Below are 142,965 nucleotides of genomic sequence, written 5' to 3'. Positions count from 1 at the left end.
TTTGGAAGCTCTCGGCCAAATGAGTATTTTACAGAGAGCCGACAAGGAATTCCATTAATAACTGGCCGTTTTGATCCTTTGGAACAATTCGATGAATTTAGTAGATCGTTTTAGGAGGCCCTAATGACTATAGATCGAACCTATCCAATTTTTACAGTACGATGGTTGGCTGTTCACAGCCTAGCTGTACCTACCGTCTTTTTTTTGGATCAATATCAGCAGTTCATCCAACGATAAACTTAATCTGAATTATAGAGCTACGACACAATCAAACCCGAACGAACAAAATGTTGAATTGAATCGTACCAGTCTCTACTGGGGGTTATTACTCATTTTTGTACTTGCTTTTTTATTTTCCAATAATTTCTTCAATTTAAAAAATGAAAGAGAATAAATAAGATTCTCTTAGCTCATTCGGAAGGATCTCAGAATTTCATTATCCATGACTGTTTATGTCTCTAGCATGACCACTTGATGAAATCTGGAGGGAAGTGGGGTAAATGGCCGATACTACTGGAAGGATTCCTCTTTGGATAATAGGTACTATAACTGGTATTCTTGTAATCGGTTTAATAGGTATTTTCTTTTATGGTTCATATTCCGGATTGGGTTCATCCCTGTAGTAATCGAATGAATTGAGTTGTCAACATGAAAGCGTAAGAACTCAACGGGATTCCCAACATCTCGTAGAAAAAGAGTATGTAATGTAGATTTTTCAGAAGGGTCTAAATAAGACAAAGGAGTTTTCATAATTTCATTTTTTTGATCATAAATAATCGCTAACAAGAATTTGGTTCTTCTTAGAGATACGATCGGGAGGAGCTAATTCAAACCCCTCCGGTAAAATAAGAACAGCCCCCACGTTCAACCCCCTTTTTTACCATTAGTAAGAACTTCTTTCAGTTGCATATCATAAGGAATTCGAACAACTGCCTCAAATACAGTATCCGGAAGTACCGCTTGTAGAACCTCAATCTCCACGGGCTTATTAGCTAAATGGCAATTGGCACATACAATACACCCAGTCGCTTTTCGTGGATTTTCATAACCCTGCTGTGCAAAAGTGGGATATGCACTTGCAATGGATGTCCGAGTGTTGATATATATCATGAGCGATACGGAAATAGATCGAGTAATCTCTTTCTTTAGCCAAGAAAAAGCATTTCTAGTTTGCATGGTCCAATCATTGATCGCGAAAATTTCTATAATTGGGTAGGTTACTAGTATAGTTCCCTAGCCACAATTCTGCTATTTGCTGGAATAATCTAGGATGAATCTCCCTGATGGTTAGAAATAGAAAGAGTAAATACGATTTTCAATACTTTGCTTATGTACAACTACAAAGTACCAAGCATTCTAATTGGATTAGATTAATATTAATGGATCCTTTATCAGTCATTCATTGAATGATAAATAACTACAAGTGATGGAGACAGACAATTTAAATAACGGAAAATCCAATATTTAAAAATTGTATCGAGAATGACTGGAAAGGTGGAAACAAGACCAGATATAATTTGATCATTATGAACAAATCCAAAATCTTTATAGATAGATCCAATCATTAATTCCCAACCGTCTACCTTAATGGAAGAGATATAGGAACGAAGTCCGCGTATATAACATAAAAAAATGGGTGAACCATAAACTGCTGAGCTTGATGCTTTCAGTCTCAATTCAAAGTTGTCCGCTACTACGTCAGACTCTGTATATGACAACCTCTCTGACAGACCCTCTTGTTGTCTCGTACTCTCCTTTCCATAAGTTGCCATGAGGCAAGCATCATAAGGAGTAGTTTCGCTTCCTATGATAGGTAGATAAGTACTTATGCTTTCAGCTCTGTGAAAGATGATGATACTGGTCAGGGAATAGTATACCGAAGGCTAAGCAAAAGAGCAGAATTCTTTTTCTGCTCATCCCCCTCGCCACTTTGGGAAATCCAGAATAAGAGGTTTCGGAGTATTGGCTTAGGAGTGTAAGCAGGAACAAAAACAAGCTAGAATTGGTAGTAGCTGGGGATATAATATAGGCATCGGCACCGAAAGGAACAAGCAAGAGTCACTTCAATAACTACAAGCAAGAGGAAGAGGCAGGAATGGATAGTTCTTTAGAAAAAGTACACAAGCAATCACCACAGGAACCGGTATATATGAGTAATCGTAATGCACACAATCAAAGGAACCGTAAACTGGATCTCCTTCACTTCGTCCCCTCCACCGAAACGGCAGGAACCGTACAAGAATGAGTCAATTGAATAAGCGCAACTGGAAATAGTCAGTCTGACTTGCTCCATTAGTAGGTCTAGTCTATATGGAACTCATCTATTGCTTTTAGTAAACAATAAAAAAAAGAGGTCTATTGGTTGGCTGTATTCCTCACCTGTCAACTCGCAAGCAAGCATTCGTTGTCTTTTGTCACTCAAGTTAGCTATCCATACCGTAACCGTAGTATGGAAGGTTTTCTTTATTGACCACGCACTCACCTCTAGCTGTAATCACTCCCTCAAGCAAGCGTACCAGCACGCCTACCAACTAGAATGAGGACAGCCAGACTAACCCGCCACAACCAATCACTATCACTCGACAGGGCATACTACCCTAGCTACCTACACGCATAACAGGTAAGAACATACGAAGAAGAGAAAAGGACCTACCTTAGCACATTCACCTGAGGAAGGAAGGGAAGCTACCTAGCCCTGTTAGCTCCTACTAAAGTAAAGGAAGGGAAGAATTGGTCTGAACCTCTTTCTTCTCTTCTTATGATTGTTCCGTGATGGGTTTTCTCCTTTTAGGATTAGGTTTCTATCCCCGTGTTGTGCTAAGCTCATTTCTCTTATTAGGTCTTACCTTTTTTACACTGTGGACGTTCAAATTGCATACCATGCAAGTCATTCATTATCCACACATGTCATACATCTTTCATATAGGATGATTTTAGAAAGCACCTAAGTGTTGGACATTTGCATGATACAGGTAAACCATAGCCTAGAAAGAAGCAGGCAAATCGCTCTAGGATAAAATAGAACCTACCTCGGAAAACGACTTTAGAAAACGATTACTACAGATCGACATCGGAGGTGGCCCAAACCTAGGCTGTGACGCTTCTTGTTGAGTACATAATGTTGACTTGAAGTTCGTTTACACAGTACGAAAAAAACGATTCTAAAGAATGGGACTCAGTCTTAAGCAACTTCTTTATTCAAAACAAAACAAAAATACATGAAATGAACCCACCTATCAAAGTGGGCTGGTCTGCTCATTATTTATTTTGTTTTCGTCATTTTTTTCATTATTGCAATACAAAGTAAAACCTCCACTATACTAGTTATGGAGGGGATTGGCGCCGGATGGAACAAGGCGCTTCGAAGCCAGTACTGTAGCTGGATTGAAAAGCAGCCCCTTACCCTTTCAGTCGAGCACAACCTCCCGAGCGCTAGGTTCAAGCAACTTCATACTTCAAAAATCCCGGACTGCGAAGCCGCCGCCCAGAGACGACGTGACAAGAAAAATGAAAAGCAACATTGCTGCCCCGCGTATTCTTGCGCCGTCTATCACTGCAAAACAGATTGAGTTATGGACATCAAGGGACCGAGATTATATGCTGCTGCAGAAGCGGAATGGAAGGAGTTGGTTGAAAGTTAAGGATAGCGTGATTGGCCGATTGGTTGGAAGGTAAGGATAGCATGATTGACTGCTTTCGGGTCCTATGGATCATGGGCCACAACTACTTGGGTAGAGACCGCTGAACATCATTTGGACAGGCCGATGCTATATGGGCTTAGGCCTTTTGATGGCTGTTTCTGGGCTATTTGGATAGATTAAGATCCTTTCATGTAGGAGAGTCTTTGATGGACTTGGATCCTTTGCATTATTTCATGTGAGGAGCCACCTTTGACGGGCTTTGAATTTGGATAGATCCAGCGGGCCTTCTTGCATGGACTTGGGCTTGCTTTGATGATGGGTAGAAAAAATTCCTGATTTTCTTTCCTCGGCGAATGAAGTTTCTGCCCTTGTTGAGTGAGTAAGGCCCGATCGAGCTTATGTGCTTGCCAGGTCTTTCACCATCTGCTTTTCCTCGAGAATGTGAGACTGCTCACCCTTAGTAATCGTATTGTCCGCTCTTTTCATTGATTGTACAGCTTTCTCTAAACAAGGAATTTCTAGGGAGTCCTCCCAGTTGGCTAAAGGCGCAATGACTTTTGGTTTTGAATCCGGCTAAGGTGTGAGCAAGGGTATCTTCTTTGGGGTCTATCACCATAGCCTTTTCCTTTAGCTATTACGCTATCCTTCTAATCGGCTAAGGTTGAATTTGCTTTTGCTTTAGTTGTTGTCACAGAGCGACCTTCTGTTCTTTTAGTTGTGTAAGCCTTCCACCTCTCTCTTAGCTTTGCATCTTTTCCATTCGGTCCAAGAACTAAGAGCGGTCGAAGTCCTGTCTCAGGGAATGGGCTTGAAGGCTAGTGGTCATATTAGTCGTCTAAGGGGAAATGCCTTTTCCGAGCCTATCCCCACTCGCCTATCACTTTCTTGAGTTGATGTTTAACTTGCACCTAGAGGGAAATTTGCTTGTTCTGATAGTTAGTCTAACCCCTTTCCCGCAGCATTCCATTCGAAGTAGTCGAAAAAGTCTAAGACGGAGAAAGTGGTGATGCTCTTTGATTGCATCCACTTGCTTGATCTTTGATCGTTTAGCTGCCCCCTAAGCTAAGCCTCTTTCTTTAGCCTATGTTGTCTCAGTCTTGGATAGAGTCCATTACCTATCTTTCTTTGTTTGAATGAGACTATATGATGTCATTTCATCTCAAACTGAATCGAATGTAATAAGAGTGAAAAATTAGGAAATTTCGTACGAAAAGGAGGCTATGTAGTATGGCCCTTATCCCTTCTTTTTACGCCAGTTGCTCTGCTCCTTATCCCTTTGTGGCTAGACCTCAGCTCAGATCATCCTTGGATGCTAGCGATCCTTTCACCGAAGAACTCTTCAAAGAGGACACTGGCTTTCTATCTTTGAAGGGTTTACCCACAGACCATAGGGTTAAGGCTCTCACCTTCTTTTCAAATCAAAGAAAGAAGAGCCCTTCGATTCGGGCCCTTTCCCACCTCCTTAGTATGAATTTTTTTTCTCCTTTTCTTTGTTGCGTACTTAACCTGAACTCTGTCTATGAGTATAGTAATCCTTTGAATCTTTCCTAATCCGCTTTATCTTTTTCTTATGCCTTGGGAACCCAGTCTTTAGGAGAAGCAGTTGCTCACTCGTGACAATGGATGCCTGCTTATGTCAAACTATCCTCAATCTCTTTCCCCTAAAGCTAGGATTTTTTTCTTTCCTTCTCCTTCGACCCAAGCAAAAGGATTTCTATTCAGTTTATCAACTTTACCGGGCATGGAAGCACTCAAGCTAAAGCAAATGCACCTAAAGAATGGCTACTGGCCAGTGATCCTGCAAGACCCTAGACTCGCTCTGAGTCCCTCCCTCTGATGCCCTGACTCTCAGTCTCAATCAAGTAAGAAAGGGAACCCTTTTAGCTACGGCAATGGGTATAGACCTCTTCCCTTCACTGCTTATCCAATGGACCACTTAGAATAGACCGAATCGAAGTCGGTAAGCATTCTGTAATCATTCCAAGTTTTCCAGGCTGCCAATTCTCTTTGTATGAAATGTAGGAGTAGGAAATGTCGTAGGTAAAGCCGTCCAGTACTACATCCGTAAGCCTTCCATGTATTGCATTTGTTCGTCGGGGAATCCCTATGTTCACTCCCATCAGGGGAATTTGCCTTGATTTCTATTTTATTACGTACAAGTGGGCCAGCCAGTCCGTCTGGTAATTGATTTTGTATTCAAGGTAGGCTATTTTGTCCTAGCTTTCCAATTTATCTGTCCTAACAGCGTTCGAAGCCTAACATCCTTGCAAGTTTTTGATTCTTTCCTATCTCTGACCGGGAAAGAGGTTAGCAAGCAAGTGAAACTGAAGTGAAACTGTACTCTCCTCTTCTCCTTCTTGTCCTCTTGTACTTCCATTCTTCTTATTCTCGTATCCGGAACCGGAACAAGCTCTTCTTTAGCAGCCTCGCTTTGTTAGCTTCTTGTTAGCAGTACTAGTTTGTAGTCTTTATTGACATGGAACACAAGCTTTACCAGCCAAGCCAACCCGATCTGACCTTCGAAACTCTCTTCTCATACTCCTCGTTCGTCGTTCCAGGCGTACTCCAGTTAGCTCTTCTCTTACAGAGCCTTGTTTGTTCGATTGCTTTCCTAGTCTTCTTCTTGCTTCATTAGATAAAGCATCTTCATTAATAGATAGAGTTGGAGTACGTAGTGAGAGTCAAGGTCAAGGTTGATTGATGAGTTCAGTGGACAGAACGATCGATGTGAGGCCTAGGTCAAGGCAGGAAGTTAAAGTGTGACTTCCCCCGTAGTTGGGGGCGGGGGTTAAGCGTCCGATTCGACAATGAACACTAAATGAAAGAGGCAAATCAATTTTCTCACCCGCCTACGATTGATTGGAGACTTATTCAGTAGGTCCTCCTTCCCTACAGAATGGAATTCCAAGGCGTCTTGCTTAGATCGCATTTGCTTTCCCTTACTCCTGAATAGTGAAAGATTGAGCCTTTTTTGTTCAACCCAACTGTTGGAGTTCCAGAGCACACTCTACCTTTGCTTCCTTATTCTTCTGTGCCAAGAATGATCCAATTGAATCTTCTGAAGCTGATATGTAAAATCTCAAGGGCTCAGAAGAGGCTCATTTATGCTAATCAAATTAGTACTCGTGCGGAAGTATTTCCCCTATCATAGAAGGTGTGAAGCAGGCAGGGTCTTTAAAGAAAAAAAGCAAAGCAAGTTCTAGGGATGCGGGTAGAGGGGGGTTTCTCGATAGTCCAAAACTAGTGATCTAGGCTTCTCCAGCAAAGAATCAACGCATGTCGAGTAGACTACAATTTGTGGCACCATATCCTACCTATCCCGAAGGGAAGTCTCCAAAGTGGGATTGTATATTAACTCAGTCTCCGACGAAGAAGGTTCAGGCATGCTTCGACTTAGCCCTATGATCCGCTAATTCATCTCTTTTTCTGGTATTCCGCAAAGGAGGTGGATAGGGTCAGCGAAAGAAGTGGTGAGGGCAGAAGAAAGGGTTTTCAATTCAAGGTTCCCGCTCCTGAAAATGGGTATTAAACAAAGGACATAGTGGGTTAGGTAAAACCTCTTTTGAGAGGAAAGATCTATCAAAGCAGAAAGTCCAAAGCCAAAGGTATTTTTCAATGCGTATGCTTTAAAAGTCAGACTTGGAATATATTATTTATCTGTACTTTATTAACGGGATAGGAATTCGTAGTGGGACTTTCATAGATCCTTTGAGCGAGAAAGGTGATGCGTCGGGGCCTCCTCAAGGTCATTCGGAACCACTTGTTGGCTGTTTATTGACCATAGCAACGCAATGTTCAGTGGTGGGGCAAAGCACTAGCGAGAAGTTTCCCTTGGGATTGTTTTCCCAGGCAATTTTCCTTTTTTGCGCTTATACGCTTTTCTCTATCTTTGATGTCAAGCCCAGTCCCAGTGACCCATTGGATTGGATTTATCCCTTGGGCGGACTCCATATGGGAATAACTTGTTCCAAGTAAAGTCCAGGAATGAATGCTTATTAAGGAATCGGTAAGCTGATGTGCCATTACTGGGTTCCATCCTCTGGCAATTATCGACTCGGGAATGAACGAAGTCGCTTCACTTCAAAGTAGAGGTTTGTGGTAACGGTGGACTGACAGATCAGCTCCAAGGCCTGAGTGCCTAGGTTGCAGTGGTAAGAGTCGCTGCCGATGAGTTCCAGCTGCCAGAGTCTTCGATAAGAAAGAGGCGTCTGAGTAAACAGAAGTGAGATCTTTCTAGTTCTTGAACTAGCCTTCCCCAGTTTGAAGTCAAGTGAGGAACTCTTTCTCTTATATAGGCTATTTTGCCTTGAAATCCCATTCTATCCATCTTATTCTTCTGTGTAAGTAAAGACTAGCAGGGCATTCTCTTGCATCAATTCCTCTCTCACTCACGATGAAAGTTAAGAGCTTGCTCGAAGAGAGCCTTTACTTTCTAGTTGTAATCTTTCATATCCTTTAGGCGGGGATAGGTTCATAGGAGGACTTGGTTACATAGGAAGGAAAGGCTTAAACTAGAAGGGATAAGAAAGGGAATTTGCAACACTCTTAGTAGAAGGCCGAGTTGAAACTCCCTCTATCCTCAGTTATTGCGTACAGGACAAGCAAGTTATTGAGGGCTCTTTATGCCAAATACTTTTACACTAAAGAGGATAAAACAAGAAATATCCTAAGTAATAAAGATCTTCCTATTGATACTAGCACTAGTGGGACAGGCTCCCGGGGAAAAGGAATTACACTAGATCTTGGCAATGGCACCCCAACAAGCTCGGCAGGGAGAGAAAGAAGATAAGGGTATGAAATAGGTTGCTTGTAGCGATTGTGATTGCTTATTTGGTTGGGATTACCAGCCTGACCAAAGAATAAGATAAAAAGAAGAGTTCCCGCCTACGACTACATGCCCATTAAGAGCTATACCTGGAGTCGAGCTAACTGCATAGGCAGAGGGGAACTTTCCTAAAAAGCCTAATAGCAATTAACCGCATTGGAAACGACGAATCACACTCTGAAAGGAGGTTCCCTCCCAATAGATGTCAGGAGGGAGCAAGGCGTGATTGCTCTGTCATCCTCCGACCGCCCCCCTTTCCACCTCTAAGTAGTGGTGTTGGTGTGTCTCGTTCCAATCATTCCGGTCAATCCCTTTCCTAAACCATAGGTAAGGGATGATAGGAGATGGCCCCTATGGCAAAATAAACTAGCCCCTCATTTGAGAGAGTAAATAGAATAGTGTCGGGCTTACGACAGTCTGACTTTTGAACGACTAAGCAACTACTAAGCTCCCGCCCACCCCCAACCAATTAGGGTAAAGTGTTCATTCATACCTTCAACAACACCGAGATATTGGCCCATGACCATGTTTACTTCATCTTCAAGAGCAAGCATCCTGGCTCTCAGGGCCTCAAGCAACCCTGGATCCTTTCCTACTTCCTTAGTGATTCCAAGAAGATGCTTCAACCCTGTTAAGTTTTAGTTGGCTATCACGGTCCAATAAAGATTTCCAATTTCGATTTGGAATTGTTGAGCAGTAGGTTAAAGATAACCTCCTTTGAAGTACCCTGTGTGGAACCGGGGGCTGCTTCTAGGCTTTGCTAGCTTGTATGACGGGCTGTAAGACGCTCAATCAATCGGGCGTTATCCCACCCTTCTTCCTTGATCTACACATTCACGCCCTTTAGAGTTAAGGAATGATGGTTAAGAGTTCTTACTTTTGAGTTCCCACTCTGACTATTTAGAAGGCTATAATAATACCTTAATTAATTTTTTCGGATAAAGCTCAGCATTTCTCTAATTTGAATCGAAAGTTGCTTTTTACTCCTCCGCCTTTGAAGGCTGGTTACATCCAATGTCTCCTACGAGGCTGTCTTAAAGTCCTCTTTGTCTAGGCAGAGGTATAGCCCTTTTTGAATACATTTGACTTGGTGCTCACTTGTAGGAAGATTCCCCGCTCTGAAGTCAAGTCTTTTTTGGAGCTCCTTCCAAAGAGGTTGGGATTAGACTTTCAATTGGATGTGTCCCGGTCAAATCGTTAACGACAGATCCCTGCAGACGTACTACTTTCAATCAAACCTTCTCTCCTTTACCTTCTTGATTGATAGATAGTGAGGCCTAGGACTTGCTTCCTTAGATTTGTTGAATTTACTCTGTCTTCACGAATTGGATTTGAACAAATATCTCTGGGCGACTTTCCTTTTAATCGATCGAGGGTTTCAAGTTGAGCAAGATTAAGACTGGATACTTCAGCGTCAAGTCGAGGGAAGCGGGCATGGACATGAGGCTTGGATCACAGGTCATCCCCAAGTAGCGGCGGAGGCAGGGCTTTTGGTAAAGGGGTTCAAAAAAGGAATACATTAAAAAAATTAATGAGATTGTAGCTAGTGGGAATTGAACCAATGACCCCATAATAATTTTGAACCCCCTTGACCACTAAGCCATATTTTTGGAATGTGTGAATGGGATTCAAAACATAATATATAGAGATAAAAACCAGATTTTGTCTCTTATATACGGTGTAATTTTTCGGCGAAGGGGGTTCGGGTGAACACCCTTGCGCCCCTCTAAATCTGCCACTGTCCCCAAGAGAGGCAATTTCAAATATCTGGGGTCGGTTATCCAGGAGCACGAAGAGATTGACAAGGACGTCACACACCATATAGGGGTGGGTTGGATGAAATGGAGGTTAGCATTTGGAGTCCTGTATGACAAGAAAGTGTCATTGATACTCAAGATAAGTTTTATAGAGCTGTGGTTAGATCGGTCATATTGTATGGGGTAAAGTGTTGGCCAGCTAAGAACTCACATATGCAGAAGATGAAAGTAGCAAAAATGAGGATGTTGAGGTGGATGAAAGTAAGTCCAAACAAGTCATACCAACAGGGATAAAATGTGGATGTTAAAATAAAATAGCTTTCAAGTTAAGAAATGTCTCATTCTTGGAATATACTAAAAAATAAAAAATGTTGCAACAAATAGGATATAAGGTATTTATTGGTCATGAAATTTAAAAAAGATTTTTTTTTTTTAGAAATTTATAGTCTAAAACAAGTGTACTATGCATTTGAGTGACTACAACTTATTAGGAGCAACCTGATACATTTAAAGTTAGATCGTTTTGAAAATATAAATTTATTATTTATTTTAAAACGGAACAAAAAAAATATGACACATAAAATGAGAGACGAAGAAATACCTCGTACATATTGGCTAGGTGTTCCAGCTCAAGACATGTGATAGCTTGGAGACGGAAGCCGAATTCAAGAAAAGTTGGACCATGATACCAAGCCAAGTACCGAACAACCGTAGGGCCCCTCTGTTCAAGGACACGAGTTACCTTTTAAAAAGCGCTTCTAAATATATTTTTCTCAAAAGTATTTTTTCAATAAAGTATTTTTGGGAAGAAAATACTTTTTTTGCTTTCTCAAAATTGCTTCTCCTTCTACTCAAATTATATTTTTTTCTTCTAAAAGCTTTGTCAAATATCTTAGCTTAAAAAAAGTACTTTTAACAGCAACAAAAATATGTTTAGCCAAAAAAAAACTTGGCCAAGCAGACAATTAGTTTAATTACGCTGCGACAAGTCTTAATATGTAAAGCAGGATATAAGATTATGTTACTCTTGTAAGACATCATTATCGTCATCATCTCCATAAGGGTGTACAAATCGAACCGGAAGACCACACCAAACCAAAAAGTCAAATCAAACCGATTAAAAAATCCGACTAGGTTTGATTTGGTTTGGTATTGAGTGAAAAAAATTGTTCTTAACCGACATATAAATATATAATTTTTATATATACTTTTAAGATTTTATATAAAATTTTCTTTAAAAAATATCTAGAAATATTTGGAATTCTCTTGCGGGATATAATATTTAATAAAATATGAAGTGTTCCATATTTATTAACCTTAAATAATGGGTTATATGATCACTTTCTTATCAAGTATTCAAGTGTTACTGAAATGCGATATCTTTGTTCGTCCATATTCATATCATATGTTAAGATCTATTAAATTCTTATATCTTTTTCGAATGTGAAGTTATTATTATTATTATTATTATTTAAATATCATATTGGTTTTTTATGTTTAATTACTAATTCGGTTAATCTTGAAGGTGTATATCAACGAAACATTATTGTCAAACGACTAAAAAAATAACTATTATGTGTTACTAAGAAAATTCTCCCATAAAAATATTTAATAGATAATATGTTTGTCAAATTTTTATATTTTTATTAAACATATATTTACTTATCAAAAATTTAACAAAGTAAGATTGAAATAATAGTTAATTAACAAAAAGCCCGAAAAATAGAACAACCCAACAAAACCGAACCAATTCAAACCGATATAGTTGCTTTGGTTTGATTTTGATAAAAACCAAATCAACCCGACTCATGTACACCCCTAATCAGCACTCACACTCAGCCTCTATCGCACTATAACACTATCAGCCACCTTCAACACTAATCACATTACCACGAATCACTTTTCGTTCCTCAACTCCCACCGCACAAATTCTCATTGTTGACCATTATTCAATCACTATTGTTAGCATTTGAAATGAGTAATTAATGCTAAGAACAAAATAAAAAAAATAAATTATTTTTAAAATATTTGACAATTAAAAGAAAACGAAGGGAGTTCTACAATATCACACCTAAGATTTGAACTAATGGTCTAAAGTAAATTTTGAAACCCTTTTGTCTTATTTGCTCGGTGTAGGGGTGTTCGTCGGTCGGTATAGTACGGTACGTTATTTAAATATTTCGGTTTGGTATTTTCGATATTCGAATTTTTAAAATGCTATACCAATACAATACCTAATTATATTCGATATGGTTCTTCTCCTTTCGGTTTTGGTTTATTCGGTGCGATAACTTCGATTTGTTCGACTTCAATATTAACTAGTGCATAAAGCCATAAATTGAAATATATTTAATTAAAATACTCACAAATATAAAAATAAAAACCTTCTAAGCTTACATGACAATTGACAATATTTTGTTCAAAACCATTAAGTATCAACCTATAGAGAGAAAAAAAGTACATAACGGAATAAATTATATTTGAAAATGTCTTGTTACTTACTTAGAGCTAATTACTGAAGTTAGGGAGCACAACAAGGACTAATCCAACAGATGCAATTCATTACACGAGAAGAACCACGCTAAAACTGTAAAAGTATTAGGTTAAGATGCTTGACATCCGAGAGAATCAGCATCGAAATCTGCAGCCTACCTTGTTCCCTTCATTTTTCTAAAGAAGTACATGGGTTTTACTGCCAACCTCAACATGCATACCAAAGAAAAGTATTATGTAACTTAGTATATTATAATCAATAATATGTATATTTTGTAACTTATTATATATTTAAGTACGGTATCAATATTTCGGTATTATTTTTCTAAACACCAAATATCATAACCTAATACCAATTTTTTTTTAAAAACTTAAATCAAATACCAAAATATCGAATATCAAATGCCAAAATTTTTGGTTTTGATACAGTAATTCGTTAGTTGCCAAATGATGCACAACCCTAGCTTAGTGTAATTTTTCATGAAGGGGATTCAATTGAACCTCCTTGCCTAAATCTAAATATGGCCCTCATACCAGAAGAGGTGTCAGGCATAGGCGGAGCAAGAGTATCTGGTACGAGTTCAGACGAATCCGTAATTTTTGCTTATAACATGTATTGGTTTTAGAGAATTCATAAAAAATATCTAAATATTTAATTGTGAAACCAGTTACTAAGATGATTTATTCTATGAGTTTGATGCAAAGTTCATAACCCATAAATTTTAAAATTCTGACTTCAGATCTAGTGTTGAATAACTCTGCCTATCAAAATTTAGACATAGAGAAGGGGGAAAAAAATATAAAAACATGTAAAATACTTGTAAATAGTTTCTAATCCAAATCCAAAGTCAAACAACACAAATATTTAAAAAACAATTTTACAAAAACTAAACCCATTATAGCACAAGTGCTTTTTGAAAACAAAACCTATAGCCAATTCTTTAACAAACAATTTCAAAACTAAATACAAACCTTGGAGCAAGTCAACTTAGAAAAGATAAAGATGTACTCATACAAAACAACATAAGCATGCCAGTTCCTTCAAACACAAGTTTGTTGTTGTTGAATCAATTGACTATTAATTTTAGATTCATATTCTTCCACTATCACTTCAACAACAACAACAACAACAACCCAGTATAATCCCACTTAGTGGGGTCTGGGGAGGGTAGTGTGTACGCAGACCTTACCCCTACCCTGAGGTAGAGAGGCTGTTTCCAAATAGACCCCCGGCATCCTTCCCTCCAAGAACTTCCCACCTTGCTCTTGGGGAGACTCGAACTCACAACCTCTTGGTTGGAAGTGGAGGTTGCTTACCATCAGAGCAACCCCTCTTGTCCAAACAATTGATTTCAACATTATTACCTTCAAGATTATAACATTTTACAACTAAAAACACAATCAGACACATAAATAGGAAAGAATGGAGTGAAGCCCTTTTCGGCTTTGGTAACCAACTATAACTCCCACAGAATATTTGAATTTTTTATATCAAAAATTAAAAATATAAGGAAAGTGTAAAACAGTTAACTATTTTGTACTCTTGTTGTTTAATTACGAGAAAATGGAGAAAATATTTTATGGAAATTTTTTCCTTCCAAATTAAATCTTGCATTTCTTTTTAGATTTATTTTACTTTCAAACAATCAAATTTAGACCTTTTTTTCTTTACTTTGTTAATTGTGATTTTTCAGCATGCTAACAATAACGATACATATTTTAAAGTGGGTGGCCTTTCATTGTTCGTAGCTGAAAAGATTAGCAAATTGCTACAATTAATTATTTGAATTCACTATCATGAGTTTGAAAGTGACATAAGTTTTTTAAATTCATTATAAGTTATAACGATATACCTCACTAAATTATCCAATAAATCATGATTTCATGTTTTTATTATATACTAATACCCCATAAATTTTTATAAATTGTTCTTTGATTTTTTTTTTTATTCCTATAAGCAGTAGTCTTTCTTTCTTGTGATGATGCATGAACAAGTGTAAGTGATGTGTAATTATGCAAAAGAATATAGAATTGCGAGAAAAGACAAGTATAAGTCTTCAACTTATTCACTGTAAAAAAGAGAGTCTTATTTGTTAAAGGAAAGTGTTCTTAGTGGTTGAGCTTTGGACTCAACAGTTACTTCAATATTCTTTTGAGTTATAGTATCTTAGACGAGACAAATAAGAATATTACCACTAAATGAACTTAAATTTACTTAAAGAGGGTGAGATATTTGCATTTCAGTTCGAACAACTTTTGTTTTTCTTCATTTTTTTAAAATTGTAATTATATTTTCACTAACATAATGTTATTAGCTTGAATGGATCGATAGGAGTACTGAAATTCAAATAGTCGATTCTAACTCAAATGAAATTGAAACGTAACTAGTGTTATTGTTAGTAGTCTTTGTATTCGTGAACTCAATATCAATAGTGATACACATATAAAAGAGGAATTTTTGAGAAACCACTATTGTTTAGTGGCTATTAACTTCCTATAACTATCATATACATAATTACTTCCTATAGCTATTATTCAGTTATTACGATAGTATATTCGCACTACTTTATTAGTGAATACAATGGCAGAATTCGCCTAAAAAATAGGGGAGTCCAGTTGTGCAACTGTATTTGTTGTATTCGCGGTACTGTATTAGTGAATACAGTGGTAGAATTCGCCCTAAAAATAGGGGAGTCCAGTTGTGCGACTGTATTCGCTGTATTCGTGCTACTGTATTCATGAATACAATAGTGGAATTCGCCTAAAAATAAGGGAGTCCGGCTGTTTAATAACGGAACGAGGATCAATTAGCATGTATCGCTCCTAAATTTTCTCAACAAAATTAATTCTACATATATTTTGTTGCTACTGTATTGTATTCTATGTATTCGCATGACTGTATTTATAAATACAGTGAGGTAATCAAGAAATAATGTGTATATCGTTCTATTAAATTCGACTGTACACATTGTATTCAATTCCATATATTCATTATTCACTATTATACATTGTATTCAATTCGACTTTATTCAAACAACAAAAATCGAAATACATAAATCCAGGCGAAAATAATATATTTATACAAAAATATAATGTATTTGATTGTATTTGTGCAGAGGACAATATATTTGTATCATTTTATATGCCTAAAATAGTAAAGAAGAGAAGAAAGTTCGCTGGAACGCTTCGCTGCACACACACACACACATAAAAAAAAAACCGCAAAACTATTAATGATTCAACGCTAAAGCAATCCAGGGACGGTCACAGAAAAACAAGACCAAATTGCCAGATCAAGATGTTGAGCTTTCCACCTGCAGCCACAGGTTCTAGAAGAATCTCTTCAAATAAAAAGTAGGGCAATTCTGAAGAATGGGCGCTAGCACGTGGCGGGCAGTCCTTTTGAATCATTTATCACAAATCTTTTTCTATCTTCTTGTGTATCTTAAACTTCCTCTATTATTAGCCATGGGCAGATCTGTTCGCCTAAGAACGTTTCTGACGATGACTGACGATTCTGCTGATTTGATGGAGAAGAGAGAGGATTAAGAATCTTGGTGATAGAGAGAAAAGAAGAGAGGTGGATAAAGAATATAATTGGCTTTTTGAAGAAGAAAAGGAACTGAAGAAGCAGTTAGAGAAATGAGCTACCATAGAGGAGAGCATTTATAAGCAGAAGTCTAGAAATCAGTGACTGAAACTGGGTGATTCTAATTCTGCATTCTTCTTTGCCAGTATGAAGAATAGAATAAGTCACAACAAGATTAGAAGCTTTAAGACTAACGATGGAGAAATAATTCAATCAAGGGAAGCAATAGAAGAGGAAGTGGTGGGATTTTATAAAGGATTACTAGGGTCTTCAGCTGATACTATTCCAGCCATACATCTAGATATTATGAAGGAGGAAAATGTGCTAGATAGGAGACAACAGTTGAAGCTAACTGAACCTGTTACTGTAGAGGAGATTCATAATGCACTAAAGGGGATTGAGGATTTAAAGGCTCCAGGGTGTGATGGTTTCAACATAAAGTTCTTTAAGAAGTCATGGGGTATCACAGGGCAAGAAATCACCAAGCAGTGCTTCAGTTCTTCAATACAACTGAAATGTTTCTTCCTATTAATGTAACAACTATTATATTGATATCTAAGGTTCAAAATCCTTCAACTATCAAAGAATTCAGGTCTATTTCATGTTGCACAGTATTATATAAGCTTATTTCTAAGGTTCTAACTAACAGATTACAAAGGGTGATGAACCATTTAGTAGATAAAAGCCTTGTTCCGGGGAGATATCACAGATAACATAATTTTAAGTTGTGAATTCATGAAAGGGTATGTGAGGAAGGGTATTTCACCTGGGTGTATGATGAAACTAAACTTGCAGAAGGCTTATGATTCCATTGAGTGGAATTTTCTAGAGCAAGTTCTGAATAGTTTGAATATTCCAGAGAGGTTCATTAGATGGATAATGGTCTGTGTAAGAATAGTGTCTTACTCAATTCTTATTAATGGGAAACCTGTGGAACCATTTCAAGCTAGGAGAGGCCTAAGGCAAGGTGATCCACTGGCGCCATACCTGTTTGTTCTTGGAATGGAATACCTTACAAGGATATTCAAGACCTTGAAGTATAATCCAGACTTCAACTTCCATCACAGATGTGATAAGCTAGATATCATACAGTTGGGGTTTGCATATTGCTTGCTGCTATTCTATAGAGGCGATGCTCTTTCTATTCAAATGGTATACAACAACTTCATGGAAATCTCTAAAACATCTAGGCTAAAAGCAAATGCAACAAAGAGTTCTATATACTTTGGGGGTGTACCATAAGATATACAGCAGGGCATAATACAAACAATTGGTTTTAGCAGGGGATAGTTGCCTTTCAAATACTTTGGAGTCCCACTAAGTACTAAGAGAATCTCTATGATACAATGTCAGTCATTACCGTAGAAAATAATAGGAATGATCACCTCCTGGACTTCAAAATACCTATCCTATGCAGGAAGGTTGTAGCTGATCAAAATAGTATTGTTCTCAATCCAAATATACTGGTCACAGATATTTGTAATTCCTAAAAAGATGAAGAAAAAGATAAAAAGAGTCTGTAGGACCTTTTTATGGACATGAGGGATAGATGCATCAAAAAAACCTCTGCTATCTTGGGAGAAAGTATGCTCTCCAAAGACTGCTGGTAGATATAATTTACATACATGGAATAGAGCTGTAATTTGCAAACTGCAATGGAACATGTGTAAGAAGAAAGATAAGCTGTGGGTCCAGTGGATTCACTTGTATTATGGGAAGAAGAAAGAAGTGTGAGAAAGCAATCCAAGCAATACATCATGGATAGTTCAGAAGATCATTAAAGCAAAAAAGAAATGTAGAAGCAGTAGGGATCAATATGAAGGAAATGACAAATTGGAATTATTTTTCTGTCAAGAAATTTAATAAAGGCATGAGAGGACAATTTCAAAAAGTAACTTGGAAAAAATTTAACGTGCAACAATTTAGGGGCTCCAAAATAGATCTTTGTGCTGAATCTGGCTCTGCAAAACAAACTTTTTACAAGGAGTAGACTCCATGCGTGGGGGATTGCAGATGAAATAACCTGCCCTTTGTGTAATGATACAGATGAGACCATAAATCATTTGATGTTTCAATGTGGAATAGCTGGAAGTATATTGAGTGAGATACTCTATTGGCAAGGCATAACAAGACCTTCGATGGAGTGGAAAATGGAGATACAATGGGCTGAAGATATGGCAACAGGAAACAATGTAACTGCTCAAATTTATAGACTGACTCTGGCATGTGCTGTATACCATATATGGAATGAAAAAAATAGGAGAATATTTCAAGAGCAGCATAAGACACCAGGAATGATAGTTAGACAAATTGTACAAGAGGTTGTAAATAGAGGATCAAGAGGTAGTAGGCTAGAGAAGAAAATAGCAGAAATGAATTTCTATCCTTAGTTTGAATATAGAAGATCTGTAGTTGAAGTTGTATGAGATTGGGGTTGTCCAGTCTCAGTTTTGACATTGTACATATTGATACTGGTACATAAAATTATTTAATTACTAAAAAAAAAGAATATAATTGGCTTATTTCATGCTTTAATGATAGATATAAATAAATACCTATTTTATTATAAAATAGAAAAGGTAGTTATAAGTAATAATATTTTGAAATTATTTTGGTTTATAATAAATAGTGTAGTAGTAGTAGTTAATAGGAGGTAAAATTGGGCGAACGACACAAATAGCCACTAAAAGTTGTGGCTTTTATTTTAAAGCCACTGTTTTCAATGTATTTAGACTTTAGCCACTCCTTTTAAAAAAATTATACCTGACTGGACGAAAATACCCTTCTGGTATAACTTATACCTACGCTATCAACACAAGCAGCAGTTACACAAAGAGAAGAAGCGAGCAACAGCAGCAGCGGCGATCAACTGAGGACGAACCACCATTTCTCTTCCCGATTTCAAAAATTCAGCAATCTAATCCAAAAAAACAACATAGATAAACAGTAAGTTGTAATTTCATGTGTTTCTATCAATTTTTATTTCGCTATAGTTATACTTTTTTAGATCTGTATTGATTTAATTATATATTAGATAAGAATTTGATTTTTTTTGAATTTCTGGATTGATAACTTTATAGACACCGCCTCCTATGATAATTCTGTATTCCGGACATAGTGTCTTTATTTTGGAAATTGAATTCAAAAAAATAAGAACACTATGTCCTTAACTTTGATTCTACTGGCCTCATTTTGTAAATTGAATAAAAAAACTTAAGGACAAAATGTCCTTCACTTTGTTGTTGTTCTTCTGTATACAAAGTCCTGTAGCTTAAGTTTCAAATTGTATGTTTTAATTTCTGGTTCAAATGTTAAGGACTGACAGTCCTTAACTCTTAAATACATGTTTAAATGTTAAGGACTAGCATTCCTTAACTTTTAATTCCATGTTTAAATGTTAAAGGACAGACAGTCCTTAGCTTTTAATTTCTGGTTCAAAAGTTAAGGACTAGTAGTCCTTAACTTTTAATTCCATGTTTAAAACTTAAGGACTGACAGTCCTTAACTTTTAATTTTAATTCCATGTTTAAATGTTAAAGGACAGACAGTCCTTAACTTTTAATTTCTGGTTCAAAAGTTAAAGACTAGCAATCCTTAAGTTTTAATTCCATGTTTAAATGTTAAGGACTGACAGTCCTTAACTTTTAATTCCATGTTTAAATGTTAAAGGACAGACAGTCCTTAGCTTTTAATTTCTGGTTCAAAAGTTAAGGACTAACAATCCTTAAGTTTTAATTCCATGTTTAAATGTTAAGGACTGACAGTCCTTAACTTTTAATTCCATGTTTAAATGTTAAAGGACAGACAGTCCTTAGCTTTTAATTTCTGGTTCAAAAGTTAAGGACTGACAGTCCGTAACTTTTAATTCCATCTTTAAAAGTTAAGGACTGGCAGTCCTTGACTTTTAATTCCATGTTTAAATGTTAAGGACTGACAGTCCTTAGCTTTTAATTTCTTGTTCAAAAGTTAAGGACTAACAGTCCTTAACTTTTAATTCCATGTTTAAAACTTAAGGACTGACAGTCCTTAACTTTTAATTCCATGTTTAAAACTTAAGGACTGGCAGTTCTTAACTTTAATTACATGTTTAAATGTTAAAGGATTGACAGTTCTTAACTTTAATTACATGTTTAAATGTTAAGGACTGGCAGTCATTAACTTTAATTACATGTTTAAATGTTAAGGACAGACAGTTCTTATCTTGGTCTTGCACTTACAGTACACCTGTTCTTAATTCTACAAGGATTGCTTTATAACGTATGTCCTTTGTTTCCCATTCTCTTGACTTGTAGGATGGAAACAATATGCATAATAGTTGCTTTTAATGGTAGATGGACTGAAGACTATAAATATCTTGATCATCAAACAAAGCTTTTCCTAGCACCTGAGTCAATTCAGTTTGAAGATTTCGTTAAACAGATTTTTGAGCTTATTGAATTGGATAGTGAAAAGTTTGAAATAGTGATATGGTTTGATATCAACCTTGGAACAAGCAAAGGAATGCTTGTATCCAAAGATTTAGATCTTCACACATGTATAGAGTTGCTAAAAGCTCATTCACTCTTCAAGAGCTGTCGTTTCATAGTTGATATTTCGGAAAGAGTTTTTGCATCAGCAAGCAATGAACATGCCAACACAAAAACTCAACATGACAATCAAGAGCGATGCCAACAGATAGTTGAAGTAGATATGGTTGAAGCTCAACCATTAAATGAAGAGGTGCATCAAACATTTGATTCTATTTAAGTAGAAGGACAAAACATTATAAAGATTGACAACGAACAAGCTTTGGGTATTCAAGTCTTAGAGAGTGCACCGGTAATCGAAGTAGTTGCTGACACAACCTGCACTCAAATAACTAAACGAAGATCAAATTTGAAACAAAAAGAATCCCCAACTACGATATTAAGAGAAAATGCTTCTTTGGATCAAATAAAAGTCGGATCAGTATTTGACAAGAAGAAGAGCATAATTAATTGTTTTTCTAATGTAGCAATCAAAGGACATTTTGAATTCAAAGTTGTTAGATCAAGCTCAACAAGATATTCGTTGACATGCAATGATGATAGGTGTCGTTGGTGTGTGCGTGCTTTCAGAATTAAAGACTCAACATTATTCAAGATAGTAAAGCTTGAGAAAAAGCATGACTGCTCTGTTAACACTAGGAAAGCAGATCAAAGGCATGCTACTTCAAAGTTGATTAGTGGTTACATTATCGATAATCTTCGGGACCCAAGATTTGAAGTTACACCAGCTTTTGTCATGGCAGAGATGCAAAAATTGCATGGACTAGACATTGGATATCACAAGGCGTGGCGTGCTATTCAACATGCTTCCGCTTTAATAAGAGGAAGTCCCGAAGAAAATTATGAATTATTGTGTTCATACTTGTATATGATGACAAGTAAAAACCCGGGAACTTATACTAACATAAAGATGTGAAATTTTAAAGTACTTATTCATTTTTAATTGGAATATCAGGTTGGAACTCCAGAAATAAAGTCACAAGCATTTAACTTTCCAAAGTGAAATTTTCTAAAATTCAAAATAGTTATATCCAAAGACGGATATTAATACCAAGTGAAAATCTAAAAGAAAAGATTTTATATCAATAATATACTCCCTCAGTTCACTTTTACTTGTCCAGTATTCTAAAAATAGATTTTCACTTTTACTTGTCACTTTTAGCATATCAGGAGTGTTGGAATATATACCACAGCGGAAGTAATAACAGAATCTTATTCACGTGTAATCTAAACAACTAGCACGTATGGAGATTTTAGGATTACCTCTTGAAGCGTAAACACAACAAATCTATGTCGTTCTCCAGTTCCTCAGTTGAAAACACACTAGCAGATATTTTCAGTTTCATCATCTAGATGTGCATCTCTAAATTCTCTTTCATACTGACGCTCTGCATGCACATCCATATAATCACGTTCAACACAACCTGCATCTTGGTTGAATATGACAGTACGCTCAGTAGCACGACAATGATCATCAACTCCATATTTTCTAATTGGAACACTAGATTCTCTATCTGTGTTCATCTGATCAGCTTTTCCAAACATGTTCATCAAAGTATCAAGCTTTGATCCTAGAGTTTTCTTTAAATCCTAAGAAAGCAACTAAGTTACAAAGAGAAGGACATGTTTAAAACTTAAGGACATGATTTAAGGACACAAAATCCTAAAGTTGGACTAACTGAAATTACCTTGATTTCGTTCTCAATCTTTTTTTCTGATACAACAATTTTCTGATTAACTCTGGTAACTTCTGCTTGCAAATCCTTCTTAAAACTCTCTGATAATCTCTGAATCAAAAAACATAATATAAAAAAAGGTGTTCGTAAGCAAGAAATAATCAAATAAAAAACTAATACTATTCAAAGGCAGAAACACATACTCTAACAATTTCCTTAAGTACGCCTTCGTCAAATTGTGTGGAAGAAGACCTTGAGCCTTGATCTTGTGAAACTGGCTCCTCCACACAAAGAGGTTGTGTATCTTCTTCTTCCACGGGAATAAAGGGTGACACCTCAATCAAATTAAACACCTATTATATAAGAAAAACTAAACATAAGTATACATAACTAAAACAAATAAACAAAAAAAGAGATAGTAATTACATTAACTTACTTTTTTGTTATGGAAATATTTTCTACAAAGAGCATCAAATTGTGGAGACTTCATTTCAGAATAACATAACATTCGAGGATAACCAACTTCTTTGAAGTTCACAAATTGTTTCTCTTGGAAAATAGGAAGTACTTCCATAATCCAGACACAAAACGCAAAAGGAAAGCCAACTAAAGTGTAGCTATCAATATCTTTTTCTTTCTCTTTCTCCTTCTGAACATCATTCTCATTTGATTTCAAGCAACTCTTCAATGATTTTAATAGCGTCTCATAAGCAAGAGAGCCCCAGTTGAAGGAAGCGCAAAGTGCATCATCGTCAACAATTTTCATTATTTGCTCCGACACATTCCTATTTTTCCTCTTGCCCATCAAAACCGACTCAACAAAATAGAGTGTTGCCAACTTCAAAGCATCATCATCACTGCCAGCAAATGATGAAGTTGTACCATGTGGGCGAATAGAAATAAAACTATACAAATCAGCCAACTCAATTTTGTCCTTTCCAGGGAAATAGACTCTTAAAAGCCTATTCTCTTTCTCATTTAAACCTTTCATGTCAAGCGACGAATAAGACTTCAAACCAGTAATAATATGGAATGCATCACGAGTAAACTTAGTATCGCGGTCAAATACCTTGAAGGTCATCGGATCAGGTTCATTACTAACAATTTCAGAAAGCAATACACAATGCATAAGTTTACCCGAGAACTTCACACTTTGTAATCTGAAGAAGTTGCCAAAAATATTTTCCCTCAATTTCTTCCATTGGCTATTCGACAGAAAACTTTTAATTGTTTCCTTATATTGAAAATCTCCTTTCCAATATACTAGAAAATTACGCCAATCGTCAAAATCAAAAAAATGACCGCCTTCCATTATAACACTAGAAAAGAAGGAAAAACAAACAAAGATTAGGACTTAACTTAAAATTTCAAGTTTAAAAGTTAAGCAAATACAATCCTTAACTTTAAATTTTAAGTGCAAACGTTAAAGAAATACAGCCCTTAACTTATACTTTCAACTTCCAAAGTTAAGGACACTTAGTCCTTAACTTCAAGTTTCATGTGCAAAAGTTAAGGACAATAAGTCCTTAACTTTAAATTGTAAACGCAAAGGTTAAGGAAATACAGTCCTTAACTTATACTTTCTACATCCAAATGTCCTTAGCTTCAAGTTTCATGTGCAAAAGTTAAGGACAATCAGTCCTTAACTTTAAATTGTAAGTGCATAGGTTAAGGAAATACAGTCCTTAACATATACTTTCAACATCCAAAGTTAAGGACACTTTGTCCTTAACTTCAAGTTTCATGTGCAAAAGTTAAGGACAATCAGTCCTTAACTTTGAATTCCAACTACAAAATTTAATGTCGTTTCTTCTTTACATTTAATGAACACAGTTAACTGAAAATTCATAATCAGTAAGCTTATGAATTTCTACGACTATTTTTATGAAATATACCTACATAATCAAATATATTGAATCAACCACAAACACATTTCAAATTTCACACACTAAAAATTTATCAAAAACAGAATCACACAAAATATACTACACTGAATCAACATATAATGCTAATTTTTGAAATTTCACACATACTTCACACGGCATTGAACCAACTTACAAATAAAGAAAAACAAAGATGACGGAGAAGATGACGGAGAAGATGAAGGACAGAAGATGACGAAGAAGATGAAGATGAAGATGGCGGAAGATGACAGAGAAGATAAATGAGCAGAAGTTTAACTGAGATTGCAGTTTGCATACGAGGAAGATGAAGAAGCGCAGAACTCTGAACGAATGAAATAAGGGTTTTCGTCGATTTTGGGATTATACAAGAAATAGAGAAAGGGTAATTGTGTCTTTTCCCCCTTAGTAGTGGCTATTTTTGATAAGCATTTTAAATAGTGGATAAAAATTAAATACACCCTTATTTAGTGGCTACTACACGCCATTTTCACGGTAAAATTTGCTTAAACCCAATCATTAGAGCTTCCACGAATGCATGTGGGCCGAGACTTTCCGACGAATACGATCCAGTCACTATGAAGACTGAAGTAATCCCATTCCAGTATCTAGCCCAAGCCCATGACTACATTATCCAATCTTCATCTTCTCACCAAATTGCCACCTTCAAAATTTCTCAAACCCACTGCAACTCCAGAACTCCTTCACTTCCCTCCCCCTAGCAATGCTCCAAACTTCCACGCACCACCACTTTCCTCCTCAGCTCCTCCCTCGTCATCCTCTATGCCTCCGTATATCACTTATAATCTCCGCCCACCGCCGCCCTTTACTCCGCCACCAATCTTATACCCATATACGCCTCCGAGTCTCCAGCTGTACAAAGAGTTCTAGCAAAAATACAGTGGCTGAGCTAGTAAAAGCAGTTGATGGTCAAAAAGCTAATGACCAACAGCAACAGCAGGTTAAAAGGCCTTACCCATTTCACGAAATTGAACCAAAATGGCAACACTATTGGGAAGAGAATAAGACATTTCGAACCCCTGATGAGATTGATACTTCAAAGCCCAAATTCTATGTTCTTGATATGTTTCCTTATCCAAGGTTCATACTTTTATCCCACTCTTTCAACTTCAGTTTGCTATGTGCCAAGGATTGACTATAGACTAGCATTTTTTTAATACTCTCTCTATCAGTTTTGCAAAGTCGAACCTACAAAGTTATCTTGAATTTGGACATTGATCATCTTTGTTCGATTCTGTACAATTAGACAGAAATTTAAATAAAAGTTAGTGTCTTTACATATCTCCATGTCCGGAATCCTAGAAGTAATACTTTTAGACCAACTTCAAAATTTGAATCCTAACACACTAAAATTGTAATATGTTTGAGTTATAAAATAGAAATACAAAGTTCTCAAAAAGTTAGTGTTACCTTTCTTGTTTTCATACTTGTAACTTATAGCATTAATATTCCTTACAAGACAAAGACAATAACTTAACAGAGGACATCAAGCAACATTTAATTATAATGGAACGAGTTATTTCAAGTTAGTAAAATGTTAGCGATGTGTTTAGAATTCTGTATCTTGTTATGGTTGTAACTAATCTTATCAACAAATATGATGTCGGGATCAACTTCCGCGCGCCTCGTCCATTACTCTTCAAAATTCCTGCCGCACCCGTGTCCACCGTGTTGGGTTTATGTCATATATATATATATTTTCTATTACGCGAGATATCTTATGAATAAAATATTGGTATTTGTAAAGAATACAATTTTGTTAGTTTTAGTTCAATAAATTTAACTAATCGAAATACACTTTATATGGCGTAATATACATTTATTGGCTGTATCCCAGCACCCGTACCTGCACTCGGATCCATACCCCCTAACCCTAATATACAATTAACGCTAGTGGTTATCAATGGTGGTGGTAGGTGGTGGTTGACAGTGATGGTGGTGGTAGCTGGCGGTGGTCGTGGATAGAATTGAGGTGAAATGTCATTTTCGGAAAAATCTTTAACTGTATAGCCTCTTAATTATTTTAAGACTCTATTCAAGATTTGGATGATTCTGGTCTATTCAGACCCATCAAGTGGTTAAATCTTAAAAACAACATTTGCACTTAATGGTTTGAGGTTCGAACCATTCAGATTCAGACCTCGATCAAGTGCAAACGAGGCTTAATCAACTTTAGGTATATGCATTACCAATTGCTTGACTTGGCTTAGATGAACTGCTAACAACTTCGGTTATACCCTTTCCAAGTTCAAATGAAGTATAAAGTTGCTGCTGCTGCAGTGCAGCTAATCTCTTATTTTTCTTATAGTATGACTCCCCTGCTTAATGTCAACACAGTCGTTTCCACTATGTTGATAATACCAACATTCATAGCATTTAATTTCCTTGAATCTGTTCATAAATTTATTAATACAGAAGCCACAGAATAATCCATGGTCCACGATTGTCCAGATTAGATATAGTATGAGACCTGCCAATGATGATTACACTCATTGAATACAACCATATACTGACTGAATGCTCTAGTTCTCCTAGATCCAAGTGCACTTTCTGCACAAGTGCAAAATTTCCACAGTCAGTTACTGAAAGGAATATGTTGGTGTAGATAGTTGACAAGCAATTGTGAACTTGCCAATTGACCTTCTGTTCTTAGGACTTACAATTTTCAGTCATTGAGGTTGGCACTTGTAACTTTTGGCCATTGAGATAGGACAAACTTTTCCTTTTGCATGAGGATCTGTAGTCGCGGTCTATTAATGTTTAGTTTGATGCTATTTCTTATCCTTGCAGTGGAGCTGGTTTGCATGTTGGACATCCACTTGGATATACTGCAACAGATATCCTTGCTAGATTTAAACGCATGCAAGGTTTCAACGTATTGCATCCAATGGGATGGGATGCATTTGGTTTACCTGCTGAACAATACGCTATTGAGGTAAGTTTTCAAAAGTCACTGTTTTCAGTTTAATATTTGCAGGTATCTAACTTTCTCCTTCCCTTTGACAGACAGGCACACATCCAAAAATCACAACTTTGAGGAATATTAGTCGTTTCCGCTCGCAGGTACCTGCTGCTTTCTTTTGTTTGGAATTCTATGTTCGGTGTTTACTTTAAGGTTGTAAATCATATCTAAGAGCTCCGAATTTCTACCCATGAAATCAAAACACTATTTTTTTTTTTTTTTGCATTCCTAGTTCAAGAATCAAGTTCACTGTCGATGGCCATAACTTTGTGCTATTTTCGTGTACGTATGTGTGATATTCCAGTTTAAATGAGACTGGAAAATCCACAACTTATCTGTATTTAATTTGGAAGAGCACCACTGGGATGATGCTTTTTCATGATAGTGTTTAGGAGGTGCATGCTTTAAAAGAAGACGGTCAGAAACAGTTAAAAGTCCTTTGTCCAATTAGCTATGTGGGTGAACCATGATACATGAATTCAGGTCTTTGCCACTTGGCTGATTGCTACAATTATCTCGTACCCATCCATCCATGAGCCTGCTGTTATGCCCCACCATCTGTTAGTCCCGTTACTTTTCCTCCAATTCCTCATATTAGCTGGTTCGATTCAGCTGATATTTATATGGCCATCTGCCCTAAGTGCCTGTAAGAAAAGGACCGGACGCTTTCCCTGCAAAATTCAGAGCATTTAAATTGTCATAGTTGGAGTTTATTTGCTAATTTATGCGACAAGAATGTTTCATTTTTCAGTTATTTAATGAGATTTTGATCTCTTGCTATCTTTTGTTGTATAGGATGGTGCTTGAGAAATGTCACTTTGCTAATATCTATATTGATTTCTAGCTTAAATCTCTAGGCTTCTCTTATGATTGGGATCGTGAAATTTCTACGACAGAACCTGATTACTACAAATGGACTCAGTGGATATTTCTTCAACTTATGAAGAGAGGACTAGCTTATCAGGTGAAGTTTTCTGAACTTCATTTTTATAACTCTCAGTAGTAAGCTGAAGTAACCTTCGTCAACTTATCAAAGTTCTTTGAATCCAATATTTAGGCTGAAGTGCCTGTCAATTGGTGTCCGGCACTTGGCACTGTCTTGGCAAATGAAGAAGTGGTTGATGGTGTAAGTGAAAGAGGGGGGCATCCAGTCATCAGAAAGGTAGGCGTTCATATACTCTGTTACATTTTGAGCTAGGAATTTCTCTGAAGAACCGCACTTTTGTTAATTCAATGTCTAGTCCTTATTTTCATGGCCTGGATGGTTTCATGATTTTACAGTACATTGTTTATTGCCAAGCAGCCTATGCGGCAGTGGATGTTGAGGATTACTGCTTATGCTGACCGTCTTCTTGAGGATTTGGATGATCTAGACTGGCCTGAAAGTATAAAGGAAATGCAGAGGAATTGGATTGGGAGATCAGAAGGAGCAGAATTGGATTTTGTTGTCATAAATGGTAACGGTCAGGAAGAAGAGAAAAGGATAACAGTTTATACAACAAGGCCGGACACTATTTTTGGTGCAACGTATGCATTTTGCTTTTGACATCTTATCATCAACTCTCTTTTTTTCAGACTACATTTCACATGTCTCTAATCCATCTTTTTGCTGTGCAGATATTTAGTCCTTGCACCTGAGCATCCGATTCTGTCATCAGTTTTATCTGAAGCACAGAGTAAACATGTATGCTCTTCTGACCCTTGATCTTATTAATCTCAAAATGCTGTTTGTTCTAGTTCTTTAAGCGACGGCGGATGTGAGACAGGTAGAGGAATACAGAGAACTTGCCATTAGAAAGAGTGACCTTGAGAGGACTGAGCTTCAAAAGGAAAAAACAGGTGTCTTTACCGGGTGTTATGCAAGAAATCCAGCCAATGGACAAGCTATTCCTATTTGGGTTGCTGATTATGTCTTGGGAAGGTTGTCTGCCTTCTTTTTTTCTCTTCTCCTAAATTTAACTAGCAAGATATGTCCTATGAGTCTATGACTACATTAATGCTCTTGTACTGAATGAGCACCTAATACCACACGTGACATAGTTTTTGGGGTTTTAAAGTAGTTTACCAATTCTGATGCAGCTACGGCACAGGAGCAATAATGGCCGTGCCTGCCCATGACACACGCGACTATGAATTTGCTGTGAAGTACAGTATCCCAATTTCTTGGGTTGTAAAACCAGATGATGGCGATGGTGGCAATTTTGAGAGACCATATTCAGGTGAAGGAACTATGATAAATGCATCAAGTTCAGAGTCAGGGCTTGACATTAATGGTTTGCCTAGCAAGGACGCTGCTTCAAGAGTCATTCAATGGCTTGAGAAAAGTGGAAACGGGAAGCAAAAGGTAACTTCCTCTGATTTATGAAGGATACCTCTTTAGCTTGTATATCTCAGTTTTTTAGAGATGATCTTAAACAGAATTCTGAGGTCAAGTAAGAAGGAAGCAATTCTCATTTCTACTTCTTATAAGATTTACTTATTGCCAGATTTATCTTGCTTCAGGTAAATTACAAGTTAAGGGACTGGCTTTTTGCTCGGCAACGCTATTGGGGGGAGCCTATTCCAGTTATCTTTTTGGATGACACAGGAGAAGGTATTCCAGTTTCAGAAACTGAGCTGCCCCTTACCCTTCCTGAGTTGGATGATTTCACTCCCACAGGGACAGGGGAGCCACCTCTTTCCAAAGCAGATTCTTGGGTATGTCTTGCCTAATGTGTGATGATCAACTGGATAATCATTGTTTCCTTGTCATATGCTACTTTTCTTTTGCTTTTGGTTCTTCCCTATTAGGCTTACCATGCTTCATGTAATAACATTCACTATTTTGGCTGAACAATTTGTCAGGTTATAACCAAAGATCCTTTATCTGGAAAAGCTGCTAGACGAGAAACAAATACCATGCCCCAGTGGGCTGGTTCTTGCTGGTAATTAACTATGTTTTTTCTTCAATACTGGGAGTTCAATTCTTTTGAAGGGGAGCCTTGAAGCAACGGTAAAGTTGCCTCCGTGTGACCTATAGGTCACGGGTTCGAGCCGTGGAATCAACCACTAATGCTTGCACCTGGGTAGGTTGCCTACATCACACCCTCTTGGGGTGCGACCCTTCCCTGACCTTCCGTAAATGCGGGATGCTTGGCTGCCCTTTTTTACAGGGAGTTTAATTCTTTTCACGATTTCTCCACCTAAAGAGACTTTGTACTTTACTGTCTTTTTGTTCTTTTATTTGTGTTTTGTACTTTTGTTGTCATTTGTCAAAAGGGAGTAAACTATAGTTTTTTTTGTGTGGCTGTTTTGGGGCAAGAGCATGATAATATGAACAAGAGCATGGAAGATTATATCAAGGCAAAGCAGATGGGGAGGAACTTCACTCTGAACTTAAACAACTTATCACCCAAAAAAAGATAGGAAGGAACTTTACTCTGAACTTATCACCCAAAGAAGAAAAGAAGATAGGAAGTACTTTACTCTGACTTTCTTGTTCATTATCCATTGGTGGTTGGCTGGGTGCATAATTTGTCACCAGTGGTTATGGAAGTAAAAAAGCATATGCTTATCTACTCCATTTCGAAGAGGAGAGTACCCGGTATTCAGTCTCAAAATCTGCCTTTTTACTACTGGATGGAAAGTAAAAATAAGGGAAGCAAAGAATCAATTAGTTATTTATTATGATGTGTAATTAAACTGATCTTAGATTCTATGCAAATTCCACCCTTCTAGGACCTGTGTTCTAAGGATGAAACCTTCTTTACTTTTAAGTTTCCTATGGACATGTCTGATATATATCTTGCTGCTTCTAGTTGAACCATGTCCTCCATTGATATCCAGGTACTATCTAAGATTTATGGACCCAAAGAACTCCAGTGCATTGGTTGACAAGGCAAAAGAACAGTGAGTGAGCACTTTCTCTACGTACAGTCAGTAGTTCCATTTTTTTCCTGGCATTGATTTTGTTATACATAATATTGTGGAAAGTTAGAATTTGGTGTTTCAAAGTTCTAAGCATCCGTTGGCTTTTTTTTTCCTATAGGTACTGGAGCCCAGTTGATGTGTATGTTGGTGGTGCTGAGCATGCTGTTCTTCATTTACTTTATGCCAGGTTCTGGCACAAGGTTAGAGCTTCAAATACACTTGTTACAAATAAAAGGAATTCTCCCAGTTTCAAGCTTTGGTTACCCTTCTTTAGCTACTGCAGATGGTGTCACTATTCCAGTTAATACATGTGAGCCAAAAATTTCTTTTTCTTCCCTTTGTCACCTATTTATGGGTGGTGAATCCCTTCGCTAACCTAAGTTGGACTTCAATAAATTGTTAGACAAGCCAAGTGAAAAGAATCTTCTTCTAGTCTGAGTATACATGTGGAAAAATAGATGAGGTAGGACAGAGAAACCAAAAAAGGCAAGTTACCTTCTCAAAAAAAAAAAGGCTTAACAAGCAAGAGGAATGCCCTCTTTTTTGGTCCTTCAGAAGAGCAAATCAATTCACAAGAGCATGTTATATTTCTTCTCTAATGTTTCTATTAAAAATCCTGACTAGGTTCATTATTGCAGGTTCTCTATGACATAGGTGTTGTGTCAACAAAGGAACCATTTAAGTGTGTCATAAATCAAGGCATCATCCTTGGTGAAGTAAGTTGATTTGCTTGGTCTTGAAAGTCCATTTTTTGATTGCCTGTCTTTAATTATCAAGGTGGCAGGTTCAATATACAGCATGCAAAGATGACAAAGGAAACTTGATATCAGCAGACTCTGTCGCTGAGCTGGCTGAGTACAACCAAGAGAAAATACCTGAGGAAAAGGTTTATTTATATACTGATTATGCGCAATTACTTAAATCTTTTAGCATCATTTTATGTTAGTTTTAGCTTTCAGAATGTAATTCATCGGTTTGAAACTGTATTTTGATGGTGAACAGGTCATGAAATCTGGCGACTTCTTTGTATTGAAAGATAACCCCAATGTTCGCTTGATTGCCCGAGCTCACAAGATGAGTAAAAGTAGGGGAAATGTCATCAATCCTGATGATGTTGTTTTGGAGTATGGTGCAGATTCTCTGCGCTTATATGAAATGTTTATGGGTCCATTAAGGTAGCGTCTCCTGTCCTTATCTTTTCTTTTGCTTTTCAAAATTTTTGTTTATTGTAATATATGTACACAACCATTTCAAAGTTGTATCCGCACGGTTTTTCTTCTAGTGCATAATTTACGTCTTTATTATGTCCGATAGAGACTCGAAAACATGGAATACAAGTGGTATTGAAGGCGTTCACCGTTTCCTTGCAAGATCTTGGAGATTGATTGTTGGTTCACCCTCGCCCGCTGGTTCATATCCGGATGGAACTTCCACAGTTGATGAGAAACCTTCAATTGAACAACTTCGTTCTTTACACAGATGCATTGATAAGGTAGTACTGCTTATTGGTCATGGCTGGCATGTATTCTTTAGGATTGAATATTGTTGGAATGTTAATGCCCTTCCTATTATTACACGGCAATCATTAATTTGCGAGTTGGTTTCACATAACAGGTAACTGAAGAAATTGAAGGAACTCGGTTCAACACTGGAATTTCTGCAATGATGGAGTTTATTAACGCAGCATATAAGGTTTCTTGTTCTCCTTTTACACTTTCCTCATTTCTCCCTCACTGCTCAAAGAATAGGTAAAAAAGGAAAAAAGAGGGGATATCCACACTTTGATCCTTTTTTTTTCTAAACTTTTGTCAGTCTGTTGGAGCAGTTTTTAAGGAAGTAAAGGGAAAAGTCATATCACTTCAATCTTAATTGTCAAAATTTTCAAAATTGTCAAACTTGGGCAGGTTGAGAGAGCAGCTTAGTCCAAATATCTAATGTCCTTGTAAGAGTTAATTGCATAAGGGAAGAGATTGCAGTCTCCTCTTCTAGGCAAAAAATACAAAATTGATGAACTACTCCCAAGAAACTTCTCTAGCTCATCTCTTTCCCTGTTAAATTACAATTTCCAATTGATTGCTTGTAGACTTCACTGACAAAAAAGAGCAGCCTGGTGCACTGAGCTCCTGCTATTCACGCGCATTTCTGCAAGAGGTTATTTAGTAGATTCAGTGAAATGAGATCAAATTAGACACTTGGTTCTTCTTCCACAGAAAAAATAACGAAAATGATAAAAAAGGAAACAGAGAGTGATGTAGCTAAATGAAACTCCTTGCAAGTTACTAGTTTCTTATAGCATTTTAATGAATCCTTTTGATCGCATGTTTTTAGTGGGACAAACTTCCGAGATCAATTATTGAAGCATTTGTTTTGCTGCTCTCACCGTATGCACCTCACATGGCGGAGGAGCTCTGGTCTCGTCTGGGACACTCAAATTCCTTGGCATATGAGCCCTTCCCTAAGGTGAGCTTTTCCTTGATCCTAGATTTTTACTTACTTTATTCCTTTCTCCCCCATTCTACCTGTTTGACAGACGATGGATCACTTGTCTTTTTCTAGTCTCTTTACTGTTGCTAAAGAAAAGGGAGCTAAGTTACAAACATCCTGCCGGAGAGCTGCTCGTTATGTACATATTTAGTCGTCCAGTTTTCTTGAAAAACTGCAGGAGTCCATTTTCAGCAAATATTCCACATAAGCAGGCTAAAACATATTTATTTTTGAAAGTTATGAATGCCTACTGTTGTCTATAGTGGCTCGAGAGACTAATTAAATTTATGGGAATACTGAAAACTCATGAACATCTTACTTTATCAAAAAGAAAAAAGGCTCATGAACATCTTGAATCATTGAATTGGGTGAAACGTTAAAACTGATTTACGGTTATAATGACAGGCTGATGCTGCCTATTTAAAAGAGAGCACTGTAGTCCTTCCAGTCCAAATAAATGGAAAGACTAGAGGTACCATACAGGTCGAAGAAACATGCACAGAAGAGGAGGCCTTTAGATTAGCTTCACTTGATACAAAACTATCCAAATTTTTGGATGGAAAATCTATTAGGAAGAGAATTTACGTCCAAGGAAAAATTCTGAACATCGTGATAGATGCACAGAAAAAGGTTAAGGTAGCTCAATAGTAGCTGATACAATGCCTGGAATCCCTATACATTGTGTTACGTCATAACAGTTGATGGATTAACAACACCGTGGAATAGCAGCTATGGCTTCTGTACCATACTTCATTTATTGTACAATAGTTAAGAGAACAATAAGCTTGCGAGCAGTGGAAGTGGAATAGGCTTTGTTGTATAGTAGAAAGAGAGGGAAGGGTACACAACATTGGTTAATCTATTAGTTGTGTGTAGCATATGTTCGTTATATGTACCATTGTACTCAAATAAGCTGTTCTTGTATTTATATATGAAGATTTCTTCACAGAAATCTCACAAGTCACAACTTCAATGAACAAATAATATGGGGAATAGATGCATGATTCGCACGGTTAACTTAAAAATTTGGATGTGTCTGTTGGAAATTGGAATAAGGAGGTGTTGTCCTATGTGATAACTTAAATTCTTAAAACTCATCTAATTTTATATCGTTGTGACTTGTGAGGATTTGTGCATGTGCATCCATTCAACTCTTGACAAATTTCAGAATTTCTCCTAATTCCATGAAGGAAAAGTACCTACTCTTATATACTTACTGCTTACTGTTTGGAATATCTTCAATTTGATATTTCTGATTCAGGATTTTATAAAAACTACACTACTATTTATGCATATGGAATATATTATTGTACTGTTATAAATAAAGACTGTAAAGTAAATAAATCAAAGACAAGTATAGGGAGAGAGATTGATATATTATTGAACTTTCAAACTGATGTACATAATAAACTGAAAACTCCTCTATTTATAGAAGAAATGAAGCAGCTGCAAGGATTTTCAGGAAGCAGCTGCGAGGCTTTTCTTCAGCTGCTTGTCAGTTGTCTGCATGAGCTGCTTGCAACCTGCCTGTTTAATAAGAAGCTGCTGCAAATCATTTCATTGAGTTGCTTGCAACCTGCCTGCATCAGCTGCTTGTAGATAAATTTCAACAGAGTACTAAATGGATAATCTTCTTCCGGAAGATTATATATAGCGGTGTAATAAATGGACATCCACAATATAATAATTTCATAACACTCCCCCTTGGATGTTCATTAAAAGATAATGTGCCTCGTTAAAACTTTACTAGGAAAAACCTAGTGGGAAAAATCTCAGTGAAGGAAAAAGAGTACACATATTTAGTAATATGCATTTCTAGCTGCCTCATTAAAAACCTCATTGGAAAAAAAACTTAGTAAAGGAAAAAGAGTGCAACCCGTATTTCACTCCCCCTGATAAAAACTTTGTTTCAAATATTTGAGTCTCTACATTCCAATATTGCATAACATCTTCTCAAAAGTTGAAGTTGGCAAAGATTTAGTGAACAAATCTGCCAGATTGTCACTTGAACAGATTTGTTGCATATCAATGTCACCATTTTTCTGAAGATCATGTGTGTAGAATAATTTTGGTGAAATGTGCTTCGTTCTATCTCATTTTATAAATCCTCCCTTCAATTGGGCTATGCATGTAGCATTGTCTTTGTAGAAAATTGTGGATCTTTTGTCACATTCCAAACCATATTTTTCTCGAATGAAATGAAGCTGCTACTGCAAGCTGTTGTGTAAGCTGCTGTGTAAGCTACTTGTAAGCTGCTACTGTAAGCTGATGTCTAAGATGCTTGTAAGCTACTACTGGAAGCTGCTATGTAAGCTTCTTGTAAGTTGCTTGTAAGCTGCTACCGTACCAGATATAGATAATCTTCTGCCGGAGGTAATATTTATCCATAACGGACTACTGAAATAATAAGCTTCTTCAGGAAGCTTATTTCCAATAGAGTACTAAATAGATATTCCAGAATTCAGGGATCTTAGTCCCAACTTTAGCCGGTATAACTAATTTATTATGAGAACAAGCAGCACAAGAGAATTCTTGAAGAATCTTCTGGTTCTTCAGTATATGCTTATCAGAATTGTCAAATAGCTCATTTAAAAATAGTAAATGAAAGCTTCAAGTTTTTCATGACATGTGCTATCTCTTAGTAAACTTCTAGTTTACTATGGCATAAACTTTTGCATTAGTAAACTTCTGGTTTACTATGATACATGATGTAGTATAAATTAAAGAATAAGGCGGGTAACTTCTCATATACATATTATTTTACCCCCTATGATTGTGGAAACATGAAGATTTTCAATCATTCAGTCATATGTAGTCTCAATATGATAGTCATTTGTATTAGTAAACTTCAAGTTTACTACAACATATGTTTTGACCATAATCATATAATATGAATGACATGTTTGTATATAAGCTCTTCAAGAGCCTTCATTCATTATCCATAATCTAATATTTATCAGATACTAGTGGTGTCGTATGTCTTCTAGACAAACAATTAGCTCTTCAGGAGTTGTTAATATATTTTGTACTATCAAATATTACTCAGACACTTCTGGTATCATGAGAGAAAATCATAATCAAATGAATATTATAAAGAGAATTCTAAATTTATGAATGTAAGAAATTAAGAATTTCAGTATTTCTATCACCAACTTTGTGACAAATATCTCCTTCAGAGAGAAGCGCCATTAACATCTGAATATTTTATATCAAAGCGGTAACCACATAGTCATTACATCCTTCAGGGAAAGATACACGAGTTGTTATTTTCTTCGGGGAACTCGATAACTAACCATAACATATTAATGTGGTTGTAGTAGAAAGCATTCTACAAGAATACTTTTGCCTTGGAATGATATTTAATAAAATTATCCAAGATATTTTACGTACAACGGGTACGTGCGACAATAGTCTTTATGCCACAAAAATAAGATTTATATCCTTTGTTATTCTACCTCTTCAGGAGGTGAGTTGTGTTGTTTTTTCATTCACTCCAGGGAATGGAAATGTGCTTCAGAAATAATTTTGAATAGCTTATTATTTTATTTAAGCACAGTAAGACACAGTTTCATAATATTTTTCTGATTCAGGAGAAAATTTCAATTGTGTTACTTCTTCAGGAGCAAATTTAAAATATGAAAAATTGAGTATATATTCTCTCAATCATATTACCTCTTCTGGAGGTGAGCGGTAATATATTTACATCAATAGCGCGCTTATATTTATGACTTTATTAATATTGTCACATTCACTTCAGGGAATAGACTAATATTTATAAAAAATTCTCATCCTTCAGGAAATCGAACATAATTATCTAAACGCGCATTAATCACATCAAATTGTGATGCTTCAACTTCTTTTGAAATATTTACTACTTCAGGAGCAAATCGAGGCGAACATGTAATATAGAGAATATTTATGAGCTTATCTTTAATTGTAACCATAGAAAGTCTAAATTATTATTTCTGGTGGTCATAAGCAATATATCACTTCAAGTGGTTAACCAATTTAGTTACAATTAGACTATATAAAATATATAATCACTTCTAGTGATCTTAGTTTCTCATGAACTCTACTAGAGTTCAAGCAATGCTCTGCAGGAGCAAATTTGGTGCCTCCCAAAATATTTATCACTCCTAGTGATAATAGGAAGATTGGATGGATTTAAGAAAAATCACCTTTTGGATGTGAAAAATCCCTTTCAATTGTTAGCTATAACCATGCACTGATGCAATATTTCTCGCTTACATGTTATACACGTTTGCTCTTAGAATACTTTTAATAGCTAAGATAAGTAAGTAATTAAACAAATAATACATGATACCTCCAAGCAATAGATGCTTCGGCATCGAACAATCATAATAGTTGAAAATACACAAGCTAAGCCTTTGATTTCTCCAACGATGTAGAGGCTTGCTTTTCTTCCAGATTTTCTATGTTGGACACCATCTATTAGTTTCCTCAGTATTGTGACTTTGAATTACTTCTTATCCTGAAATAGAAAAACTAAATTCAAAGTAAGTGCTCGATATGGCAGAGTCTCGTGCTGATAACGTGTTATAAAATAAAGACTGTAAAGTAAAGACAAGTATAGAGAGAAACTGATATATTTTTCGAATTCAAACTGATGTACATAATGAACTGAAATCTCCTCTATTTATAGAAGAAAGGAAGCTGCTGTGTAAGCTGCTACTGCAAGCTGCTGTGTAAGCTGATACTGCAAGCTATGGATAGGCTTCTACTGAGAGTAATGTTTATCCATAACGAAGTACTGAAAGGATAAGCTCATTATACTCGGTATGGATAATCTTCTACCAGGGTAATGTTTATCCATAATCGAGTATCGAAAGGATAAGCTTATTATATCCAGTATGGATAATCTTCTACCGGGGTAATGTTTATCCATAACCGGGTACCAAAGTGATAAGCTTCTTCAGGAGGCTTATTTCCAATAGAGTATTAAATAGATAAACATATTTACGGTGGAATCCCATTTGGATAAGCTTCTTCCGGAAACTTATTTACAACGGAGTACTAAATGAACATCCATAATATAAGATATTTTTGTAACAATTTTTACCATTTTCTATACGATGATGTTTGTGGATTTAGAAACATTTCAATTATAGTAGTGTTGACAAATGGGAGAATTGGTGGAGGTCTCCAGCGCAGGTTGTTGCGACTCTATTATTGGATCAATGTTGCGTGTAAGGGTGTCAATCCAAATCAAAACCCCAACTCTTATTTTCAGAGAAATATACAGAGAGAAGTTTGCCTCGTCCATGTTTCCTTTGTTTTTAAGTTTCAAATTTGACACTTTTGAAAAGAGTTTATAACTTATAGTATATATAAAAGTAACTTCTACCAATCTCAAAAGTTAGTTACTGTAATGAAAATGAGCCAAAACCATATAAACAAACCAAACACCTCACCCATATAAGTTAAACTCTTGAAAAATAGGATTGTAAAATAGTTAATAAGGTAAACTTTCATGGGTCTTGTTTCGAGCAGTAATTTTCTTTCGTAATATTACTGAAAGTAAATAATCTCCTATAATCATATATACTTAGGTACTCAATACTACCAAGCAAATAATTTGGCTATCAGTAGAGTTGTCAAAAAGGGTTGGTTTTCCTAGCCTAGACCAACATGCGTGAGCTATATATTTCAAACAGTTGGACTCAACCCAACCTATGATTTGAAGGTCTTCAAAATGTTGTCCCAATCTAACCTTTTAAGTTAACCCTTCAATATTTCTTGGTCTAGTTGTAGTACAATAATCTGTAACGTATAAACCTAGTCATACTTTCATACGTGTAATTTGCACATGATAGTTCGCAGAAGTATTCTAAATGAGCATTGTGTCTCCATCGCATTGACTTTCATGTATATTTACTGTCAAGCATGTCAGCTTCCCATTAATACAAATTCCTTTATTTGACTTCAAGTAATTAAAACAAAAAGCAGTTCCTCTATAATTCAACTAACACGCCTTTTTCTATTTTGTATAAGAGATAGAGGAAGAAAAAAGGTAAAATACAAAATAAAGTTTAGGATTCTTTTATTTGTTTTGTCTTTATTTAATTAGAATAATTGATAGCTTCTTATGATTCTTAATTATCTCATGAAATACAATTGTAAAGGGTGTGGAGACTAGTGGTACATTTCTTCTTTACCATTTTTTTTTGGGACAAGTAAATAGTCATTGTCTAGGTTCTATTTGGAACATGTCTGTGAGTTGTAACAAATAGTATTAATATTAATCTCGTATTTTCTTATTCTTAAATTTTTATTACTATTTTTTGTTTCTTTTGCTTCGAATACTTTATTATTTTGATGTTGTCACTGTTTCTTTTTTCATGACTTCTCCACAAATGTATTTCTTTTTCAAAACTATTGTGATTATACTTTCCTTGAGCCAAAGGTTTATCGGAAACAAACTCTCTATTCACAAGGTAGGATAAGACCTGCATGCTTACACACTATCCTTCTCAGACTTCATTTGTGAAATTATACTGGATATATTGTTACGTTGTTGTTGTTGTTGAAATACTTGACGTAATTGCATTGCCTATAAATTACTTCACAATTGGTTCATTCACGGCAGATTTCTTCTAATTTCTCTTCTTTCTATTTTCTCTAAAAGCTCTCTTGAAAGTCCCAAGTTCTAAAGAGAGATTTTCAGAAATTGCTGTCTTCAAGTCTCTGGGCTTTGTTGTATCCCGAGGGTATATTGCCATAAACCAGCAGCAAACTAGTGGGACAATTAATACCTAAAAGATAGCGATTTTATCACGATCAAAGCCTAATTCATTCATACCCACTGTTGTAACAGCAACAACTTCCTCACTATTACAAATCATTGCCTCATTGGTCTCTCAGTTTCTATTTTCATTGGCGTTATATAATTCAACACAAAAGCCTACCAGCCGTACGAAGCCAATGTCAAGATTTGACAAAAATAGCCAAAACAGGGAAGTGGATATGGGAACGAATGAGAGAAATCAGCATTCAGACCTTCCGTAAGAAGCATTTATAACTAAAGCTCAAGCCAACTAGTAATTTCAGTACTTGTAAGACTAGAACATCATATCTACGTAAACTAGTATCTGCAGTGCTTTCGCGAAGAAACAAAAAACTTTTCCCGGAAGGTTTCTTGTATGACCTACATAGTCTATTCGGCAACCTCTATCTTTTTCACCATCTGGAGCTTCTGTTTCGTCTGCAGCAGTTCCTTGTTCAGACTGCATTTGGTTTGGAGGTGGTGGTAACAGCGGCACAGTTTCCACAAACTCTTCCATTGTTTCTGTAGCTTCCCCAAAACGGTTGTCATATTCCTCTATTATCTGCATATGTTAAGAGAAGCAAATATATATCAGAACCTCAAGCAAAATCAATATAACATGTAAATGAAAGGTGACCTTAGTGACATGATTTGGTTCGAAAAGCATGCTAGAGTTTTGTATAAATTGTGAAGTTGTACGTTCATACAATTAACCAGCACGTCTTCAACAAGTGGAGTTATCCAAATGCAACACATCAACACCATGCACTCAATTGTACACCAACACCAACCACGAAAGCTCATGAGGATACATGATCTCATCCTTATCCTTCAAATCTAATCAAGAAAACCAGTTTCCTTTAACGCACCCAAGGATCCCAGCAATAACCTCAATAACAAGGTCACACTCTTGGGGCTTCCCATTGTAAACGACTAAACCATGACAAACACACCATTTTTTAGTTGCCAAAATTAGATGAGTGCACCAAGGAGGTAAACTATATGTTCTTTCCTGCTTCCTCTCCATTGGGGAAAGGTCATTTATCAATATTTTCCCTTGGTTACAAGTATAAAAAACCTGTAGTGTGCAACAATAATACCCCAGCTCACAGATATCTAACAAGTTACAATGCTGCAAGTTTAAATAGTCAACATATCAAGAGCATCATCTTTTCGAACATTACCGGGTAAAGTTCAACGAGCGAAGATGGCCTAATATTGATGATGTTAAGGATCTCAGCTTTCGCGAGCTTGATACAACATTTTCCCAAAAATTCACCAATTGCCTGTCTTGTCTGATTGCAAGCAGCAGTTTGCTCTAATTAATCATACACCTAGAAGATCACAACCATCAGCCATTGCCAGGGCAGCCAGGCCAAATGACATACTCTCAAACAAGAAGTTGGATAATGTAAGTTCCAACCTTGAACTTTGACGGCGCAACAGGAACTATGACCCGTGTAGGATCTCTTCCTGCACCTCTCGAGCGTAGAAAGTCAAGCACTTCAAAGTTTGTGAGAGCACCTGCATTTGCTTCAAGTCTGCAAAAGATATTGTATGAGAATTGACCCAACAACAAAGACAACTTAAAAGCTCATTGAAGCAATGGGCTTTAATCAGAAAATAAAGTGTTCATACATCTTCATCACCAGAATCCAGAACTCTTCACCGTTCAAACTACTACTCTTCAATTCACCAACAAGCAGTCTCTATCAATGGGATGTATCTGTAATTTCAAAAAACCAAGCATAAGCTTTGCTTTTCCTTTTTTTTCCTTGTGAAAAAAGTGCTTTATTAGTTTTGTCTCTTCCTGAGTGCATTATTGTTAGTCAACACTTTAGGCAAGTCTAATTAGTTGTAAGCTAACACAGCTTCAGAGCTTCGGCTCGGGCTTCTAGAGATGAGCTTTGGTTTAGCCAGAGTACTTGAAAAAGTGAACACAAAGTTTTCCATGTTTGTCCTACTCTCCCTCTTTTCTTCTTTTTCAAATTTCCAGCACGTGATCTTAGTTTTTACGGCTAAATAGAAAACCAAAAATATTTTCATATGCTTCGAATTGTCCAAATCTCTTTTGAAGTGAAAAAATAGCCTTGTCCATTATGTATAAAAGTAATCAATTCTAAAGGACTCTTTGAAAGATTTTGAGATTTCATTATCAATATTTGTATCAAATTGTTACTTCCTATATATCACATGTTTCTTATGAAATTCGGGTTTGATATTCATTTGAAGTACAATTTTCTTGGTAGAAAGAAATCAAACCTTTTCACTGTATAAAACTCTTTTTTAATCTTATAAATAGTCTATTGGGTGTAACAAAAAAAGGCCCTCCCACAAATATGGGGCATAAAGCAGTTGCTTTATTTGTTTTATGGAAGGCCGCCCCTGTTCTCTTAGATATCACTGCTTCCTTCCATTATTACATGTTGCCAAAAATTAAATATCACTGCTTCCTCCCATTTCTACATGGTGCCAAAATTTAACCCCAAATAAAACTAATAATTATTGAAACGAAATTAATCACCGGAAGTTAAAATCGAGATGATATCTACAGAAAAAAGCACTTTAATGCGATGAACAAAAAACAAAAGAAACACAGGATAAATGAATCTGGAGAAGACAGAAAACCAATTTGTTTAAATCTCATGGGAATTTGAAGTTACTAATTTAGAAACTTTCTATCTCATGGGAAGTTAAAGTTATTCATTAGGAAGCTTTCCATCAGCTTTAAGTTTGAAGAATGGAAGTGGAATAAATTCAGTAATGAAACAGTAACTAAAACTCCCAAACTATATTAATAGGGACTTAGCTCAAAATTACAATTGCTGATAATCCAATTGCTATTGAAAAGCAGAAAAATTACAATAGAAGTACTGGAAATAGATAACTAGAGAAGGAGATGGGGAACTAGAGGAAAAGAGGGAGAAAACAGAGAACACTCATCAATATTTGATTGACCCTTAATGCCCTTTTGCCTGTTGCTTTCTACTCTTTTAGCCTAACCAACTTTGTCCTTATTCACGTGACCATCACCTTTCCAAACGTAATCTCCAAGTCTTTTGGAGGAATAATTCTTCTAAAACTCCTACGTGTCTTATCCATGTGACCATCCTTTGTGGCAGCTTTGTTGGCTTCCAAGTCAGCTATTTCAGTCACAATATTACTCCCTCCCTGTAAATCAACCTTGTCCTCAAGGTTGAGGTTGGCCTGCTCTTCAGATGCTACAGCATCAGTCAGCTGCAAAGGGGTTACCTGCTGGTCCGGAGTTCCAATGCATCTTCTTCAACATAGAGACATGAAAAACTGAGTGTATCTTAGCAGCTTCAGGCAATTCAGGGCGATATGCAACAACCCCGATACGCTTTAACACCTTGTAAGGTCCAAAATATCTCCTACCCAATTTGTGATCGCGCTGTAAACGCAGAGTGGACTGCCTGTAAGGCTTCAAGTTGACATACACCCAATCTCCTACCTCAAAAGATGTCACTGCGTGATTTATCAGCTAAAGTTTTCATGCGATTTTGGGCTTTAAACAAATTATTCTTGAGTATTAGCAGCACCTCATCTCGTTGCAGTAAGTAACTTTCCACCAGTTCACTCGCAGTGCTACCCAAAATATATCGAGCAATGGTAGGTGGCTCACGACCATACAAAGCTTGAAAGGGGGTCATACCTGCAGAAGTCTGGTAGGAAGTGTTATCCCAGAATTCAGCCCAAGGTAGCATAGTGACCCAGAGAGAAGGTACCTCAGCCACATAGCAACGTAAATATTGTTCCACACATGTGTTAAGGGCTTCCGACTGACCATCTGTTTGGGGATGATAAGCAGTGCTCATGGCCAAAGTTGAATCTTGCAATCGATTTATCTCTTGCCAAAAAGAATGGAGGAACCTCGGATCCCGATCAGTCACAATGGTGCGAGGAGGCCCATGGAGCCTGATTATACCTACCACAAAAGCTTCAGACACTGTATGAGACGAAAGTCGAAGGTAGGGGTATGAAGTGGCCGTACTTGGTGAGACGGTCGACCACAGTCATAACAGTGGTCTTCCCTTTGGAACTAGGCAGGCAAGTGATAAAGTCCATAGCAATATCTTCAAAGACCTGATCCGGGATAGGCAGGGGTTGCAATAGACCTGCAGGGTGTAGATGCGAATCCTTCATCTGTTGGCATATGTGACACGCAGCGACAAACGCGTGTGACAAGCAGCGACAAACGCCAAAAGAAATTAGAAGCCGGACGATGATAGGTGCGCGCGATCCCAGCATGACCACCAATAGATGTAGCATGGAACTCATAGATTGGTTTTTGGCGTAGAGCAAGTCACAACTACTATACAAAAAATTATGACAGCCACCAAATAATAAATAAGACAATAAAACAACAATAAAAGGAACACCAGAATTTATGAAGTTCGGCTAATTTTGCCTACTCCTCGGACACAACCAATATTTTATTTCACTCCAAAAATACAAGTGAAATAATACTAAAGAGAGAAGATACAAATGCCTTAAACAGATGAGAAGGCAAATGAGAGGTGTGTTTAAATCCTAAACATTAAGCATTCTTTTATAGGGGGAAAATCCCCCCAACTCTTCTTTTCCCACCGATGTGGGACAAATATATTTGCCAAACTTAACAAATCTCCACCTTGGCAAAATTCCACATCTTCAATTTTCTCTCAATAACAAATTTTGATTGTGTCTTCATCTTCAATCTTCAGTTTTCAACAATGTTGATCAAATCCAAACAATGTTGAAACTTGACCGCAGTCACCATCTTTGTCAGCATATCAGTAGGATTCTCCGTAGTATGAATTTTCTTCACCGTGACTCCACCTTCTTCTATGATTTCTCGTACGAAATGATACCGAACATCAATGTGCTTCGTCCTTGCATGATAAACTTGGTTCTTCGCTAATTGAATAGCACTTTGACTATCACAAAAAATTGTGATATCTTTTTGTTCAACACCAAGCTCCTTTAGCAATCCTTGAAGCCAAATTGCCTCTTTCACAGCCTCTGTAATAGCCATGTACTCTGCCTCTGTTGTAGACAAAGCAAATGTTGACTGCAAAGTAGACTTCCAACTAACTGGTGCCTTTGCAAAAGTAAACACATAACCAGTAGTTGATCTTCGTTTGTCTAGATCACCCGCAAAATCTGAGTCACAATATCCAACTACAAACTGATTGTCTTCCTGCTCAAAAACTAACCCAACATCTACAGTATTATGAATATACCGTAGAATCCACTTTACAGATTGCCAATGCTCCTTTCCTGGATTGTGCATAAATCTGCTAATAACTCCAACAACTTGTGAAATGTCAGGCCTTGTGCAAACCATTCCATACATCAAGCTACCAACAGCATTTGCGTATGGTACCTTTGACATATACTCCCGTTCAGCTTCATTCATTGGCGACATAGTAGTACTTAGCTTAAAATGGGAAGCTACTGGAGTACTAACTGGCTTAGTCTTGTCATCTATGCCAAAACGTTGAAGTACTCTCTTCAAATATTCCTTTTGAGATAAACAGAGTTTCTTTGAACGTCTATCTCTAATTATCTCCATGCCAAGAATTTTCTTTGCCTCACCCAAATCCTTCATCTCGAACTCCTTCTTCAGTTGAATCTTCAACTTATCAATTTCTTCCGAATTCTTGGAAGCTGTCAACATATCATCAACATATAGGAGAAGATATACAAAGGAACCATCTTTAAGCTTGTGCAAATACACACAATGATCGTATTTGCTTCTCTTGTACCCTTGCCGCAACATAAACTCGTCAAATCGCTTGTACCATTGTCTAGAAGATTGTTTCAACCCGTACAACGATTTTTCAAGTTTGCACACCATATTTTCTTTTCCAGCAACTTTGAATCCTTCTGGCTGAGTCATGTAGATTTCCTCCTCCAAGTTTCCATGTAAAAACGCAGTTTTACATCCATCAGAACTAGTTCCAAATCCAATTGTGCTACCAAAGCCAACATAATTCTAATGGAGGAATGTTTTACAACTGGAGAAAACACTTCATTGTAATCAATTCCCTCCTTTTGAGCATATCCTTTGGCCACCAATCTTGCTTTGTAGCGAACATCTACTTGGTTAGGAAATCCTTCCTTCTTTGCAAGTACCCATTTGCACCCAATTGCTTTCTTTCCCTTCGGGAGATTGGCCAATCTCCATGTATGATTCTGATAAAGGGACTGTATTTCATCATTCATGACAATCATCCACTTATCTTCTTCTGAACTTTGGACTGTATTTTTATAAGTGGTAGGAACATCATCAGCTACAATTGAGGTTGCACAAGCAACCGTCTCTATGAGACGAACAGGTTTCGTTATTGTTCTTTTTGGCCTGCTGGTTGCTATTGATTCAAGTTGTTGTTGAGGTTCCTGAGTTGGAATCTCCTCTACTGGCTCTCCTTCCAGAGGGTAATCTTCATTTGTTTCCTCCTCTGCTTCTTGTGTAGGAAAAATAAATTTTCCCTCAAACTCCACCTGCTTAGAAGCACCTTCATTTTGTTTGGTATCTTCTGTTACCTTATTTACCATAGCAATTCATCAAAGGTAACATCCCTGCTGAATATTACTTTCTTTGTCATAGGACACCATAAGCGACATCCTTTGACTCCAGAAGTAATTCCCATAAAAATAGCCTTCTTTGCCCTTGGATCCAATTTTGACTCTGTCACATGATAATATGTAGTTGAGCCAAACACGTGCAAAGAGTCATAATCTACAGCAGGCTTTCCATACCATTTTTCAAATGGTGTCTTGCCATCAATAGCAGCAGATGGTAGATGATTAATGAGGTGGCATGCATATGTAATTGCCTCAGCCCAAAATTCTTTGCCCAAGCCAGTATTGGACAACATACACAGTACCTTCTCCAGCAAGGTCCGGTTCATACGTTCTACCACTCCATTCTGTTGTGGTGTATATCTAACAGTGAAGTGTCGGACGATGCCATCATTTTCACAGACCTTATTGAAATGATCATTTTTGTATTCACCTCCATTGTCTGTGCGAATACACTTGATCCTCCTGCCTGTTTGATTCTCCATTATCGTCTTCCATTTGAGAAAAATTCCCAGCACTTCATCTTTGCTTTTCATTGTATACACCCACACTCTTCGGGAAAAATCATCAACAGAGGTTACAAAATAGTGTTTCCCATCCAATGAAGGTGTTTTGGAAGGACCCCAAATATCAGAGTGTACATAATCCAAAATGCCTTTAGTATTATGGATCGCTGTACCAAATTTAACCCTTGTCTGTTTCCCTTTGACACAATGCTCACAAAACTCCAAGTTGCAAGCCTTTACTCCTTTTAACAATCCTTGATCTGATAGAGTTTTCAAGGATTTTCCTCCAGCATGTCCCAAGCGCATGTGCCATAGCTTGGTTGCTTCTGCCTCTTTGTCGTCACTGGATGTCACTGTCGCTGTCCCAATAACTGTACTGCCACGATAGCGGTACATATTATTATTCTTCCGATTAGCCTTCATTACCAATAGTGCACCGGAGCATACTCTCATCACTCCATTTTCTGCAATGATTTTGAACCCTTTTGATTCTAGGGCTCCTACAGAGATGAGATTTTTCTTCAAATCCGGTACAAATCGAACATCTGTTAATGTTCTGATCATTCCATTATGGTTCCTTAATCGTATTGAACCAATGTCATATGAGGTAAGAGGGCTGTTATCCGCTGTGTGGATGACTCCATATTCTCCTTCTTGAAATTTCACAAACCAGTCCCTGTTGGGACACATATGATAGCTACAAGCCGAGTCCATCAACCATATGTATGATGATGTTGATGACTCAGTTGTAACTAATGAAAAGTCTGAATCATCACAATCAGCTACATTTGAATCCATAATGGCCTTTCCATTGTTATGTTTGGCCTTATTCTTCAACTTCGGACAGTCTTTCTTCCAGTGCCCCTTTTCTCGACAAAAGGCACATTTATCTTTGCTGGGTCTGGATCTTGACTTGGATCTTCCCTTCTTTGTCCTCGTTTGATTTTGAGGACGACCCCTCACAAATAGTGCTTCTCCTTCTCCGCCCTTCTGTTTTTCTTGCTTTCTTTGTTCATAGCTGTACAAAGCCGAACAAACTTCTCTGAGAGAAACTTCGTCATTTCCATAGAGTAGAGTAGTTTCAAGGTGCTCGTACTCATCAGGAAGTGACGCCAACAACATCAAGGCCAAGTCACCATCATCATAAATTGTATCCATATTTTGCAAATCTGTGACCAACTTATTGAAACTGGTGATATGTTCATTCATCGTGGTACCAAGAACATAGGTGAAGTGAAACAGTCTCTTCTTCATGTACAATTTATTTTGACTATTTTTCTTCAAAAATTTATCCTCCAGTGTTTTCCATAATTTACTTGCAGAAGTTTCCTTTGTGTATGGATATTTCTGCTCTCTAGCAAGGAAGGATCGAATGGTACCGCAAGCAACACGGTTGATAATTTTCCAATCTTCTTCTCCAATAACATCTGGTCTCTTTTCTTCAATGGCAAGATCTAGCCCTTGTTGAAAAAGGACATCTAGAACCTCGCCTTGCCACATCCCAAAATGCCCGGACCCGTCAAAAATTTCTACCGCAAATTTCGCATTTGACACAATTCTTGTCATAAGCGAAGATGCCAATGATGACGTATTGTTGACACTTGATGTAGATTCTTCTTGTTTATTGTCTCCTATATTTGACACAAATATTATTTAATAGCCGACGACACAAATCAAGATTATTTCCTTTCTGATGTAGAAGATCAGACTAAGCTGCAACCACAGAGCATACTCAGACAGAACCTTGACTCAGTTACCAAGATAAATCTTTTCTGATGTGGAAGATCAGACTATGCTGCAACCACAGAGCATACTTAGACAGTATCTTGGCTCTGATACCAATTATTGCGGAAGCCAAATGTATATAGTGTGAATAAGTCACAACTACTATACCAAAAATTATGACAGCCACCAAATAATAAATAAAACAATAAAGCAACAATAAAAGGAACACCAGAATTTACGAGGTTCGACTAATTTTGCCTACTCCCCAGACACAACCAATATTTTATTTCACTCCAAAAATACAAGTGAAATAATACTAAAGAGAGAAGATACAAATGCCTTAAACAGATGAGAAGACAACTGAGAGGTGTGTTTAAATCCTAAACATTAAGCCTTCTTTTATAGGGGGAAAATCCCCCCAACTCTTCTTTTTCCACCGATGTGGGACAAAAATATTTGCCAAACTTAACAGTAGAATGGAACTCATAGATTAATTTTTGGCGTAGAGCAGCATTTGAGAGAAGCACCAGTTGACCCTTGTAGAACAGCAGGCCTTCCTTGAACTGGTAGTCGACATATGCCAAATCTCCTTGGTTTACTGCTTGTTGAATCGCAATTAATTCAGGGTGGGTTTGATTTAATTGCTTCAGATTTTGTTCAAGGCTAAAAGTTTGGACTGAAAGAGCCATTAAAGCAGCCTCTGAATGGCGAGACAAGGCATCAGCTGCAGAGTTCTGTTTGCCAGGCCTGTACAAAATTTGAAAGTCATAGCTGACCAGCTTAGTGAGCCATTTTTGTTGTTCAGGTGTTTGGATTGTTTGAGTGGTCAAGTTCCTTAAAGATTGCTGATCTGTAAGGATGGTAAATTTGCATCCCAGAAGATATTGTCTCCATTTACTCACTGCTTGAGTAATAGCATACATTTCCTGGTGGTAAGCTGAAGTGGCTTGCATTTGGGGGCTTAATTTTTTACTGAAGTACGCAATGGGATGACCCCGTTGGGAAAGAATAGCATCAATTCCTTGCCCCAATGCATCAATTTCGACTTGGAACTCTTGGCTAAAATCTGGTAAAGTTAGAACAGGTGTAGATCCCAACTTATCCTTAAGAGTATCAAAGGCTTGTTGTTCCTTCTCTCCCCATCGGAAGGAATCCTTGTGCAACAAATCTGATAAGGGTCCAGCTAATGCAGCATAATGATGAATGAAACGTCTGTAGTAGCCCGCTGGCCCCAAAAAGCTACGAATTTCCTTAATTGAACGGGGTGGAGGCCATTGTTGAATAGCATGAATCTTGGCGGGATCAACAGACAATCCTTGGGCTGAGATAATGTGCCCCAAATAATCAACATAAGTTTGCCCAAACAAGCACTTAGAGCGCTTGGCCACTAGATGGTACTGGCGCAATAAATGTAATACTACAGCTAGGTATTCCAAGTGAGCAACCCAGGAAGGACTATAAACTAGGATGTCGTCAAAGAATACCAGCACAAAACGGCGCAAGTGGGGTCTAAATACCTCATTCATAGTGGCTTGGAACGTTGACGGGGCATTAGTTAGTCCAAACGCCATTACCAAAAATTCATAATGTCCATCATGGGTCTGAAAAGCTGTCTTAGCCACATCCTCGGGCCTGACTCTGATTTGATGGTATCCGGATAATAAATCCAACTTAGAGAAATAATGAGCTCCATGTAGTTCGTCAAATAATTCGTCAATGGTTGGAATTGGGAAGCGATCACGGACTGTAATGGCATTCAAGGCCCGATAGTCTACACAAAACCTCCATGTTCCATCCTCCTTTCGTACCAGCAGTACTGGAGAAGAGAAAGGGCTCGTGCTAGGTTGTATCAGCCCCTCTTGAAGCATATCCGCAACAAGCTGCTCCCTTACCTGCTTTTAAAAATAGGGATATCTATATGGCTTTACATTCACAGGTTGAGCCCCGAGTGTAAGATGGATTTGACGATCCTAGTCACGCAAGGGAGGAAGGCCTGTGGGTCTCTAGAATACATCTTCAAACTTACTCAAGAGAGCAACCAATTCCACAACTGCTTCCCTTGTATCAGGTACCTCTTCTGTAACCATCTCTAACCTAAAGAACGAAGATATGACATCAGTGGCGGCCATTCTTCATAGGCCATGCAACTGAATCGCTTGGGTATCCGTCGGACAATCTCCCTGCCAAGTTGTTCGCGATCCATTCAATGTAAACCCGAATTCCCTGGTTGCATAATTTGTAATTACCAGCCCCAAGGTGGCCAACCATTCCACTCCCAGCACTATGTCGGATCCATGGAATGGCAAGATATATAAATCTTCCGCTAGTGTATGCCCTTGGATTACCAGATTGGTTTGCCTCGCCACTGCATTACTTGGAACGCGTTGTCCACTACCAACCATAACCGAGAAAATAGGAACCGACTCAATAGGAAGCTGGAGGTGCTTAGCGGCTCGAGGCTGGATGAAGTTATGTGTGCTTCCTCCGTCTACCAAGACCTGAACCGGCGTACCATTGAATTGGCCTGTAAATCTCAGAGTCGATGGCGAAATACCTCCAGTTAAAGCATGATAAGAAATTGACGAATGTTCTTGTAGTTCCAAACATTGCAGCTCCTCCGCAATAAAATCAGCAGAGGCAAAAGGTTCCGACAATTTAGGGTCAATATCAGGTTCATCAGTGAGCAAGAGAAGTTGAGATGGAGTCTTACACTTATGTCCCGGTACAAATTTTTCCTCACAATAGAAACACAACCCACGCTCACGACGACTCTGGACCTCTGCATGAGATAGCCGCTTAATAGGAGGACGAGTTGATGTTTGGGAGGCAGTAGCATTAGTGATGAGGGAGGTGGAGGGATTTTGATTGAGGGGCGCCAAGCTAGGGGTTGGTAATAAGGGAGTTGTTCGAGCAAAGGCGGGTCGTGCAGGTCCCTTTTCAGCTTGGATTCGACGCTCATAGATATGGGCCAAATCAAGGGTCTCTTCGTAAGTTTTGGGCCTATGGACCAATACAGAATTCTTAATATCCTCACGAAGCCCAGAAATAAAAATACGTACCATACGAACATCAGTCATGTCATCTATTTCATTTGCAAGGGTTTCAAACCGCTTCTGGAACTCCGATACAGTGGTGGTTTGACGGAGCTTCGCCAGTCGTCCCTCTGCCGATTCCAATCCTTTTTGTCGAAAACGACTTCGGACCTTCGCTGCAAAGTGGTCCTAGTCCACCAATTGTTTATTTCGAAAGGGCCACCGGTACCATTCCAGCGCCTCTCCATCGAGGTAAAAGGATGTGATGATTAGCTGCTTCAATTCTGGTGTTTTGTAAAATTCAAAGTAGCGCTCCACCTGAAAAGTCCATGCCTCTGGATTCTCACCGCAAAACCGACCAATCTCTGGCCTGTGTCGGTGAACCGTCACTGGAGTGACCTCCATAGTGGATCTGTGTTTTTCAAAGCGGGCGTAGCCGTTCTCCCCATAACCTCCATCAACATCGAACGTATATCAGCAATGTCTTTAGCGAACGAATTCGATGCTACCTGAGCAGATTCTTCAATGAGAGACTTGAGTTTTTGGTCATCCATGGAAGACCTCTAGATGAAAGCACCAATGGAACAAATTCAGTAATGAAACAGTAACCAAAACTCCCAAACTATATTTTGTTGATAAGGTAAATTGTATTAATCAAAAAGGGGAAACTCCCTTTTACAAGAGTTATACAAAGGATTAGAGAATTTACAACAGAACATGATTCTCTACAAAAGACGCCCAATCATCCACACAATTTAGCGATACATGAGTGCACCAAAAAGCAATCAAAGAAAAAAAACTATTCTTAAGATTTGAAAAAGGTGACTCAATCCCTTCAAAAATTCTCCTATTTCGCTCCCCCCAAACTATCCATATGAGAGCTAGTGGTGCGAACTTCCACGCCTTTTGTTTTCTTCGCCTACGTAGGCCGGCCCAGCTATATAGCATTTCCTTTACAGTGCTTGGCATCACCCATTGAACACCAAAAAGATGCAGTATTACTCTCCACAAAGCCGCGGAGACATGGCAGTGTAGCAGAAGATGATCAGCTTCTTCCCCTGAGCCTTTGCACATGTAGCACCAACTAACAAGTGTGATTCCTCGCCTGCATAGATTTTCCGCAGTCAAGATCACACCCCTCGCTGCTAACCATACAAAAAAACACACCTTCGTGGGTGCTTTAGGGATCCATATTGATGAGTGAGGAACAATGACCTCCCATCTCACAAGCATACTCTGGTAGAAGGACTTTACGGTGAACAAACCATCGACATGCAACCTCCATCTCCAAGAATCACTAGAATAGTGGTGTATACCTTGCCCGTATAGTAGTGCCAACAGGTCTTGGAGTTCCTCGATCTCCCAATCTTGCATGTTCCTTCTAAAAGATAGGTCCCATACTACTACCCCTTCATGCTCCTTACGAATCTGTTGAACCATCATTTTCTTTTGGTTTGAAACTCTGAAGACGTGGGGGAAAGATGCCCTAAGAGTATTCTCTCCGCACCACTTCTGATTCCAGAAGCTTATTCTCCTTCCATCGCCCACTCTGTAGGTTATGTTTCCATTGAATGCATCCCAATTCTTCATGATACTCCTCCACATGCCACATCCGAAAGGTGCTGTGGTAGCCTTGGTCCTCCAGCCCCCTGGTGTGTAGTCGTACTTTTCTGCTATGACCTCTCTCCATAGAGCGTGTTCTTCTACCCCGAATCTCCACAACCACTTCCCTAGCAAAGCTCTATTGAATACCCTGAGATCTTTTATTCCAAGTCCCCCCACTTCTTTGGGGTGGTGACTGTCTGCCAATTTACTAGATGAAACTTTCTAGTGCCATCCGCCGCGTCCCAAAGGAAATTCCTTTGAAGTCGCTCCAATTTATCTGTGATGCTTGCTGGGGCTTGCAACAGCGACAAGTAGTAAGTGGGAATACTCGATAAAGTGCTTTTAATAAGCACTTCCTTACCGCCTTTTGACAAGTACCTTTTCTGCCATCCTGCTAATTTTTTCTCGACCCTTTCGATCACTGGATTCCAAACTGCAATTTCTTTATGCGAAGATCCCAAAGGAAGTCCCAGGTAAGTAGTTGGAAGAGAGCCCATCTTGAAACCGAGAACATCGGACAAAGCATCGATGTTAGCAACCTCACCCACCGGGAAAATCTCACACATGTCGAGTTTGATTTTGAATCCTGATACAATCTGGAACCACTGTAATATCTGCTTCAAGTTTGTAAGCTAATCCATATTGGCATCACAGAAAACCAGTGTGTCATCAGCAAAAAGCAAATGAGAGACTCTTCGGTCACTGGTAGCTCCGATTGGAGCTAAGAATCCTCTCAAAAAGCCACCTACCGCCGCACGATCCATCATTTTGCTTAGAGCATCCATCACTAGAATGAATAGCAATCGGGATAGGGGGTCACCTTGCCTGAGCCCCCTGGAGCTGGCAAAGAAACCACACGGGCTACCATTTACCAAGACCGAGAATCTGACTGAGGAAATGCAGAACTTGATCTATCTCCTCCATCTTGCCCCAAACCCCATCCACGTCATAATGAAATCGGTGAACTCCCAATTGACATGGTCAAATGCCTTCTCAAGGTCCAATTTGCAAAGTAATCCAGGTTCTCTATTTTTCCTTCTGGAGTCCACAAGTTCATTCGCCACCAGAGCTGCGTCCAGGATCTGCCTACCTTCCACGAACGCGTTCTGGGATGATGAAACAATCACATCAAGAACATTCTTTAGTTTGTTGGATAACACTTTAGATATTATCTTGTAAATGCTCCCTACAAGACTAATAGGCCTGTAGTCTCTGATGGAAGATGCGCCTTCTTTCTTAGGCACAATGGTAATAAAGGAAGCATTGATACTTCGCTCGAAAACACCATTCTCGTGGAAGTATTCAATGGATTCCAACAACTCCCCCTTAATGGAGTCCCAAAACAGCTGGAAAAAGGCCAAAGAGAAACCATCAAGCTCGGGGGCCTTATCACTAGCACAACTCGATACAGCCTCGTGAACCTCCTCCTAGTCGAAACCCCTCTCTAGCCATTCCCTGTCTCCCTCCCCTATGTGACTGAAATCTAGCCCCCCTAGAGTAGACCTCCAACTTTCTTCTTCTTTGTATAAGTTCTCATAAAACCCCACTATCGCCTCTTTTACCTCCTCATCTCCCTCAATCCTCACCCCATTCACATCTATGGAGTCCATGTAATTTCTCCTTCGATTTGCGGCTACAACCCTATGGAAAAACTTAGTGTTTGAATCCTCCTCCTTTAACTAGAGCGTCCTCGATTTTTACCGCCAACTAGTCTCCTGGGCTATTGCTAAATCAACTATTTCCCTCTTGACTTCCCCCAATCTCACTTTCTCGGAATCATCTAACTCCCCCGCCTCTTCCCTTCTCTCTAATTCCCCCAATTCATGCATGAGCTCCCTCATTCTAACCTCTACCCTCCCAAAAACCTCTTTATTCCACCTAATGATATCTCCCTTGAGCAGCTTAAGTTTCTTTGAAAGATGGACTGAATGTGTTCCTGATACCCTGTAGCTTGTCCACCACTTTTTCACTTTGTCACAAAAACCTGGCACTTTCAACCACATATTCTCGAATCGGAAAGGAGCACGCACCACCCTACCTCTACATCCATCTAGCAAAATCGGCAAATGATCTGAAGTCAGCCTAGGTAAAGGAATCTGTAGCGCATGCTGCACCAGCTCATCCCAGGAGGTCAATATTAGAAATCTATCAAGTCTAGACCTTGAGTTTGATTCCTCCCCCAGGCCAAGTAAACCTTTCCCCTTATAAAGGAATATCAATGAGAAGATAATCATTAATGAAATCAGAAAACTCCTCCATGGCCCTCGAGATCAAATTACACCTTAATCGCTCCTCCGGAAATCTGATAGTGTTAAAGTCTCCCCCTAGGACCCATGGAATGTCCCAATCCCCCATAACGTTCGCCAACTCCTCCCAAAAAGGCGCCTTGGACCCTTCTCCCACCGGTCCGTACACCCCCCCAAATCCCCACTCCACCCCACTAACCCTATCTTTAACAAGGGCTGATAGAGAAAAAAACCCCTTCTTGACCTCTTTTACCTCCAAACTTCTATCATCCCACATAAGAATAATGCCCCCTGCACTTTCCACTACTAGGATCCAGTCATATTTTACCCAACTACCTCACCAGACACTTCTCACAATCGCATCTGACAGAACTTCCATTTTCGTCTCCTAGAAACAAACTAGATTGGCACTCCACTCTCTAACTCCCACTTTGAGGATCTTAACTTCCATATGCAAAGATAGCCCCTTTTCCCCCGGCCCCCCTCACCGAGCTCCCTTCCTTCCTGTCGCTTACCTGGCCCCTTCTCTAGTACACCACTACATCCCCTAAATTTTGTTGCTTGACCCCTTGACTCGACTCCCTCCCTTTACCATGAAACAAAGATTGTTGCTCAATCTCCCTCAACATTTCTAACACCCGATCCTCATTTCCTTCAAAAGAAACACCCAAAAATTTCCCGAAGTTTAAAAATTTATCCTCCATCTAGAACGACAAGCCCCCTCCACTTCGTGACAAAAGTGGATATGCATCTTCGATAAGTACCCCTTCCTTGCTCCCACCTGAGGAATACAAGACCATAGCATTGCCGCTAGAATAGTCCTTAAGTGCCGGAAGAGTTTCATTAGTTCCTTGAGAGCCATCAACCTCTGAAATTAACACCCCTCTGCTACATGAATTTCCCGCAATGGCACTATGATGATGTAATGGAAGGGAGCATGGAATATTTGGTGCCTCATTAACTTTAATTGCAACTTCGACACTATCAACAGATGGGGCATTCACAACAATCTTTCCAGATGATTTAGGAGCTTGCATTGTTGCCGCATCACTGCTTAGTGCATGAGTAGATGTAGGGGTGGTGATGCTGGGTCTAGCAGAGGCGTTCGACCGAGGAGTAGCTCCACTTGCTTTAGCCAGTGCTGTCCCTGATGCATCCACCTTCGTGGAAGGGCGTTTATCACTAGAGCTTGGTGAAGAAATACCAATGTGAGGACCAACATTGGCAACAGAAGAAGGAACAGTTGCTCACATATTCTTAGGAGCCTTATCAGCCGCAACATTAGATGATTTGGGCTCCTGAGGATAGATTCTGATAGAATTGGGAAAAGTTGCAGGTCCCATTAGTGAAGGCCCGTGTATATGCCTGTTGAATAGTTGCCCGGCCCTATGATGGTTAGGAAAAGACCAGCCCATTCTGCCATTCCAGCCGTCGTGTCTGATCCATGGGCGTTCCCGTCTATTACTCTTGTTTAAATTCTGTCTTCTTCTCCCAAATTCAAACCCCCCATTTGTTCGCGATCTCAGTTCTGATTCTGTCGTTGCCCAATGATCTGGTGAGCTTTCCCCTCCCTTCAAAGATTGATTTCCCCTCCCCTCATTTCTATTTGGCCTTCTCTTTTCTTACGCCACTACCACAGGCATAAAGATAGGGCGAAATTCAGGGCTCAACCAAATCCTATAACTCAAGCAGCCATCTTCCACCACAATGGAGACAGGGATTCGCCCCCCATTTCTTACCACAATCCGCACTCGCGATAGATCGTGTAGGCTGCAAGTTACATCAATGAAGCCCCACAAATTTCCTCAACCTTCTTGAATAGATCAAGACACCAAAGATGTACCGGAAGACCCACCATGTTGACCACCAATGTTTTGCTGGCGAAGCGAGGATCAAGACACCCATCGTGCTCCACCCATCTGTCTAACTTTAAGAAGTTCCCATCGAACCATTTGTTTCCTCTGACAAGAATTTCTGTAGCTTGAGACTCGTTGACGAAATGGAAGAGGTATTGTGTGTACCCCAGTTGCAATATTTTCAGCCCATCCTTGACATTCCAAGCCTCTGCTGCCCAGTTCCTAACAGCCTCTAGAGAACCAACCCATTTGGAGAAAGACTCGATTAGACAAGAATCCAAGAAGCCCTTGCACTTGAGAGTGTGGTCCTGAGACAACGATAAGTGTGGCTCCTGCCCCACGTCGAGCTTTCGGTGACATCTGCCCTCTAATTCTAAGGCTAGCCAGGAGGCAGCTTTAATGAATGTCATTTTCCAATTTTCTAGATTCTATAGAGAAATATGAGTTGCTCTCCGTGTAGTCCATTATATCTAGTTGCTTTTACCCCAAGGCCTCACAAGAAGGCTAAATGAAGAAAGATCTCCTTAAACAGAGATTCTTACACAATCCATTTTCAATCACTGCACAAATTTTGTAATCTGAATTGAGATGGATTGGGAAAAAGATAAAAAGGATGATAAAGACATAGAAACCTTTTCTGTTTCAATAAAGAAACTCTTGCTTTATTATTATATACGCTTATCAATTTTTGAACAACATAAGGCACTAAGTAATAAATGTGATGAAAGTGGCTCTAAGTAAAAAAACCGTAAAAGATTAAGTCCTCATCAATATAAATAACAATTGAATATTAGACATGACAATTGACATCATAACCTATTGATTGGGTTCGGATGGTTCATTTTCTCTGAAAATCATGTTAGATGACTTCATGCTCGTGCATAAATATAATTTTGTTGTTTTACTCTTGCAGTCTACAGAGTATGAATTTTACAATCCAAAAGCTCCCTTTTTTGATATCTCCTAGGTTAGTTCTACAACCCAAAAAAAGAAGAAGAGAAAGAGTACAACTTAGTTTTTTCTTTTCTAAGCTACTACCGCCATATTACCTGATGATGCCAATTGTCGTTCATACATCTCCTTACAACTTTCTATCGCTCTCTGAGTCTCTGTAATTTGTATTTTGTCCCAAGGTAACATTGATAAATTTATTAATGGGTCGCAGCCTTCATCAATCTTCGAATACTAATTAAACAGAATGTCCAGCCTAATTTGCTAATGTGTCACTCTTAGGAAGTTAAACAGTTAACAAAGCCACTATAGTCGTGGTTCACCTACATAATCTGGGGATCTGCTACGTTATAGAACTATATGCTATGATAGATTGTACTTTGAGAATTGCTTAAGTTACAGGAAAACCATGAAACTTGGATAATAAAATCTTTTTTGTCCCAAAGGTTTTTCCCTTCAACTTGTTCACAAGTTGAAATAAATAGTACTAATAGCCAAGAAATAACTAATCCTTCACTCAGCTTATCATCAAAGTAACTTTAAAAATAACTTAATGAATATGCTACAACTAGTTAAACTATACAAAATGTTTTTACACGGGCAATATATCTGTCATGGGCGGCTTTTCAACCGTGCCCCATGACCCCTTGGGCGCGCCCCGTGGCGTCCTAGCAAGCCTTCCAATGCCTAGCGCCACGGACGGCCCCGTGGTCTTGGCCGCGCCAAGTGACAAGCGCCCAACCGCAGGCAGATGCCAACAGCGCCGCGCGCGTAGACCCGGATGCCAAAGACTATGCTGCTGTCAACGGAACTGTTTCTGCCTTATAGCAAACTAAGTCTTTTTCATTGTAAATATAGAGTAGTTTTATTCCATGTACTTCCATTATGTTTCTCTAGCTTAATCAAGTCTAGTCTTGTAGCTTTGGATTATTTTTTTAAGCATTATTAGGGGGATCAAGCAATCAAACTTTCTAGCAAGCAAACAATTCTCTGTACTGGTGTCTCTTCCCCTCGACACCGCGTTGCCTTTCTGTAATAGCTTTCATTAATGCAATCAAGCTTTCTTTCATTCTCAATTCTCATTCTTGTTCTCTCAATTGCTCTTGGCATTAGTTTTCCCGTATGACACTGACAATCTAGTCTAGCGTACGGAGGGGACCTCAGTTGGCGGACAACAACTGCACTGACATCAGTTGCTTAGCCTTACGTCGCCCTTCCAAGGAATTTCAGGAAGGCGCCGCGTAACATATCTACTGTGATGCTATAGCGTATTCCTTTATCAGGTCTCAAGTTTGATTAATTTTAGACTTACACCTTTTTATTTGATTTTATTTTCAAAATAAAACATATTTACTTTTTGATTGATTGATCAACTGTGCCGTTTAATTTATAGTGACAAAATTGAGCAGTCAAATCAAGCTGAACCTTAAAAATGAAAGAACGCGAATAATCTTGAATGTTATCTGTTAAATTCTACTAAAATTTGTACAAATTTTATGCCTCACTTGACTTCAACTTAGCTTTAACAAAATAAACTTTAGAAGATGAAGAGAGTACATGGTCTAATCTGTTAAAACTTATAGTTTAGCATGTAAGATATGTTATTTTTTATTGAACTATATATTCGTCAAATCTTCTGCAACCCTATACACAAGCAACAAAGTAAATGAAATCAAACAAACAAAGAAGCCAAAAATTTGCCAAATAAGCTGACATAACAAATTCAACACACCTGTGGAAGAAGTAGCTGAGAAAATGTGGAGTAGATCGAAAAAAAATGCACCAAAGAGAGAAGGAAACCAGAGGATAAGATAGAGAGACGTAGGGCAGAGCAAAATAAAGCGGTAGCAGTAGAGTGCAAAATTACGTAAATAGTCTTTCCCTGAAAAACACAAACCAGCTAGTGTAGGGACACACCAGTAATTTTACCTAAGCAGGGATGTCGACGGAGAGCTGCTTCTGCGCTCTTCTATATAAGTAGACTAGTCTTAGGGTGCACCCTTAAAGAATCATATTAACTATTGAGTTATAAAATAAAAATTAGTAAAATATATAAGTTCATGAAATGATGAGTTATTTTTAGTCGTAATCATCATTTTTCATTTGTGGCATTTAGTGAGTCGCATATTTTAATTTTTCACTCTAAATCGTAGTACTATGTTTATTATAAATTAGATGAGGCTGGTCCGTGCAAGCCCGGGCCCAACACCTTGGACAAATAATAATGTGAAAATGTGTATGACATATTTCTGTTATGCTTGTATAAAGCAGATAATAATGTATAAAGTGAGACCAAGCAAACAACAACAATGATAGGAAGGCAAACAATAAGTATCAATTCGAAGAAAAATAAGCAATAAATTTTCTTTACTCTCTCTTTCTGTTTCTAAATTGAGCAAAAACCATAGCCTTTTACTTCTCATCACTTTTAGCTTTTGCTTTTGCAGATTCATGAAATCCATCAAAGAAGTTGGGGAGGGAGGATGACTGGAATTGTCTAGATAAAGTGAGATCAATAGGCACCTCATACGAACAACTTATGCAGTAGAACAACATGGACGGAGGGAGACCTTTGTAGACAGAGTTAACCAGTATGTAAAAATTGAAGTACAACTTAAGAATGTTTTTCACACAATCGAAGTGCAAGAACAACTCTAGTGAAAAAAAATTCCATGAAATGGATGATTAAGTGTATTACTTTGATACAAATATTCTTTATAATCAAGTAAAAATATCAGATTAAGTGTATTACTTTGATACAAATATTTTTTATAATCAAATAAAAGTATCAGATTAAGTGTTTTTGGCTTAATGGTTTCATGAAAGGTAAGAATGTTGTTGGTTACTTGAATTTGCTTCCAATAAAAGCTTGTTCAACCAAAACCATAAACAGTGAAGGAAAGGAATGCATGATTTTTTAAAAACTGAATTTGCCTAATTTGACCAAGGAATGTGCCTTTGAGAGGCTTCCCCACCAACTGGTCTTTGCAGTAAGGCTGTAGTTTGCAGTTCTTTGAGAGAAACAATACTTCCCTCTTGGAGATTTATTTAGGAAGTTTTCAGAAACTAAGCAGCTCTTATCTAACTATTAAAAAAGAAATGAAAGTGACAGCGAAGTTAGAGTTCTTCTACAATGAGGAAGTATCTTTATAGCTCGATATATCCAAGACGTTTTCAGCTCTTTTGTATAAATGCGTTGGACTAATGTTGCAGGTATCCAGCACATGGGAGGCAAATAACACAGAAAAACATAGATATATTTATAGCTCAATTTGATTAGTTTTAAAGATATATTGGTTGTTGTATAAAGTGATGCATTTAGCATTTGATTTTCTTTTCAAATGAAAAAGGATTACTTTAATTTAATGAGTAATTATTTCGTTTAACTTCAAGTGGCAAAATTGAACAATCAAATCAAGTGAACCTTAAATAAGAAAAGAATATGAATGATCTTGAATATCACCTCTTAAATTCTACTAAAATCTGTAGATGTTTTATGCCTAACTTGAATTAAACTTAGGTTTAACGGAATAAAACTTATAACATGAAGGGAGTATGGTGGTTTGATATGTTAAAACTAACAGTTTAGCATGTACGTGAAAGTTAGCTTCTATTAAACTACAAATGTTCGTCTAATCTTTTGTAAGCCTATACAGAGACAGCAACTGGAATGGCAAACGACGAAACCAAAAAGTTGCCAAATAAATTGACAGAGAAAAGTGGATAACAAAGGCAACACACCTGGTAGAAGAAGCAGAGTGAAGATATGGTGTAGATTGAAAAATGAAGCCAACAGAGAATAGGGAGAATACGACGAAGAGAGAAGGAAACCAGAGAATTAGATACAGACCCAGGCGGCTACTTCTTTGTTGTAACTGGCAACTTGACGCATTCTAGTCGTGAGAAGTCCATCAATGATACATGTGTAGAAGACCCGGTCTGTAGGTAGATCTCTACCCAATGCTCTTCTCAACAGAAGAGTCACAACAACCAGTTTATCATGACTACAGAAGTCAGCCAGGAAACTGGGGAGGTATGAGTGACTATCAGGGAGCACATTATCCGGAAAAAGAAAAGATATTAGTAAGTTGCATATGAGAGTTTCAAGACTATGCCCTGTTTTGTGCATCGTATATACTTTCATTGTTTTTGTCAACTGTTGTAGTTAGTATTTCATGATATCAAAATATATACCACTTTCATATATAAATCTTCTTCACCACATTGCTGTAATAAACTAATTGAGCACCACATTGTGATATGCACAGTAGAGAACTGACATATATATTTTTTAATTTTAAGTTAAATGGAGAAATGGACAATTACATCCAAGGATGATCAGACATAGGAACCATTAGCTCTTCATCATCCGCAAAAATGATCTCCTACTTATTTCGGGTGTGAAACTCTTCCTGAATTTCAAAAATCTCCTTAAGTTATTTTATGAGCTAATTATATCCGGTCAGTACAGTTAAATCCACTGCATGACCCATAGCTACCCCTTGTATTTGAACCTTCTTAAGGGATGAAAAATGTTTTGATTTTTATTGATATCTTTGAAGGCAGCGATAAGCACATAAATAGGTATTTACTTTGTCATTTAATTTTAATACCTTAGTGTGACTTTTGGTAGAACAAATCTGCTTACTGAAAACCTCATTTTATGATGAATGCAACTACCCTCGAATTGTTAATTTCTTTGAAATCCATGAGTTATGCAAGTTCAAATTCATTTTTCACCCGTAGATATTTGCATCCAAGTTCTTCGTGAAATATTTAAAAGAGACATAAACTGTTTTGTATGTTCAAAAGACTTGACGAAAATACAAAGTTATATTTTATGTTCAATCCTCATGCACAATATCAATTGTTTAATGTCTAAGTTAATATGAACTCAATCACTATCTGCCATTTCAAAAATCCAATGTAATTGCTTCAAAATAATGTGCCTTTGTAATTTTGTAACATTTATGATTAGTAATGTATATCAACAATTATACTACTTCAGTGCACGTAAAAATAACAAGCTCAAGCTATCACCAAATATTCAGTTTACCAAAAAAGACGGGGAAAAAACAAACAACACGCTCAAGAAATCCATCATTAGCTTCATTTACTTGATCTAAACACATCTCCCGGCGAAGGAAAATGGTAAAAAACTACTATTCATTCAAAAACAGAATTTCCATACACAAATTGTTCTTTAAGTAATGGATATAATTTACTCATTGCAATATACTTTCACTAACTGATTTTCTTCTATTCATGTACGGACATATTGAGTTAAGGCTCTATACAATATGAGCTTCTTCTACTAAAAGTAACCTATATTCCGTTGATCAACTATCCCCTGCATAATAGAAATTTGTTCCATATTTTTGTACACTGTAAAGAGTGTGAAAAGAGGAAGCTTGGTAGATTTAGAGTGTCTGATGAGGCTTAAAGTTCATTCCTTCAATTATTTTTCTTTACATTTAAATGCTTTTTTGCACGTTAAGGTGTACGATTGTGTTCTACTGCTAAGATTTAAGGTAACATTTACTACAAAACATGTGCGCTATCACATTATGAGATGCTCACTGAATGCTAGTCACCTTGTGTTATTTATTCATGAAGTAAAGCCACTTTAGTTTTTCTTGCACCACAGCTTTTTATCATTAATTTTCTCAATCATTGCTAAAGTTACATTAGTATGTATATCCATTTAATGCTTTAGCTTATATTTCCATTAGGTTACCTAAGATGTTGGTATTAAGCACTTGATTTTCCTCTGCAGATTTCTCCCGAAAGCAACATTACTGTGCCTGATTCACAAGATTCCTAGGCCCAAAAGCAGTAGGTTTTGGGTGGCAATTCAGGTTATAGAAAGCTTCAATATGTTGTCGTCCATTGTGGTATTTACTCATACTCGAAGCTAATTTTGGTCAGCCAAAGTCAACTGGGTGTAAGAGCTCCCTAACAGAGTCCACAAAGTTGGTAGTTTCTTTCGGGCAATTTCTCAAACACGTCTAATGCAAGTTCGGATGTAATATCTAAAATACAAACGCGAATCCGATCTTATTGCACTTTTAAAAGAGTTAAAACATATGAATATTAAGATTAAACCATGGAAAGAGCAAAGCGGAACATGCAAAGCGGAGGTGTAGCAGTATATCACCAATTAGCTTCAAATTTAAGACGAAAGCTTCCTAAATCTTATATGCCAGATTCAAAACAGCATAAGGAGACATTCTTCAAATTAAAAACCAATACAATCTTAAATCTAAATAACACTTATAATAAGAAAAGGTGGGGGAAACAAAGAATTTTTTTTTGGAAAAAGTCAGTTAAAATTGTAGAGGCAACTGACCTGGAGAGGGAAGAGCTAGAGAGACGAAGCAAAACGGTAGTAGAGCGAGTGCTCATCAGTTGCAAGTGTTAGCACGTGGCTTAGGCCAAAATATTTACAGTTTTACCAAAATGCCCTACTAAGCTGCTCAAACTGTCTCAGGAATTTTGCCCTTTTATGTTAAAAGACCAAAGTACCTCAAATTTAAAAGAGAGAAAGTGAGATTGACCAATATTTTCCCTTATCTTTGAGGGTAGGTCTATTTTGGTCCCTCAAATATTACATTGAGCATATTTAGTCTCTTAAGTTTGCTAAAGTGGAGCACCTTTATCTCACTGACACAATATGTTCAAAAACTAACGGAGTTACCCAACTCCGATTTATGAAGCAAATCTTCTGCTCTGAAGGAAAACGTTTCCTCTCCTTTTATTGGATAACACAAATTATCACTTTAATTCCTCATTTTTAGATAATGTCTTTTAAAATTTTGACCTTGAAAATATTCCCTTTTTGTGCCAGTTTTTAATGAGAAAATGACACTGTATAGCCGCTATAAAAATAATAACCGAAAAAATATATAAAAATTATATATAGACAAATTTTATATACTTTTTCCGCTACTAGATATAACTAGTTTCTGGCACGGGCTAAAAGTAATAATACCTCGGTTATTCGTTTGCTTCAATAATATGCCTAGAAGTGATCGTGACAGCTCTATTTTTTTTTCAAATTTTAATTTTTCTTTTTGGAAAAATTTAAATGTATATATATATATATACACAAAAAAAAATATACAAATTTTATATCTTTTTTCGGTTATTACTTTACAGGCACTATACAATGTCATTTTCTCATTGAAAACTGGCACAAAAGGAAATATTTTCATGGTCAAAATTTTAGAAGACATTATATAAAAATGAGGAATTCAAGTGATAATTTGCATTATCCAATAAAAGGAGAGGAAACGTTTTGCTTCAGAGTAGAAGATTTGCTCCATGAATCAGAGTTAGGTAACACCTTTAGTTTTTGAACATATTGCGTCAGTGAGACTAAATGTGCTCCACTTTAGCATACTTAAGGGACTAAATATGCTCAAAATTATATTTAAAGTACCAAAATAGACCTATACAATATTGGTCAAAAACTCGAGAGAAAGTAGTAAGAGAGACTATTTATGTCCTTGCATCTTTTGCAGGGTTTAAGGAGCCAGGTGAGAAGAGATAATCAAGAGGGCAGCTGAAAACAGAGGCTCAATTTGGGGCGGAATGAATAAAGATTTCAACCACGGTTAGCTTACTTCTTCTTCATCTTTTTCTTTAACCCAAAGCTCGAGTTTCTCATCTCTTCAAATTTCTATCATGACTCTAATTTAGATTCCAGTTTTTCTCGATTTTTGATTCTATTTAATCACCTTTATCTTCTTCTTTTTTAAATCTTCGCGTTGCTTTGGTGCCCCCAGTATTTAATTGTTTATCAAAAGAAAAACTTTATTTCATGTTTGTGATTGCAGCTGCGCACGTTGCGGTATTGAAAATTATAATTTAAGATGTTGTAATCGAGGCCTGTAAAACGCTTCCCACTCTCGTCCCCTCTTTTTCTTTCTTTCCTTATTTTTTCTATCGTTTGATTTTTTTTTTCTTGTTGTTGTCTTTTCCCATAATTTTACTATTGAAAACGTGCGATTTGTGAATTCAATCTACCTACATTGCTGGCAGTTAATTTTGTCCTCACTTGATGAATTCAGATAGAGGAAAACCTCGAACTGCATCAGGTCCGCCTCGCACCATTAATGTGCACAAATTTGCTGAGTCTCGAGCTTCTGAACTTGAGTCTCTTCACTCAATTGTAAAAGAACGATTAAGTAATGATTTTAAATCTCAAAGAAGCAAGAGAAGACGAACAACTGGACATGACAATAGACTGGCAAAGAGTAGAGATAGAAAGAAGCAGAAAGCAGGAGAGGATAATGTAACTACCCCAGACCATTTGGAGAACGATAAGAAGAAACTTCCACGCCATGTTCGTAGGAAACTTGAACTTACAAAGAATTCTCTTGATGGCTTCTCAACTTCAGGAGATGGGACAAAGAGACTCAGAACTCACTTATGGCATGCTAAGCGTTTCACAATGACAAAACTTTGGGGATTCTACCTTCCCCTTGGTGTGCAGGGCAGGTAATAAGCTCTTAGCAATATGACCAAAGCGCAGCGACAAAGTTTTAACTTAATCGTAGTGCATTGAAAAGAACCATTTGTTATCTTGTGGTTAAATAATGATTCACTCTCCACAACAGAGAGAGAGAGAGAGGAGCACATTTGTTCAGTTTACATGGTTAAAAAATTTCCTATTGTATGCTTTCTATTGTGGGGGAGAAGGTCGTTGAATCTTAATATTTCATTAATTATGAATATATGATGCAGCGGGAGGGGCTCAAGAGCTCTTTTGAAGAAACTAAAGGGAGGAGTACTAGTCCATGATGCAAGTTATTGCAGTGCTGTGCAGTTGAAGGGTCCAGAGGCAGGCATTTACCTACTCTTTCTTGCCAAGCTTTACTTGATATTTGTTCTAACTTATTTCCGTTTGGTGACTGGCTTACTTTGAGACCCGTGGCATCTGATTAAATGAACATTTGTGTTACTTATCAAAAAAGAAAATAGATATTTGTGTTTATTTCTATCAATTATCTACCCAAACCTTGCAATTATGAGCCCAGAAAAAAGAAACAGTAGCAAGGAAATAGCGGTCTTCTGCTTGCTAGAGATTGTGCTTATAATGTGGCCATTCACATATTCTTCCAGGATTTGTTGCTGTCAATCCTAGAAACTGTGCTTGTGCCTTCTCCATGTTCACATTGTGAAGATGCTCGTTCTGACATACTCTCTGGTGCTATCTACGGTAGTGCTGAGGTGGGTGGTCCATCTTAGTATTTCGTTTAGAGTGGTATCGCCTCCAAAATTTGCTTACTTGATATTTCTGTTTCTTTGGCAGCTCCATCATGCAGGAGCTGTTTTTTCTCAGACAATTGCTCCTGTAACCTATATGTGGCAACCACAACAGTGTAGGAATGCCGATACAAAGGTTGATCATTCCAATATATGTGGTGAACAACAGAAAATTGATGGCTGTTCTTCTTTAAGGCGGCTGTGGGTTTGGATACATGCTGCTGCCTTTAAAGAAGGATATAATGCTTTGCAAAATGCGTGTGAAAGGCAGGTTGAGTAAAGAATCATATGGTGTCCATTTCTAATAGCTCATATGTACTAGTCTCCTTATTAATTTCTCCGGTTTTAGATGTTACAGTGACATGATGATGGCTTTACACATATTCTTTTCTTGATTATAAATGCACATACTGTTCACAGAACATGTAGTTTACTTGCCTTTTCATGTTGCTGTTGTGTAGATCAGAAATATTGCTTCTTGATTTTCAGGTAGATGTAGCTGGCACTAGAGTTAGTTGCATTTCCCTTGAGAACCACCTTGGGAAGCTGGAAGTGATGGGATCAAGGGCATCTCAGCTTCTTCAAAAGATGTTACATCCTTCGACCTGGTGATACTATTGAAGACACAACCTTTCTATTTTAACTGAATTATGAGCATGTTAACTGAATATCGTTGTTGCGATGCAGTTCTTCAGTAAATTCTTCCCTAGTAAAGTATGCATCCTACATTGAGAATGATGATCAAATCCCATCTTCAGCAATCTTCTCTCTCTCTGTCCATGATCCTCGGTTTTTGGATAAAGATATTACTAATGCTTCGGAAGCAAAGGTTCAAGATACACTATCTTATAAGAAAGACGAGCGCGGAGGAAATGGAACTCCAAAAAGAGATATGAAGTTACTCCCGTGTTCGTTCTTAGAACCTGAAGGGAGTCATGGCTTATCTGAGTGTATTGATCTGTGGGATACTAAAAAGGACATAGATCCTCCAATAGAAGAAAACATCCTTTGCATGGAGAAACACCGTCAGCGTATGGAGTTGTTTCGCATTGGTGATATGAGCACATGCAGACAACAACCTTCTAGTGCGAGGCGATTTTCTAGATTCTGCCCTATACTGCTTCTCAGAAGTGATAGCCAGAAAACTTCCATTATAAGGTGAATTTCCCAGCATAACATTTGGAAATGAAAAATAAGTCTGATTTATATTTAGACATAGTTGCTCAATATACTTTCATGACTAAAACACATTGTGTGTGCTGAAACTCGAACTCTCGTGCCACAAACACCTCTTATGTGTCCAAACTTTCTTTTAACTTCACTTCAGTAAAGTTTGCTTTTCTTTCTTAAAAAGCTATTTGTTGGTCGTACTGCAACAATCTTGTCATATCTCCTTTGCTGGTCTAACCTCTTGGGAGAATGGACATTCATAGTTCACTCACCATTGAGTCTCGTAAATCCGTTTATATAAGAAAATGAGGCAATTGCACTTCATGTTTTGATATGGATTCCCTTGATTTGTAACAATCAAGCAATTGTGTTCTTATATGGTGAATACCTCATAACTGTTCTTTTAAATCTCTCTTCAGATGGTCTATTATTCTTCCACTGTCTTGGATCAAGGTCTTTTGGATGGCTATTGTGACCAATGGTGCTCAAGCGATTGGCTTGAGAGAGCAGCACTGGATATCTTGTGAAGTCAGTATGGATGTTCTGCTTTCGCTATGAATTTGAGTCTGACATCGCTTTAAATCCCAATTTATGTTTTTCCTATTTGCAGCTTGGGTTGCCATGCTTTCCAAGGGAATTCCCTGATTGCAGTGCATATGCTTGTTTTATGGCCTTGGAGGAAGCTGCTTATGATAAAAAGTCGGAACTCCGTTCTCCTCATACAAGGACTTGGAAAGTTCCAGTTCCATCTCCATGGGACAGTCTCCGCCTTGCTCTAGAAGGACTCAATGGGGCAGCTCATAGCCGGGTACAACATGAACAACTTTTACCAAATGATATGATCAGAAACATAGCAATGAATAATCCATACCTGAGAAGTTGCAAATCAGAAACAGAGAGTAGTTGTAGTGCTCCATTCGAGGGATTTGTGGCTAGGACATGTAATGTGCTGGCTCAGTTTTTGGATGAGATCAAAGCTAGCCATCTACTTTTATTTCCGAAAGTGCTTCACAGTAAGAAGTGCATCGGCAAATTTATGAAGGACGAAAAGATTCTCAATGAGGATGCAGATGGGGTCATTTACCAGATAAATCAGGACCAAAAATTGTGTTTGGTCAGAGTTCTTTTGCATGCCTACAGAGAAGGTTCTTTCGAAGAAGGAGCAGTTGTTTGTGCACCTCACATTGATGATGTAATGTTGTGGACAACCAGGTGACATTTGTTATCCATGTTGTATTGAGTTATTTGCTTTCCCTGTCCATTTACTTGTACTTATTTGTTGCTGATAGAGCTTGTATCCAGCAGTTTGAGAATTTCATATGATACACAAAGAAAATGCAGGACTAAGCCCACTGCTAAATGGCAATGTTTTGAGAACAAACATTTTGGCAGATTACTCTTGACCTCATATGTGATGACTCCGTGAACTTCACCCTAACACTGTCCACTATACTAGAGCCTACTTTTGAGAGAGAGTATTTAAAATCATTTCAACAATTGTGCCATAGTTATGCAGGAATTAATTATGCAGATAAGTAATGCAGGAATTAGTTATGCAGTGATTAGTTATGCAGGGATTATTTCTTTGGATCAATGGTTTTTTTTTTTTTTTTTGGTTGGGAAATTAATATAGTACATTATATAACCAGCTAAAAATAATAACAAATTAGTGTTAGCAAGCAGAGTTTATATAGCACTGCAATAAGCTGGGCATAGCTAGGAATTGAACTTGTATTTCTTCATGTCCTTTTAAGTCTTTGTACTAGAAATAGAACTGGTTTATGCAACTTCTTTTAATAAATATTAATATTGTACCAAATCTCCAAAGAGTTGGGTACAGATGAATCTATCGAAAAGGAAAGCATGTGTGGAATGATAGAGGGTAATTTAATCATTTCAGTATTTTATCCATGTATTATGAATACATGTATTAGTTATCCATCTTCTACCCCGCATAAAATAATACGTAAATTGACTCATAACTTATACATGTTTTATTTATGTGGAATTGTAAAATGCCAACCAAACATTGTATTTGTTGTGCTAATTTTATACTAAGTAACTAAAGGCTACCAAACATGGTATTAATTATGCTACTTCTAATACATGAATAAATTACTCCCTAGTGTGTATGTGTCTGTGTACGTACTACTAGATAATATATGGTTAAGTAGATTGTATGATCTCTTCCTGTTATTTTGGTCTGCTCTTCTCCCTTCAACTAAAGTCTGGAAAAAATAGCAATCTTGAAAAGTCTTTGAAAAATCTGTTCAAGATTTCTATCAATGTTTTCATCTGTAGCCATTATGTGTTAGTAATTATATGGATAAGATGTAATTGCAGGTTCTTTTGTGACGTTTCTGGTATATGATCTAACTGAACAATCTTATTGATGCTTGCTGAATCTTCTGTTAAATAAAAGTAAAAGAAGTATTACTTGATCCCCAAAAATAAAAAGAAATGTAAAGGGAGCTTAAGTTTCTTATTCTCAGATGCACCTATTTTAAGTTATCAATTCTGCAGATCAGAGATCTCCAAAGGAGAACTTCAAGTACCTGAGTCCTTTGCGAGATCGTGCTTCTCCCAGCAAGCAACTGGTAAATGGGAATTTCAAGTACCTGAAGAACCTGCTGCTAAAGAATCTTGTAGATTACCGATTGGCTTTATTACAACAGGATTTGTTCGAGGAAGGTTAGTAACTTAAATGGTAATGCTGTATTGCATTGTAACTGTAGTATAATCTCAGATAAAGAAAATTTTAAATTGGAGGAAAAGTTAGTTTTTCGAAAGTTATGATCTGTTCTTTCATTTTGGCACTGATGAATTTATCCTGCAGCAAGAAGCCTGTCGCAGTGGCTCTTTGCGAGGCTGTCTGTCTTGCTCGCCTGAGAGAGGAACAGTGGAAGGCTGTAGATGTTAGGAAAAGAAGGAAGGAGATCTATGTCCTGGTTAGAAATTTAAGGTCCACCGCATATAGACTTGCTCTTGCTTCTATCGTCCTAGAACAATGGGAAGATGATTTGGAGTGCATGTGATTAGACGAGGGTTAATTAAGATTAGTAACAGGATTTATGCAGAAAACTCTCTCCCCCCACCCCCCACCCCCACCCAAAAAGAAAAAAAGGGGAGAGAAGTTGCAGTCTCATGTTAGAACTCTGATATGTATTTACCTTAAGATTGCACAATATTTATCCAAATGTTCAATGTCAACAAATTGAAGAGAGGAATTAGTCTAGTAGAAATTCTTGGGGAAATTTTATTACATTCTTTTGCTATTTTCTTCCTGTGCAACCCAAGCATTGATTTCGTCAGCTTATTTTTTTTTATCTTTTGTGTTATTAATAAACGGGAACAGAGCAGGATTTATTGTTGAAATGTTATTTGCTTCTTCATTTGAGATGGAACAGTGCTAATCAAAGAACAACCGAGAATAGCAATTATCTCCTGTTTAAACTCATAAATCCAATCACAATCACTATATCTGGTAGTCTGGTACTTCAAAGGAGAGAGGTTCACTGAGAAGCAATTTTTTTTTGTTCGTGGCCCCTTTTACGTTCAGTTTCATCTGTTGGATATTTGTTGTCATTTTGTTTTTTTCCATCTCTTTTGCTTTCTTTCTTTCACAAAATTTTCAACCAGTAGCAATGTTATCGTCCAATCAAAATATTTAATGTATTCGTAACCATAGTTCATTACTGGAAGATTCTGTCCAATCTGAAATATCAAGTTCTTAACGAGACAGCTGACACCACATTAATGCAGAATAACTCTGCTTGGATGCTAACTTGTTTCATTATCTTCTATTTTCTAAATCATATAACTTACACAAGAAAATCAATATCTTGTAGCTCTACAGGTAGTGTAACATTCCCATCTCTAATAGCCATCAACTCACTTGATTTCCCTTCCAAATAAGCTTCCAAAAATGCAACCAGAACCCCTCCAACAAATCTCCTCATTGGTTCTCTAGATTTCCCTTTCTTGCACAAACAATAAGTAGCCTTGCCTCTAATTCCTTTCGTTTCATCATCTAACATATCATTGTGTCCATAATCCTTTGCCACAAAGTAACAAGCTGGCTTGCAACATTCACGGTAGAAATTGCGATGGTTTACCCCATTGGGAGCACAAGCAGGGAATAGAGGGTTCTTTTTAACTTCTCCCAAACCCGAGCCAATTACCATCACTGCCATATCAAGATTGAAGGAATAAGGAGTATAGGTGAGAACTGATGGTGGAGTTTGTTTTCCTTTGTCCATGCCGTCAACAAGATCAACACCGATCAATGCTGAAAATTTCAGGTTAGTAGAAATATTAGCAATTTTTCCAAGAGCTAGCGCGAATGCAACTTTTCCTCCACGACTATGGCCTGCTAGTCCTAGTTTTTTTCAAGTTTGGCTCAACATCGGATGGAAGGTAATGGTCACACATCCAAAAATCACAACTTTGAGGAATATTAGTCGTTTCCACTCGCAGGTAACTGCTGCTTTCTTTTGTTTGGAATTCTATGTTCAGTGTTTACTTTGAGGCTGTAAATCATATCTAAGAGCTCCGAATTTCTACCTCATGTACCTTGAGTTTGCACTCTTTACATACAGTCAGTAGTTCCATTTTTTCCTGGCTTTGATTTTGTTATCAATAATATTATGGAAAGTTAGAATTTGGTGTTTCAAAGTTTTAGCCATCCATTGGCTTCTTTTTTCTTTTAGGTACTGGAGCCCTGTTGATGTGTATGTTGGTGGTGCTGAGCATGCTGTTCTTCATTTACTTTATGCCAGGTTCTGGCACAAGGTTAGAGCTCCGAATACACTTATTACAAATAAAAGGAATTCTCCCAGTTTCAAGCTTTGGTTGCCCCTCTTTAGCTACTGCAGATGTTGTCACTATTCCAGTTAATTCAAGTGAGCCATACATTTCTTCTTCTTCCCTTTGTCACTTGTTTATGGGTGATGAATCCCTTCGCTAACCTAAATTGGACTTCAATTAATTGTTAGACAAGCCAAAATGAAAAGAATCTTCTTCTAGTCTGAGTATACATGTGGAAAAATAGACGAGGTAGGACAGAGAAACCAAAAAAAGGTAAGTTACCTTCTCAAAAACCAAAAAAGGCTTAACAAGCAAGAGGAATGCCCACTTTTTTTTCTCCTTCAGAAGAGCAATTCAATTCACAAGAGCATGTTATATTTCTTCTCTAACATTTCTATTAAAAATCATGACTAGGTTCATTGTTGCAGGTTCTCTATGACATAGGTGTTGTGTCAACAAAGGAACCATTTAAGAGTGCCATAAATCAGGGCATCATCCTTGGTGAAGTAAGTTGATTTGCTTGGTCTTGAAAGTCCATGATTTCATTGCCTATCTTTAATGATCAAGTTGGCAGGTTCAATATACATCATCCAAAGATGACAAAGGAAACTTGATATCAGCAGACTCTGCCTATGAGCAGCCTGAGTACAACCAAGAGAAAATACCTGAGGAAAAGGTTTATTTATATACTGATTATGTGCAATTACTTAAATCTTTTAGCATCTTTTTATGTTAGTTTTAGCTTTCAGAATGTAATTCATCAGTTTGAAACTGTATTTTTGATGGTGAATAGGTCATGAAATATGGTGATTTCTTTGTATTGAAAGATAACCCCAATATTCGCTTGATTGCCCGAGCTCACAAGATGAGTAAAAGTAGGGGAAATGTCATCAATCCTGATGATGTTGTTTTGGAGTATGGTGCAGATTCTCTACGCTTATATGAAATGTTTATGGGTCCATTAAGGTGTGTCTCCTTATCTTTTGCTTTTCAAATTTTTTGTTTATTGTAATTAATATATGTACACAACCATTTCAAAGTTGTATCCGCACGGCATATCTTCTACTGCATAATGCACATCTTTATTATGTCCGATAGAGACTCGAAAACATGGAATACAAGTGGTATTGAAGGCGTGCACCGTTTCCTAGCAAGATCTTGGAGATTGGTTGTTGGTTCACCCTTGCCCACTGGTTCATATCCGGATGGAACTTCCATAGTTGATGCGAAACCTTCAATTGAACAACTTCGTTCTTTACACAGATGCATTGATAAGGTAGTACTACTTGTCATTGGTTATGGCTGGCATGTATTCTTTAGGATTGAATATTGTTGGAGCGTTAATGCTTTCCTGTTATTACACAGCAATCATTGATTTGCGAGTTGTTTTAACGTAACAGGTAACTGGAGAAATTGAAGGAACTCGGTTCAACACTGGAATTTCTGCAATGATGGAATTTATTAACGCAGCATATAAGGTGAATCTTCTCCTTTTACACTATCCTCATTTCTCCCTCACTGCTCAAAGAATAGGAAAAAAAGGAAAAGAATAGGGATATAAATTATTTTTTGTCTAAACTTTTGTCAGTCTGTTGGAGCATTTCTCAAGGAAAAGGGAAAAGTCATATCACTTCTATCTTATCAAATTTTCAAAATTGTCAAGCTTGGCAGGTTGAAAGAGCAGCTTAATCCAAAACTCTGATGTGCTTGCAAGAGTTAATTGCATAAGGGAAGAGATTTCAGTCTCCTCTTCTAGGCAAAGAAATACAAAATTGATGAACTACTCCCAAGAGGACTTCTCTAGCTCTTCTCATTCCCTGTTAAATTGAAATTTCCAATTGAATGCTTGTAGACTTCACTGACAAAAAAGGCTAGCCCGGTGCATTGGGCTCCCACTATGCACGGGTCCGGGGAAGGGCTGGACCACATTGGGTCTATTTTATGCCATCTTACCCGTATTTCCGCAAGAAGCTATTTAGCATATTCCTTGAAATGAGATCAAATTAGACACTTGAATTTCTTCCACGGAAAAATAAGGAAAATTAAGAAGGGAAACAGAGAGTGATGCTATATTAAACTCCTTGCAAGTTACCTGTTTCTGATAGCATTTGGACTAATCCTTTGGATCTCATGTTTTTAGTGGGACAAACTTCCGAGATCAATTATTGAAGCATTTGTTTTGCTGCTCTCACCATATGCACCTCACATGGCAGAGGAGCTCTGGTCTCGTCTTGGACACTCAAATTCCTTGGCATGTGAGCCCTTCCCTAAGGTGAGCTTTTCCTTGATCCTAGATTTTTACTCTGTATTCCTCTTTCCCCCATCCTGCCGTTCGGACAGACGACGGATCACTCGTCTTTTCTAGTCTTATTCTGTTGCTAAAGAAAAGGGAACTAAGTTACAAACATCCTACTAGAGAGCTTCTGTAAATACTTAGTCGTCCAGTTTTCTTGTAAAACTGCAGGAGTCCATTTTCAGCAAATATTCCACACAAGCAGGCTAAAATACATGTATTTTTGAAAGTTATGAATACTTACTGTTGTCTATAGTGGCCTCGAGAAACTAATTAAATTTATGGGATTACTAAAAGCTCATGAACTTCTTACTTTATCAAAAAGAAATAGAAGAAGCTCATGAACATCTTAAATCATTGGATTAAGTGAAGCGCTTGCTGATTACCGTTATAATGACAGGTTGATGCTGCATATTTAAAAGAGAGCACTGTAGTCCTTCCAGTCCAAATAAATGGAAAGACGAGAGGTACCATACTGGTTGAAGAAACATGCACAGAAGAGGAGGCCTTTAGATTAGCTTCACTTGATACAAAACTATCCAAGTTTTTGGATGGGAAATCTATTAGGAAGAGAATTTACGTCCAAGGAAAAATTCTGAACATTGTCATAGATGTACAGAAAAAGGTTAAGGTAGCTCAAGAAAAGCTGATACAATGCCTGGAATCCCTATAAGTTATGTTGTTTCATAAGTGTTGATGGATTAACAACTGTGGAGTTGCAAGAATCTATTTTATATTAAACATAATTTATTTGTTGTACATTATTGTTAGAGGACAATAAAGCAATTTATCAATAGAATCAATAGGCTCTGTTGTATAGTAGAAGAGAGAAAGAGGGGTCTGCGGAATTGCTTAATCTATTAGTTTGTGTAACTTATGTTCGTTGTTGTACCATTGTATTTGAATACGCTGTTCTTGTATTTATATATGAAGAACTCTTCACAGAAACATCATAAGTCACAGCTTCAGTGAACATTGTTTCATTTTGCAAGGATTGTTAGTTACTTTTCCAAATGTTTTCAAGTGGCTTTGTACCCCTCCGCTCACCCACGGTTCATTTTCATTTATAGCAGGACAATGGCGGATGTAGCAGCCGATAGCAGATGCACTACTGTTGCCTTCTAGATGAACTATACATTTATATAAGAAACATTTATTTATTTTTTCTAGATACTCATATAACTTTTTGCTTTTTGTTTTGGTTTCCCATTTGGTGTTCGATAATCAAGTCCCACTTTGTAGGTAAAAATTAACTCATCACGTCTCCATTACCCAAGACTTGAACTCGAGACCTCTGGCAAAAAGACTTTAGCTACAACTCTACTAGGGAAGAAGCCTCCATGTTCTCATGTCTTAATTTCCCCATTTTAAATAATGGAATCGTCTCGCTTACTTCAGTGGTCGGTTCCAAACTCATCCAATTTTACTTGTGGTGACGATTTGTGCATGTGCTTCCATTGAACTCTTGACAGATTTCAGAATTTCTCCTAATTCCATGAAGGAAAAGTACCTACTCTTATATACTTACTGCTTACTGTTTGGAATATCTTCAATTTGATATTTCTGATTCAGGATTTTATAAAACTACTCTAGTATTTATGCATGTGCGTTTGCATAAGGTAGTAACAATATGGAGTACATTGTTTTTACCATTTTCTATACAATGATGTTTGTTGATTTAGAAACATTTCAATTATAAAGTGTTGACAAATCGAAAAATACCATTGTTATGCACCTTCTTACAAAATTTATGTTCAGTTAGAAAATTGATATTGTCTAATTATAAAATAAAAAAAATTAAAAATTACGATTGCTTGGAAATAACTCCACCTATATATGCTTCTCGAAAGTGAACATAAAAGTAGTCTAATTAGGAATCTTTGAAGTAATTATGTTAAGGAATTTTGTTTGATTGAGATATTAGCTCAATATTATTATTATTTTAAATAATACTTTTTATTCTCCAATTTTTAATCATCGAAATCACAATTGTGTGACAGATGGGAGAATTGTAGGCCAAGGACCATATTGTTGTTGTATTGATGAATAGTTACGACTTTAATTAGGCAGCGAATGAGGATTGAGGAATACGATCATTGCATAGGCTGCGGGGGGAACGACGTCGTGAGTATCACCCCGTTGTTTGTTTGTGAGACAGCTGTGCAACAAAGGAACAAAACAAAAAGGCAAAGCAAGATACTCGTAATTTGGTCGTGAAAAAAGAAAGAAGGAAAGAGCAATTGGTGTCGTCTCTCAACTGCTTCTCTCCCTTCAACCGCCACCTCTTCAATGTACAGTTGTACACGCACATAAATATACTTATTCAGATAGACAAAGTACAATTCTGATGCAAATTTGAATTGTTTCAATTTCAGGAGGAGAAGGAAGAAGAGGAGGAAAGAGTATTCAAACCTATGAAGAAGATTTCGGCGGCGGCGACCGCCGGAATGTCAGTGCGAAACGTCTTGTGGTTGTGGTGGAAACTGGTGGTTATAGTTTCTCTTACTCTTTGCGTCTTAGCTTTTTTGAAGCTCCAAAGCTACTCTCTTTCCGATTCGGAACTTTCTTCTTCTATTTCTACTACTTCTTCAATTTCTCGTAGATCCCGAGCTGTTGAATATAGCGGCAATCCTAAAGTTGCTTTCCTTTTTCTAGTCCGTCGCAATTTGCCTCTCGATTTCCTTTGGGGAAGTTTCTTCGAGGTCAGCTGATTTTTCAATTTTTCATAATTCATTAAGCTCCTTAAGTGAAAATTCATCTGTTTTTTAATTTACTTGTGCGTAATGGTTGTTTCAGAATCTGAATCAACTATTTTTCCATAATCTCTTTGGTGTATGCAGAATGCAGATACCGGTAATTTCTCGATATATATACATTCGGAGCCAGGTTTTGTGTTTGATGAGTCTACTACAAGATCGCCTTTCTTCTATAATCGCCAATTGACTAATAGCACCAAGGTACGCGGTGTTACTTGCTAACTCTGTTGCTACATTTGTAATAGAAAAAGAAATTTTTATCTTCATTGTGTTATCTTTTAGTATTTTCTTGTAATCCAAGTGATTTCATTTCTTAGTGACATGAGCTTTTCATGCCAGTTCATTAATTCCTCTAATTTGTTGGTTTTTTAGATTCAAGACCTTAAGTTCTTTTAGATTATTCTTGCACCAACCTAGAAACTATTTTTGGTTTTTGGTAATCCATCCACTCCGATTTATATGGCACTCTTTCTCTTTTTCAACGTACCAAATTGTTTGACAATATTCCCATATTCTATTTCTATTTTGTACAACTTTCATGACTCTTAAAAATTCTGTATCATTTGACTTATTAAATTTAATCTTTGATGTGATGTTTCCTGTATCAGATAATTCTCATCTGACAGTGTAGTATTATTAATTCACTTCCCTTTGCTCTTTCTATCACTTTCATACCTTTACCAGATTGATATTAAGATTGACCTGTAGGTAGCCTGGGGAGAATCAAGTATGATCCAAGCTGAGAAATTATTACTTGGGGCAGCGCTTGATGATGCAGCCAATCAAAGATTCGTTCTCCTGTCGGACAGGTCCTTTTTTTTTTACTTAACAAAGACTGGATGTATGACATCTCTCAGATAAGTCTGTGTAGGTGGCTTCTTAGTGTTCATGCATGTGCACTGTTGATGCATGACATGATCAGCAATTGCTTCAGATATTGGTTACCATCTGCCCTCCAACTGCGTTTTTATACTTCCCCTTTCTCGTGCACCCCAATTTACTTGATTCTTTCCCTTAAATGGAAAAATCTGCTGTCTTTTTAAACATCCTTCCTATTATTTTGAAGTTTCTTTGTCGACCAATGTCTATACATGCATTCTTTTTGAGTATATATTTAACTAAGAGGAATTCTTATATTGGTCATCTCAAACTCATTTACCTATTCATACCTTCTGTTTTGTTAACTCACTGCTCAAAACCGGGTCATCTGAATTGCATTGGAGGCAATATTAATACTTGTGTTAGATATCAAGACTCCAGTAGAGCTATATGAATTTGGGTTCCAATTGAACAAGAAACAGTTATATAACTTTTCTAGACATGCGTAGCACAGATGCTTATCATCATTACTATGTTGCTTAGACATGGATATCGTTGGATAAGAACAAGACACGTAGGGCAAATCGTCCAGTATGCAGTTGCACTTGAGACTAAGTGTCTATGCAACCTATCTTCTCGGCTTCTCGTCAGTGAATCATGAGAGCGCATATATCAACATGTAGTGTCTTTCAATTTTTTATCCTGCATTTTCCTTCTGTTTATTTCACCCAATTATTGAGTTATGGGTGTGCCCTGTTGTTAAGATTCTTTTTTATTTAATTGTGTAATGGTTGATGTTGCAGCTGTGTTCCACTGTACAACTTTAGCTACATATACAACTACTTGATGGCTTCTCCAAGGAGCTTTGTTGACAGGTAGATTGGATATAGATTTTTCTTGTTCTTTTCTTTCCTTCTGCAGTGAATCACCCCCTTAATTGGGTTCAGGATTTGAGGAACTGGTTTGATTACCAATCAGTTATTTCACATTCTCATATTAGTAGCATTAACTGTAAATGATGAGGTTCTGCTTGTCTTCCAGTTTTCTTGATAAAAAGGAAGCCCGCTACAACCCAAGGATGTCACCCTATATACCAATGAGCAAATGGCGAAAAGGGTCACAGGTAATTGCCCCTCCATCTCAGTTAAATGGGGATTTACATACTGATAGGGCCTTGTCAAATTATTGTACAAGAACATCATTGTTGCGCTAACCTTAACTGTGAAATTCATTAACCTATTTAGCTGCGCTAGTGGCTAGGAATATAATAGAGTATAGGCGTGTAGACAAGCTGGGTGTGGCAACTTGGTTCTCCTCTTGAAGGTAACAAGAGAAACATTCTTAGCCTTCAGCCTAGATCTTTTTCTTTATTAACTTTTTGGTGCAACTTGGCCTTTGTGGAGGACACAGATGCCTTGTTAGATATGATTATGGAATTTCACAACTTGTAACTTTGTTTTGTCGCACTAGCTTAGTGCTGATCCTTTTCTAATAAAATTCCTTATTACTTATTAACAAAAAGAAGGCAAAGACGAGAAGCACTTACCGATTCCTACAAAATGGAAAAGGATGTACAGAAGTGAAAAGAATCAGGAATCAAAGAGGTCTGTGAAAAAACTTGTGCATATACAAACAACAACAACAACAACTATGCCTTAGTCCCAAATCCCGACTTCTCCATTTAAGCTCAACTAAAAGCACCTATAAATTTGAAATATGTCAACCTATATACTTAACTATTACAAGTTTAAAGATCTTTCTCAGAAGGGAATACCCACCAGCTTGACAGTCTTTGTTGAAATCGCGCCTGTGGATAAAAGAATTAGTTAGCCTCTACGTGAACATACACCCCATAAAATTTCTTCTTAACTTATAGCATGACTGTCTATCAATGTGAGGGGCATTGATTATTTTATCCAAAAAAAAAAAGTTAGAGGGATTGATTGGTTTTGCCTGATAAAATGTTTTCATCACCTATTAATTGTAAATGTCGTTCTCAAATTTCAATGAGAAGAAATATTCTTTTTATTGCTGATATTTATGTGCGCCCAAGTTATTGTTACTCTTTAAAAGTCATCTTTAGTTTCTGATTAAAAAAAAGGCACCTTTAGTTTCATTCAGCAGTTCTTTCTCCTTTTAAAGTTCCAAGTAGTTTTTATACCTTTAACCAATCTATTCTTAAATTGTCGAAGCTCGGGTGTTTTCATAAGATTATATTATCTCAAATCAATACAATATGCTGTCTGCTTTGCATGAGTGGTGACATGACAGTGTGATTCATTATTATATGCTTCTATGAGTTTTGACTTAACATTTTAGTCCAGTGGATCACTTTAATCAGGAAGCATGCGGAAGTGGTTGCAGATGATGATGCTGTCCTTCGAGTCTTCAAGATGTTCTGCAAGGTTCATATCATGTGCTCTTCCCTCTTTAAACTTCAAGTATATATTTGGTATAGATGCTGCAAAATTTGCAATCATAGTGATTAGTGCTATAAGGTTTAAGATATGCATGCTTAATAAAGCATTGGTGCTTCAGGGTTATAAAAAGCACTGCTTAGCCTCAACAGCCTAAAAGCCCATTTGTACTAATGTCCCACGATGATTCAACATGCTTTGCGATTAATGCCTTCCTTAGTTGATTATTACTGCCAGTTACATTCTCTAAGTGGAACTGTTAATGTGGATTTACGTTGATACACTATATGTCGATATCCAATATGCTTCATTTATCTGATAACTAATAGCTTCAGGATCTTAATCTTGCAGAGACGTCCACCGCTGGAAGCCAGTAAGGGGAAAAAGAATATGGTAAGTTAGTGTGCCTTCTGCAAAGTAGATGCATTTGGCATTATTAATATTTGAGGCAAGGAGATCCACTGTACACATTTCTAGTGCTCTTTTGTCCACTTCCGTGGTTGCCTTGTCTTGCGCGTGCTCCTTTGCAGCGCCATCCTCTTGTGCCAACACTACCACACACCAGCATGGCTCCATGCTAATGCTTCCTCGGTCACCTCAGCTTAGCCACATCCTTGACCACTTCATGGCCCTCATGACGTGTGAAGTTGCGGATGCCATTAGGCTGTGTTGCTTTTGTCATTACTATATTTTATATGTATATATATATATATTGCGGCAAGTTAAAAAAAAAAGTCCACACTGAAAACATCTTGTGCGGACATACAGGATTATGACTTTGCCTCTACTCATTATATTTTTTAAATTCATGCTAGCTCATTCTTTTGTTTCCTCAAGCATTCATTTTTTAAATTACATTTGTTTCTTCTAACCTTGCAATGAACCTTGCAGAAACTTCAAAAGCAGCACAACTGCATTCCAGATGAACACTATGTGCAGACATTATTGGCGGTAAGTAATAGACTTGTCCATCTAGGCTACTCTCCATCTTTATTCTTCTTGCGTGTTCGCAGGATTCTGCGACGCATCTTTTTTTCCTGGAACTCCATTCTTTTAGATAACACACACAAAGTAGTCATGTTCAATTGATATTCCAAGGAGTTCTCTTCGTGAATTGCTTGTGAGATTAAAGGTTCTAGTTTTTAATTGTTTTACAGATGCATGGTTTTGAAGGAGAACTTGAACGTAGAACGATAACCTATACAGAGTGGAATGAATCTGTGACAAATATGGAGAAGAAGGGTTGGCATCCTATTACATTTAGCTATTCGGATGCTGGGCCTGTACAGATCAAGAGAATAAAGGTAGTATAGGATGTGTATAATATTCTGTTTTCTCTTGCTTGGGCATTTGGCATTTTGGATTAGTTTCAACTTCTCTTTCTTCAACTTTCCTTTTTGGTTTTCCTTGTTGACTTTCACGTTGGTTTTCTTTTATCAGCTTTGCCTTTTGGTTCTTCTTTGACCTTCTCAGTTGGTTCTCTTGCTTCGACTTTGCTTTTCTTTTTTTTCCCTTCCCTGACTTCCTTAGTTGTTTTCTTTCTTAAAATTTTTTGTTAGTCATTTCTTCAACTTCACTAATTGTTTTTGTTTCTTTAACTCTAGTTATTATTGCATCAAGATATCTTGCCTACTAAACTGATTGCTTTCTTCCTTCCAATTTTTACAGGATATCAGCAATGTTTACTATGAAACTGAATACAGAACAGAGTGGTGTCGGGTTAATTCTACTCTGATCCCCTGTTTTTTGTTTGCGAGGAAATTCTCACGAGGGGCTGCAATGCGCCTCTTGAGTGAAGGAGTAGTTTCTCAGTTTGATGCCTCCTCCATAATGAACTCAACACCGTGATTTCATGAGCCTTTTTTTGGTAGTTTTTGACCTTCGCAGTATACTCGGTGAGGGGATTAGTTGCCCTTGATAGAATTACAACCTACGTGTGTTACAACACCTCTAGCTTACTGATCTAGGAAATATACAGGTGGAAGCTGATTGTATTATGGTTCATGTAAGACTTAGTACTGTAGATAAAAACACATTACTTGGTATCTGCCTAATATGCTAGGAATTCTTTTCTTTCTTTTTCATTCGGCTCATACTGCATTATATTTCGAATGGGAAAAGCAAGGGTTCATTTTTGTATGATTGTCTTGAGATAGAAAATACCTCCAGTTTCTTCCCAAAGATGCTTATAAGAAGTTTGTCCATTCTTTGTCAATTTCAACCGAGAGAACTGCTCTCATTGGTTAGATTGTAGTGTGCTCTAAGCTAAAAGGGACATGATCTCATCACTTAGGGCTGTCGATCATTTAAAATTCAGGCGCGATAACTATTGATTTTTTTTAATGATGGGCATCGGATTAGTTTGTCCAAACTTCTACTATTTACTTGGTACCTACTGCTGTCTGCTCTCTGTCAGTACAGGTTGATAAAATGAATGTTTTATCTTAATCGTAAAAGACTTTGTGTACAGTTTCAACCCGTTTTTGCTACAGAATGAATGAACGTATAGAGAAAGATATATTTCCTGAAGTGAATCCAAACCGATAAACCATGAACAGAAGGAGATGTTTCAGTTTCTTGCTTCTCCATAATTACTACTCATATAACAATGACTGGCTTTAACAAAGTGACTTCTATTGTTAGGGAAATTAAGACCAATACATTTGGATGAATATTATCAATAAGAAAGTGGTGAAATGCCACTACACTTGCTTTATATCTAGACACTAATAAGACTTAAACAAGGTCTTGTTTCCATCCTTGATGGCGTGCTCTGAGTTCCCACATAGCAGTAATTTGTCTCTGTGCTTCTAAAGCAATTTCAGCCTTTTCTCTAGCCTCTTCACAAGTTCCCATCCCTGAAGTGCATTTATCTGCCTCCTTTTGATATTGAGACACCATCTTTTTTGCCTCCAGCAGTGCCATGTCTGCTCTTCTCTGATTTTCCGTTGTTTCATTCTCCATTTGCTTTAATTCCTCTGTCAACGACGCCGTGAAGTTTCTTTCCTCATCCTCGCTCACCCCCAGATCATGTTCCATGCAATCTATGAAACAATGGAGAAAAAGAAAAGCTATCATTCAGGAAAAGGTGTTTATAATAATAAGTAGCAAAGGTTGAGAAAACTGACCTGTAAAAGAAGTCACATTCACACCTGAGAAAGAAATAAAGAGTGATCCTTATCAAACATACTATTGAAGCATCTCAACACCAAGGGAGTAACTGCGAGCTATTTATATTTACTTAATGATTCCGTAGCTTATGAATAATAGGTCAATTCCAAGACAAATGTTTTGTCTCATATGTGAATCAAATTTTTGAAGTCAGTGGATTTACATTGCATGCGGTACTTTACCATAAATTAACATACATACATACTATCACAATGAAATTACGACTTTACTAGCCTAATCATTCCACTTTTTGTTCTCAAATATCCTAAGATCAAAAATTTAAATTCGGTGAGTTCGAAAATTTATTATAAACATGCATGTGATTTATTAGAGGATGTTTACAAGATGAGAGGAAATTGGGTAGTTACCTTGTTGAAAAGAGAGAAGGGGCCAAGTAGCACAATCACAAGGACAAGAGGGGCAAGAATAATGGGCAGAGGAAGAAATAGTTTCAGAGAGATGCCAATAGAGTGGTGGACCTGCTACATAACCAGTAATGCACAATCCCATAATTAACACCACAAACATCACCATCTTCCCATTCCACCTGCTTCTTCCATGTTTATGTTGTGGATTCATTTCCCTCTTAATTATCTCTTTTCTTCTCTTTCTTGAACTGTTATGTCTATGTTAAAGAGCTTTTTAAGGATCTATAATGTAACTGTGACTGAGCTACTCTTGAAGTTTTCTTTTTTGATATCTAATCTTTAGGACTTGGTTGTTTTTTGTTATCTATGCGAGACTTGGTGCATGGATTTTGGGAGATGTTAAAACTGGACAACTCTATACGTGGTAAATGTTAGAATTAGGAAAATGAAAAGTGTTGTTTTTTCTAGATTTTAGATGACATTACCATCGTATAATTAGGCGTACAAAAAAACACTTACAATTATGTAAACAATATAATACGTTCTACGTACAAACCTTTTTATATTAACCTGATTTTTTAAAATAAAAATTGCCTGTGTTATGTTGTAGGAGCGAAACATCCCATAGTTTAATAGCTTTTGATTGACAAAATTATGAATCTAATCGGATTAAACATTTGCATCAAAGGTTAAGAAAAGTGAGGAAATGAAGTAAAAAGGAAGAAAAACGTGAAAACAAAAAGATTTTGTAATATATACACCCAAACCCCCACCCCAAAAATGGTCTCGTATAAATGCAAAGGAATATATGCCTATGTTGACCGTTACTCTCGTTTCTAGACGTGGATCAATTTGTTTGCAGGGTAAAAGTGATTTTGTGTGTGTATATAACATGATTTTATGTTTGTCTGCAAATGAAATATCTTTTTTCGAAATTGTTGGGTGTGCGAACAAAGTCCACACTGATAGCCGAAATGATTGAAAATCTACATATAAGGTGTAAAGATCCCTTAATGGTGTGAGACCTTTTGGGGAAAACCGTGCGGGCATGGCCCAAAGCGGACAATATCACACTATGTTAAAAGTGTTTTTGTAGCCCAACAGAAATATTATATAGGTCCCGCGCATCTCTAATAGAAGACAATATCACACTATGTTAAGAGTGTCTTTGTACTTTGTAGCCCAACAGAAATATTATATAGGTCCCGCGCGTCTCTCATGGAAGCAAGCAACTATGGTTTATCTACAATATTACAACGTGATATTAGATCTTGAACATAACCTCAGTACCAAGAATCAAAGGAGTAAAAGCAAAAAAGGAAACATTATCAAATTCACTAATTCAGTTCATTAGACCTTGCAAGTACGTTTTTGCATCCATTGCCGTACATATAGATACTCCCAGTTTCAGTTTATATGAATCTATTTTCTTTTTGGTCAGTTCCAAAAAGAATGACCGCTTTCTAACTTTGGTAATAATTTAGCTTAAACTTACAATTCTACCCTTAATGAGAAACTTTAATAACCACACAAATATTTTGGCCCCCTTTTTGACTTGTTTAGGACTACAAATTCTAAAAGTCTTCATTTTTCCTTAAACTACGTGTCCAATCAAACATGTTCACATAAATTGGAACGGAGGGATATTAGCTGTCATGAAATATATCATATAACAAACTAATATTAGCTGTCATGAAATCAGAATTATTTGCGAAATTATTCATTCTTGTAGTATCTGCACGACTAAAAATAGATAATATTGATGTCATCGAATGAAATTTTCTATGGAAAATAATCAGGGAAGTTCCTCAAATTTATGCAGACCTTGCAATTCATAATATTGAATAAATTCAAGGTGATATGCCAGTTGGTGCTTTGAAGTTTCCCAAGTGGTCCTTCGTACAGAGTAAATAAGAACTTTCCTGTTGTAAAGAAAAAAAATTGTGCCTAATTTAACTTCAAAAACTCGTTCATGAGGTAATGATTGCCCAAGACCTGTCCACTGTCACATGTTTGATCAGTTCTCAACTTCATGGACACATATTGCGGTCTATAGTTGACTGTGAACAACTGAATGATTGATTTGCAGTTGGCAGTTGTAAACACTTTCTGGAATTCTGGCTCGCACTCAAATTAAACTGATATTCCTTGTTCAATTCCTAATAATACAATAGTATTCTGAGCAAACTGACATTTATAGTACAATAGTATCCTGAGCAAATTGACATTTACTCTCAGATATCTCCTCAAAATCTCCTCCTGGGTTTCACCAAGCCTTTGACATCAGTGATCCCAATGGGAAAAATAGCACGGAGAAGATGTCGTACATAAGCGCCTATGGGATATTCTCTATGTTTGACTTGATTACCCTTTCACTAATCTCCTCACTCAGATTCTTGAGAACCGACATTATCTCCTCCTGCTGAGGATGAGAGGTTTGGCCCATGAAAAAGGTTGTTATTATTCCATGTAAGTCGATAAAACTCCAACCAGGAAGTTTTTTGAGCCCAAGATCCCTCATTTGGACCCATGCCTTACCAACGCCCTCCCACTGGGCCATTGAAGCGTAACTATGAGCCAATTGCACATACCTTCCAGCATCACCATGATCTAACATTGAAATTTCTTTGCAAACAATATCCCTAAGTTCTACAAGGGCTTTCGTTTTGCAAGCATCAAGAACTATACCAAGTGCGTCAGCCATTGGTTCCGGAAATTTTGTCTTATAGAAGTTGTATGCATCTTTTACCCTACCAGCTCGACAAAGTAGATCAACTATGCAAGCACAGTGTTCGAGTTCAGGTGCAATCTTAAAATCCCTTTCCATGGAATCAAACAAGCTCATACCCTGGTCGACAAGTCCATTATGACTACAGGCAGAGAGAACAGATAAGAAAATAACACTATTTGGTGTAAGACCACTTTGCACAAGCTCCGAATACAACTCCAGGGCAGTTTCCGCTTTGCCATGATTGCCATATCCGGCAATAATTGTGCTCCATGAAATGAGATCATGTTCTACGATCCTGTCAAAACACTTCCTCGCACTGTCCAAGTCACCACACTTGCAGTACATATCAACCAAACCCGTGCCTATCTTGACGCAAGGTTCAAAATAGCCCCTTACAACAAGATTATGAATCCACTTCCCTTGCTGATATGCTCCTACAGAGGCACAAATTTGAAGAAGAGAAACCACTGTAATTGAGTCAGGTCTTTGATGGGCTATCCTCATTTCATTAAACAGATGCAAGGCCATTGCTAAATGCCCATTCTGAGCATTCCCTGCAACAATTGCATTCCAGGAAACCACATCTCTGCCTTTTATCATATCGAAAACAGCAAGCGCTTGCTTCAAATAGCCACACTTTGAATACATGGTGACAAGTGAATTTTGGGCAGGAGTCTCTATGGCAATTCTTTGCCTCAACATGTAGCCATGTATAGAAGTTCCTACTTTCAATGAACCTAATTGAGCACAAGCTGCAAGGGCACTTGCTATAGTAGTTGTAGACGGTTCAATTCTACTACACAACATGCCTTGAAACACTTGAAGTGCTCTATCTGCACGTTCATTCTGAACAAGTCCTGAGATAATAGTCGTCCACAAAACTACATCTTTCTCCTTTGCTCGCTCAAAAATCTTAAACGTGTAATCCATGTTCCTACACTTTAAATACATAAACATAAGTGATGTCTCAAGATGCACATCTAGTTCAAATCCAGCAGCAACTATCTGTCCATGCACCACTTTTCCCAATTCGGCACAACCCTCTTTTGCAATTGCAGAAACCAAGGACCCATATGTTTGATAATCAGGCCATGTATTTTCCAATCTCATTCTATACGTTAGCCTCAATAATTCTTCTGTATCCCCCACTAAAGAATACCCTGAAGCCAAAGAATTCCAGGAAACAATATCTTTTTCATCCATCCACTCAAATAACTTCCTAGCATACTCAATTCTTCCACATTTGCCATACACATTCAACATAGAATTCAACAAAACAGTGTTACCCATAAATCCATACTTTACTACAGAAGCATGCAAACACTCCACATGAATGCTCTCTGATATCCCAGAAAGCATAGTCAACATGGTAACAGAAGTGGGCTTTACTCCATCATGTACCATAGAATTGTACATAACAAAAGCATGCTCAAAATCACCACTCCGTACATAACACCCTATAACAGCCGTCCAAGGGACAATGTTCCTGTCAGGCATTATATCAAACGCTTTGTGTGCACGCTCTGGAAGCCCAAAAGAGGAGTAAAAACTGATCAAAGAAGACCCAATATAAGGATCAGACGAGAATCCATTAACGACTACGTGTTGGTGTAGCAAAAGGCCGTGAGGGAAGAGGTTGAGGGAAATGCAGGCTTTGAGGAGAGTGGGAAAAGTGAAAGGGTCTGGAGGAACAGAGGATTTGAGCATGGAGTTGTATGTGAGTAAAGCATGATGGTGGGCACCTTCCGAGGAAAGGCGGTGGAGGGTGGCATTGAAGGACTTGGTGGTGGTGGTGGTGGTGGCGGCAGCGGCGGAGGAGCGCCGACATGGCGCCTGTGTTAAAGCGCGGAAGAGGATGTTGAGTTTCAGCTTGTGCATTATTCATGGTCACTTTTTTCCTGGATGAGTACGCTCAATGTCACGGACAGCTCTGCGCAGCTAAAATCCTGTTCATTCACCTTCCAACAAATGTTGCTACTTCCCAACTCTTTTGGAAGGTTTTTCAATTTTCAATTACGATAAAAATCATTGCCACCAAAGTTTGACACATATATCAAAATGGTTCCAATTAGTATTCTCGTACATAGTACTGATATTCCTACAGCTGATAATGCAAGAAATTGTATAACGGCTGTACTAACACTCATTATAATTGCAAGAAAGCATCTTTACCTTTACATCAACGTTTAGTATTATGCAAGTAAATGATGTCTGCTAGCATGAAAATTGATGTCGTAAGACCAAACGATATAGTCTAGCATTTGTCTGCACAAGTTATGACTGTTAGCTGCCATACGTAGTTTAGCTGTTTTTTTCCAACAAGAAGATCCAAGGGCAAGGCCATGAGAATGTATTCTACAAAGATATCATCAATCAGTACTTTTGGACTAGAATATATCAAGTTCCATCACATTATTAAGAACATCTAGATCACAGCACAAGACAATGCCAGCGGCCATAATAAATATTACAAAAATGCTATGGGCCACATAGCCAATGAGGTTCATCGTTGCATGGTGCAGAATACAAGCTGCTCAGATGACGTAGTGTAAACGCTCCAGATTTCGCCATAAAGCAGCAACAGTTTAAGGTACAAGTTTGCCTCGGTTTCTTTCACTAAAATGGATTCATCAACCTAGTTTGTTTGCTTCTTTGGATACTCTCTTGCTCCAAATATTGTAGATCCAACTCGAACATTTGTACTGCCCATCTCGACCTGTAGCAATAAACTAAGCATTATCAGTATGGTGTGCTCAAACATATCTTAACATGAGGTCAGAATGGAGCATATGTATAATTCAACACCAATGCCGGCTAATTAATAACGTTAACAACAATCTAACTACTATTAGCCCCCAAAAAAATAGCAGAGGAAACCAATAAAGAATAGAGAAATATCAAAAGAAAAATTCAGACTAAACTTGAGTTGCAGCAAACGGTGAAGGGGTGAAACTACTATGCTAGTCTGCAAAAGAGCCTTAATCGCATGGGTGTGCCCGGGAGATGGGCGAGTTGATGGCCCAGATATTGGGATTTACAAATCAGACTCAAAAGCCTTCTAATAACAGAGACCATTAACGAAAACTGAGTCAGATGTCTAATTAATCATACTTGGTTTACTTTATAAAGAGAATATTGTATTCATGGTCCAATCAGACTACCACATTGATCCCTAGAAAGAGGAGAATTGTGGTATTCAAGTTCTTTCTAAGCCTACTTATTGTTTTGATATGCTTAGTGACAAGTCAGGTGACTCACAGCTAGTTCAAAGTCGCCCGACATGCCCATTGACAGCTCACATTGATCTTCAGATATTTCAAGAGCCTTGCAAACCTCACTTCTACATCTTGCTAAAGTCTGAAACCAAAGCACGATGAATATCAGGATATTAGAGTTGAGGATATAATAATAGCAACCAGGACAAGAAGAAACAACTATAAAACGCCAACCTTAAAGTTCTCAGGCGTTGACGTATAATCTGGCATCCCAATAGTCATCAGCCCACAAAATTCAAGATTAGGGCAGTTTGAAGTAACATGTTTGACGAGTTCCAAGCACCCATCTGGTTCGACACCAGATTTAGCTGCAACAGAACCAAATCACAGTTACTTTTTCCTTCTTGAATATGAGCAGAACCTTCACAAAATTGGAGGAACCAAATGACTTTAATAAACCAGAGACATACTCCAGTTACCCACTTTCTTCCCCACTCGTATTAACTTGGATAAAAACTTTCAACGGCTTTCTTCCAATGTTCCCAGCCACACGGTTGAGCTGATTTGCAATCTATAGAATGCAGAAAAAAAATATAAACTATGTCAGCCAAAGGAAGTTTGTCCTAGCTCACAATATTGAATGTCCGCCAATGTGTTCATAGGCACAGTTATATTGCTACTGGAGTTGAAACTGGTCCAAATGGAGTGAAATGAATATGGAAGATCATATAGTTAATCCAACTAGTTTGGGTTTGAGGCGTAATTGTTATCGCTGACATTGTGTTATAAAAGAATATAAGTTTATACTAGTTTGAATTGTTGGAAGGAGAATAGTTTTTCATTTTATGAGGTGAAATTTCTACAGAAGGACCAAAAGGGAAAGAAGATCATTTTATGGCCACAAGAAGGGTATTCTACAAAAGTTGTTCTACCTTCTTTTTTCTGAATAAGGTAAAATTAATTTTAAAAAAATTGTTCTATCATGCCTTTGGTCTAACATAATCTGATTTTTTTAATATGGAGCTACTTTTGTAACTAGCACAAATCTCGAGCAGGGGTGTCAATGATTCGGCTCGACCGGTTATTTTATAAAATTTGTACCATACCAATTTTTCGGTTACTTGTATAACCAAAATTAGACGTTTCGAAACCATGCCAATCATATCGGTTTTTCTTCGGTATCGATACGATTCTGTTAATTTTCGGTATTCTTTTTAAAATGTCAAGTAAGAGTCGCTAATAGAAGTTAGAACGCGATATTACGCACTTGCTTAGGACTTCGACAAAATTCTCTGGATATTTTATTATTTAAAAGACATGAATCAAGAGATTATGAAAGATAGCCAGAACAGAAATTCATCCCACTATTCTACTACATTATAAGAGATTAAGCAAAGATAAAAGAAATATAGATCACACGAGTGGGAATATATTAGTCAAGATGGGACTCAATAATAGAGTCTATTAGAAGATTAAGTATCCAGTAAGAAAAATCCAAATCATACAAGAGGAAAGATATTCAATACCTTATGGCTTGATACTCAAAATCGTTGGAATACCTTGCGACTTGCTGCTCAAGATGCTAGCTAGAACTAATTTATTTTTAGTAGGAGTAGCATAATAGGTTTGGAAGTTGAGACTTTGGGTTTTAGTTACTCATTGGCTTGTAAATGTTTTCATAATCACAAGGCCCGAGCAAAAAATCAATATTTTGTTATTTTTAAACTTAATGTATAAATTATTTTTTCTTATATAAAATTATTCGGTATGGTTTGGTATTTTTCCAGTTTATTTTTGTGAAATTAAAAATCTACCCTAATTATCGGTACTGTTATAGATTATATAAAAACCTGCGATTTTATTTAAAAAAGCCTAATAATCGGTTCGATACGGTTAAGTTTAGTCGATTTTTAAAGATCCATTGACATCCCTAGTAGCATCTAATTGGTTAACATACGCAAAGGTTTAAAGGGAGGATACTACATTCTCAAGTCATCAATCGACATTACATCCTTCAGAATTACTCATTAATTCATGAATTGGAAGACTTTCACATCTTACAAAATCAAAATTTTCATATAACAAGTCCTAGTATCCTAATTCAAGAACATCAAAGGAGTCCATCAGTGGCATGTTTAAGAAAGCAATTATGAAGAGACGAATCAAAGGATTAAAAATTCTCCAATATTAATTGGGACAGTCCAGAAGGAAGTATGCCAGCCTTCAGAGCTTTGCAACCATTACAATCTGATATTCAATAGGCATTGAGGTTAAAACGCATTCTTCGTAAAGTTGGTTATATTACATCAAGATAATTTGGTGAACCCTGGACCCAAAACTCCTCCCACCTTTGGCAACAAGCATTGTTCACATGCAGATTACACATATTTGTAGGGCATCTCCTTGTCCATCAAGGAGTGCGGATAAAATGTTTATCGAGATGAAAAATGTAGGAGATAAAACGAAGAAAGAATGAACCTAGTCCTTCACCGATGCGGAAAGAAAGAATAGACGGGAACATAGGCTGGGCTTCTTATCATCGAAATTTTTTTCACTTTTTTTCGGAATTAATGTTTGGCCACGAAAGTTCCAATTTCCCTTGAAGTTAAATTTCGGAAATTTTTCAGAATTTGAAAAAACTCCAAAAAGTTATTTTTCAAAATTTTCACTTCAAAGCACTCACAAAAATTCAAAAATAGCTCCAAATTGTATTCATGTCCAAACACAACTCTAATTTTGAAATGCCATTTTCAACTTGAAAACAAATTTCACTTTCTTTCGGAATTTCACAATTCTTATGCCCAAACGCCCACTTAGTATTTTCAAAGGCAAAATGCGCAAAAAATGACAAGGTTCGTAGGGCTTGCAGCGAAAAGCGAGAAATGAACGTGCAATTGACAAGACATTAAAAATATCAAATATCTAAGAAATTAGTACAATAAAATTAACAATTAAAATAGCTAATTTTTACGTCTAATATACAATAATGTAGATATTAAACCAACTCCACAAAGTTGAGATTCAAAGAAGCAATCAATTCTCCTTAAATTCACTTTTCGTACCACTCTTTGAAGTGAACACTTCTCTAAAGCGCATAGCTTCACTGTGAATTGATAACACCTTGCTTTGGCATTGCTTCATCGCTTTAAAAAGCAAAGCGATGGCTTTTAATAACACTGGTTAATTATATTTTTTCCTCTGCTAGCTCATACTAGATGTGAACAACTTTAGATAGCTTTTCAGGCATGGACAGAAAACTTTGGACTCCATACATATTTAATAACAACTCCACAAGTTCCCGTAATTTAAATTCACTTAAAATCCCAATTTTCATCTTGCTAAAACTGGTTTTATTTCCTTCTTACTAGCACTGGTATAATATGAGTAAGATAGCTTCTAGCTCTTATGTTCAATCAAACTGCATAACATAATTTTTCGAGCTGGGAGTATTAGTTACCCTGTAGACTATTTAGAGGAGATAAACTAGTAGTGGAGTATGTGTGAAAAGTTAATTACCTTTTCATCATCTACAGTCTCCACCATAGCAAGATTTGGTACTCCGGCTGAAAAAAACAAAGATGAGGAGATTGATTATAAGCTCTATACCAGTTGCACAAAAGAATGGCTCAAACTCTTCATTATCGTTATTATGTCACGCATGCTAAATCAGAAAGGAGATAGAAACTTATTGTCCACTTGTCTGACTGACATAAGTGAAGGCAAAATGTTCACTTGTCTAACTGAAGCAAGTGTAGGCAAAATGTTTCACGACCTCTAATGTTTTGAAATATTTGCAGTACTTAACGTAACCAAAATTTGATGAAGCAAGCATGTTACTATTCACCGAGATAAAGTTTACAACTCTTGAAGCAACCCTGCCCTCCAACAGCATGCCAAAAGAAAGGATATCTTACCCTTATTTCTCTTACAAAACTTGTCCAGTAATCACAATTTTGTATGATTTCCTCCTTCATCCTCAACATATTTTCATAGAAATGTACATTTCACCTTACGGGTCCGTAAGGAAAAGGATAGGAGAAGGAATAGTGAAGGAAGAAAAGAGAACATACTTAATAGTGGCTTGACTTTATTGCTCTGCAAATTCCCTATGAAATGCCACTCTATATCATCTGGAAGCTGCAATTTTGCCAAACGAAAGCAGTATAAACACCTCATCTGAAACACAATACATCACATTGTTCCCCACAGAAAATTACAATGGCCCACATTACAAATACAACCAACTTATGAAAAAAATACTCTCTCTCGGATGAATAAAAGATGTTCACATTATATACTTAATACACTATTTAAATAAGGAATTTATATAATATATCAATTCCCTGTACAATTCTAACAATGTTTTGCAGGAAAAAAAATACCATGAATAAAGCAAATAAAGGGGAAAAAACAAGATGGTTGCGACACGTCATGCTCTTCTTCACGACGAATAGTGACCACTTCACGACACATCACAGTTGCGGCGTGTCATGCTCCTCTTCACGACGGCATCAGGCCCCCAAAGTTTTGTGACACATCATGACCCCAAAGTCCTGTGATGCATCATCTTCACGATGCATCGCGACATTTAATGTGGGCATGCACTTCTATAAATAAAGGCCACTCTTTGTGTTGCAGACCATCCTGAGAAAGAACCAAATAGCCACTTTTCTCTCTAGCTTTGGCAATACAGGCAGTATTCTAAAAGTCATTTCTTCGTTAGATTCAAGTACCGCTTTAATGGAGTAATATCTTTTTGTTGGGATAGTTGGCGGATTTATGAGCTAGCAAGCTTTTGAAGGAGTGTATATGACACCTTAGGCGAACCCACACTGGAGCAGCAGGTCACTTACTCAAGGGACAAATCAGTAAGGTCCACTGGACAAAGCGGACAATATGCATGAGCAAGATCGAGCAATTACAAAAATATCAAAGCAAACATATCTCCTCTTGGCGACATTCAGAAAGAAAATCAAAGCTACTGGTCAAAAGCTTCATGATCCTATACACACAGAGTATCCCAACCAACAAACAGACAAAGATTCAAATTTTAGTTTTAAACACTTTCCTAGACTAAAAAGACCTAAAACCATATGAAGGGCAGTTGTTCCAAAAGATCTAAAATGTCTTAAAATTTATCCATACTTAGCTAAAAGGAACACAATGGAAGCGAATTATTCCCATAAGAGATACCAGTTAATTGAGATAAAACTAGTTAACCGAGTAGGATTAGATTTAACCCCTAATTTTCGTAAATTATTAGTATTGGACTGAAATAAACCTTAATAGGGTGATTCCTATAGTCAAACTAGAACAATTAAATCAAGGAAACCAATCAATCATATAAACACATGCTTAAATTATGTAGAGGCAATCACACACGAGCATAGAACCTTTACCTGAGGAGCCTTATCAACGAGCTCTTGGACATAATTTTCACCGAAGGAACGGTGACCGGCGTCATAGACTTGTTTGACAAGAGATACCGGCTTCGTCTTGCTTACAGCCACCAGCCGTACTTGGTCCGATCTACGGCCAGAACGTTCGGCGGCGTGTTGAATCCGATGAAGTACCGACCGTAGTGCCGTCGCAGCGACGCCGTCGGTGGCGGAAGCAGCAGCCATTCCTGAATCTAACGGGCCCGTCGCCTGCACTGCACTTGATAAATCTTCTTCCTCGATTTTCCTCGTTTCCTCTTCCACAGATTTTTTGTTCATCTTGTTCGAAATTTATTAGTGGCTTTTAATACGCAATTCTCCGAAATATACATTTAAACCATATATGTCCTTTTACATATTTTTTAATGGAAAAAATGTCAAATTTGTACTTGCACTATTTGAAATTGCTCAATTTTACTACTCGTATTATATTTTTAAGTCCATTCAATCTTGATGTTAATCATGATTCGTGTCCAATATGCTCGTCACTGATGAATTGACATAGATGGACTCCACATCTCTATTTTTTTTTTAAAAAAAGTTTAAATTTATTCCTCCAATTTTAATTATAATTTAAATTCCCAAATTAAATTGGAGCCCCGTTCTACGGGAAAATATAAAAAAAATTCTAGTATACCAAAAGTTTAATATGACAAAAAATCTCAATTCAAATTGTATATGGGCAACTTTAACACCTTCATCCATTCGATTTGGTATGTTTAAGCTTTAAAATGAAAAAAACAAAAGGAAGAATAATGTTGTTCTTGTCTTACGAGTGTCAATTTTGATCCATGAATTTCTTTATTTATTTTTTACCTTGCATTAAATATGAATTTTTTCGAAAAGAGTTTAGACATTTAAAAGTTTACTTTAGAGAACTATGAATAACAACAACCAGATTATCAAGGGATTTAAATAGTTCAAGTAAATTGTTAGTATGTCACAATCAAATCAGTTGAAAAATAAAGATAAATTTTGGTATCATCCAAATATAGCCGAGCAAATTGACAAGTATTTCAGCACAAGGGCCCGAAGGCAAAGATGAACGTGTTACTCTAAAAGTCTGCATACTATTAGTGCACATGCAACTGATAAATTGGAGAAGAAAAACTCGATTTTTTGTTGGACGAAATAAGGTGCAAATTCTGGATAAGGGAATTTGACTACTCATTTCATATATTCATCTAATATCCCTACAATTCTAAATATCACGATCATTGTCTTAGAATTCCTATTAGTGGTGGTTTCAATTAGGCATATTGTAAAATACTATTGTATTATACTAATCACGACCACAATAGAAATTATACAGGAAAAGGCAATAAACATAAATATATAAATAAATAAAAAAGAAAGAAACCAACTCTTTCTCCTTATGTTTTTCCATTTCATATGGATTGAATGTCTTAATTATGTCAAAGAGAATTTGAGTATCAAACTCAATTTTATTAGAGATATAAATGGTAGGGTACGACTTCAAACCTTTATAAGTTCTTAGAAAGCATTTATACAACTCATGCGGGACAACCATATAACTCAACACCAAGAACGAGATTTCCAAATATTACACTTACTCGTTATCATGTCGAGAAAGTAGATTTTGTATGCGACTCAACTTTAAAAGCTTAATCAATAATGAAGATAGAATCATATTAAGAGAATACAACTCATATTTAACAGATGCGGCCGAATTGGAACATATTGCACCGGGCTCAATGTTACGATATCATTACCGTTGCTTCAACCAAGCAACATCACTTTCCCAATTGTCGTATCAGCATGGAGCTCATTCGTGAACCTTATTTAAAGTTTTAAACTACCATGCATCAACCAGTTTATTTGAAGGTTTGACATTTGGACAGGAATAATTACTATATGTAGCGACCTATTAAGAAAAGGCTCACTGTTAATAGCTTATCAATATACTTGCACAAGTCTATTTAAGCATCCTTGTCCAGAAAAAATAGCGACAGCCAAATTTTATAGTTAAACAGAAAAATTTATCGCTAATCTTATTTAGCGATAGATTATAGCTATCAGTGATTTAACAACAGATTAACGACGAAGTTCGTAACTAATTCCAGTTTTTTTATATGATATATCATAAGATATATAGTCATCCTAGTCATATAGCTGCCGTACCACAATTTTAAGGTTCATCTCCTTATTCCTTTTTCTTGGAAAATATGTCAAGTTTTGCACACAATTTCTTTCCTTCTTTAGCCAAACTTGCCTGACTTAAATTTCCTGTAACGACTATGATAGAGACCACCATTTACAAATTTGTACATAATCCTCTCTATAAATACCACATTATTATATTATTCCTCCATCTTCACATAGAGCTAGCTAGTCACAAAAATCTACAAAAATTAAACCCCTAGGCTCAAAAAATGAAGTCGTTCAGGTTCCTACTTGTTGTCCTACTCTCAATTGCCATGACCATTACTCTCTTTCCTTCACTATCTAGCCAAGAATCAGTTCTTGAAAGATTTGATGCAACATATCAAAGAGGAAAGAGCTCTTCTCCTCGTCATAACATGTACACATGTGACAAATACCCTAGAGTTTGTTCTGCCAAGAGCAGTCCTGGACCAGATTGCTGCAGAAAAAAATGTGTGAATGTTATGACTGATAGATTTAACTGTGGCAGATGTGGTAAGAAGTGTAGATATTCAGAGATTTGCTGCGAAGGATGGTGTGTGAATACATATTTCAGTAAGAGGCACTGTGGAAAGTGTAACAATGCATGCAAGAAAGGAAGCTCCTGTTCTTATGGAATGTGCAACTATGCTTAGAGCTAATTATGTTCCAATTGCTGGCTAGTTAGAAAAATTTGTGTGTGTATGGTAAAAATATATTTTAAGTTGTATTACGTGGTGTAGCCACATATAAATTTAGTTCTCATATAGATGAAGTCATATGCTTCCTTGAAATAAATTGTTACTAGACGAAAGATAATTGTTTGTGCTTTGAGTTCATAATATACAGCAGAGTTAGTATACACTACAGTATATGTTCTTGTCTGAAACTGATAATAATGTTCATTTTTTATTCCCAAAAAAACAAATTAAGTTTTAATGGATCTTTAATATGGAGTAACAACTCAAAAAGAACAGCTTTTTTTATTTATTTATTTATTAATTTATAAAACCTCTTTATGTGCGGAGGATTGGACATATCACTTTTTAAAATATATAAAATCACTATATATACCGTACATGATGGGTTAGACTGTGTGTATATGTGTGTACCCAATCCAACATTTTTCTACTGAAAATATTTATGCATCCTCATCTATGTTACGATTTCAAGTAATTATATTAAGTCTTGAAAGAAGGACATGATATATCCTGTCTAATCTAGAAAAGCCTCCACTGACAATGGGTAGATTATAGTACTAAAATTTATAAAGAACTGAGGGGCCTGTATCTCTCTTTGCGAATTGCTTAAATTTAAATTTCTGTCAATGTTACTTTGTTGTTACAATGTTACACACACACACAAAATAAAAAAATGCAGAACACTGAATAAAACCAAGTAATCACATGATATATGTTTACTACTAATGATCACAGAAGATCGTTTTAACTATTTTGAGATGTACTTCTGGTGAATTATAGTTAACTTTGTAGTTAAAATAGTGACATTTTTATATGGAAAACCAACATATTGTCTATCAATCACTTCTGCGCTACTTTCTACATTTCTACCAGTTTTGCTTTTTTTGGTGAGTCACAATCTTTCCATCCAAAGAATGTTGGTCGTGCTTTTTTCATAATTAATCAAGAACCTTAATACAGCTCCATGCAAAAGTTTATCTATAAATACAATTCATCTTCTTCTTCACAACCCATCCAATCTTCTCATACTTCCCTAATTACTAATTAAGGTATACGTTAAAAAGTTTCAGTTCCCATAATGAAGAACTTAGCTATCTTCGTTTTTCTTGCCATTTTCATGGCATTTGCTGCCACCCTTTCAGCATCAATTCAAGAGCAAACAATGCTAATGAAAGAAGAAGCAGACAATAACGATATGGCTGAAGCAGTGAAAGCTGATCCAATTAGCTTCGGTAAAAAAGATACACATAAAACAACAATTCGAGGAACAGCAGGTAATTCTGTTGCTAAGGAAAACTTTCATTTCTGGAGAATTCATGAGAGAATATTTGGAAGCAAATTTACATGCAGCAAGAACCCTAAAATATGCCTTGCCAAGGGTAGTCCAGGCCCCTTCTGTTGCAAGAATAAGTGCATGAACTTTTTAATGGACAAAGAAAACTGTGGTTTTTGTGGGAAGAAGTGCAACTTCAATGAGATTTGCTGCAGAGGCTTCTGTGTTAAGACTTTGTTTGGAAAAAAATACGCAGGGCATTGTGGGATTTGAAAGCATAATAGTTACTTGGCTATATATGCCATTAGTACAATTATATTTTCATATGTTAAGAGAACAATAATAATTTGTCTGAACAAATAAATGCCTATTATATTAGGCATATAAGGTTATAGTTATGTTTTATTGTGGTTCTCATATCCTACTGGATGTACTGATTTAATGAAAGAATTTTTATTTTGAAGAGAATGCTATAGCTTACTTTTTACCAAAATTGAGACTACTACAAACTTTCCTGCGAAATTCTTACTCAAAAACGACTCACGGTTAAAGACATTTCCAATGAGCGAAATTAATTTCAAATTCAGTATAAGGATTAAAAAATAATACTTCTGAGGAAACGTATAATTGTTATTGATATGCAAATTTATCTTTTGTCTAATTACTAAAGTACTCACAACTCACAAGAAAGCAACTAATGCAAAACGGATATGATTAATGGTAGTTTTTTCTTTTCAAATTTACCGTAAGTAATTTTCGATCTTCAGAATTTTTAACTGAATGACTTTGCGTCAAAACTTGTGAAAGTTGGAGACATAAATAAGGAGTTTTAACTTTTTTAAATATGACAGAGTACAAAAAAAAAAAAGTATACACTATCAAATCATTTACAAGAGAAATATAAGTAATTGTCATGATAAGTAAATTAGTAACGTAAACACACAAGTAACATGCTTGAACAGTTAATTAATTCTTCTAAGCTAGGTAGTGTTAACTTGGGGATCAGGCAAGTTCTCGAGTGGTAGAATTGTGTATTTTTTGCCAGCCCATAAATTTATGGAAACAATGTTAAGTTTTTTTTTTTTTTTGGTTTAATAATATTAAGTCAATCTATGTGTTCCGATGACATTTATAGAAGTTCAAACAACTGGATACATTAATGGGTCAACTCCTAAGTTCCAATATTAGTACAATATTTCAAGTCAAATAGAATACGCTTGGTAGTTTAGTGCTTCTGTACCTGTTATAAGGAGTATAGTTATATAAAAGTCAACACACGTCAAAACCTTGCCTAAATAATACTGCTAAAACGCTTCGGGCATTCACATAGATTTAACAAAACTAAGTCATGATTACTTAATTAAATACGATAGGAAATCGTAATGTTATTTGCATATCTTATACGGTAGATTATTTTCACATTGTCAACTAAATGCGGAGGCTTTTATAAAATATAGCAGCTACTTATATAGAAATATTACTGAAATCTAATACATTGTATTATATGGAAGTGCCTAATTTTGGTTAGCTATTTAATTTGACTTTATGTATTGTACATAGCCGTGAACAAGGACCACTCCACTAACAGGAGTCAAATAGTTCATCCATGCAAATCTTTTCTTCTATATATACTCTTTCCTTCTTCTGCAATTTCCATATCCAAACGTCATTTCACAATATTTGATATTTGCATTCTTTTCATCCCATCATAAGAAGCCATGAGCACGTATTTGAAAATTTTCTTTTTGTTAGCCATGATAATGGCATCAACCAGTATACTTTCAGTAGCATCATCTGTCGATAAAGAAGAAGAAATAGCCTTAAAAGATGACAATGAAGCGGAAATGGCTGAATTATTTGATATCCCCTTAAATGAAACTGATGAAAGTTCATCATCCATTCGAGGGGCTAGTCGTTTTCTATCACAAAAATCACCTTATTACAAGTCAAAAACAATACAAAAAAGAATGACTTGTAACAAGAACCCTAGAATATGTCGTGCCAAAGGCAGCCCGGGGCCATTCTGCTGCAAGAAGAAATGTGTAAATGTGTTCACAGACAAACAAAATTGTGGATTTTGTGGGAAGAAATGCAGGTATAATGAGACTTGTTGTAAAGGGCAGTGTGTTAACACTTTGTTTCACAAGAGGCATTGTGGGGGTTGCAATAACAAGTGTCAGAAAGGCAATGCTTGTGTCTATGGAATGTGCAGCTATGCAAATTAGATTATACTCAGAGTATTAATTAGGACGATCAAATCATTTATTTGGTTCCAGAATTTACTATTTTATCTGTATCTGATTAATTGTAGGTAGTCATTCCTTTTATTGTGTATCAAATAATTAAGACTATGTCACATTAGTTGTTTGTTTCATTCTTGTATTTCTCATTTCTCTTTTCGATTGTAATACTGCATGGAAAGTTTCATATCTTAAAAGTTTATACTGCATTATAAATTAAGGAGTTGATTTCTTTGATTTATTTTTTCTTGTTTCCAGGAAATAACAATTTAGAACAATTAGTTGATAAATAATTATCGATGAGGTTAAATATGAAGAAATAATTAAGCTACTATGTGAAGAATATTAATGCTACAAGCTGCTTTATGGCCTAAAGTACTTATACGTACGATGACAAAGAAGTCTTCCATTAGCCTACTGGTGAAAATATGATCACATATGTTCTCATAAAATAACATCCCTAAGATATAGCATCATAGAAACTGGAGGATCATTAAAGATCATTATAAGAATTTAATCAACGTCTGGTTAAACATAGTTTAAAAATGGACTGACTAGGAAGTTTCAAAACACCGCCTCCAATTACTAGGTCCAAGAAAATATCACAAGTATGTTGGGTTGGTCACTCAAGAACCTTATTTGAAGCGTTGAAGGAGTTAAAATAGGAAGCGACATTGAGCACGTTTGCATTAACTGATTGTAAATAACTGATAAGCTTAAAGTACCGAAAAGCATTTTTAAGTACTGAATCTGATTTTTCAATTAAGCATTTACGTGTTTGGATAAATATGCTGAAACTGATAATAAGCAGTTGATGTATTTGGTAGAAAAGTGATGATAAATTGTTCTTTTATTAAAATGACTAAAATATCCTTAGAAACTTTATAAAAGATTATAAATTAAAGAGTTTCTTTGTAAAGAAAAAGATCAACAACGAATATGGAATGAAAAGAAAATTAGAAAATTTATTTTGGGAAAAATATTTTGTGAATTAGAAAATATTATTAAGGATAAACTAGTAAAACCTTGGTCAAACTAAAAATGCTTATAAGCTAAAAAGCCATAAGTTGGGGGTAACTAACTTATGACTTATGGCTGATTTTAGCTTATAAGCACTTGGCTTATAAGTACTTTGGATATTTACCAAATGCGTAGATAAGCCAAAAGGTGCTTATAAGCTAGTTTGACAAGCTTATAAGCTTAGCCAAACACCCTCATTATCACCCATACCCAATGTTTACATCAACTCAATAAATATATGCCACATATTTTCATAAACATGTTAATCACTAAACCATAGTTAATTAATACACATTATCACTTAAATTTATCACTTAACCGTGATAAATTAGTATAGTTTGGTGTAAACGTCGGATGTGTATAGGTTTATTTTACCTTCTTTTTCTATCATTTTTCCTCTTAGAAAAATTCCTATTTACATGCCAATTAGCTTTGACACGATCTTTCAAAGAGAGTAATTGAGGGAAGCCAAAAGAAAAAAAAAAGGAGAGAGAGCGTTGAACTCCTATGATTATGTTCCTAAAGTCCAATAAACTCCTAGTGTTATCCCCTCGGCTTGATTGATCGAACATGGCATGGGTTTGACGAGGGATTTACATGATGGACCTCGGCACGACCCTATGATGACTGTGGCATCATGTTGACAAGACTGTCCGACATCGGCATGTGTTGATGGGCATTGACTATGATACGATGGCATGTGGCTTAGGTTCCAAGGCATGACAAGACCATGGCAAGGCAAAGACAACGGGTGGCAAAAGCATCGCAAGGGCTGGAAAAACTAAGGCAAGCTATGACAGGGCATGACAAGGCAGATGGACGCGAGCAAGGCAGTGTCATGGGCAAGTTGGGCATGCAGATTGGCAGACAAGCGCGCAAGGCATGCTGCACAATGGCATGGCGCGAAGACATGACAAGAGTTGACCTGATTGGCGCCAAAATTCAAAGGTTGCGCCCATGTGCCACGTGCATGCAAGGCAGTTGGGTAGTTTCCTATTTTTCAGCAAGAGTGGCTATGTGGGGCTTGGGTAGTTGTCTGTTTGAAAGTCAAATTTTGAAATCCTTTGCAGTTGGGAATATCAACTACTAGGTTAGGATAAGGTTGTGAGTCAAAAATATTTGCCTTTAGCATAGGCTAGGCAGACTTGTCAACGCAGAAAGTTGGCTGTCTTTGGCTTTTTTTTGTAAAGCTATTTGTATGTGTTCTTTATAGCACGAGTTTAATACAAAGTTGGAAAGAAATTTCGTAAATTGTGTGCCTTGTCTGATTTCTATATGTTGTCATATTCTAAGTGTTAAACCAAAATGTGAGAGAAAAAGGAAGAGGGCTTAGTCATTGTTGTATGACTGCTGTGCAATGTCAAAACAAAAAAATTAACCCTGTAACAACTTGTATCAGAGCAACATCGGTAAGATCTTGGAATTATCATGGCTGGAAATGCAGAACTTCGTAAAAGACTTAAGAACCTGGATGCGCTGGTGGGAATAATTGATGACGATGTGGATGTGGTGGATATTTTGGTGCAGATCCATGGTGTAAACACAGAACTTCAACATGTTCGTGAGAATATTGATACTCAACTAGTGGAATTGCAGGCTTTCCACGAATCTACTGCAGAGTAGTTGGAAAAGTTACAGATGGACAACGAGGATCTTAAAACGGAAATTCATATCCTTCGGCGGGCTGTTGCAAATGTGCACCAAGGAGGTGAAGAACACACCAAAGTTAAGATTCTAGAGCCAAAGGCATTTGATAGTGTGAGAGGAGCCAAGGAATTGGAAAAATTCTTATGGGACTTGGAGCATTACTTCTCTACTGCTAACGTCCCAGAGAAGGACAAACTGACCATAGTGGTGCATTATTTTAGAGGAGATGCAGTGCTATGGTGGCGTACGAAAAATGCAGACGATGAAAGTACTGGAAGACCCAAAGTTGATACTTAGGAAAAACTGCATGACACAATGAGGGATAAATCTTGCCTAGCAACTCGTCTTGGATTGCAAGGGATCGCTTGAAGCGGTTGAGACGGACTGGTTCTATGCAAGACTATGTGAAGGATTTTTCATCCTTGTTGTTAGACATCCAAAACATGTCGGATGAGGATAAGCTGCATTATTTCATTTCTGGAATGCAAGGCTGGGCATAAAACGAAATTCGTAGGCAGAAAGTTAAAGATCTTTGTAATGCAATTGTGGCTGCAGACGCATTGGTAATTTTTTGCTCAACGGGTCTAACTTCTGATCCTGCCTCTTCTTCTAAGTCAAATAAAAATGAAAAGAGTAAGGACGGGAAGAATGATAATCAGAAGCATGATGGAAATGACAAATGCAAAGGGAAGATGACAACTTCTTCATAAAAAACAAACGGCCAACGGGTAGTGAAAAGGTTCGCTGGACATATCAAAAACCAGGACATCATGTATGAAACTGTCCAAATCATGGAAAGATAAATGCTTTTCTTGCTAGAGAGGAGAAACAAGGAAAGGGACAGGAAGTTTTTGCTTATGTAAATCCATTGCGGCTGTTGAACATTTTGGCTTGTGCAACTATGGCGGATGATAAAGAAAATGCTCCCAAGGAAGAAGTTGCATACGTGAATGCTACATCGGATGATTTGACTGATGCTTATTCCACACTAATGTATGTGAATTTAAAATCAAAAACAAGAGTGTCGTGACTATGGTTGATACCGGAGCCACGCACACCTTTGTTGCCTCCAAAATTGTTCAAGAGTATGGGCTGCAAGTGATAAAATGTCCGATCTCAATGATCAATTTTGGCCCTCCTTTTCCTTAATCAATTTCTCTATGCTTCCAAATTCTTAATAATTTACTAAATATATTTGACTTTGTTTTATCCAAAATATTTATTGATTTTTATAATCGCAAGATTTTTTAAAGTGAAGAAATGTAAATATTAGTCTTATTATAATATTATCATTATTTTAGTTATTTAATCAATCACCATCATTTTATTATGCAAACAAGAATTATTTGTTAATAATGATTTATTATATAAATATATGCATTAATTTTATAACTATAAAAAATAATATGTTATTATAAATTATTAGAATTATGAAAGTATAGTGAAATTTAAAGTGAAAAAGGACTAAGTAAAATTGGCCCATCTTGTTAAAGCAAATGTTATTCAAAAGGGGCAATTCTTAGAATATATTTTCAGATTTCTAGTTCCCCTAGGTCAACCAACTTGGCCCAAAAAATAGTTCAAATCAGAGGCCCATACCCACCAGCCCTCTACTCTATTCTCACTTCCATGTAGACACCATATAAGCATCGTGTCAGTGCCACATAGGCACCAACGATCACATACACACAATTAGCACACGCCCCTACATACCAAAGCACACGCCAAACACATCCCTCACGCACATCTCCACTCTTCCATCCACGTGTCGCCATCCAAAGCCAAGGCTATTTAAATATATGGCTGGGATTAAACCGTTAAGACCTTTCTAGAAATCATATAATTTTAATATTGGTATTCCTTCTCTTTTCCTTTTTGTATAACTTTTTAGAATAATCTGAACCGTCAATCTTTAATCCTAAGGCTAAGATGATTTTAACTGAGAAACCCTAGTCATTTCCTTGTCTCTCTCTTCCTCTCTTTCTCTGCGATGGTAGAGCCAAGATTTGACTCTATCTCTATTTTTAACCAAGTTTTGACATCCACAGCCCAAGACTAGAACCTTGCGTGCCTATTTCGAACAAAGGAGATCTCTTTTCGCTTTTATTTTTGCTTGTTTGTAGATGCATTGCTATTTTTTCACCCCAAAACAAATCGAATCCTCACATAGCAGTCGGTAATATCACTGTTTTGGGCATTTCTATGGCGTATCTCTGCCATATTAAAAGGTATACGCTAATTTGGTTATTTTTTTTTATTTTAGTTCTCTGAATTTCCCTATTATCTCTCTTTCTTTTTCCTTGAAATGGACATACCATGGAAGACCACCCAACGTTCAAAATTCAAACGTCCTTTGACCCGATTTCAAACCTTAAAATTCTGCCCAAACTAACCCTAGAAGAGTCCTAATTCATCTCCTATAAATATCAGTCTTGGTTGAGATTTTCAGCACCTTATTTACTTGCCACTTTTAGACTCTTGTCCTTGCCATTCTTCTCTCATTTTACTCATTAGAACTACATTTTAAGGGCTCATTTTGGTCAGCCTCTACTGGTTTTGTTTAACTAGGTGTTGGGCTCGTTTCAGGGTTTGACGATCGTTCGAGATTGCGGAGTAGAGGCCGGAGATATCAGACCTTGATGCGACCCTAGTTCCTGCACCACAAAATGTTAGTAATTTTGAAATATTTATTTAAAGATCTGGAATGTTTGTCTATTTACTCGAAAATGTAAATTATAGTTAACTGCTATAAAAATCACGATCAAGATTTTTTATATGTATCTGTTTGCATAAAGCTTGAAATAAAATAAGAAGTCAAACTAATTGGTTATATGAATAAATAAGCTTACTGATATTATGTCTTTGCTTTAATGACTATAAATTTGCTCTTTCCTAGTTCGAATATCGTAGAAACAAGATGGTTAGAAAAAGTAATTAAATGTATGTCTAGATTAATTGACCATGTTACTTAATAAGGAACTTTAAAGGGGCATTCTTTCAACATTTAGTTACGATGACTATAAGAATTTACCATGTCAAAGTGTTAATTTTGTTTCACCTCTTAGAATTCATGTCTATTAAAATTTTAAGCCTTGACTCCTTTATATCACGACCCAAATCTCAACATGTTGTGATGACACCTATCACAGTACTAGGCAAGCCGACAATCACAAAATAACCACGCATTTAAAATTAAAAGCATGATTTAATAAGTTTAACAGTAAAAAATCTCATAAATAATCGATAAGAACAACTGCGACTCAACTATAAAATCTCATCAAAATCCGGGTGTCACGAAGTACATGAGCTACTAAGTGTCAACACCGTCTAAATTTTCAATACAACTATCTGAAAAATTGAACAGTACAGAATAACACTAAAAGGAAGGAGAGTCAAGGTCAGCGGGCGTCATAGCGGTTACCTCAATAGTCTCCTGGCAGATACTGCTCCGAGTCTAGCAACCACTGGGTCCAGATGTACCTGGATATGCACACGAGATGCAGAGTATAGTATGAGTACAATCGACCCAATGTATCCAATAAATAATAGGACTAACCTTGGGATAAAAGTAGTGACGAGCTTATAAAGGTACAGTTCAAATCAAGATAATAGTAGTACTGATACAACAGGAAAATGATAGTAATAACTCAGAGAAATGCTATAACCAATTCGTACACAGTACAGAAATGAAGACATGATTTCAAGTTCAAAAATTTAAGCTCAATATTGATAACATATGTCAAGTATAGCTTGTATGAGGAATATTACAGCTCTACGTGTACATGTCAAATGTGTATGTCACATGTAGTGCATCAAAGTAATAAACTCATGTGCTCACACTCTCAGAGTGCTCAATCTCACTGTCTCATACTCCCACTCATCACTCTCAATCACTCAGAATACTCAATGACTCAGCATTGTATGGTATATGCACTCGGTGCTAGTATGTCAGACTCCGGAGGGGCAGATATCGTCCGAGCGCTAATATAAAGCCAATATGGCTTGCTGCGGCGTGTAGCCCGATTCCATAATAATAGATAAATCCTATAAAGCCTGTTGTAACATGCAGCCTGATCCATAATAATAATATATATAAAGCCAATAAGCCTTGCTGCGGCATGCAACTCGATCCACAACATCACTCACAACACGACTCTCAGGCTCCAACTCAGTCATCAATCTCTCCAGTCTCATGAGCTCACATATCTCGTACCACTTAGCCCAAACAATGATAATGGGATGTAACAGTAAATAATAACCGAGACTGAGATATGATATGCAAATAAATGAATATAACTAAATATATAGTTGTAATTTAAGCAAATAACTCAACAACAGAAATGACCTTAGTGGGCCCCAACGGATTAAGTATATAGCCTAAACATGATTTCTAACATGGATCACAACTCAATTACTCTAAAATGTAAAAAATTCATGGATAGAAACAAGATTAGATGACTATACAGTACCACAGAACCAACCGAGTCATAATTATCACGGTACACGCCCACACGCCCGTCACCTAGTATATGTGTAATGACCCGACTGGTCGTTTTAATTTTTAGAACTCTATTCCCCTAAATAAAACTTCTCGCGCTTGCTTTAAGGAATTTATGACCCACGGGGATGGTTGGTTCAGGAATTGGAAGAATTTGGGTTGGAATATGCTTATTTGATTCCTTAAGATTTCTTAAAAGGCTAAGTTTGACTTTGGTCAACATTTTAAGCAAACAAACCAGAATTTGTGTTTTGACGATCCCAGAAGGTCCGTAGGAAAATATGGGACCTAGGCGTATGCCCGGAATCGAATTCCGAGGTCCTTAGGCCGAGTAAAGAATTTTTATTAGAAAATGTTAAACTGAAATTCTAAGGATTTAAAGAAACTAAATAATGATTAATCACATGGGTATCAGACTTGTATGTTGGTTCCGGAGCCCGGTACAAGTCCAATATAACATTTAAGACTTGCCCGCAAATTTTGGTGTCAATTCGAGTAGTTTAAGGGCGTTTCGGCTCATTAGAGGAAAATTCAATTGGTTTTAGGGAGTGATTCTTTGATTTAGCGTTGTTTTGGGCGTTCCAAAGGTTCGAGTAGGTCCGTTTCATGATTTCAGACTTTTCGCTATGTTCGGGCGGGGCCCGGGAGCCTCGAGCGTCAATCGGACGAGGCTCGAGTGAAGTTGGAAATGTTGAGAAGTGTTGAAGCATCTGCTTTTGTCATAACCGCACCTGCGGTTGGTCGACCGCAGGTGCGGACCGCCTATCGCAGATGCGGCCAAGGTAGGCTAGGCCAAAAACTGTAGAAGCGGCTTCAATATTGCAGAAGCGGTCGCAGCCCGCTTGGCCGGTTCCATAGATGCGCCCAATTTCTCGCAGAAGCGGAAACGCAAATGCGGAAATCGTTGAAGCAGTGAGCTTCATTTAATACGGGTTCTAAGTCATTTTTGCTACTTTTCACTCCTTCATTGGCAATTTTGGGAGCTTTTGAGAGAAGACTTCCACCTAGCATCTTGAGGTAAGTTTATCCCACCTATTCTTAGTTTAATACTTGTGTCTTAGATAGATTAAACACTAGGATTTAGGTAAAATCATGAGGTTAGAGCAAAACCTAGGATTTTGATAAAACTTAGATTTTTCCATGAGATCGGGTATGAAGCGAAGTAGAAATTATATATTATTGATCCTTAGGTTACAAAGAACAACTTTCTTCGAAAAATTTCCTAATCCGGGCACGTGGGCTTGGGGTCGGATTTTAGAAAACTTGTGTTTAAAACTGGAAAATTGCTTTAATAGTTAGGATGTGATCTTATGAGCTTTCATTGACTAGTTCTTACCCCATTTAACTAGTTTTGGATAGTTCGGGCTCGTTCTTGGTATTGGAAGTGCACTTTGGAGTGAGGTGCGTCTCCTTTCTAACCTTGTATGAGAGAATTGTCCCCATAGGAATAATAATTGTATGATTTGATACTAAATACGGGGGCTATATATGCACTAGGTGACGAGAGTCCGTGCGTAGCTACTATCATGTTAATTGCCGGGTAGTTTAGGACCCGTGTCATGCTATATTTGCAAATGTTATATATCTTCTTGCTAATGTGATCATTAGGATATGCTAGGGAATTGGAAATGAACATAAGTGACCATATGCTGTGTTGAACACTGGGTGACGAGTGTCCGGGCGTAGCTACTATCATGTTAATTGTTCGGGTAGTTTAGGACCCGTGTCATGCTATATTTGCAAATGTTATATATCTTCTTGTTAATGTGATCATTAGGATATGCTAGGGAATTGGAAATGAACATAAGTGAACATATGTTGTGTTGAACACTAGTATGAGTTTATTTGAATATAAATGCACCTTCTTGTATTTTTCTGTTGAAAATTGATATTTCGGGATCGGGCCGATCGCCTCGGTAGAAATAGATGCATCTATGGTTCGTGCCATTCGACCCTCTGGCAGTGCACAGTTTCTTTTATGTTGGATCAGACCATTGACCTCAGAATAACGTGCACATGATATTTATGTGAATTTATTATTAATGACCTGCCTGATACATGGCTTACATTGTAAAGGATTAGCTGGGGTATTAAAATGACATGACTTAAAAATACTTATTTCAACTGTTATATATTGTGACCATCATGCCTGCATAAATATCATATTATATTATTTGGCCCTAGTAGGTATCAAGTCGACCTCTCGTCTCTACTTCTTCGAGATTAGACGGGATACTTACTGAGTACATATTATTTATGTACTCATGTTACGCTTCTGTACTTAATTGTACAGGTTCTGAGGTAGGTTCATCTGACTATCAGACCGGTGCGCGTCCCTGATCATAGTCCGAGACTTTCACGATGAGTTGCTTCCCTTTGTGTGCCGATCAGCAGCTGGATGGAGTCTTCCTTACTTTTGACTGTCTATTCTATTTCACACAGTAGGATAGATGTATTATTTTATATATTCTACTAGTTGCCCACAGCTTGTGACACCATGTCTTGACACACACATATAGACGTTTCTTTTGGATTGTTTAATTATTATTGAATGTTGCATGTTATCACCTGCTTTTAATTGCAAATTAAGAAAAATGTTGTAACTGTTTGGGTAAGTAAAATAAGAATTCACTAATACTTCCACGTTGGCTTGCCTGACAACGGTGTTGGGCGCCCTCATGACCTATTATGGAAAAATGGGTCGTGACAACATGGTATCAGAGCACTAGGCTCATGTAGGTCTCACAAGCTATGTACCTAATAGAGTCTTGCGGATCGATATGGAGACGTCTGTATTTATCTTCGAGAGGCTATAAGGTGTTAGGAAAACTACTCTTTATTCATTTCCTGTCGTGCAGTGGTTGGTATAAGACGTTGGTATATTGGAGTCGCATGGGGTTGACTTTACTACTTTTCAGATAGAGGGCAGGGCCTATAGATGGTGGTAGTCTTGTGTTCTTGGCAGGACAGCAGGTTCCCCTTCCCTCACTTGGGGTCAGTTCACATAGGTATTCTTGGATAGGTACATTCCACCCTTTGAGAGGGAAGAGCTGCGGTATCAGTTTGAGCATCTAGAGCAGGGTCAGATGTTTGTGATTGATTATGAGGCGAGGTTTTCTGAGTTGTCTCGTCATGCACTAATGATACTTCCCACTGATGCAGAGAGAGTGCAGAGATTTGTTGTGGGGTTGCACCCCGGTATTCGAGCTAGCATGGCCCGAGAGGTGGAGATGAGTATTAAGTATCAGCTAGTGGTGGAGATTACTCGCAGGATTGATGGATATCGCCAGAGGGGTAGAGAGCAGATTCAGCAAGACAAGAGGGCCCGATTTTTGGGAGAGTTCAGAGGTGTGCCAGCTAGGGGTAGAGGTCACTTTGGGAGGGATCAGCCCAACAGAACCCCGTATTTAGCACCACCACCACCTCCCCGAGCTACTCTAGTAAGACCATATTTTAGTGCGATGCCGGAGAGTTCTTACCGCCCACCAGCTATTCAGGGTTCCTCCGGCGGGTATTCAGGTCCACATGGTTCTTCTGATTCTTATTTTAGTGCTATGCCAGAGAGTTTATACCATCCATCGGCTATTCAGGCTTCTTCCAGTGGGTCTACAGGCCATCAGGGTCAGCCATCAAGGCAGCAGGTCACCGCACCATGGGGTTGTTTCGAGTGCGGAGACCTTGGTCATATGAGGAGATACTGCCCCAGGCTTCGGGGCAAGGCAGTGTTGCAGGGTCAGTAGCCTATGATTTCTGCACCAGCTGCCCCGCCACCTATAGGTGGAGGGCAGACTAGTAGGGGTCGTCCTAGAGGTAGAGGCTAGGCAGGAGAGGTTAGCCAGCTACTGCTTAGTCAGGTGGAGGCCAGCCAGCCGGCGCTCCAGCCAGATTTTATGCCCTTCTAACTAGGCCAGATGCATTGGCCTCAGATGTCGTCATCACATATATTATTTCCATCTGCGGTAGAGATGCTTCGGTATTATTTGATCTAGGTTCTACCTATTCATATGTGTCATCTCTGTTTGCTCGTTTTCTGGTTATTGCTCTTAAGCCCTTGGGCACTCCTGTTCATATGTCCACTCCTATGGTCGATTCTATGGTTGTGGATTAGATCTACAGTTTATGTGGTCACACTTTGTGGTTTCGAGACTAGAGAAGATCTCATGTTGCTCAATATGATCGATTTTGAGATCATCCTGGGCATGGATTGGTTATCTCTGTATCATGCCGTGCTAAATTGCCATGCCAAGACTATTACTTTAGCGATGCCAAGGTTGGAGTGGAAGGATTCCACAGTTGATACATCTAGCCGGGTTATCTCTTTCCTAAAGGCTCGTCATATGGTCGAGAAGGGGTGTTTGACTTACTTGGCTTATGTTCGGGATACCACTATAGGGTCTTCGAAGATTGATTCAGTTCCAGTATTCGAGAGTTTGCCGATGTGTTTCCTTTTGATCTTCCTGGCATGCCACCGGATCATGATATTGATTTCTGTATTAATTTGGCTCCAGGCACCCATCCTGTATATATCCCACAATACTGTATGGCTCCAAAGGAGTTGAAGGAGCAACTTGAGGAGTTGTTAGCAAAGGGGTTTGTAAGACCCAGTGTATTGCCTTGGGGCGAACTAGTGTTATTTGTGAAGAAGAAGGATGAGACTATGCGGATGTGCATTGATTACCGCCAGTTGAACAAAGTCACCATCAAGAACAAGTATCCGTTGCCTCTTATCGATGATTTGTTTGACCAGTTGCAGTGTGACAGGGTGTTCTCCAAGATTGACTTAAGGTCAGGATATCATCAGTTGAAGATTCGGGACTCAAATGTTCCGAAGATTGCATTCCAGACTAGATATGGCCATTATGAGTTCCTGGTGATGTCCTTTGACTTGACTAATACCCCAACAATATTCATGGACTTGATGAACAGGGTATTCAGGCCTTACATTGATTCATTTGTCGTCGTCTTCATTGACGACATCTTGATATACTCTCATAGCCTGGGAGAGCGCGAGCAGCATTTGAGGGTAGTGCTTCAGACCTTGCGAGAGCAGAAGCTATATGCTAATTTCTCCAAATGTGAGTTCTGGCCAGAGTCAGTGATATTTTTGGGGCATATTGTGTCAGGAGAGGGTATTAAGGTGGACCCCAAGAAGGTTGAGGCAATTCAGAGTTGGCCACGTCCTACTTTGGTGACCGAGATCAGGAGTTTTCTGGGGTTAACATGTTATTACAGACGATTCATGCAGGGCTTTTCATCTATTGCATCACCTCTAACTAGATTGTTCCAGAAGGGTGCTCCCTTTCGTTGGTCTGATGATTGTGAGGCGAGCTTTCAGAAGCTCAAGACAGCCTTGACTACAACACCAGTTCTTGTGTTGCCTTCCGATTCAGGGATGTATATGGTATATTGTGACGCTTCACGCGTTGGATTTAGGTGTGTATTGTTGCAAGAAGGGCGAATTATTGCATATGCTTCGCGTCAGCTGAAGATCCATGAGAAGAATTATCCTGTGCACGATTTGGAGTTGGCCGCGATTGTTCGTGCTCTTAAGATATGGAGGCATTACCTGTACGGGGTATCATGTGAGATTTATACTGGTCATCGCAGCTTACAACACTTGTTCAAGCAGAGGGATCTCAATTTGAGGCAGCGTAGATGGCTTGAGTTACTAAAGGATTAATGCATCACCATTCTTTATCACCTGGGCAAGGCAAATGTGGTTGCAGATGCCTTAAGCAGGAAAGCAGAGAGTATGAGTAGCTTGACATTCATTCCAACAGAGGAGAGGCCACTAGATTTGGACATCCAGTCCTTGGCTAACAGACTTGTGAGGTTGGATATTTAAGAGCCCAACCGAGTTCTTGCTTGCGTTGTTACTCAGTTTTCATTATTGGGGCAGATCAAGGCCCGATAGTTCGATGATCCACATTTGGCAGTTCTCAGAGAGACAATGCTTCAAGGTAGTTCCAAGGAGATTTCTATTGGCAATGATGGTGTTTTGCGTCTCCAAGGTAGCCTATGTGTTCCTAATGTTGATGGTCTGAGGGAGAGGATACTAAAGGAGGCACACAGTTCGCGGTATTCTATTCATTCGGGTTCTACGAAGATGTATCGTGACTTGAGGCAGCATTATTGGTGGCGGAGGATAAAGCAAGACATAGTGGAGTATGTGACTTGGTGTTTGAATTGCCAGCAGGTCAAGTATGAACACTAGAGGCCGGGTGGCCTACTTTAGCAGATGCCTATACCAGAGTGGAAGTGGGCTAAGTTATACGGTACAGATGCCTATACTTCAGCAGATGCCTATACTTCAGCAGATGCCTGTGCCGTTCTTCTATCGGGTGGTTTGATCCTAGTAAGGCTAAGTTATACGGTACAGATTTGGTGCAGGATGCCTTGGACAAGGTAAAGTTGATTTAGGAGAGGCTTCACATAGCTCAGTCCAGACAGAAGAGTTACGTGGATCAGAAGGCGCGCGATGTATCATTCATGTTTGGCGAGAAGGTTCTCTTGAAAGTCTCGCCAATGAAGGGTGTTATGAGGTTCGGGAAGAAGGGGAAGCTGAGCCCAAGGTTTATTGGCCAATTTGAGGTGTTGAGACGAGCTGGGGAGGTTGCTTACGAGCTTGTTTTACCCCCCAATTTATCGGGAGTTCACCTAGTCTTTCACGTGTCTATGCTTCGGAGGTATCATGCCGACTTGTCCCATGTGTTGGACTTCAGTACTATTCAGTTGGATGAGAGCCTGAGTTACGAGGAGGAGCCAATTGCCATTATTGATAGACAGGATCGCCAATTAAGATCCAAGAGGATTTCAGCGGTAAAGGTCCAGTGGAGGGGCCAACCAGTCAATGAGGCAACCTGGGAGTCAGAGGAGGACATGCGGAGCAGATACCCACACTTATTCAATACGTCAGGTACTTTTCTATGACCGTTCGAGGATGAACGTTTGTTTAAGAGGTGGAGAATGTAACTTCCTGACTGGTCGTTTTGCTTTTTAGAACTCCGTTCCCCTAAATAAAACTTCCCGCGCTTGCTTTAACTAATTTACGACTCGCGGGGATGGTTGGTTCAGGAATTGGAAGAATTTGGGTTGAAATATGCTTATTTGATTCCTTAAGATTTTCTTAAAAGGCTAAGTTTGACTTTGGTCAACATTTTGAGCAAGCGAACCCGAATTTGTGTTTTGACGGTCCCTGAGGGTCCGTAGGAAAATATGGGACCTGGGCGTATTCCCGGAATTGAATTCCGAGGTCCCTAGGCCGAGTAATGAATTTTTATTAGAAAATGTTAAACTGAAATTCTAAGGATTTAAAGAAACTAAATTATGATTGATCACATGGGTATCAAGCTCGTATGTTGGTTTCGGAGCCCGGTACAGGTCCAATATAAAATTTACGACTTGCCCGAAAAATTTGGTGTCAATCCGAGTAGTTTAAGGGCGTTTCGGCTCCTTAGAGGAAAATTAAGAACTTGAAGTTCATAAGTTTGATGCAATTGGTTTTATGGAGTGATTCTTAGATTTAGCGTTGTTTCAGGTGTTCCGAAGGTTTGAGTAGGTCCGTTTTATGATTTCAGACTTGTCTGTATGTTCAAGCGGGGCCCGGGAGCCCCGAGCGTCAATCGGATGAGGCTCGAGTGAAGTTGGAAATGTTGAGAAGTGTTGAGGCATCTGCTTCTATCATAATCGCAGAAGCGGTCCGCCTATCGCAGATGCGGCCAAGGTAGGCCAGGCCCAGAACTGCAGAAGCGGCTCCGCAGAAGCGGTCGTAGCCCGCTTGGCCAAATCCGCAGATGCGCGCAATTTCTCGCAGAAGCGGGACCGCAGATGCGGTCCCCTGACCGCAGATGCAGAAATCGCTAAAGCAGTGAGCTTCATTTAATGCGGGTTCTAAGTCATTTTTACCACTTTTCACTCCTCCATTGGCGATTTTGGGAGCTTTTGAGAGAAGACTTCTACCTAGTATCTTGAGGTAAGTTTATCCCACCTATTCTTAGTTTAATGATTGTGTCATAGGTAGATTAAACACTAGGATTTAGGTAAAATCATGGGGTTAGAGCAAAACCTAGGGTTTTGATAAAACTTAGATTTTTCCACGAGATCGGGTATGAAGCGAAGTAGAAATTATATATTATTTATCCTTAGGTTACAAAGAACAACTTTCTTTGAAAATTTTTGGAATCCGGGCACGTGGGCCCGGGTCAGATTTTAGAAAACTTGTGTTTAAGGTTGGTAAATTGCTTTAAAATTTAGGATGTGATTTTATGAGCTTGTATTGACTAGTTCTTACTCCATTTAACTAGTTTTGGATCGTTCGGCTCCAAATTGAGAGTTCGGGCTCGTTCTTGGTATTGGAAGTGCACTTTGGAGCGAGGTGAGTCTCCTTTCTAACCTTGTAAGATGGAATTGTCCCCATAGGAGTAATAATTATATAATTTGCTACTAAATGCGGGAGGTACGTACGCACTAGGTGACGAGAGTTCGTGCGTATCTACTATCATATTAATTGTCTGGGTAGTTTGGGACCCGTGTCATGCTATATTTGCAAATATTATATGTCTTCTTGCTAAAATGATCATTAGGATATGCTAGGGGATTGGAAATGAACATAAGTGAACATATGCTGTGTTGAACACTGGTATGAGTTTATTTGAATATATGCGCCTTCTTGTATTTTTCTGTTGAAAATTGATATTTGGGGATCGGGCCAATCGCCTCGGTAGAAATAGATGCATCTATTGTCACGACCCGGATTTTCCACCCTCGGGAGTCGTGATGGTGCCGACTCGTAGAAGCTAGGCAAGCCACTAAATTTAGAAAATTCTTTACTTCTTTATTTTAATCCTTTTAACAACTTGCTTTAACATGTGATAAATATTTAAATAATAGCGGAATATGAGATTAAGCGGAAGACTTAAACAAAATAAACCAAAATAATTCGGAAATCAACATATGGCTCTACCCAGAAACTGGTGTCAGAACTTTCACGGACTATATATGATTACTACATACAAACGTTTGAAAGAAAGAACACTGTCTGTCTCGGATACAATGTTAACAGAACAAAATAACTGATAGAAGAGACGTCGGGCCTGAGAACGCCTGCAGGACTACCTCGGAATTTCGGTGGACTGAAGGCTGGCTCCCAAGCTTCTGCTGCTGACCCAGTGCTGCTCCGGTATCTGCACATAAGTGCAGAGTGTAGCATCAGCACAACCGACCTCATGTACTGGTAAGTGCCTGGCCTAACCCCGGTAAGGTAGTGACGAGGATAGGACAAGACTTTAGACAAACCTGTGCAATTATATATATATACAGCAGAAAAGAAATACAAAAATAAACAAATAAATATAGGAGGGGGAAACATGCTTCGGGGAATTAAAACAGAATATCAAGAGAATTATAAAGGAATCAAAATCAACCACTAACAAGAATGAGGAAAAACAAAGACAAATTTCACTTTCTTTTCACATCTTGTTACAAGCGTGCAACCCGATCCCGATTCCTGTATCTTGTGCCACCCGCTCCCATTTTATTGTATCTCGTGGTAGGCGTACCACCCACTCTCATTTCATTATATCTTGTGGTAGGCGTACCACCCGCTCCCATTTTATCATATGTTGTGGAAGGCGTACCACCCGCTCCCATTTCATCATATCTTGTGGTAGGCGTACCACCCACTCCCATTTCATCATATCTTATGGTAGGCGTACCACCCGATCCCAATTACAAGCCAATAATAATCACAAGAAATCCCGGCAAGGGAACAAAAGCAATAACAACTTCCCGGTAAGGGAACAATGATATTTCGACAACATCCCGGCAAGGGAATAATACTATCAAAACAAACATCCCGGCAAGGGATCATTAATATCAAACAAAAATCCCGGCAAGGGAACAATGATGATAATAACATATGAAGCGCAATAAGTCACAACGGTGTCATAACAACTATAATACAAGACTCACGGACATGCTTGACACCAACGTATAGATACTCGTCACCATGCCTATACGTCATTCTCCACAATTAACATGTAGCAAATAAGACACAACTCCTAATCCCTCAAGCTAAGGTTAGACCAAACACTTACCTCGCTTTGCAACCAATTCAAAATTCCAACAAGCCTTTGCCTCGCGAATTCGTGCCCGAAATTCTCAAATCTAGTAATAAACTCATGTGCTCACACTCTCAGAGTGCTCAATCTCACTGTCTCATACTCCCACTCATCACTCTCAATCACTCAGAATACTCAATGACTCAGCATTGTATGGTATATGCACTCGGTGCTAGTATGTCAGACTCCGGAGGGGCAGATATCGTCCGAGCGCTAATATAAAGCCAATATGGCTTGCTGCGGCGTGTAGCCCGATTCCATAATAATAGATAAATCCTATAAAGCCTGTTGTAACATGCAGCCTGATCCATAATAATAATATATATAAAGCCAATAAGCCTTGCTGCGGCATGCAACTCGATCCACAACATCACTCACAACACGACTCTCAGGCTCCAACTCAGTCATCAATCTCTCCAGTCTCATGAGCTCACATATCTCGTACCACTTAGCCCAAACAATGATAATGGGATGTAACAGTAAATAATAACCGAGACTGAGATATGATATGCAAATAAATGAATATAACTAAATATATAGTTGTAATTTAAGCAAATAACTCAACAACAGAAATGACCTTAGTGGGCCCCAACGGATTAAGTATATAGCCTAAACATGATTTCTAACATGGATCACAACTCAATTACTCTAAAATGTAAAAAATTCATGGATAGAAACAAGATTAGATGACTATACAGTACCACAGAACCAACCGAGTCATAATTATCACGGTACACGCCCACACGCCCGTCACCTAGTATATGTGTAATGACCCGACTGGTCGTTTTAATTTTTAGAACTCTATTCCCCTAAATAAAACTTCTCGCGCTTGCTTTAAGGAATTTATGACCCACGGGGATGGTTGGTTCAGGAATTGGAAGAATTTGGGTTGGAATATGCTTATTTGATTCCTTAAGATTTCTTAAAAGGCTAAGTTTGACTTTGGTCAACATTTTAAGCAAACAAACCAGAATTTGTGTTTTGACGATCCCAGAAGGTCCGTAGGAAAATATGGGACCTAGGCGTATGCCCGGAATCGAATTCCGAGGTCCTTAGGCCGAGTAAAGAATTTTTATTAGAAAATGTTAAACTGAAATTCTAAGGATTTAAAGAAACTAAATAATGATTAATCACATGGGTATCAGACTTGTATGTTGGTTCCGAAGCCCGGTACAAGTCCAATATAACATTTAAGACTTGCCCGCAAATTTTGGTGTCAATTCGAGTAGTTTAAGGGCGTTTCGGCTCATTAGAGGAAAATTCAATTGGTTTTAGGGAGTGATTCTTTGATTTAGCGTTGTTTTGGGCGTTCCGAAGGTTCGAGTAGGTCCGTTTCATGATTTCAGACTTTTCGCTATGTTCGGGCGGGGCCCGGGAGCCTCGAGCGTCAATCGGACGAGGCTCGAGTGAAGTTGGAAATGTTGAGAAGTGTTGAAGCATCTGCTTCTGTCATAACCGCACCTGCGGTTGGTCGACCGCAGGTGCGGACCGCCTATCGCAGATGCGGCCAAGGTAGGCTAGGCCCAAAACTGTAGAAGCGGCTTCAATATTGCAGAAGCGGTCGCAGCCCGCTTGGCCGGTTCCATAGATGCGCCCAATTTCTCGCAGAAGCGGAAACGCAAATGCGGAAATCGTTGAAGCAGTGAGCTTCATTTAATACGGGTTCTAAGTCATTTTTGCCACTTTTCACTCCTTCATTGGCAATTTTGGGAGCTTTTGAGAGAAGACTTCCACCTAGCATCTTGAGGTAAGTTTATCCCACCTATTCTTAGTTTAATACTTGTGTCTTAGATAGATTAAACACTAGGATTTAGGTAAAATCATGAGGTTAGAGCAAAACCTAGGATTTTGATAAAACTTAGATTTTTCCATGAGATCGGGTATGAAGCGAAGTAGAAATTATATATTATTGATCCTTAGGTTACAAAGAACAACTTTCTTCGAAAAATTTCCTAATCCGGGCACGTGGGCTTGGGGTCGGATTTTAGAAAACTTGTGTTTAAAACTGGAAAATTGCTTTAATAGTTAGGATGTGATCTTATGAGCTTTCATTGACTAGTTCTTACCCCATTTAACTAGTTTTGGATAGTTCGGGCTCGTTCTTGGTATTGGAAGTGCACTTTGGAGTGAGGTGCGTCTCCTTTCTAACCTTGTATGAGAGAATTGTCCCCATAGGAATAATAATTGTATGATTTGATACTAAATACGGGGGCTATATATGCACTAGGTGACGAGAGTCCGTGCGTAGCTACTATCATGTTAATTGCCGGGTAGTTTAGGACCCGTGTCATGCTATATTTGCAAATGTTATATATCTTCTTGCTAATGTGATCATTAGGATATGCTAGGGAATTGGAAATGAACATAAGTGACCATATGCTGTGTTGAACACTGGGTGACGAGTGTCCGGGCGTAGCTACTATCATGTTAATTGTTCGGGTAGTTTAGGACCCGTGTCATGCTATATTTGCAAATGTTATATATCTTCTTGTTAATGTGATCATTAGGATATGCTAGGGAATTGGAAATGAACATAAGTGAACATATGTTGTGTTGAACACTAGTATGAGTTTATTTGAATATAAATGCACCTTCTTGTATTTTTCTGTTGAAAATTGATATTTCGGGATCGGGCCGATCGCCTCGGTAGAAATAGATGCATCTATGGTTCGTGCCATTCGACCCTCTGGCAGTGCACAGTTTCTTTTATGTTGGATCAGACCATTGACCTCAGAATAACGTGCACATGATATTTATGTGAATTTATTATTAATGACCTGCCTGATACATGGCTTACATTGTAAAGGATTAGCTGGGGTATTAAAATGACATGACTTAGAAATACTTATTTCAACTGTTATATATTGTGACCATCATGCCTGCATAAATATCATATTATATTATTTGGCCCTAGTAAGTATCAAGTCGACCTCTCGTCTCTACTTCTTCGAGATTAGACGGGATACTTACTGAGTACATATTATTTATGTACTCATGTTACGCTTCTGTACTTAATTGTACAGGTTCTGAGGCAGGTTCATCTGACTATCAGACCGGTGCGCGTCCCTGATCATAGTCCGAGACTTTCACGATGAGTTGCTTCCCTTTGTGTGCCGATCAGCAGCTGGATGGAGTCTTCCTTACTTTTGACTGTCTATTCTATTTCACACAGTAGGATAGATGTATTATTTTATATATTCTACTAGTTGCCCACAGCTTGTGACACCATGTCTTGACACACACATATAGACGTTTCTTTTGGATTGTTTAATTATTATTGAATGTTGCATGTTATCACCTGCTTTTAATTGCAAATTAAGAAAAATGTTGTAACTGTTTGGGTAAGTAAAATAAGAATTCACTAATACTTCCACGTTGGCTTGCCTGACAACGGTGTTGGGCGCCCTCATGACCTATTATGGAAAAATGGGTCGTGACAACATGGTATCAGAGCACTAGGCTCATGTAGGTCTCACAAGCTATGTACCTAATAGAGTCTTGCGGATCGATATGGAGACGTCTGTATTTATCTTCGAGAGGCTATAAGGTGTTAGGAAAACTACTCTTTATTCATTTCCTGTCGTGCAGTGGTTGGTATAAGACGTTGGTATATTGGAGTCGCATGGGGTTGACTTTACTACTTTTCAGATAGAGGGCAGGGCCTATAGATGGTGGTAGTCTTGTGTTCTTGGCAGGACAGCAGGTTCCCCTTCCCTCACTTGGGGTCAGTTCACATAGGTATTCTTGGATAGGTACATTCCACCCTTTGAGAGGGAAGAGCTGCGGTATCAGTTTGAGCATCTAGAGCAGGGTCAGATGTTTGTGATTGATTATGAGGCGAGGTTTTCTGAGTTGTCTCGTCATGCACTAATGATACTTCCCACTGATGCAGAGAGAGTGCAGAGATTTGTTGTGGGGTTGCACCCCGGTATTCGAGCTAGCATGGCCCGAGAGGTGGAGATGAGTATTAAGTATCAGCTAGTGGTGGAGATTACTCGCAGGATTGATGGATATCGCCAGAGGGGTAGAGAGCAGATTCAACAAGACAAGAGGGCCCGATTTTTGGGAGAGTTCAGAGGTGTGCCAGCTAGGGGTAGAGGTCACTTTGGGAGGGATCAGCCCAACAGAACCCCGTATTTAGCACCACCACCACCTCCCCGAGCTACTCTAGTAAGACCATATTTTAGTGCGATGCCGGAGAGTTCTTACCGCCCACCAGCTATTCAGGGTTCCTCCGGCGGGTATTCAGGTCCACATGGTTCTTCTGATTCTTATTTTAGTGCTATGCCAGAGAGTTTATACCATCCATCGGCTATTCAGGCTTCTTCCAGTGGGTCTACAGGCCATCAGGGTCAGCCATCAAGGCAGCAGGTCACCGCACCATGGGGTTGTTTCGAGTGCGGAGACCTTGGTCATATGAGGAGATACTGCCCCAGGCTTCGGGGCAAGGCAGTGTTGCAGGGTCAGTAGCCTATGATTTCTGCACCAGCTGCCCCGCCACCTATAGGTGGAGGGCAGACTAGTAGGGGTCGTCCTAGAGGTAGAGGCTAGGCAGGAGAGGTTAGCCAGCTACTGCTTAGTCAGGTGGAGGCCAGCCAGCCGGCGCTCCAGCCAGATTTTATGCCCTTCTAACTAGGCCAGATGCATTGGCCTCAGATGTCGTCATCACATATATTATTTTCATCAGCGGTAGAGATGCTTCGGTATTATTTGATCTAGGTTCTACCTATTCATATGTGTCATCTCTGTTTGCTCGTTTTCTGGTTATTGCTCTTAAGCCCTTGGGCACTCCTGTTCATATGTCCACTCCTATGGTCGATTCTATGGTTGTGGATTAGATCTACAGTCTTATGTGGTCACACTTTGTGGTTTCGAGACTAGAGAAGATCTCATGTTGCTCAATATGATCGATTTTGAGATCATCCTGGGCATGGATTGGTTATCTCTGTATCATGCCGTGCTAAATTGCCATGCCAAGACTATTACTTTAGCGATGCCAAGGTTGGAGTGGAAGGATTCCACAGTTGATACATCTAGCCGGGTTATCTCTTTCCTAAAGGCTCGTCATATGGTCGAGAAGGGGTGTTTGACTTACTTGGCTTATGTTCGGGATACCACTATAGGGTCTTCGAAGATTGATTCAGTTCCAGTATTCGAGAGTTTGCCGATGTGTTTCCTTTTGATCTTCCTGGCATGCCACCGGATCATGATATTGATTTCTGTATTAATTTGGCTCCAGGCACCCATCCTGTATATATCCCACAATACTGTATGGCTCCAAAGGAGTTGAAGGAGCAACTTGAGGAGTTGTTAGCAAAGGGGTTTGTAAGACCCAGTGTATTGCCTTGGGGCGAACCAGTGTTATTTGTGAAGAAGAAGGATGAGACTATGCGGATGTGCATTGATTACCGCCAGTTGAACAAAGTCACCATCAAGAACAAGTATCCGTTGCCTCTTATCGATGATTTGTTTGACCAGTTGCAGTGTGACAGGGTGTTCTCCAAGATTGACTTAAGGTCAGGATATCATCAGTTGAAGATTCGGGACTCGAATGTTCCGAAGATTGCATTCCAGACTAGATATGGCCATTATGAGTTCCTGGTGATGTCCTTTGACTTGACTAATACCCCAACAATATTCATGGACTTGATGAACAGGGTATTCAGGCCTTACATTGATTCATTTGTCGTCGTCTTCATTGACGACATCTTGATATACTCTCATAGCCTGGGAGAGCGCGAGCATCATTTGAGGGTAGTGCTTCAGACCTTGCGAGAGCAGAAGCTATATGCTAATTTCTCCAAATGTGAGTTCTGGCCAGAGTCAGTGACATTTTTGGGGCATATTGTGTCAGGAGAGGGTATTAAGGTGGACCCCAAGAAGGTTGAGGCAATTCAGAGTTGGCCACGTCCTACTTTGGTGACCGAGATCAGGAGTTTTCTGGGGTTAACATGTTATTACAGACGATTCATGCAGGGCTTTTCATCTATTGCATCACCTCTAACTAGATTGTTCCAGAAGGGTGCTCCCTTTCGTTGGTCTGATGATTGTGAGGCGAGCTTTCAGAAGCTCAAGACAGCCTTGACTACAACACCAGTTCTTGTGTTGCCTTCCGATTCAGGGATGTATATGGTATATTGTGACGCTTCACGCGTTGGATTTAGGTGTGTATTGTTGCAAGAAGGGCGAATTATTGCATATGCTTCGCGTCAGCTGAAGATCCATGAGAAGAATTATCCTGTGCACGATTTGGAGTTGGCCGCGATTGTTTGTGCTCTTAAGATATGGAGGCATTACCTGTACGGGGTATCATGTGAGATTTATACTGGTCATCGCAGCTTACAACACTTGTTCAAGCAGAGGGATCTCAATTTGAGGCAGCGTAGATGGCTTGAGTTGCTAAAGGATTAATGCATCACCATTCTTTATCACCTGGGCAAGGCAAATGTGGTTGCAGATGCCTTAAGCAGGAAAGCAGAGAGTATGAGTAGCTTGACATTCATTCCAACAGAGGAGAGGCCACTAGATTTGGACATCCAGTCCTTGGCTAACAGACTTGTGAGGTTGGATATTTAAGAGCCCAACCGAGTTCTTGCTTGCGTTGTTACTCAGTTTTCATTATTGGGGCAGATCAAGGCCCGATAGTTCGATGATCCACATTTGGCAGTTCTCAGAGAGACAATGCTTCAAGGTAGTTCCAAGGAGATTTCTATTGGCAATGATGGTGTTTTGCGTCTCCAAGGTAGCCTATGTGTTCCTAATGTTGATGGTCTGAGGGAGAGGATACTAAAGGAGGCACACAGTTCGCGGTATTCTATTCATTCGGGTTCTACGAAGATGTATCGTGACTTGAGGCAGCATTATTGGTGGCGGAGGATAAAGCAAGACATAGTGGAGTATGTGACTTGGTGTTTGAATTGCCAGCAGGTCAAGTATGAACACTAGAGGCCGGGTGGCCTACTTTAGCAGATGCCTATACCAGAGTGGAAGTGGGCTAAGTTATACGGTACAGATGCCTATACTTCAGCAGATGCCTATACTTCAGCAGATGCCTGTGCCGTTCTTCTATCGGGTGGTTTGATCCTAGTAAGGCTAAGTTATACGGTACAGATTTGGTGCAGGATGCCTTGGACAAGGTAAAGTTGATTTAGGAGAGGCTTCACATAGCTCAGTCCAGACAGAAGAGTTACGTGGATCAGAAGGCGCGCGATGTATCATTCATGTTTGGCGAGAAGGTTCTCTTGAAAGTCTCGCCAATGAAGGGTGTTATAAGGTTCGGGAAGAAGGGGAAGCTGAGCCCAAGGTTTATTGGCCAATTTGAGGTGTTGAGACGAGCTGGGGAGGTTGCTTACGAGCTTGTTTTACCCCCCAATTTATCGGGAGTTCACCTAGTCTTTCAAGTGTCTATGCTTTGGAGGTATCATGCCGACTTGTCCCATGTGTTGGACTTCAGTACTATTCAGTTGGATGAGAGCCTGAGTTACGAGGAGGAGCCAATTGCCATTATTGATAGACAGGATCGCCAATTAAGATCCAAGAGGATTTCAGCGGTAAAGGTCCAGTGGAGGGGCCAACCAGTCGATGAGGCAACCTGGGAGTCAGAGGAGGACATGCGGAGCAGATACCCACACTTATTCAATACGTCAGGTACTTTTCTATGACCGTTCGAGGATGAACGTTTGTTTAAGAGGTGGAGAATGTAACTTCCTGACTGGTCGTTTTGCTTTTTAGAACTCCGTTCCCCTAAATAAAACTTCCCGCGCTTGCTTTAACTAATTTACGACTCGCGGGGATGGTTGGTTCAGGAATTGGAAGAATTTGGGTTGAAATATGCTTATTTGATTCCTTAAGATTTTCTTAAAAGGCTAAGTTTGACTTTGGTCAACATTTTGAGCAAGCGAACCCGAATTTGTGTTTTGACGGTCCCTGAGGGTCCGTAGGAAAATATGGGACCTGGGCGTATTCCCGGAATTGAATTCCGAGGTCCCTAGGCCGAGTAATGAATTTTTATTAGAAAATGTTAAACTGAAATTCTAAGGATTTAAAGAAACTAAATTATGATTGATCACATGGGTATCAAGCTTGTATGTTGGTTTCGGAGCCCGGTACAGGTCCAATATAAAATTTACGACTTGCCCAAAAAATTTGGTGTCAATCCGAGTAGTTTAAGGGCGTTTCGGCTCCTTAGAGGAAAATTAAGAACTTGAAGTTCATAAGTTTGATGCAATTGGTTTTATGGAGTGATTCTTAGATTTAGCATTGTTTCAGGTGTTCCGAAGGTTTGAGTAGGTCCGTTTTATGATTTCAGACTTGTCTGTATGTTCAAGCGGGGCCCGGGAGCCCCGAGCGTCAATCGGATGAGGCTCGAGTGAAGTTGGAAATGTTGAGAAGTGTTGAGGCATCTGCTTCTATCATAATCGCAGAAGCGGTCCGCCTATCGCAGATGCGGCCAAGGTAGGCCAGGCCCAGAACTGCAGAAGCGGCTCCGCAGAAGCGGTCGTAGCCCGCTTGGCCAAATCCGCAGATGCGCGCAATTTCTCGCAGAAGCGGGACCGCAGATGCGGTCCCCTGACCGCAGATGCAGAAATCGCTAAAGCAGTGAGCTTCATTTAATGCGGGTTCTAAGTCATTTTTACCACTTTTCACTCCTCCATTGGCGATTTTGGGAGCTTTTGAGAGAAGACTTCTACCTAGTATCTTGAGGTAAGTTTATCCCACCTATTCTTAGTTTAATGATTGTGTCATAGGTAGATTAAACACTAGGATTTAGGTAAAATCATGGGGTTAGAGCAAAACCTAGGGTTTTGATAAAACTTAGATTTTTCCACGAGATCGGGTATGAAGCGAAGTAGAAATTATATATTATTTATCCTTAGGTTACAAAGAACAACTTTCTTTGAAAATTTTTGGAATCCGGGCACGTGGGCCCGGGTCAGATTTTAGAAAACTTGTGTTTAAGGTTGGTAAATTGCTTTAAAATTTAGGATGTGATCTTATGAGCTTGTATTGACTAGTTCTTACTCCATTTAACTAGTTTTGGATCGTTCGGCTCCAAATTGAGAGTTCGGGCTCGTTCTTGGTATTGGAAGTGCACTTTGGAGCGAGGTGAGTCTCCTTTCTAACCTTGTAAGATGGAATTGTCCCCATAGGAGTAATAATTATATAATTTGCTACTAAATGCGGGAGGTACGTACGCACTAGGTGACGAGAGTTCGTGCGTATCTACTATCATATTAATTGTCTGGGTAGTTTGGGACCCGTGTCATGCTATATTTGCAAATATTATATGTCTTCTTGCTAAAATGATCATTAGGATATGCTAGGGGATTGGAAATGAACATAAGTGAACATATGCTGTGTTGAACACTGGTATGAGTTTATTTGAATATATGCGCCTTCTTGTATTTTTCTGTTGAAAATTGATATTTGGGGATCGGGCCAATCGCCTCGGTAGAAATAGATGCATCTATTGTCACGACCCGGATTTTCCACCCTCGGGAGTCGTGATGGTGCCGACTCGTAGAAGCTAGGCAAGCCACTAAATTTAGAAAATTCTTTACTTCTTTATTTTAATCCTTTTAACAACTTGCTTTAACATGTGATAAATATTTAAATAATAGCGGAATATGAGATTAAGCGGAAGACTTAAACAAAATAAACCAAAATAATTCGAAAATCAACATATGGCTCTACCCAGAAACTGGTGTCAGAACTTTCACGGACTATATATGATTACTACATACAAACGTTTGAAAGAAAGAACACTGTCTGTCTCGGATACAATGTTAACAGAACAAAATAACTGATAGAAGAGACGTCGGGCCTGAGAACGCCTGCAGGACTACCTCGGAATTTCGGTGGACTGAAGGCTGGCTCCCAAGCTTCTGTTGCTGACCCAGTGCTGCTCCGGTATCTGCACATAAGTGCAGAGTGTAGCATCAGCACAACCGACCTCATGTACTGGTAAGTGCCTGGCCTAACTCCGGTGAGGTAGTGACGAGGCTAGGACAAGACTTTAGACAAACCTGTGCAATTATATATATATACAGCAGAAAAGAAATACAAAAATAAACAAATAAATATAGGAGGGGGAAACATGCTTCGGGGAATTAAAACAGAATATCAAGAGAATTATAAAGGAATCAAAATCAACCACTAACAAGAATGAGGAAAAACAAAGACAAATTTCACTTTCTTTTCACATCTTGTTGCAAGCGTGCAACCCGATCCCGATTCCTGTATCTTGTGCCACCCGCTCCCATTTTATTGTATCTCGTGGTAGGCGTACCACCCACTCTCATTTCATTATATCTTGTGGTAGGCGTACCACCCGCTCCCATTTTATCATATCTTGTGGAAGGCGTACCACCCGCTCCCATTTCATCATATCTTGTGGTAGGCGTACCACCCACTCCCATTTCATCATATCTTATGGTAGGCGTACCACCCGATCCCAATTACAAGCCAATAATAATCACAAGAAATCCCGGCAAGGGAACAAAAGCAATAACAACTTCCCGGCAAGGGAACAATGATATTTCGACAACATCCCGGCAAGGGAATAATACTATCAAAACAAACATCCCGGCAAGGGATCATTAATATCAAACAAAAATCCCGGCAAGGGAACAATGATGATAATAACATATGAAGCGCAATAAGTCACAACGGAGTCATAACAACTATAATACAAGACTCACCGGCATGCTTGACACCAACGTATAGATACTCGTCACCATGCCTATACGTCATTCTCCACAATTAACATGTAGCAAATAAGACACAACTCCTAATCCCTCTAGCTAAGGTTAGACCAAACACTTACCTCGATGCCTTGAACACAACTCAAGTTTCAATTATAGCTTTACCCCTTGATTCCTCTACCAATTCGGTCGTATCTGGCCACAAGTTACTTAATTACATCACTAAACGCTAAATGAATCAATTTGAATACATGAAAATGAATTTTCTAAAGTTTTACCCAAAAAGGCAAAATCACCTTCGGGCACACGTGTTCAAAACCCGAGGTTTGAACCAAAGACCGATTACCCATTCCCCCACGAGCTCAAATATGTAATTTGTTTTGAAATCAGACCTCAAATCGAGGTCCAAATCCCTAATTTTTGAAAAACCTAGGTTCTACCTAAAACACCCAATTTCCCCAATGAAAATCATTGATTTGAAGTTGAAATCAGGTTAAACGATGTTAATGATTGAAGAAAACTAGTTAAAAATGACTTACAATTGATTTGGAAAAGAAAAGTTATTTGAAAAATCGCCTCTTATGTTTTTGGGTTTTGAAAAATGCACAATGACTGAAAATCCCGTCTATTTATACCCCTCTCAGACCCTCTGTGCGGACCGTACAAAATGGACTGCGGCCGCACAGGCCTTCCTGAGGGTACTGCGGTCCAGTGCCCTGTGCGGACCGCACAAAGTCGACTGCGGCCGCACAACCCTACACCGCGCACTGTAGAAGGCCGACCGCAGACCGCACTGGCGGGTTTAGAGGCCTGCAACTTCTGGTTTTAAGCCTAAAACATCCCGGAACCTACCCAAAACTCACTCGAGCCCTCGGAACTCCAAACCAAGTGCACACAAAACCTCAAAAACATCCTACGGACTTATTCGTGTAATCAAATCACCAAAATAACATCATGAACATCAAATTAAACCTCGAGATCAATGAAATTTTCTCAAAACTTCTTTAAACATCAATTTTGCAATTTAAGTCCGAATCACGTCTAATGACATCCGTTTTCACCAAATTCCACAGAAACGTCTTAAATCATATATAAGACCTGTACCGGGCACCGGAACTAAAATACGGGCCCGATACCATCATGTTCTAAGCAAATTTCATTTCAAATTTCTTTAAACAATTTCAGAAAACAATTTTCTTTAAAAAATTCATTTCTCGGGCTTGGGACCTCGGAATCCAAATCCGGCCATACGCCTAAGTCCCATATTTTCCTACGGATCCTACGGGACTGTAAAATTATGGGTCCGGGCCCGTTTACCCAAAACGTTGACCGAAGTCAAATTTTTTCATTTTACAGTCAAAACTTATCATTTTTCACAGATTTTCACATTTATGCTTTCCGGCTACGCGCCCGGACTGTGCATGCAAATCGAGGTGGTGTTAATGGAGGTTTTTAAGGCCTCAGAACGTAGAATTTAATTGCAACACAAGTGATGATCTTTTGGGTCATCACATTCTCCACCTCTAAAACAACCGTTCGTCCTCGAACGACTAGAAGAAGGAAGTACCTGAGTCGAGGAAAAGTTGGGGATAACGGCTCCGCATATCGGACTTGGACTCCCAGGTCGATGCCTTAGGAGGCTGACCTCTCCACTGAACACGAACAGAAGAAAAACTCTTCGATCTCAACTGACGAACCTGCCGGTCTAGAATAGACATCGGCTCCTCCTCATAAGATAAGTCCTTGTCCAACTAGATAGTACTGAAATCTAACATGTGGGATGGATCGCCGTGATACTTCCGAAGCACGGACACATGAAACACTGGATGCACGGCTTATAAGCTCGGTGGCAATGCAAGTCTCGGGTCAATAAACCTAGGGCTAAGCTTGCCCTTCTTCCCAAATCTCATCACGCCCTTCATAGGCGACACTCGGAGCAATACCCGCTCACCGACCATAAAAACCACATCTCGAATCTTGCGGTTTTCATAACTCTTTTGCCTGGACTGAGCTGTACGAAGCCTATCCTGAATAATCCTGACCTTGTCCAAGGCCTCCTGAACCAGATCCGTACCCAACAACCGAGCCTCTCCCGGCTCAAACCATCCAACCGGAGACCGACATCGCCTACCATATAAAGCCTCATAAGGAGCCATCTAAATACTCGGCTGGTAGCTGTTGTTGTAGGCAAACTCTGCTAAAGGCAAAAACTGATCCCACGAGCCTCCAAAGTCGATGACATAAGCTCAGAGCATATCCTCCAAAATCTGAATAGTCCGCTCGGACTGTCCGTCCATCTAAGGATGAAATGTTGTACTCAACTCAACCTGTGTGCCCAACTCTCGCTGAACTGCTCTCCAAAAACGCGAGGTAAACTGCGTACCTCGGTCTGAAATGATAGACACAGGCACACCATGAAGACGAACAATCTCCCGGATATAGATCATAGCTAACCTCTCGCATGAATAAGAGACTGCCACAGGAATGAAATGCGCTGACTTGGTTAGCCTATCAACAATGACCCATATTGCGTCGAACTTCCTCCGAGTCTGTGGGAGTCCAACAACAAAGTCCATAGTGATCCGCTCCCACTTCCACTTGGGAAGCTCAATCATATGAAATAAACCATCAGGCCTCTGATGCTCGTACTTAAATTGCTAACAATTCAAACACCGAGCCATATATGCAACAATATCCTTCTTCATTCTATGCCACCAATAATGATGCCGCAAATCCTGATACATCTTCGCGAATGCCCGGATGAATAGAGTACCGGGTGTTGTGGGCCTCCTCTAAAATCAACTCCCAAAGCCCATCCACATTTGGTACACACACTCGAACATGCAATCTCAAAACTCCATCCTTATCTAAGGTAACCTGCTTGGCACCTCCGCGCTGCACCGTGTCTCTAAGGACACACAAATGGGGATCATAATACTGCCGATCATGGATATGCTCCAATAAAAAGGAACGAGCAACCGTGCAAGCTAATATCCGACTAGGCTCAAAAATATCCAACCTCATGAACCGATTGGCCAAGGCTTGAACATCCAAAGCAAGCGGCCTCTCACCAACCGGAATATAAGCAAGACTGCTTATACTGGCTGATTTCCTACTCAAGGCATCGGCCACCACATTGGCCTTTCCCGGGTGATATAAGATAGTGATATCATAATCCTTCAACAACTCCAACCACCTCATCTTCCTCAAATTCTACTCTTTTTGCTTGAACAAATACTGAAGACTCTTGTGATCCGTGAACACCTCACATGACACACCATACAGATAATGCCTCCAAATCTTCAATGCGTGAACAATGACTGCCAACTCCAAATCATGAATTGGATAGTTTTTCTCATGAATCTTCAACTGCCGTGAAGCATAAGAAATGACCCTGCCCTCCTGCATCAACACTGCCCCAAGTCCAATACGTGATGCATCACAATAAACTGTATAAGGTCCTGAACCTGTGGGCAAAACCAACACCGGTGTCATAGTCAGAGATGTCTTGAGCTTCTGAAAGCTCGCCTCACACTCGTTTGACCATCTGGACTGGGCACACTTCTGGGTCAACCTGGTCATCTCGGCTGCAATGGATGAAAACCCCTCCACGAACCGACGATAGTAGCCTTCCAATCCCAAGAAACTCCTCTATAGCTAATGCTGGTCTAGTCCAATTCTTGACTGCCTCAATCTTCTTTGGATCAACCTGAATACCCTCTGCTGACACAACATGACCCAGGAATGCAACTGAACTCAGCCAAAACTCATACTTCGAGAACTTAGCATATAGCTGACTATCCCTTAGAGTCTGAAGAACCACTCTGAGATGATGCTCGTGCCCCTCCCGACTGCGAGAATATATCAAAATATCATCAATGAAGACTATCACGAACAAATCCAAATAAGGCTTGAACACTCGGTTCATCAAATCCAAAAAAGTTGTTGGGGCATTTGTCAACCCGAATGACATAACCAAGAACTCATATTGCCCGTACCGAGTGCAGAAAACTATATTAGGGACATCGAATGCCCTAATCCTCAATTGATGGTAGCCAGATCTCAAGTCAATCTTTGAAAATACCTTGGCACCCTGAAGCTGATCAAACAAATAATTAATCCTTGGCAATGGATACTTATTCTTGATTGTAACCTTGTTCAACTGCCGGTAATCAATACACATTCTCATCGACCCATCCTTCTTATTAACAAACAACACCGACGCACCCCAAGGTGAAACACTGGGTCTAATCAAACCCTTCTCAAGCAAGTCTTGCAACTGTTCCTTCAACTCTTTCAACTCAGGCGGGGCCATACGATACGACGGGATAGAAATGAGCTGAGTGCCCAGAGCCAAATCAATGCAGAAATCAGTATCCCTGTCGGGTGGCATACCCGGTAGGTCTGAAGGGAATACCTCAGGGAACTCACGAACAACGGGCACAAAATCAATAGATGAAACCTTAGCACTAGAATCGCGAACATATGCCAAATAGGCCAAACACCCCTTCTCGACCGTACGCCGAGCCTTCACATACGAGATGACACTATAGGTAGAATGACCAGGAGTCCCTCTCCACTCTAAACGAGGCATACCCAGTAAAGCTAAGGTCACAGTCTTGGCATGACAGTCCAATATAGCGTGGTAAGGTGATAACCAGTCCATCCCCAATATAACATCGAAATCGACCATGTCTAAAGCAACAAATCTACACGAGTCTAAGAACCCCTAATCACCACAACACAAGAACGATGGACTCGATCGACCATAATAAAATCACCCACCGGTGTAGACACATAAACAAGGACACTCAATGAATCACTAGGCATGATCAAATACGGTGCAAAATAAGATGACACATACGAGTATGTAGACCTTGGATCAAACAACACTGAAACATCTCTATCACAAACCAGAACCGTACCTGTAATAACTGCATCTGAAGCCTCAGCCTCGGGCCTGGCTGGGAGAGCATAACATCAGAGTTGGGCCCCACTACCCTGAACTACATCTCTGGGATGGTCTGCAACTAGCTGGCCTCCACCTCTAGCAGCCTGAGCTCCACCTTTAGCACCTCTACCTCTACCTCTAGCACCTCTACCCCACCTTTAGCTGGCTGGGTGGCCTGTGGGACACCTAGTGCCTGAACCATAACACGGGAACCCTGATGCAGAGAACTGCTCGAAGCTCGAGGGCGATACCTAGAAATGTGCCTCGTGTCTCCACAAGTAAAACAAGCCCTCGGCTGTAGGGGCCGACGACCCTAGAAACTCTGAAGAGGTGGTGCACTGATTGGTTCTGGTGGTGCACTATAGGACTGCTGATCAGAATACTGCATCTGAGGACCACGGCTACCTGAAGCACCGTGAGAAACCTGAAGTGCTGACTGGAAAGGCCTAGGGGGATGGCCTCTACCATATGAATCTCTACCTCCAGATGAGGTACCACTGAATCTGCCTGAATGACGAGGCCTCTTATCTGACCCATGACCACCTCCCTATGACAGAACCATCTCCACTTTCCTGGCCACATTGGCCACCTCCTGGAAAGATATCTCACTCCTAGTCTCCCTAGCCATCTGAAGACAAATCGGCTGAATAAGACCATTAATAAACCTGTTCACCCTCTCTCTCTCTCTCTCGGTAGGAAGTATGATAAAAGCATGGCGAGCTAAGTCGATGAACCTGGTCTCATACTGGGTAACAGTCACGGAACCCTACTGGAGGCGCTCAAACTATCTCCGATAGGCCTCTCTTTGAGTAATGGGGAGAAACTTCTCCAGAAATAGCTGTGTGAACTGCTCTCAAGTCAAGGCTAGCGATCCAGCTTGTCTAGCTAAGCAATAATCCCTCCACCAAGTCTTGGCGGATCCAGACAAGCGAAACGTAGCAAAATCGACCCCATTGGTCTCAACAATACCCATGTTCCTCAGAACCTCGTGGTAGCTGTCTAGGAAATCCTGGGGATCCTCAGCAGATGCACCGCTGAAAGTAGAAGTGAAGAGCTTGGTGAACCTATCCATCCTCCACAAAGTATCGGTAGACATAGCCGCTTCATCGTCGGTCTGAGCTACTACACCCGGCTGAACTGCTCCAAATGGATGAACTGCTGGAGTTTGAATCTGGGAAGCTACCTGCTCTGGAGTGTGAGTAGCAGGAGTCTGGGCCCCTCCTCTAGCCTGAGAGATGGCTAGTTCTATAGGAAGCAAGCCAACCTGGGCGACACTCTCCATGAGGCCCACTAATCGGACCAGAGCATCCTGAAGAACTGGGGTAGCAATAAACCCCTCTGGGACCTGAGCTAGGCCCACCGGAACTGCTGGGGCCGGAACCTCCTCATCAAAATCAACCTGAGTCTCCATCACTGGTGCTGCTGCTCGGGGCTGAGCTCTGCCCCTACCTCAGCCAATAGCACGACCTCGCCCTCGCCCTCTTCCCCTCGTGGAAGCTGCTGCTGGGGGCTTGGGCTACTGAGCGGTGGATGAGGAAGCGCGTGTTCTCGCCATCTGCGAAAGAATAGAGTAAAAATTCAATTAGTATTGAGAAACAAACCGCACGACAAGAAGGAACGAATGTGAAGTTTTTCCTAATCCTGTAGCCTCTGGGGGATAAATACAGACGTCTCCGTACCGATACCTCAGACTCTACTGAGCTTGTCCGTGAATTGTGAAACCTATGTAACCTAGAGCTCTGATACCAACTTGTCACGACCCGGATTTCCCACCCTCGAGAGTCGTGATGGCGCCTACTCGTAGAAGCTAGGCAAGCCACGAAATTTAGAAAACTCTTTACTTCTTTATTAATCCTTTTAACAACTTGCTTTAACAGGTGATAAACATTTAAATAATAGCGGAATATGAGATTAAGCAGAAGACTTAAACAAAATAAACTAAAATAATTCGGAAATCAATATATGCCTCTACCTAAAAACTGGTGTCAGAACTTTCACGGACTATCTATGATTACTACATACAACGTTTGAAAGAAGGAACACTATCTGTCTTGGATACAATGATAACATAACAAAATAACTGATAGAAGAGACGCCGGGCCTGCGAATGCCTGCAGGACTACCTCGGAATCTCGGTGGACTGAAGGCTGGCTCCCAAGCTACTGCTGCTGACCTAGTGCTGCTCCGGTATCTGCACATAAGTGCAGAGTGTAGCATTAGCACAACCGACCCCATGAGCTGGTAAGTGCCTGGCCTAACTCCAGCGAGGTAGTGACGAGGCTAGGACCAGACTCTAGATAAACCCGTGCAATTATATAACAACGGAAAAGAAATACAGAAATAAACAAATAAAGATAGGAGGGGGAAACATGCTTCGGGGAATAACAGGTAAAATAGAATATCAAGAGAATTATAAAGGAATCAAAATCAACCACTAACAAGAATGAGGAAAAACAAAGACAGATTTTACTTTTTTTCACATCTTGTTGCAGGCGTGCAACCCGATCCCGATTCCTGTATCTCGTGGCAGGCGTGCCACCCGCTCCCATTTCATTGTATCTCGTGGTAGGCGTACCACCCGCTCCCATTTCATTATATCTTGTGGTAGGCGTACCACCCGCTCCCATTTTATCATATCTTGTGGAAGACGTACCACCTGCTCCCATTTCATTATATCTTGTGGTAGGCATACCACCCGCTCCCATTTCATCATATCTTGTGGAAGGCATACCACCCGCTCCCATTTCATCATATCTTGTGGTAGGCGTACCACCCGCTCCCATTTCATCATATCTTGTGGTAGGCGTGCCACCCGCTCCCAATTACAAGCCAATAATAATCACAAGGAATTCCGGCAAGGGAACAAAAGCAATAACAACTTCCTGGCAGGGGAATAACAATATTTCAACAACATCCCGGCAAGAGAATAATACTATCAAAACAAACATCCCGGCAAGGGATCATTAATATCAAACAAAAATCCCGGCAAGGGAACAATGATGATAATAACATATGAAGCGCAATAAATCACAACGGAGTCATAACAACTATAATACAAGACTCACGGGCGTGCTTGACACCAACGTATAAATACTCGTCTCCATGCCTATACGTCGTTCTCCACAATTAATATGTAGCAAATAAGACACAACTCCTAATCCCTCTAGCTAAGGTAGACCAAACACTTACCTCGATGCCTTGAACACAACTCAAGTTTCAATTATAGCTTTACCCCTTGATTCCTCCACCAATTTTCTCGTATCTAGCCACAAGTTACTTAATTACATCAATAAATGCTAAAAGAATCAATTTGAATGCATGAAAATGAGTTTTCCAAAGTTTTACCCAAAAAGTCAAAATCGCCCTCAGGCCCACATGGTCAAAACCCGAGATTTGAACCATCCAATTACCCAATCCCCCGCGAGCTCAAATATGTAATTTGTTTTGAAATCGGACCTCAAATCGAGGTCCAAATCCCTAATTTTTGAAAAACCTAGGTTTTACCCAAAACACCCAATTTTCCCCATGAAAATCATTGATTTGAAGTTGAAATCATGTTAAAAAATATTAATGATTGAAGAAAACTAGTTAAAAACGACTTACACTTGATTTGGAGAAGAAATGTTGTTTGAAAAATCGCCTCTTATATTTTTGGGTTTTGAAAAATGCACAATGACTGAAAATCCCGTCTATTTATATCCCTCTCAGACCCCCTGTACGGACCGCACAAGCCTTCCTGAGGGTACTGCGGTCCAGTGCCCTGTGCGGACCGCACAAAGTCAACTGCGGCCGCACAGCAGTGCCCCTGTGCGGACCGCACAAAGTCGACTGCGGCCACACAGCCCTACACCGCGCACCGCAAAAGGCCGACCGTGGACCGCACTGGCGGGTTCAAAGGCCTCAACTTTTGGTTTTAAGCCTAAAACATCCCGGAACTTACCAAAAACTCACCCGAGCCCTCAGAACTCCAAACCAAGTGCACATAAAAACCTCAAAAACATCCTACGGACTTATTTGGGTAATCAAATCACCAAAATAACATCATGAACATCAAATTAAACTTCGAGATTAATGAAATTTTTCAAAACTTCTTTAGACATCAATTTTGTAATTTAAGTCCGAATCATACCGTTTTTCACCAAATTCCACAAAACGTCTTAAATCAAATATAAAACCTGTACCGAGCGCCGGAACCAAAGTACGGGCCCAATACCATCATGTTCTAAGCAAATTTCCTTTCAAATTTCTTTAAACAATTTCAGAAAATAATTTTCTTTAAAAAATTCATTTCTCGGGCTTGGGACCTTGGAATCTTATTCCGGGCATACGCCCAAGTCCCATATTTTCCTACGGACCCTCCGGGACCGTCAAATTACGGGTCCAGGTTCGTTTACCCAAAACGTTGACCGAAGTCAAATTTATTCATTTTACAGTCAAAACTTATCATTTTTCATCAATTTTCACATTTAAGCTTTTCGTTTACACGCCCGGACTGCGCACACAAATCGAGGTGGTGCTAAGGGAGGTTTTTAAGGCACCGAAACGTAGAATTTCATTGCAACACAAGTGATGACCTTTTAGGTCATCACATCTATAGTTCGCGCCATTCGACCCTCTGGTAGTGCACAATTTATTTTATGTTGGATCGGGCCGTCGACCTCGGCATAACGTGCGCATGATATTTATGTGAATTTATTATTTATGACCTGCCTAATACATGGCTTACATTGTAAAGGATTAGTTGGGGTATTAAAATGACATGACTTAGAAATACTTATTTCAACTGTTATATATTGTGACTATCATGCTTGGAATAACATCATATTATATTATTTGGCCCTAGTAGGTATCAAGTCGACCTCTCGTCTCTACTTCTTCGAGATTAGACGGGATACTTATTGGGTACATATTGTTAATGTACTCATGCTACACTTCTGTACTTAATTGTACAGGTTCTGAGGCAGGTTCATCTGACTATCAGACCGGTGCGCGTCCCTGATCATAGTCCGAGACTTCCACGGTGAGTTGCTTCCCTTCTTATGCCGATCGGCAACTGAATGAAGTCTTCCTTACTTTTGACTATCTATTCTGTTTCAGACAATAGGATAGATGTATTATTTTGTATATTCTACTAGTTGCCCACAACTTGTGAAACTAGGTCTTGGCACACACATTAGTAGACGTTTCTTTTGGATTGTATAATTATTATTGAATGTTGCATATTATCACCTACTTTTAATTGCAAATTAAGAAAAATGTTATAACTGTTTGGGTAAGTAAAATAAGAATTCACTAATACTTCTGCGTTGGCTTGCCTGACAACGGTGTTGGGCGCCCTCATGACCTATTATGGAAAAAATGGGTTGTGACAATATGTGTCACCTCAACACCAACCATATAACCCGTATTTCAGGGATTCATACCCTTAGTACCGATTATAACATTACTTACCTCAAACCGCACAAATAATAACTCCAACAAGCTCTTGCCTCGCAAATCGGCCTCTGAACGACCTGTATCTAGCTACAAACAATTTAATACAATCAATACAACCTATAGGAATCAATTTCATATGATAAAGCTAAGTTCTTTAACCAAATTCAAAAAGTTAACCCCGGGTCAACGCCTCAGAACCCAACAAGGTTCACAAAATTCAAACACCCATTCAATAACGAGTCCAACCATATCAAAATCATCCAATTCCGACCACAAATCGATCCTCAAACCCTTAAATCTTACTCTCCAATATATGGATCAAAAATTTCTAAATTCTAACTTAGATTCATCATAAATAGGTGAAATAACCAATGGGTATTCAAGATACATGGACAAAAGTGATAAAAAATCACTTACCTCTTCAATCTAGGTGAAAACCCTTCCAAAAATCGTCTCAATCCGAGCTCCCAAAGTCCAAATGTAAAGCAATACTCTAACCCTCGTTTTTGAAATTAAATAGTCTGCCCAGATGTTCACTTTCACGATCGCGGAAATATCGTTGTGTATTTACTCATATGATAGTATTTTATAACTTAAAAATATTTATGATTTGTTTCCTTAAAGTATTTATAAAATATTTATATCTTAAGATATTAGATCAATTAACCTAACTTTGGCCGCTTAATTGTTATTAACGGATTTTAA

At 38.5% G+C, this 142,965-nt stretch overlaps 9 protein-coding genes, 2 long non-coding RNA genes and 2 pseudogenes across 16 annotated transcripts; 7 read left to right on the top strand and 6 right to left on the bottom strand.

The window, feature by feature from the left end:
* The first annotated feature begins 3,507 nt into the window (after nucleotides 1-3,507).
* LOC142178544 (uncharacterized) lies at nucleotides 3,508-17,547 on the top strand. Its single transcript, XM_075248298.1, has 4 exons — nucleotides 3,508-3,671; nucleotides 16,254-16,349; nucleotides 16,452-16,765; nucleotides 17,048-17,547. Exons 1-4 carry the CDS (start codon nucleotides 3,508-3,510, stop codon nucleotides 17,545-17,547), a joined length of 1,074 nt encoding a protein of 357 aa, XP_075104399.1.
* A 7,516-nt stretch (nucleotides 17,548-25,063) lies between these two features.
* On the top strand, nucleotides 25,064-34,736 carry LOC107832508 (leucine--tRNA ligase, chloroplastic/mitochondrial). Of its 2 annotated transcripts, none has more exons than XM_016660365.2 (20): nucleotides 25,064-25,509; nucleotides 27,220-27,364; nucleotides 27,436-27,492; nucleotides 28,236-28,355; nucleotides 28,449-28,553; nucleotides 28,695-28,918; nucleotides 29,009-29,075; nucleotides 29,158-29,312; nucleotides 29,471-29,735; nucleotides 29,894-30,088; nucleotides 30,236-30,315; nucleotides 31,217-31,279; nucleotides 31,419-31,500; nucleotides 31,939-32,016; nucleotides 32,085-32,186; nucleotides 32,303-32,475; nucleotides 32,672-32,792; nucleotides 32,915-32,992; nucleotides 33,629-33,760; nucleotides 34,190-34,736. In XM_016660365.2, exons 1-20 carry the CDS (start codon nucleotides 25,133-25,135, stop codon nucleotides 34,430-34,432), a joined length of 2,862 nt encoding a protein of 953 aa, XP_016515851.1. In that variant the 5' UTR covers nucleotides 25,064-25,132; the 3' UTR covers nucleotides 34,433-34,736. The 2 variants fall into 2 exon arrangements, with proteins under 2 accessions (XP_016515851.1, XP_016515850.1); XM_016660364.2 differs by having other exon boundaries at nucleotides 32,615-32,792.
* A 5,714-nt stretch (nucleotides 34,737-40,450) lies between these two features.
* LOC107820350 (uncharacterized) lies at nucleotides 40,451-44,763 on the bottom strand (annotated as a pseudogene).
* A 9,419-nt stretch (nucleotides 44,764-54,182) lies between these two features.
* Nucleotides 54,183-54,809, bottom strand: LOC142178543 (uncharacterized). Its single transcript, XM_075248296.1, has 2 exons — nucleotides 54,684-54,809; nucleotides 54,183-54,638 (listed from the first exon to the last, which is right to left on the bottom strand). The coding sequence occupies exons 1-2, from the start codon at nucleotides 54,807-54,809 to the stop codon at nucleotides 54,183-54,185; spliced, it is 582 nt and encodes a 193-aa protein (XP_075104397.1).
* Nucleotides 54,810-66,552: 11,743 nt separating this feature from the next.
* Nucleotides 66,553-77,583, top strand: LOC107761805 (ribonucleases P/MRP protein subunit POP1). Of its 4 annotated transcripts, none has more exons than XR_012708102.1 (18): nucleotides 66,553-66,692; nucleotides 67,150-67,579; nucleotides 67,826-67,922; nucleotides 68,204-68,311; nucleotides 68,394-68,618; nucleotides 68,837-68,955; nucleotides 69,035-69,505; nucleotides 69,937-70,045; nucleotides 70,128-70,729; nucleotides 72,041-72,208; nucleotides 74,227-74,308; nucleotides 74,752-74,829; nucleotides 74,898-74,999; nucleotides 75,117-75,289; nucleotides 75,422-75,599; nucleotides 75,724-75,801; nucleotides 75,995-76,595; nucleotides 77,017-77,583. XR_012708102.1 is itself a non-coding variant. In XM_016580085.2 (18 exons), exons 1-18 carry the CDS (start codon nucleotides 66,671-66,673, stop codon nucleotides 77,287-77,289), a joined length of 3,447 nt encoding a protein of 1,148 aa, XP_016435571.2. In that variant the 5' UTR covers nucleotides 66,553-66,670; the 3' UTR covers nucleotides 77,290-77,583. The 4 variants fall into 4 exon arrangements, 2 of the variants coding, with proteins under 2 accessions (XP_016435571.2, XP_016435572.2); XR_012708101.1 differs by having other exon boundaries at nucleotides 75,987-76,595; XM_016580085.2 differs by having other exon boundaries at nucleotides 76,464-76,595.
* Nucleotides 73,201-74,095, bottom strand: LOC107761806 (chlorophyllase-2-like; annotated as a pseudogene).
* Nucleotides 77,584-78,777: 1,194 nt separating the features above from the next.
* On the top strand, nucleotides 78,778-84,747 carry LOC107761803 (glycosyltransferase BC10). Its single transcript, XM_016580084.2, has 11 exons — nucleotides 78,778-78,907; nucleotides 78,992-79,318; nucleotides 79,457-79,573; nucleotides 80,081-80,181; nucleotides 80,995-81,066; nucleotides 81,233-81,314; nucleotides 82,516-82,596; nucleotides 82,960-83,001; nucleotides 83,500-83,559; nucleotides 83,766-83,912; nucleotides 84,277-84,747. The coding sequence occupies exons 2-11, from the start codon at nucleotides 79,031-79,033 to the stop codon at nucleotides 84,454-84,456; spliced, it is 1,170 nt and encodes a 389-aa protein (XP_016435570.1). The 5' UTR covers nucleotides 78,778-78,907; nucleotides 78,992-79,030; the 3' UTR covers nucleotides 84,457-84,747.
* A 434-nt stretch (nucleotides 84,748-85,181) lies between these two features.
* On the bottom strand, nucleotides 85,182-86,523 carry LOC107761809 (uncharacterized). The gene is made up of 3 exons (XM_016580092.2): nucleotides 86,148-86,523; nucleotides 85,737-85,760; nucleotides 85,182-85,652 (listed from the first exon to the last, which is right to left on the bottom strand). The coding sequence occupies exons 1-3, from the start codon at nucleotides 86,356-86,358 to the stop codon at nucleotides 85,345-85,347; spliced, it is 543 nt and encodes a 180-aa protein (XP_016435578.1). The 5' UTR covers nucleotides 86,359-86,523; the 3' UTR covers nucleotides 85,182-85,344.
* A 1,436-nt stretch (nucleotides 86,524-87,959) lies between these two features.
* LOC107761801 (pentatricopeptide repeat-containing protein At4g04370-like) lies at nucleotides 87,960-90,906 on the bottom strand. The gene has a single exon (XM_016580082.2). It carries the CDS (start codon nucleotides 90,754-90,756, stop codon nucleotides 88,483-88,485), a length of 2,274 nt encoding a protein of 757 aa, XP_016435568.2. The 5' UTR covers nucleotides 90,757-90,906; the 3' UTR covers nucleotides 87,960-88,482.
* A 365-nt stretch (nucleotides 90,907-91,271) lies between these two features.
* On the bottom strand, nucleotides 91,272-97,932 carry LOC107761802 (uncharacterized). Of its 2 annotated transcripts, none has more exons than XM_016580083.2 (7): nucleotides 97,493-97,932; nucleotides 96,164-96,230; nucleotides 95,610-95,656; nucleotides 92,577-92,664; nucleotides 92,328-92,461; nucleotides 92,137-92,235; nucleotides 91,272-91,594 (listed from the first exon to the last, which is right to left on the bottom strand). In XM_016580083.2, exons 1-7 carry the CDS (start codon nucleotides 97,808-97,810, stop codon nucleotides 91,514-91,516), a joined length of 834 nt encoding a protein of 277 aa, XP_016435569.1. In that variant the 5' UTR covers nucleotides 97,811-97,932; the 3' UTR covers nucleotides 91,272-91,513. The 2 variants fall into 2 exon arrangements, with proteins under 2 accessions (XP_016435569.1, XP_075106478.1); XM_075250377.1 differs by having other exon boundaries at nucleotides 96,164-96,269; nucleotides 97,493-97,896.
* A 5,363-nt stretch (nucleotides 97,933-103,295) lies between these two features.
* LOC107761807 (uncharacterized) lies at nucleotides 103,296-104,089 on the top strand. The gene has a single exon (XM_016580090.2). The coding sequence runs from the start codon at nucleotides 103,366-103,368 to the stop codon at nucleotides 103,870-103,872; it is 507 nt and encodes a 168-aa protein (XP_016435576.1). The 5' UTR covers nucleotides 103,296-103,365; the 3' UTR covers nucleotides 103,873-104,089.
* A 4,296-nt stretch (nucleotides 104,090-108,385) lies between these two features.
* LOC107761800 (uncharacterized) lies at nucleotides 108,386-113,613 on the top strand. The gene is made up of 3 exons (XR_001642644.2): nucleotides 108,386-108,782; nucleotides 109,141-109,222; nucleotides 113,346-113,613. It is a non-coding gene; the product is annotated as an uncharacterized LOC107761800 (long non-coding RNA).
* A 5,713-nt stretch (nucleotides 113,614-119,326) lies between these two features.
* LOC142179573 (uncharacterized) lies at nucleotides 119,327-124,537 on the top strand. The gene is made up of 2 exons (XR_012708100.1): nucleotides 119,327-119,426; nucleotides 124,194-124,537. It is a non-coding gene; the product is annotated as an uncharacterized LOC142179573 (long non-coding RNA).
* Nucleotides 124,538-142,965: the final 18,428 nt, after the last annotated feature.

This window comes from Nicotiana tabacum, chromosome 3 (assembly GCF_000715075.1).
Source record: "Nicotiana tabacum cultivar K326 chromosome 3, ASM71507v2, whole genome shotgun sequence".
NCBI classification, from domain to species: Eukaryota; Viridiplantae; Streptophyta; class Magnoliopsida; order Solanales; family Solanaceae; genus Nicotiana; species Nicotiana tabacum.
This window is presented reverse-complemented; position numbering and strand designations above follow the sequence as displayed.

Excerpts from the sequence above, each read along its gene's own strand:
- LOC142178544 (XM_075248298.1), top strand. The coding sequence starts at position 3,508 with ATGAAAAGCAACATTGCTGCCCCGCGTATTCTTGCGCCGTCTATCACT. Across the intron at positions 16,350-16,451 it reads GAAAAGGAACTGAAGAAGCA|TATGAAGAATAGAATAAGTC; the intron begins GTTAGAGAAATG and ends CTTCTTTGCCAG. Across the intron at positions 16,766-17,047 it reads GTTCTTTAAGAAGTCATGGG|GGTATGTGAGGAAGGGTATT; the intron begins GTATCACAGGGC and ends AATTCATGAAAG.
- LOC107832508 (XM_016660364.2), top strand. The coding sequence starts at position 25,133 with ATGCTCCAAACTTCCACGCACCACCACTTTCCTCCTCAGCTCCTCCCT. Across the intron at positions 30,316-31,216 it reads CAGTGGGCTGGTTCTTGCTG|GTACTATCTAAGATTTATGG; the intron begins GTAATTAACTAT and ends ATTGATATCCAG. Across the intron at positions 32,187-32,302 it reads AGAAAATACCTGAGGAAAAG|GTCATGAAATCTGGCGACTT; the intron begins GTTTATTTATAT and ends GATGGTGAACAG.
- LOC142178543 (XM_075248296.1), bottom strand. The coding sequence starts at position 54,809 with ATGGATGCTCTAAGCAAAATGATGGATCGTGCGGCGGTAGGTGGCTTT. Across the intron at positions 54,639-54,683 it reads TTTTTGCTGATGACACACTG|ATATTACAGTGGTTCCAGAT; the intron begins GTTTTCTGTGAT and ends AACTTGAAGCAG.
- LOC107761805 (XM_016580085.2), top strand. The coding sequence starts at position 66,671 with ATGAATAAAGATTTCAACCACG. Across the intron at positions 67,580-67,825 it reads CCCCTTGGTGTGCAGGGCAG|CGGGAGGGGCTCAAGAGCTC; the intron begins GTAATAAGCTCT and ends TATATGATGCAG. Across the intron at positions 75,000-75,116 it reads AGAAAATACCTGAGGAAAAG|GTCATGAAATATGGTGATTT; the intron begins GTTTATTTATAT and ends GATGGTGAATAG.
- LOC107761803 (XM_016580084.2), top strand. The coding sequence starts at position 79,031 with ATGAAGAAGATTTCGGCGGCGGCGACCGCCGGAATGTCAGTGCGAAAC. Across the intron at positions 79,319-79,456 it reads TTTGGGGAAGTTTCTTCGAG|AATGCAGATACCGGTAATTT; the intron begins GTCAGCTGATTT and ends TGGTGTATGCAG. Across the intron at positions 83,560-83,765 it reads ATGTGCAGACATTATTGGCG|ATGCATGGTTTTGAAGGAGA; the intron begins GTAAGTAATAGA and ends ATTGTTTTACAG.
- LOC107761809 (XM_016580092.2), bottom strand. The coding sequence starts at position 86,358 with ATGAATCCACAACATAAACATGGAAGAAGCAGGTGGAATGGGAAGATG. Across the intron at positions 85,761-86,147 it reads CCTTCTCTCTTTTCAACAAG|GTGTGAATGTGACTTCTTTT; the intron begins GTAACTACCCAA and ends TTTCTTTCTCAG. Across the intron at positions 85,653-85,736 it reads GAATGTGACTTCTTTTACAG|ATTGCATGGAACATGATCTG; the intron begins GTCAGTTTTCTC and ends ATTGTTTCATAG.
- LOC107761801 (XM_016580082.2), bottom strand. The coding sequence starts at position 90,756 with ATGCACAAGCTGAAACTCAACATCCTCTTCCGCGCTTTAACACAGGCG.
- LOC107761802 (XM_075250377.1), bottom strand. The coding sequence starts at position 97,810 with ATGAACAAAAAATCTGTGGAAGAGGAAACGAGGAAAATCGAGGAAGAA. Across the intron at positions 92,665-95,609 it reads AGACTGTAGATGATGAAAAG|ATTGCAAATCAGCTCAACCG; the intron begins GTAATTAACTTT and ends TGCATTCTATAG. Across the intron at positions 91,595-92,136 it reads CGGGCGACTTTGAACTAGCT|GTCGAGATGGGCAGTACAAA; the intron begins GTGAGTCACCTG and ends TTATTGCTACAG.
- LOC107761807 (XM_016580090.2), top strand. The coding sequence starts at position 103,366 with ATGAGCACGTATTTGAAAATTTTCTTTTTGTTAGCCATGATAATGGCA.